Source organism: Vombatus ursinus, unplaced genomic scaffold, assembly GCF_900497805.2.
Source record: "Vombatus ursinus unplaced genomic scaffold, bare-nosed wombat genome assembly UNPS02014812.1, whole genome shotgun sequence".
Lineage (NCBI taxonomy): Eukaryota > Metazoa > Chordata > Mammalia > Diprotodontia > Vombatidae > Vombatus > Vombatus ursinus.
Genome location: NW_020954590.1, coordinates 104373855 through 104511235, shown reverse-complemented (window position 1 = coordinate 104511235; position 137381 = coordinate 104373855). Strand labels below are relative to the sequence as shown.

Here is a 137381-nt window from a genome sequence, read left to right as displayed (position 1 = left end):
GATAGATAGATAGATAGATAGATAGATAGATAGATAGATAGATAGATGATAGATAGACAGACAGACAGATAGGTGCTAATTATATTCAGATTAGCTTGTGGATCTGAAGTGCTAATATTGGAGTGAAAAGGTGGTGAGCCTTGGGTGTGACAGGGACTCCAAGAGGTGGAGATGAAGAGGGAGAACACTTCAGGCCTTTAGGGAACAGCATGTGCAAAAGCTTGTGGGGGTAAGAAACAACAGATAGAACTCATGCTATACTGCTGGCATTACAATTATTTCCTCCAATTATTCTGAAGGCTAATGTTAAGAGATCGTATTCTTAAAATTCTAGGATTTAGAACAGGAAGGAAGGAAAGAAAGAAAGAGAGAGAGAGAGAGAAAGAAAGAAAGAAAGAAAGAAAGAAAGAAAGAAAGGAGGGAAGAAAGAAAGAAAAGGAGGGAAGAAAAGAAGGAAGAGAAGGAAAGAAGACAAGAAGAGAAGAGAGGGAGGGAAGAAAGGGAGGGTTTATGAAGCACCTACTAAGTGCTGGGTACTGTGCTAAGGACTTTATAAATATTATCTCATTTGATCTTCACAACAACCTAATGAGGTAGGGAATTGTTATTATCCCCATTTTATAGATGATAAGTATCTGAGGCCAGATTTGAACCTAGGACTTCCTGACTTCAGGCCCACTACTCTATTCACTTCACCACCCTGCTGCCTTCCTAAGGAAGGGACCTTAGACATCATCAATTTACAGGTAAAAAACTTAGGCCAAGGAAATAAAGCATCTTATTCATGGTCACACAGACCCTAAATAAATGAATCAGAACTCAAACCCAAGTCTTCTGATTCCAAATTCAGGACTCTTTCCTTTATATCATACTTGAATGTAATGGCCAGCAGAGAACAAGCTATAGAAGTTCCCACTAGGTCAGAAAACTTTCCCATGCAGGTCCAACATCCAGATGGCCATTCAAGGACAAGTCTAGCTAAGTGCAGAGAAGCTCATCACCACAAATTTTATATCCAGTGGTTATTTTTGGCCACAAGCAACTCACAATATAGTCTATTATGGTGTAGAAGGGTTTGGGATCAGTGCCAATGGAAGGAGTAGCATATAAATGAAAGTACAGATCCCTGAAGGAAGGTTAATTATTTATGTGCTTAAACAACTTTGAAAGACATAAGATGTCTGATCAGTGCCATGACCAACTATGACTCCAGGGGATCAATGATCAAATATGTTACTCATCTCCTAACACAGCAGTAATGGTCTCAACATACAGAATAATGAACACACATTTTTCACATGGCTAATGTGTGGATTTGTCTGATTTGACCATGCTTATTTGTTAAAATAATTGTTTTTCTTTTTTTTTTCCATGGGGGAGAAGGAAGAAGGGAGGAAAGGAAACTAGTCATAGTGGTATCAAAAAAAAAAAAATAGAAAGAAAGAAAAGAGAGAAAAGGGGGTGATGGAAGAATTTTTTTTTTACATGCACAGAAGAGGACAGAAAGATGTTCAGAAAGAAACAGACAAGCAGGACAGTGTTTAAAGTAACATAGTGAGTTTATTATATACTTTAGTTTTTCAAAGAGCAAGTTGTACATAATTGAGTTGTGGTTTCCCCTCTATTCCTTTTTATGTTCTACTTTGTATATGGAAATGTTCTTAGTATATGTACATTTGTAAAGTAAAACAATATATAAAATTAATTTTAAAATTTTACCTAAGAGAAATTTTTTTTTTCCCTTGGGGAACATACCTTATCTCCTTTACTAGATAATATACTTCTTGAGGACAGAACTTTTGCCTTTTACATCTTTGTAGCTCCCAGAGTGTAAAAACCAGGGCCTCACATATAGCAAGTAATTGACAAATATATGTTGAACTAATATTTGCTGATTGTGTTCTGTAAGGACATGGTGCATAGTTTGAATGACTTCATAAGGCACTTAGTTTGGCTTGGTACATGTTTCATGTATTTGTTTCTCGCCTTTTAAATAAATCATTAAGTACCTAAAGGCAGTGGATCATAGCTTCTACCCAATAATAACTCAAATTTATATAGTACTAAGATTTACAAGAAAGTCAGCTCAGCATAAAAGACTAGTCTTGGGATCAAGAAGACTTGAGTTCAATTATACCTGCCTCTGACACTTGATGTGTGTAACCTTTGGCATGGAACTTGAAGTCTCCCCGCCCTAGACAGCTCTGTAAGACTTTGCACTGGAAATGACCAAACAAAAATGAGTAACAGGGAAGTGATACCCAAAGTAAGGAAATAGTAAGAGAACACCTAGTTGCTTATATTAAATTCAAGTCACCTGGCCCAGCTGAACTACATTTTCAGGCACTGCAAGAGACATGACTGATGAGCCACTGTGGATGATAATGAAAGATTATGGAAAATGGGAGAGGTACCACAAGGTTGGAGAAAGGCAAATGTCCCAATTTTCAAAATGGGATCAGACCAGAAACTGCAAACTATAGAGTGGTGGGTTTGACTACTTGGTGAAATTCTAGAATGGATCATTAAAGAAATGGTTGGCAAAGATCGACAAAACAAAGTAGTGATTATAAAGAGCCAACATGTTTTCATCAAGAACAGGTCAGACCTATCTCACAGCCCTTTTAAACTAATAGATGAGTCGGTCAGCCAACAAATATGGATCAGACTCTTACTGTGTATCAGGTACTGTGTGAAACTGGCATTAGAAATACGAGGGAAAAGAAAGATGGTCCTTACTATCAAGGAGATTGCATTTTAATGGGAGAAGATAACACATAAAAGGAAGATGAGAAATGAAGGTAGGAGGAAGAGAAAGGGAATTGGTGGCAAAGTGGTAGCAAAAGTCCAGATTGTAGCCTGGTGAGAAAAGAAGATACGGATTACCTGGCTACCCTCCTTAGATGGAGGTTCTGGGAGAAGGAGCCACCTAGTCAGAAGGAGGGTGTAATGCATGGGCAAAGGGTCCTTGTGATGGGTGAATTTCAGTGCTGAAACATTTTCTGGGGATGATAGATGAGTCCAGATTGAAGCCTGGTGAAAAATTAAGATAAGAATGCTGTCGACATAATTTACCAAGATTTTAGCAAAGCTTTCCATAAAGTATCTCATACTATCCTTGTGGAGAGAGTAGAGAGATGTGTACTAAATAACAGTACAATTAGATTAATTCAAAACTAGTTCACTGGGTAGACTCAGAGAGTAGTTGTCAATGGTTCAATGTCAGCAAGGCAGAGGTCACCGGTGGAGGGCCCTAGGGATTAGTGCTTGGTCCCAGGCTATTTAACATTTTTATCATTGACTGAGAGGCAGACTAGTGTTTTTCTATCTTCACAAAATTTGCAGATGACACGAAGTTTGGAGGGATAGCTAAAACACTAGATGACAGAAACATGATCCCAAAAGATCCTAACCGGCTAGAGGATTGGGCTGAATCTAATAAGATGAAATTCAGTAGGGACAAATGTAAAGTCTTATATTTGGGCACACAAAATCAGCCTCACAAGTATAAGATAGGGAAAGCACAGTTAGACAGTACTGGTTCTGAAAAATAAAGAGTGTTTTAGTGGACCACAAGTCAACATTGTGGTCTGGCAGCCAAAAAGACTAAGGTGATCTTGGGCAGAATTAGTAAGAGCATGGCTTCCAAGCATAGAGCAGCCATAGTCTCATTGAATGGTGCTCTCGTCAGAACTCACTTAGAGTGCTGTATTTAGTTCTGGGAACCATGTCTTAAGAAGGTTATTAACTGACATGTGTCCAGAGGAGAGCAACTAGGATGGTGCCTTGCATTCATGTCATATGAGGACTGGTTGAGGAAACTGGGGATATTTCATAGATAACAGAGCTGTCTTCACATATCTGGAAAACTGTCATATAGAAGAATCATTAGATATGTTCTGTTTGGTCCCAGAGGGCTGGACCAGGAACAATGGGTAAAAGTTACAAAAGGGCCAATTTAGACTTGATTTCAGGAAAAACTTCCAAACAATTAAAGTTGCCCCAGAATGAAATGGGCTACTTCAAAAGCATCTAGGTGGTGGCAGTAGATAGAGTATGGGGCCTGGAGTTAGGAAGATCTGAGTTCAAATACGGTTTCAAACACTTGCTAGCTGTGTGATCCTGGACAAGTCACTTAACTTTTGTTTGCCTTAGTTTCCTCAATTGTAAAATAGTGATAATAGCAGTACCTTAGCTCACTCACAGAGTTGTTGTGAGGATCAAATGAGATATTTGTAAGTGCGTGGCACTGAATAGATGCTATATAAATGTTTATTCCCTTCCCCCTGCTTTAAGAGACGGTAGTTTCCCCTTTCTCAGAGATTTTCCAGTATAAGCTAGATGGCCACATGTCGGCTATATTTCAGTAGGGATTGCTTCTGAATGTGGCTTGGATAGATGGCCAGTGTAGTCTCTTCATCTCCCAGATTCTGTGAGGTACAAATGACTAGTCTCCTAAAGGGAATTCCACTTCAAAGAAGTCACAGGTTCTGACCAAAAAAAAATTCTCTGAGGTACGTCCTACAGATATTATTATTATTATTATCCCCATTTTATTAATGAAGAAACCAAGGCTGAAAGAGACAGAGCAATTTTTCTAGGGTTACATAACTAGTAAGTGTTTGAGTCACTATTTGTACCTGGTTCTCTTGACTCTAAATTCTTTAACTATTTCAGGATGCCTCTTTTATCCCCCAGAGGGATACAGTAGGTGTTTAGTCAATTCCTATTGATTGAATGAGCAAATTACGCTCAGTTATTAAGGAGCAGCTAATGCCACGTGCAGAAATGTTGCATTTGGTTAGTGTTTTCCCTTTTAGAGGTTACAGGCTGAAATAAATACTGTTTATCTTGAAGAAGGAAAATGAAAGGGAAGGAAGACCAAAGCCATGACAGCACTAAACCCAGAGAGGACCCCAGATGTCTATAGGTCCCCTGAGGCTTTGACAATGAAACCTGCCTTGAAATTTCAAGGGTTGGCCTTATCTTTGTAAGGGAACATCACTTGGCTGGTGTAGAAGAAATAAGAACTGGCACCTGCTCTAGGCCTAGAAGTCACATGTAGTTTAGTTTTACATGAGTCCAGAATGAGTTCACAGAGAAAAAAAAATTGGCCAAAAGATCTTCATGTAAAAAACCATGGCTATCTCCTCAGTAATGATATCAGGTGATTCCATACATTGATCATTCCCTTCTCTGCCTTTTCAACACCCCAAGAATATGTCTGATTATTTCTGAAGGAGTCATGGCATCTTCAAAAGAAGTCTCAAAACAATGGAGACTTTCTAACTCTAGGCCCAGCACTCTACGTACTACACCCACCTGGCTGCCTGTAGAGCAGAGAGCTCTTTCCCAAAACTCCACTGAAGGCCAAAATAGTGCCTGGTACCTAAAATGGACAGCTAGGTGGCACTCATCTTCCTGAGTTCAAATCTGGCATCAGACAATTATCAGCTGTGCAACCCTGGGCAAGTGGCTTAACCCTGTTTGCCTCAGTTTCTTCAGCTGTAAAATGACCTAGAAAAGTAAATGGCAAACCACTCCAATATCCTTGCCTAGAAAACCCCAAATGGAGTCATGAAAAGTCAGATGACTGAAATGATTAAACAATAATGCAAAACCCTGCCCCTCACAAAGATCTTACCATCTACTGGGGCATGAAGAGAAGGGATAAGACATGAATACATATAAGAGGGAGAGGCTGCCTTTAATGGAATCTCTCCAGTGAAGCTTCAGGCACATTGTGATGAGGTGAGGTCCATTCTGTTCACTGGAGGAACTCCAAGATGTGAAACTTCTATGGAGCCTTGACTGGACATCAGGTGGTAAAAATTTGGAAAAGGAAGAAGAGAGTGGTAAAGGTGGCAGGAAAAGATCAATGAGTTGGATAGGGGAAACAGGACAGAGAGGCAACTGGCAGCAGGGGGTGGGGGGGCAGTTTGGTATTGGATAATAATAAGCTTGTATTTATTTAGTATTTATCTTACTGTTTATTTAGTAGTAAATAATAATGACAATAATTCACATTTGTTTAGCATGTTAAGGTTCAAAAAGCGCTAGACATTTATAAACAGTATCTCAATTGATCCTTACCAAATCCTGCACTGTGTGGTGACACTTTGAGTCAGGAAGACCTCAATTCAAATCTTCCCTCTGACACTTATCAGTTATGTCAACAAAGGCAGTCAATTAGCCTCTGTGAACTTCAGCTTTCTCATCTATAAAATGTGGGTAATGCCTGTTGAATGGATTTCACAGGGTTTTTTGGTTAGACTCCAAAGAGATAATGCATATAAAATACATTGCAAAATATGTAAACCTCTCCATAAATGTCAGTTATTATTATTAGTGAGCTGCCATGAGATGGACATGCAAGCTGCAAACTGTGGTTGAAGTAAAGATACATAAAACACTCATTCTATGTTATATTCAAACCTAGATGGAATCCTGATGACTTTGCAGACAAGCTTAGAGTCTTTAATATATGACAGCCTGACTTGAGAAGTTAGTAATTCTCCATATGGGTCACTGAGATGAGGAAACCAAACAGCAATTTTCTCACCCTTCTCCTACATGATGATGGACAGTTTCCCTACCCCCTTCTCAATAGTATTCCATAGGAGGTCTCTGGAGATATAGGAAATTGTATTCATTTGCTTATGATAGGCAGATAATTATTTGACTACTTGTTATTTACATTGATATTATGTCTTAATGCTTTTACTATTGGATTTATGACTCTTTCATGGTCTTATAATAGAGAGTTCTGTAAAGGATGGGGGCTCAGGCCATGATATGAAACCCAATATTGAAAACACCCACATTCAACTTAGGAAAAGTAGCAAAGGGCTACAGGACCAGATCTCTCAGAAATGTCAGGGACCCATATTATAGCCACATGTAACTTTTATCCAAGTTAGTATGTTATTAAGTGCATCCGAGACATTATGTGGATTGACATGAGACACTTGGCCATGTCTTCTAACTGGGGAATCCAGGATGGCTTCGTGGAGGATGTGGGTCTTGAAGGCAGAGCCAGAACAGGTTAGGACCAGATCAAAGAATGACAAGTACTTCCATTTGGCTAAAGCAAAGAGTGGAGGAAGGGAAGTAATGTAAGTAATGAGTTCACTGTCACTGGAAATGTTCAAGTTAAAGGTCAATGATCATGTCAGGTATGTTGTAAAAGGATTTTGGTATTGGCAGGAATGTTGGCCTACATAACCACAGGAGTCTCTTGACACTATAAGGTGCTAGGAATATCCCAAAATTAGAGAAGGCTAGGGGATATCACTATAGTGTCATCCTTTAATGAGTCAGAACTATCAATGCATGAGGCAATCAGGAGGTCTTTGATTCTAGTAAGGAGCTTACCTGTAGAATCATAGGGTTATGAAGTTGGAGTTGGAAGGAAACTTAGAAATCAGAGTTCCTGATGAGTAAGACCCTCATCTGAGAAGGAAAATGGTGTCAATTAATTTCTGCCCTTCCTTTTCCCCTAAGTTTTGCTTTTAGGGGAAATAATTGAAGTCCGTAAGTCCTTTGACACACAAAAGACACGGAAAAGTCCTGTAGAATAATCAGTGACAGTTTTCAGTAAATTTTATTATATAGTACCACAGGCTGTCCCCCATACTTGGAATATAATTCTCCCTGGCCTCTACCTCTTAGAATCCCTAGTTTCTTTCAAGGCTTAGATCATGTGTACAAAACCCTGATCATGTCAGTCTTTTCTCCCTCCTCATTGTGGATTATATGTCCATCAGTTTACATGTTATACACTCTCAGTAGAATCCTTGGGGGAAGAACCATTTTTCATTTACTTTTTGTCCCTATCACTTACCATAGTGCCTTGCATGTAATAGGTGATTCATTGCTGTATCGTATTGCATTTTATCATATGTATGGGGGGAGGGGAAGAGAGAATGAACCTCTTCCTTTTGTTGCTGTTTAATCCTGCCTGTGGAGTGTGGGGGGGTGTTCAGGGAGGACTAGCACCTCTGGTGTATGGGCTATGGAGCCCTTTACAGGGCTGCATATCCACCTCGGGTCTCCACCTGATTCACCCAACTCGCATCTGTGGCTCTAAGAGGCTGTTAACACATATAGCAGCCACACCCCAGTAAAACCATCTCAACATAAGGGCTGGATCAGGTTGAGGGTAACCAAGAGGCCTCAAACCTGTTGGTGAGTTAGGGGGTAAATACCCCAAGCATGTGCAGACTTCCCCCAGAGGAATGGGTAGATGAGAACAATTTGTTCCAGTGGCCTTAAAGGTGGCTGAAGCAGGCATTGTTGGAGCAGAACTTGATTAGACATCAAAGACACCAAGGTCATCTACTGCATCTCAAGTCATCACCAGTTGTCTTGACTTTTGTACTGCTACCAGATTTGATGACTCTGGAAGAGAAAGGAAGGCTGTTGACTTTGTGCAACTCTGCCTCGATTAAATCCAATTGACACACAAGTCAAGACATCACCCCATGATGTCACTGGTTCTCTTAAAAAAATGAAAGAGGGGCAACAATTCTGCCTGTGTGGAGTAAAATCAAGTCAGTAGATTTGGGGTTCCATGTTATAAGATTTTTGATCCAGTGACCCATCTTGTACAGTTATATGTATTTAGATAGAAGGACCCACAGTTAGGTGAGGAGAATATTGGCTCTGGAGTCAGAAGTTCAAAACCCAGGTCTGATCCATACTGCCTGTGTGACGATGGCCAAGTCACTTAGTTTACCTTGATTTCATTTTGTTCCTCTGTAAAATGAGGAGGCTGGAGAAGATCTCCTAAATCCCTTTTCCAAATAGGTCTGTACTCCTTCGATCCGAGAAGGAACGAGGGTGACGGCCTTTGAACCAGAGTCTCCAAAGAGTTCAGCAATTTAGAACATAAAGAGTCAGATACCGGCACTATCAGTCTATCCCTGCCCACCAACTGCTAGCGTCCTCTCTCCCTACTTCTATTGAACTCCTTCGTATTTATTTTATTTTTATTCTGTATAGAATTACACGTGCAAGTCCTCTCTCCCTTTTAGAATGTAAGCTTCTCAAGAACAGGTTCTGTTTTAGTTTGGTTGTTATACTCCAGCACCTACCACAGCGCCTGGAATGTCATAGCTGCCTAATAAATGCTTGTTGATGGAGCGATTGTTTTAGGCAATCAGAGTCTGTGGGAATACTCTCTTCTCCATGAAGTCCAAACAAGCAGGAATAAGCAACGGGAGGGATTAATGTGAAATGGAAACACTTCCCCACACTCTGGGACTGTGACGCATCATAATGCATTATCCAGAAGCAAAATGAAAACCAGCCCAACCGGGCAGTTCTCTGATAACCCACTCATCATAAAAGACACATAGCAGGGTGTGCCCCAGATACAGTTCCATGGGCTCATTGTGAGAACTAACGATAAATGGCTGCCTCCAAGGAAAAGCAGCTCCTAATGGAGGGGATGAGCAGTCCCCAAAAGCTGGAGGAAATCCCCGCACAGGGTATTGCTCACAAGGAAGGAGAGCAGCCCCCAACCCAGGCAGATATCCAGAGGATGGTGAATTGGGGCATAAAGTACGAAGGATTTGACTTCCGGAGCCGGAGTGATAGCAGATGAATCTAGCACAGGTGACGGATATCATTCTCCAAACATGTGGACATATTCTCTGTTTTATAGATGGGCTTGACTTCCACATGGTGTCCAGAAAATAAAGATCAGGTAAATGAGAAAACAGTAAAGGGAGAAGAGAGTAAATCGAGCTCCTGACAGTCATTTTCATCTGCATTTATATAGCGATTAAATGAGAAAACCTTCAAGGGCTACAGAATACCAGCTATCATTATTTTTTAGTGGATGGGGTGAAGAGCGTTTTTTTTGTTTGTTTTTTTGTTTTTTATTAAACTGGAATGCCCCTTTCTGCATTCTCATGCTTTCTGGCCTTTGTTCATGCTCTTCCCTGTATCAGTATTCCTTCCCTCCCTCTCCTCACCTGCTGAATTACTCCTTATCTTTTAAAGGCCAATTAAAATGCCACACCTTCCTTGATTCCCTATAACTGTATCAACTTTTCCACTGAGACCACACAGCACGTAGCACTTTGTTTTGTGACACTCTAATAGACTCATCATGATATATTGCATATTATAGCTGCTTACTGTGTGTGATGGGCAGTGCAGTGGATAGAGTCTGGAGCCTGGAATCAGAAAGACTCATCTTGGCGAGTTCAAATCTGGCCTCAGACACTTACTAGCTGTGTGAACCTTTGCAAGTCACTTAACCGTGTTTGCATCAAGTCCTCATCTGTAAAATGAGCTGGAGAAGGAAATGGCAAACAACTCCAGTGTCTTTACTAGGAAAACCCCAAATGGGGTCACCAAGAGTTGGACACAACTGAACAACAAACTCTTTACCCTGCTAGAGTGTGTCTTGAAGATAGGGCTTTACCTAAACCTTGTATCCTTCTAAGAGCTTAGCCGGGAATGTAATAAATGTTTATTGAATTTGTTATTTGATTGGCTAAATCCAGAAGTGTGCTGGCAAATGTTTAACAACCAACTGGGGATAGGGGGGAATATGTTCACAATTAGGAGTATGCTCAAGCCTGATTAAACTTAAAACTGCATCAGTGTGTACTCTCCCACCACCACCCCGAGAACTGGTTATTAAACATTTACCAACATATTCCTGCACAGAACACACTTTTAAGTTTAATTTGCATTTTACTTTGCTAAGTCTATACAATAATTAGCAATACAATAAATCAATCCCTGATTTGTAGTGTTTGCCCACATCCAAGGTGTAAATGCTCACCTGAAAACTTTTTTTTTCTCAAGGCAATCGGGGTTAAGTGACTTGCCCAAAGTCACACAGCTAGTGAGTGTTATGTATCTGAAGCCGAATTTGAACTCAGGTCCTCTTGACTCCAGGGCTGGTGCTCTAACCACTTCACCACGTAGCTGCCCCTCACCCTGAAAACTTAACCATCATCTCGGGAGCCTTTTTGAGCTATAATAAAGCAAAATCTTATAAATTCTGAATTTGTAATAATTTAGGCAAGGTTTGTGGGCTCATGTTGACCTTTGGTCCAAAACAAAGGGGTTGATAAGCAAGCAATATATAAATATCACAGGGACAATAATTTTAACTTAAGCAAATAAATTATTTTGAAATATTCTAGAAGCAATATTGGCATATGACATCTTAATTACTAATATTTCTGATCTACTAGTCACCAAAATAGGTCTTGGAAGACTTCTACAAGGCAAGCTTGTTGACTGGTAGACTTCGTTGGTTACTAAGCAATTGGGTTGGTTCCTATTATTATTTACTCCTTCACTCTTCTCCTGGTTACTCCTGATTCTCTGGACATCTTTCTCCATTATTCTCTGGCCCAAGTACCTCTCCTCCTCTTTTTCTTTTATGTATTGTCTTCCCCTTCTAGAATGTGACCTCCTCAAGGTCAGCGGCCATATTTCTATTTACTTCTCTTTATATTCCCAGAGTTTAGTATAGGGCTTAGAACTTAGTGAGTGCTTCATAAATGCTTATTGACTTGAGTGTTATTGTATGGAAACACACACACAAACCAACCTAAATTTCTTTTAAAATATTCCATAATTTAAATTATCACCAATTTACACTGGCCTTCTCCTATTGAGTTCTACTGAGTATTTTTATTCTATATGGTGCATAGCAATATCCCAACTGATGATTATGAATTTTTAAACTACTTTTAAAATATGAAATACAATATATAGTAGCAGCATATGCATAGATAACATCCCTTCCTAAGGGTCTCCCAGCTATTTGGGACTTATCTCCATTTACAGGTGACTTAAAACAAAATAAAGTGATATTGATATACCAGGTATCATCCAGTAAAGGATTGAAAGCTTGGATAAAAACCCAGGTTTCCTAACTCCCAATTCACCCAGCAGATCTCTGCCACTATTCACAGCAACTGTTTGAACTAACAACATGAAGAATGTGGAGGGAGTCTGAAAATACAAGGGCTATTTAGAAGTGTAAATAAACAAGCATAAATACATGCTCTTATTAATAAGAACATGGAGTCAGTCATGTTTCCAGAAGGGTTTCCAAGTAGCCTGAGCCAGAGCAAAAAATTCCATAGCCTTGACTCTTTAGCCACAAAGGGAAGGGGGAAACACCCTCTGGTTCATACATGTACTTATTTTAAGTTTCTGCTAATGTCTACTATTAGCTACTGAATTACTATACTGTTGCTCCCCTTCACTAATTCAAATCCTACCTATCCTTCAAGACCCAGATCAAATTCTGCCTAGTTTATGAAAACTCACTTCACTCTATACTCATTCCAAAGAGCTCTGTCAGCTATCCACAATGGAAAAGCCATGTGGATGAAAAATGCCTATCCTTGATACCATGATATAGAATAGGATGAACAACTCATAGACTTGATCTGTCTGTAAGCATATACATACACACACATACATATATAACAGAGAGACAGACAGACAGACTTTACACATAAATAATAAACTAGATATAGAATTATGTGGGATGATAGTAGACTGAATTACATTTGGAAAATTATACAGTAGTTTTTATCAATGATCTAAAGCTTCTCCTGAAAACAAAGGGTTGTATTTTTATTTTTATATTTTATTGTTTTCCCAATTAGCAAACATTTATTTTCTTTCCCTTCCACTTGCCCACCTCAATGAGCAAATTTAAAGGAAAATAAAACCCTTATTGAAAAATTTGCTCATTTTTCTAGCCTTGAATTTTATGTTAAAGTTGAACTCTGCTCACCTTGGGGTGGAGAGGAGGCACTGTCCCAAGCTTTAGGCTTTTTCATGCTGCTGTTTTCAGAGCTAGTTCTGGGGGTCTGCAAGTTTTCAGTGATTCCAAGGTGGTGTGATTCAAAGAAAGGTGTGGTCACTGCTCTTCTGGTCTGAGCTCTGGTCATTTCCCAGGAAGGTCCCCTGCTTTCCTGCAGCCACAAGGGAAGGCACTCCTCTTTGCCTTGGAACTGCAACAAAGGCCCCTGATCCCTTGTGACAGACCCCCAGGGCTCCTCTCTTCCCTGGAATTACAACCCAGAACTACACACGGGCAATAAAGTTGCCAGTCAGTGCCAGCTGAACTCAGTACCAGCAAAGGGTCCCCGTAATCTCTATCTGACCAGTTGTCCAACCCTCTTACTGTCTCCGGGCCAAGAACCCTCAAAGCTACTGCTGCGGCTGTGGCTGTGGCTGTGGCTGCGGCCGCGGCTGTGGTGTATGGGCTTCACAGAGGCCTCCACCCCTGTATCACCCTGCCAACCTCCTAAGTTTTCTTAGGCCAGAAAAATGTCTCACCCTGAACTTTTGTTGACTCTGCTACTCTAAAATTTGATTTGAAGGGTTAAAGTTCTTTTGGGGGGAATGTTGAGAGAATTCAGCTGGATTGTCTCTAATCTGCCATCTTCTGCCTCTAATCCAGCATCTCTTTCTGTGGTGGCAAAGACTGGAAATTGAGGGAATGCTCATTAATTGGGGAATGGCTGAACAAGTTGAAGCATATGATTGTGATGGAGTACGATTGTGCTGTGGGAAATGATGAGGGGGGATGGTTTCAGAAAAACATGGTAATTCCTATATGAACTGATGCAAAGTGAAGTGAGGAGAACTGGAAGATCATTGTGCACAATAACAGCAAGGTTGTAATGATGATCAACTGTGAAAGACTTGGTTATTCTGATCAATACAATGATCTAAGACAATTCCAAAGTACTCATGATGCAAAAAAATGCTATCCAGCTTCAGAAAGTTTGCTTACTCTGAGTGCAAAGTGAAGCATAATTTTCTCACTTTATTTTTCTTGTTTAAAAAAATATGGCTAATATGGAAATATGTTTTGCATGATTTCACATGTATTATTGATATATTGCTTGCCTTCTCAGTGGGTAGAGGGAGGGAGAGAATTTGGAACTCAAAATTTAAAAAGAAAAAAATATCTTTAAAAATAAATGATGAATTTAAAACAACAACAAATATTTGTTATAGCAGGCATGATACACAAAGACTTCAGAACTTTAATCAATGCAATGACAAATTATGATTCCAGAGGATCAAAGGTCAAACATGCTATTCATCTCCTGACAAGTGACAGACTTAAAATTCAAAAAGAGACATACGCTTTTGGATATATAACACTACAATTTATACAGTGCTTTTCACCAGTACTTATCTTAACCACTTTCCTGAATTAATCAATCAAGAAATATTTATTAAATATCTATTATATGCCAGGCACTGTGCTAAGTGCTGGAGATACAAAAAGGGGCAAAAGATAGTCCTTGCCCTCAAGGAGCTTATATTCTAATGGAGGAGACAACATGCAAACAAATATATACAAAGTAAACTATATACATAGGATCATTAGAAAGTAATTAGCAGAGGGAGCATTAGAATTAAGAGGGGTTGAAGAAGGCTTCTAGTTTAAGAAGGAATTTTAGTTGGGACTTAAAGAAAGCTAATAACAAGAATATTCAGCTATAAGAAAAATAGCAGCAAAGAGATGAAAGTGCAACCTGTGGCCCACTAGTCCCCACGGACTGTGGACCCACACAGACTTGGTCCAAATGGTGGGATGGACCTATAAGGGCCAATTTCTCTTGTTGGCTCATTGCCCAAACTTGGAGTTGACTCTGGAAATATCTCCAAATATAGTTCAGGTATAAGTTGTCTAGGTTTCCACAAATGTATGTAACAGGACCTCAGCCCCCACAAAGGCACTAAAGGTAGCAAAATGCATGGCTAGAGAAAATCCTCTACTTTACCCCACAAAAAATATGCAAAGGATTCACAGGAACAGAAAAGAAAACATTCAAGACTCACACAAGTCCATAAACAGTTTCAGAAAACAAAGTATTTACAGTAGCCCATGAGTTTCTTTCAGAAGGGAACTGAACTTGGGTTTGCCAGTGGGGCAATTCCTTGACACTGTTGGATTCTTTCCTATGAGGTCCTTGATCCAGTCCCTCAAAGACTCAAAACTTGAACTCCCCCTAGAAGGCAAGTACACCTTAGGCCTGTTGAACAGGCAGTCTCTTTCCCATGGACCTATACTGTCCAAATCTCTCACAGCAATAGCAGGGAACGAAGTACAAGTGTTTTGCTCTCTCATCCCATGGCTTTATTTTAATAAGCCAGTCAGAGAATATAGGGAGAAGACTTGGTCCCTGTCCTTAGATCATGCTGCCAGGAAACAACAACTGAATTGATAAGACAAACCAGGTGCTGATGTATTATGACATCAACAAGATTGACAAGCCATTAGCTAATGTAATTTTTTTTAAAAGGAGAATGCAAATTCTCATCAGCAAAGTTACTAATGAGAAAGGAGAAATCACAACAAACACAAAAGAAATCAAGAATATTAGGAAATGCTATATGTAGATGCAGAGAATTGGAGAATTTATAGCAAATAGATGATTATCTCAAAATATAGCCAAAACTGACCCAGCAAGAAAACAATTTAATTTGACCAATCTCAGAGCAATAAATAAGACAAGCCATCAAAGAATTCCCCATTAAATAAACATCTCACCCAGGCACATACAAAGCACAATTCTGTCTCTCTTCAAAGACTCTCATAGCAGCATTACATCTAATTACAAGAAAACTGGAAACAACCTGGAAGACAGTCAACAAGAATTTTATATTAAGTTTCCCATGTGTCAGGCACATGGTAAATGTTAAAAATACAAAGATAGGCAAAAATGGTTCCTGACTAACCACAATCAGTTCATATTCTAATGGAGGGCAGGACCTGCAAATAACTATATAAATGCAAATATGTCATGTAAATGGAAAGTAATCTAAGAGAGGATATTAGCTGCAAGGTGGACCAGGAAAGATCTCCAGAAGAAAGTATTGAAGGTAAAGTGAGAGAGCACTCCAGGCATGGGAAATGGCCAGTGAAGAAGTATTGAGTTGGGAGATGAGAATTGTTTGTAAAGAATAGAAAGTAGGCTGGTGTAGTTGGATAATAGGTGGAGGGCAGTCAAATGTAAGAAGACTGAAAAAGTAGGAAGAGGCCAGGTTGTAAAGGGTTTTAAATGCCAAACAGGACTTGATATTTGATTCTGAAGGAAATAGTTCATTGAGTTAGTGTTGTGGCATATTCAGACTTGCTTTTTAGGAAAATCACTGTGGCAGCTGAGTGGGGGTTAGACTGGAGTGGAGAAGAACTTGAGGCAGGGAGGTCAGTTAAAAGGAAGGAAAAAAGCATCAAGCACTAGCCTCTATGCTAAATGCTTTACAAATACCTCATTTGAACCTCACAACAACTCTGGGAGTTAAGATGCTTGTTATCTCCATTTTTACAGTTAGAGAAATGAGGCAGATGGAGGTTAAGGGGCTTGCCCAAGGTCACACAGCTATTCTCTGAGGCAGGATTTGAAATCAAATCTCCTTGACTCCTGGGCCAGTACTCTCTATCTACTGCATCACATAGCTGCCTTAATTAAAAGGCTTTTACAACAGTCCAGGTAAGAGGTGCTGACACCCAGTATTAAGGGTAGTAGCTCTGTGAGCCCAAAAGTCAGTAAAGTAGAACTTAAGTTCAGAAAAGAGATTAGGGCTAGGAATTACCTGCAAAGACATAATAAATCGAACCCATGGGAGCTAATAAGATCACCAAGCCAAGTAGGATACACGTAAAAGAGAAGAGGATCCAGGATAGAACCTTGGTGGAACACCCACAGCTTAGCAAGCATGATCTGGATGAAGACCCAACATGGGGCAGAGAAGGGGCAGTCAGAGAAGTAGGAGAAGAACCGAGGTTTAGGAAAAAATCTTGAGAGGAGAGAGTATCCAGGAGGAAAAAGGTGATGATTGACTGTGGCAAAGGCTGTAGAAAAGTCAAGAAGGATGAACTTGAAAAGGTCATTAGATTGAGCAATTAAGGGATCATTTGGAGAGGGCAGATTCAACTGAGTGGTGAGGTCAGAATCCAGACTGCAGAGGATTTAGAAACAAGGGAGAATCAAGCACAAAAAGGCAGAGGTAGCTTTCACTATAGTGTACTTTCACACCAGAAGACTGTTGGGACTCCTTTTGGTACAGTAAAAACAAGGCTGTCAGATGCTCTAAGTCTGTCTCATCCAGAGTGACTCCTATTCCGCTGCCTGCTGGTGTGTCTTTCTAGAAATGACTTCCTCCAGATTGCCTCTCCCACACTTTCCTAAGCTGGATTTCCTTTTATTTCCTTGTCTCCATTTCTAAACTATCTTATTCTCTGAGTACTAGTTAGTTCACTGCTCACCAGTGCCTGAAATTCCCCACAGTTAAAGTCTTGCTCTCTGAAGATTTAATTAGAATGCTTTTGAACACACTTGTCAAGACCCTTAATAATGATGTTAAGAAGACACAGTCTAATACCAAACCTTACAGTACCCCATGAGGCACCCTCATAATCTCACTACTCAATATGATTCTTCTTGGGTATCACTGCAATCTGCAACCTTCAATGAGCTCTTCACCCTCTGATAGATGATCAGATGTTCTGGAGTCCATGTGGTAGGAAGCTTTTCATTAGGCCCTATTAAACCTAATGTTTAGCCATGATTCTTAGAAGAGTCAGCCTCATAAGAGATAGCCTATGGTATGTGAATTTGGGGATCTAAGAAAGGTTCACTTGACAGCATCACCTCAAAAGATAGGTTTTAAGTGCTTCTTTTAACTTAAGGTGAGGGGCAGCTATGTGGCACAGTGGATAGAGCACCGACCCTAAAGTCAGGAGGAGCTGAGTTCAAATCTGGCCGCAGACACTTGACACTTACTAGCTGTGTGACCTTGGGCAAGTCACTTAACCCCACTGCCTACAAAATATATATATACGTATATGTGTATATATATACATATATACATATATATATATATGTATGTATATATAAAACTAAAGGTGTGGATCCCAGTTAAAAAGTAAATCCCTTTGAGACACTTGGATAATATTTCAAATTGTTATTAGCCATTTACACTTCATTGTGTATCAATTTGGAGCATTTCTTGTGAGAACCCTGGAGCAGCAGACACCTAGAGCTGTTTAAACCCTGCCTCTGACACAGCACAGGCTGTGTGACCCTGGGCCAGTCACATAACTTCTCAGTGCCTGAGGCAACTCTCTAAGACTATAAATCGCAGAGGAAGTTCTAATATGAAATGTTAGAAGGTTCCTCAGTAGGACTTCCTTATACTTGTGAAATCATAGATCAAGCTCAAAATCAAAATCAAAAACTTCGTAAGCAAGTTTAGCTATGAAGAAAAAGTCTAGACATTAGGCACCAAGGGAGAAGTTGGGAATGAAGAATCTGGGGAATTAGAAACCTTACTTCCCAATTCTGCCTGGGCCAAGGCTGCCTTTCTGTCTGCTTAGCTCTGTAGAAAACATTTACTTTGGCATTCAAAGCCCTCCTGCCTACCATTTCAACCTAATTTCATACACACATATACTCTACTCCAGCCAGATTGTTCCAAAGTCTTATTTTCCCCAAAAGTAGTATATAAATTCTCTCCTCCACTTCGCTCAAGTCATTCTCTGGTAAAGCTTTCCCCCTTCTTTCCACCTATCCAAATCCTATTTTCCCTCTCTAACTCAGGTCAAGACTCCCATTTATTTCACGAGGGCTCTGAACCTATCAGTACTTGGCTTTTCATCACATGCAGCCTTGTGACATTTTTGGTTTTGTGTTACTGAAAAAAACCCAGTATGTTGTAGTGCAGAGTTTTGGATCTACTACCTGAAAGACCTAGGTTCAAGGGTGAGTTATTCAACCTCTCCCAGTTTTGGTTTCCCCATGTGTAAAATAAAGATAATAATGCCAGTGGTGCCTACCCTACAGGATTGTTTGCGGCTCAAATGAGACCATGAATGCAAAATGCTATACAAATGTCAGATGTAATGTTTTTTAGTCCACAAAAAGCTGCTAACCATTGTTAAAGAAGTCATTTTTCATCACCATTCAATGAAACTGTATTTTTCTTTTTTTTCTTCTTTCTTCTCCTTCTCTTCTTCTTCCTCTTTCCTCCTCCTCCCTGACCTCCTCCTCCTCCTTCACCTGGAGTCAGTAAGACCCAAATTCAAATCCAGCCTCAGACATTTTCTTGCTGTATGACCCTTGACAACTCACTTAAACTATATCTGCCTCAGTTTCTTCATCTGCAAAACAGGGATAATAACACCTACCTCTCAGAGTTGTTGGGAAGATAAAATGAGATATTTGTAAACTGTTTTGTAAATCTTACAGCATTATATAAATGCTAGCATTATTGTTATTATAAACTTATAGCTTTAGACCATTACTTAGGGTACTAAGACCTTAAGTGATTTGCTCTGAGTCATACAGCCAGGATATTTCAGATGAAATCCTCAAGTCTTCCCCATTCTGAGGCAGGCTCTTAATCCCCTAAAACATGCTGCCTCTCTTGGATTTCATAAGACATTTGACTTTCTTAAGCTTTTTTTATTTTATGCCCAGGACAGAGGCTCAGAAAGTAGACTCATGATCTCTGTGTGCATGTGTATATTAACAAATACCTCTTTGTTTACATAACTTAAAAAATAGCACTGACAATTTGGCAAAAGGCAAAAACACAACGTAATTCATGAATTTGGTCGTTTTTCTTCCCTCATTGGACTTTAGCCAGAGAAACTTTAAAAGTGAATTGGATTGGGCCAATTCAATTTTGGGTATTCAGAAAACCTGCATTTTAGTCCCTGAACAACTTTCATTTTACAGAGGAGGAAACTCAGAGCCCAGAGAAGTGAGTGATTTTCCCTGGGTCACATAAGTAGTAGTAACTGGCAAAACTGAATTTCAAACTCAGGTCCTTTGTTAATCCAGTACTCATTTCCCATCAGCACACTGCCTCCTCTAATGTGTATGATTATTTGTTTTTATGGTTAATAAAAGTAGTTTTATGAAAAACTAGATAGGTAAGTGGGCAGCTAGGTGACACAGTGGATAGAGGTCCAAGCCTGGAGTCAGAAAGATCTGAGTTCAAAGCCAGTCTCAAACATTTATTAGCTGTGTGACCCTGGGCAAGTCACTTAACCCTGTTTACCTCAGTTTCCTCATCTGTAAAATGAGCTGGAGAAGGAAATGGAAAACCACTCTAGTATCTTTGCCAAGAAAACCCCAAATGGGGTCATGAAGAGTCAGAAAGGACTGAAATATCTCAACAACAACAACAACAAAAGAGAGTTAAGTTATTCTGGTGGGAATAACCACAGAGTAAGAGAATGAGTCCATCCCTGTAGCCCAGGCCATGAGGTTGGGCCTACATGGTGTGTAGGTGAATGAGGTACTTTTTCAACAAGGGCTGAATAGGATGAAAGATTGAGTTTAAAGAAAATATTCTTTAGGGGACCAGTGAGAACTTCTGAAGAGACCAGAGCATGAAAATCTCTAGATTGGTGCCAATTGAACAAGTGTCTACTATATACCAGGCACTGGGGATGCAGTGACAAAAATGAAAACAGTCCCTGTCCTCATTGAGCTTATATTCTAATGTGGGGAAAACATGTATACAATTAAGTGAATACAAATACACTCACCCACACACAAAGTAAATATACATATAATTTTGGGGTAGGAGGTACTAATAACTGGGGAAATGACAAAAAGCTTCCTATAAGAAGGTGGAACTTGAACTAAAATGCCAATGCCTGAATCTAATGGATTAGCAGTTTTGGGACCAAGCAAAAGAAGTTATTTCTTATGAGAAGTCTGAAGGAGTACAACAGGCTTTTCTAGGCTGTGGGCAAGGCTCAGAGGGATAGATCCTAGCCTGAGGGGTTTCTGTCAGAGGAAAGTGTAGGCTTAGTCTCAGACTCCTATTAGAGAAGAACCGGAAGATGAATAAGATCACAGAATTTAAAGCTGGAAGGAATGTTAGAGGTCATCTAGTCTAACCCCCTTGTTTTACAGATGTGTAAATGGAAATAGAAAGACATTATGTCACTTGCTCAAGGTCATTCAAGGTGATTGGTAGAAATGGGATTTGAACCCAGGTCTTCTAACTCAAAATCCAGTACACTTTGCATTATACCATACTGCCTCTGTGCCAAAGATCCAGTAGCCCTATAGGTGCTGGGCAATCCAAGCTCCTAGAGAAAAAAGATAAACATGTGGAGAGATACCTTACAAATCTTGAGGTAAAGCCCCAGGATTTAGACATGTAGAAATGATGTTAATTAGAAAGGAGAAATTGCCTAAAGAGGCCAATGTGGATGGATCAGTTTCTCTCTGACCAACTCATATTTAAAAACAAACCAAAACAAAAAACACATAAATAGGATGGAAGCAAGGATAAGTATGAGTATGGATACAACAGAGTACCATGGTCCTATAAGAATGATGTCAGGACTAAAATGTCATACCCTGTCCAAGAGATCCCACTGCTAGACAAGCATTCAAGCAGGGCAAAGACAGAAAAGTGTCATGCCAGAGTATTAATTGCAGCAGCGTTTTTTGTGGTAAGAAAGACCTAAAAGCAAAGTAGGCGCCCAGCAGTTGTAGAATAACTGAACAAACTGTGGTACATGAATGTGATGGAATATTACTGTGCTGTAAGAAAAAATGATGACTATGAAGAATTCAGAGAAGTGTGTGAAGACATATGAATTGATGGAGAACAAAGTACACAGAATCAGGAACAGTATATGTAATGACAACAATGTAAACTGAAAGAACAATCAAACAAAACTAAATGGCACTTAACACAGTGCCTGGCCTATTGTGAGAATGTTGATAAAGGCTCTAATTTTATTTAACTGCTGCGTAATTATAATGGCCCTAGAGAAGAGTTAAGAAAATGCACTTTCATCTCTTTTCTCCTAAGAAGTCTTCAGCTGAGTTCTGGTGGGGTGACTCCTTTACTCATAGTGTCTACTGAGAGACTCTGTTTTAAAGGAAGAGGCCTAGAATTAGAAGGGTCATTTAAATCAATTCCTTGATTTTATAGATGAGAAAATGAAGGCCCATGGAGGTTAAGTACTTGCACAAGGGGTCACACAGGTAGTAAGTAGCAGAGGTGACATTTGAATTTAGATCCAGAAACTCCAAGTTTAGAATTCTTTCCACTACTGGAAAGAGTTTCTGGTCACTACATGGAATATTTATTAGATAATTTAAAATGTTTTTAAAAAAGACTTACTGGTATCTTATGTCAAGCAGGAAAAAAAGATAAAATTACAACACAGAAAGGGAGCTTTTTATTCACTTAAGGCTATTCTAAGAGGTGGTAACAAGATGGCAGAGTAGCAGGAAGCAGTACAGTGAAATTCCCCTTCCCCCAACTACTTCACATAGATCCAGGAAATGTAACAGATCAAATCCTAATGGAGAAGTCTAAGAAAAAAGTCATGATGATTTTTTTGTTTGTTTCTTTTTTCTCGTGGTTTTTCCCATTGTTTCTAATTCTTCTTTACAGTATGACTAACATGAAAATAGGTTTAATGTGAATGTATATGTTAAGCCTATATCAATTTACATGCCATCTTGAGGTGAGGGGAGGGGAGAGATGGGGAGAAAATTTGGAACTCAAAAATCTCATGGAAGTGAATAATGAAAACTAAAAATAAATAAATAAATTTATTATTTAAAAAAAATCACGAGTCATTTTTCTAGGACAGGTGGGCAAAGGGAGACAGAGAGGTCTGTGGACAGTGGGGACCAGGTCTGGCCAGCAGCACCACCCAAGGAGCACTAAGTTCCTCGACCTATTCTAGGTACCTCCAGACTCCTACCAGAGCACTACAATTGGAGTAGGTGTCAGCTAGCAGCACTATTGCCCACAACTCAGTTCCAGATAAAAGATTCAGGGGGGCTTAGATCCCAGGAACAGAAAAGGATCTCAGTTCTAACTTCTAGCCCACTATGAAGCCTGAAGAAGAATAATCAGGGCAGAAATCCCAGATCCAAAAGGGAAGCCTGCAGTTCTGTAACTCTGAACCAGCAAAGCTTCTTAGCCAGCTGATAGGGGCTGGACCCACCAGCAGTTTACTATTTCTCAGACCCAAACCCAGGTCAGATACTTGCAGACCTCAGACCTGGGAGATATCAATCAGACTTTACTGTAGATCACATCACTTTGGGAGCATTGACAGCTTACAGGTCCCTATCCTGAATCGTCTCTGAGATCTTAGAACAACAAAACATTCAACTCCCCAAGAAAGCCACAACAGGACCAGAACAGACATTCCCTACAGAAGTGCATAGAGATCAGCCCTAAAATCAAATCTGAAACCAGGAAGTAGGCTGGAAGAATGAGCAAACCAAGAAGAATGTCACTAAAAATAAAGCTATTGTGGCGATAGAGACATTCACAATGGAAAAAGAGAATGACTTCAAAACATCAAGCAAAGCCTTAAAGAAAAATACAGTTTGGGTACAAATTTTACAAGAATTCTTGGAGAGATGAATTAAGAGTTAAAAAAAAAAAGTTAAAGATGTTTTTGTCAATGAAATGAGAGTGCTAGAGGAAAAAAAGTTGAAAAGAAATGAGAACTATGGAAGAAAGAATTAACACCCAAGCTTGGCAAAAGAGGTACAAAACCTTGCCCAACCAACAAACTCTCTAAAAATCAGAACGGACAAAATAGAATCCAGTGATTTCCTGAGATAAGAAATATTTAAAAAGCCAAAAAGCTGGCAAAAAAAACCAGAAGAAAATGTAAGGTATCTCATAGCAATGACAACTGACCTGGAAAACAGAATGAGGAGAAACAAATTTAAGAATCATAGGACTACCTGAATGCCATGACCAAAACAAGAGCCTAGGCGTCATGTTTCAAGATATCTTAAAAGAATCTGCCCAGATCTCTAAGAACCAGAGGGCAAAATTGGAAATCCATCAGTCACTTCCTGAAACCCTGAAACAAAAATTCCCAGGAACATTATAGCCAAAATCCAGAGCTTCGAGGTCAAAGAAAAAAATACTGCAAGCAGCCAGAAAGAAAAAATTCAAGTACTGAGGAGCCACAGTCAGAGTCACACAGGATTTAGGTGCCACCAATATAAAGAAACAGAGAGCTTGGAATATGATATTCCAGGAAACAAAGGATTTATGTTTACAGCCAAGAATAACTTAGAGCAAAACTGGATATAATGCTACTGGGAAAATACAGACTTTTAAAGATGAAAAGCCCAGAGGTGTATAGAAAATTTGATGTTTAAACAAAGGAGTTAAGAGAAATATAAAAAGGTAAAGATGAATGATCACAAGGGACGAAACAAAAATAAAGTGTTTACATTCTAATAAGAACAGATGATACACATGTGTCCTTACTGAACTCTATCATTATCAGTGATCACAGAGGGAGTCTAATTAGATAGAAAGTCTGTTATTTCATGATGATGTTATTTCATGAGGAAAGAAAGGAGAAGAGGAATACAGTGGGAGAGAAGGGAAAGTTAGATTAGAGAAAATTATTTCACATAATTCACAATTAGACATCTATTATGCAAAAAAGGAGGAGGGGATGGGGGAATGGCCAACACTTGAATCTTTTGTCACATCTAAACAGATCAAAGGAGGGAAGAATATACACATATACACAGGATTGGGTACAAAAATACATTTCATTCAACAGGGAAATAGGAGGAGGGGAGAAGGGAGAAGTGGAAATTAGTGGAAGGGTAAATTAAAGGAGGGGTTGGTCTTAAGCAAAACAAAATCTAAGGATTATATTTATAGCTCTATTTGATATGGTAAAGAATGAGAATCTGAGGAGATATCCACAGATTGGAGAATGGTTGAACAAGTTATGATGTGTGTGTGTGTGTATGTGTGTGTGTGTGTGTGATGGAATAATACTACTGCAAGAAATAATGGAAATAGTTTCAGAGAGACCTGGGAAGATTTACTGAACTGAAACAGAATGAAGTAAATGGAAAAGAACAATTTATGCATTGACAACAGTATGGTGAAAACAAATAAGTCTGAAAGAATTAGGAACTGTAATTAGTGTAATCACCAACCATGATTCCAAAGGATTAATGATGAAACACACTATCCACCTCCTTATAGAGAAGTGAAGTATTTAAAGTGGGTAATAATACTTTTTTTTTTTTTTGGACAAGGCCAATGTAGAAATTTGTTCTGTTTTACTTATGCATGTTTGTAACAGGGGTTTTGTTTTTCTTCCATTCTCAGTTGGGGGCGGTGTTTGGGGAGTGATGGAGAGAAGATAAATTTATACTAATTGAAAATAAATAAGATGTAAAAAAGACAGTTGTATAGAGAAACAGCACAGCAAAATGGAAAGATAACTGGTTTTAGAGATAGACCTTGGCTCAGGTCCAGCCTCCAGACCAGGGGTGGGGAACCTGCAGCCTCAAGGCCACTGTGGCCCTCTCAGTCCTCAAGTGCAGCCCTTGGACTGAATCTAAACCTCCCAGAACAAATTCCCTTCATGAAAGGATTTGTTCTGTAAAACTTGGATTCAGTCAAAAGGCCACACCCAAGAACCTAGAAGGCCACAAGTGGCCTGGAGGCCCAGGTTCCCCACCCTGCTCCAGACACACACCCGCTATGTGACCCTGGGCAAGTTGTTTAGCCTTCTAGTGTCCTAGGCAACTTTCTAAAACTCCAAAATGCAGGTAAGGTGCTGATCAGCATTGGGAGATGAAGTTCCTCACTAGGAACTCACTATGCTGATAAAATCACAGGTTTAATAAAAAAAAAAAATCTATAACTTTATACTAAAGGAAATCTCAAAATTTAAAATCAGAGTTTTTAGCCAGTGTGGAGATAAAGCATTGCTTGTTGAACTTGGAGTTCTCCTTATAATGTTGGAAAAACTGGTTGGAACTGACCATGAAATTAGTAGCAGGTACTTTTATAGCAAGTTCCTAAATATAGCCTTGGGCCTTTGGGGCCATCTTGAACAAGAATTAGTATGAGTCATTTAAAGAGCCTTGCACCTAACAGGAAGAAATTTACACAGCTTTTTCCTGGTAAGGGCAGAGTGGAGGAGGCATGGTTTACATCTATGGCAAGAACAGCTGAAAAATCAGCTGAGAGATAGGTATTAGCTTGAGTATGTGTTTTTAAGTGTTTCGGGCATTCACCCAGACGTGTGGCTTTATACTATTCCAGGACCAGGCATGTTCATAGTGGAAACAAAGAAAGGTATTCAAAGTCACTGGAATTTCCACAACATAGGACTGGGAGTTTACTCTTAAATGCTGCCCCACCCACCCCCACATTTGAAATAATAGATCACAGCCAATAAAATACTTTAGGAGTGTACTCCTTTGCACCCTGAAAGAGAAGCCGTGTAGAGACTAAAAATGGATCAGTATTTAAATTTACAACCACACGTCAGGGTAAGATCTGTATTTAAGGCTTAATCAGAGTTAGCACAGTCTTTTAGAATGGGGTACTAAAGTCAAAGCCTCCCTTATGAATCACAGACATGATCCTAAATGGGCAAGTTGACATAAAAATTAACTTAGCTCAGGGTCTAAAATAACATTATCACTTTCCCAGGAGGCACTTCTTCTCACTAAAGCTAATCTTTCTGGCTCAATTTTTTCTTTTTAGTCATGCAAAACATATCCACAATAGTTATGTTGTGAAAGAAAACAGACCAAAAAAAAACCCTCAAGAAAAATAAAATAAAAAATGTATGCTTCAATCTGTATTCAGACACCACCACTTCTTTCTCTGGGGATGGACAGCACTTTTCATCATATGTCCTTCAGAGTTGTCTTGGATCACCGTATTGTTAAGAATAGCTAAATCATTCACAGCTGATCATCTTACAATATTGCTTTTACCCTGTACACAGTACATTTCACTTTGCATCAGCTCATGTAAATCTTTCCAGGTTTTTCTGAGAGCATCCTGCTCATCATTTCTTATAGTACAATAGTATTCCATCATAATCACATACCATAACTTGTTCAGCCACTCCCCAATTGATAAGCATCCCCTCGATTTCTAATTCTTTGCCCCCATAACAGAGCTGCTATAAATATTTTTGTACATATAGGTCTTTTTCTTTTTTGTTTTTCATCTCTTTTGGGATACTGACCTAGTGGTGGTATTCCTAGGTCAAAGGGTATGTATGGTTTTATAGCCCTTCGGGCATACTTCCAAATTGCTCTACAGAATGGCTGAATCAGGCCACAACTTCACCAACAGTGCATTAAAATCTCATTTCTCCCACAGCCCCTCCACTATTTGTCATTTACCTTTTCTGTCCTATTAGCCAATCTAATAGGTATGAGGTAGCACCTCAGAATTGTTTGAATTTGCATTGCTCCAATCAATACTGAGAGTTTTGTTTTTGTTTTTTTCATATGGCTAGAGATAGCTTTGATCGCTTCGTTTGAAGACTGATCATATCTTTTGATCATTTATCAATAAGGGAATGGCTCTTATTTTTATAAATTTGACTCAGTTCTCTGTATGTTTGAGAAATGAGGCCTTTATTAGAGAAACTTGCTTCAAAATTTTTTTCAGTTATTATTGCTAACTGTATTTCCCTCCATCCTATGCCCCCCACTTATTCTATTCTCTCTCCTTTCACCTTGACCCTCCATAAAAGTGTTTTGCTTCTGACTACCCTCTCCCTCAATCTGCCCTCCCTTCAATCACCTCCATCCCCATCCTCTTGCCCTCCCAGTTTCCTGTAGGGTAAGATAAATTTCTATACCCAATTGTATGTGTATGTTATTCCCTCTTTGAGATAATTTTGAGAGTAAGGTTCACTCACTCCCCCTCACCTCCCCACTCCTTCCCTTCACTGTAAAAGCTTTTTCTTGCCTCTTTTATGTGAGATAATTTACCCCATTCTACATCTCCCTTTCTCTTTCTCCCGGTACATTCCTCTCTCACTCCTTAATTTATATTCAACTCACACCGGCCTCTGTTTATATATACTCCTTCTAACTACCCTAATTAATAGAAAGGTCTTATGACTGCCTGAACTTTTGATCTCATTCCTTTCTACCTCCTCTAGGACCAGGTCTAGAAACATCTTTCCCCGCTCTCCCCTCACCCTCACCCCCATCACTTTTTCATAACTACAAACATGACCAGGTCTCCTCAATAATAATAAAAAAATTTTTTTCCTTGTCCTTACCACCCCCATCTCACTTTAATTCCATCCCTTTCCTGTCCTTGATTGCTAAACTGCCTGAAAAAAATTGTCTCAAAGATCTATATGGGGGCCGGGGTAAGGTATGTAACCTTGGAAAGTGAAGGTCAGTTCAGGAACCCAAGTGACTGAGGATGAGAACAAGAAGGACTGATCATCCCACCCCAAAACCTCAGAAGTGTGCAGAGCCTGGCTTCAATACAAAGCCCCAATTCTGGAACTAAAGCAAGAGAGATGAGGAAACCAAATTAATTTTTAAAAATTTGTATCTATATCCTCTTCCTGACCACTTATTATGGATATATCCTATGACCTTGGTGGTCTTTTCACTCTATGTACTTTCCCTTGCAAATTCAGTCACTGCTAAGGCCTCACCTCCCATCTCAAAGCATATGGACTAAAAAAAAAATCTTTCTCTCTACTCCTGACTTTGTCTAAGCTCCAAAACCCAAATCTAAAACTTTGTACAGGAAATTCAGAGTACTGGGTTTGGAACCAGAGGACCCAGGTTCCAATCTTAATGTTGCTACTTCCTACCTCTGTGACCTTAAGCAAGTCACAATCCCTCTGTGACTATTCCTTCATCTAAAAAATAGAGGGCCAAATTACATGACCCTCGAAGGTCCTTCCAGTCATCTACGATCAAATGATCTCCACTTGGATGTTTTACTAGTATCTCAAACAACATGTTTAAAACTAAACTTATCGTTTCCTTGTAAACTATTGCTTTTCCAATGCTCAAAAGCTTTAGGGTCCTGTTCGATGCTTTCCTCTCCTATGTAATATTTCCACACATCCTGTGGATTCTACTATCACATCCCTCCTACCTACACCTTCCTTTCTATTCCTACTGCCATCACTACCATCCCTCCGATCACCCTACCCCCATTACTGGAAAAATCCAATAGATGCTTCTCCTCTCTGCTCAGTGTACCCTCCAATTGATCCTTAACACTCTCAACTTTTTCCATCCTTCTGACAAGTTAGTATGACTTACAGGCATTTATGAATGTAGCCATCTGTGAACACAGTTTCCAGTCAAACTGTTTTACTTATTCTTTGCCACTTGAAAACATTCTGTTATTCTGCCTCTGGACCTCTGTGCATGGATTTCTCTATGCCTAGGATATCTCCCTGACTTCACCTGTTGAATTTTTACCTATCCTATCCTTTAAAGTTCAATTTAATTCAATACCCATTTATTAAGCACCTACAATATGCCAGTTGTTGCACTAGATCTTGGATACACAAAGACAAAACATTATGCTCAGGGGAATATATTCTAGGAATTGGTGGAGGGGTGGGAAGGAGACATACACATATAATCCAAGGTAAAAGTATAATTCAAGGTAAAAGAAGGAAGGAAAGGGATGATTTAGAAAATAAGTAGCACTCAAGTGATCCTAAAGATAAAGAAGAGGAAATAGTGTTTCTCAGGCATGCTTCCCACACCTAACTGTACAACCAAAGGCAGAATATGGACTGTCCAATTTAGGAATACCAAGTACTACAGTGTTTTGAGAACAGTTTGTAAAAGAGAATAGAATTAAGATTTAACAACTGACTGGACATCGGCAAGGGAGAGAAGATTCAAGGAGTGACTGGGAGGATGACGGTGTCAACAGAAACAGGGAAGTTTGGAAGATGGGCAGATTGGGAGGGGAGGGTGTATGAGAGGAGAGGACAGGTTGTATGTTTGAGAATCGACTTAATTCGATTCAATAAACGTTAAGAAGCAACAACTATGTGCAAGAAACTGGATAGGAAATCAAAAAAGTAATACCTGATCTCATTCTATTGGGAGAAACATAAAGTAAACACTAAATAGCTTCAAAGTAAAACCAAAGTAAATTTGGGAGTCCGCGCCAGAGCACCAACTTGGGGATCAGGAAAGGCCTACTTGTAGGAGACTGGCATTTGAGCCAAGCCCTAAAGGAGCTAGGAAATCAAGAGGTTCTGGTTAGGAATAACATGCCAAGTATGGGGGGTTGGGGGTGGGGAGATATAGCTTGTACAAAGGCAAAGAGATGGGAAATGTAGTATTTATGGAGAATAGCAAATAGACTTATTGGGGTGCAATGCTGAATTTGTGAAGGGCAGTAATTCTATCAGTCTGGAAAAAGAGATGGGATCTAGATTGTGAAGGGCTTTAAATGACAGGAGTTCATAGTTTATCCTAGAGGTAACAAGGAACTAAAGCTTTCTGAGGAGTGGCATGTTCTGACCGGTGCTCAAGGAACAGGGAGGGATACATACCTAGATATGAAATTTTAATTTGTAAATATATGAATTCAGTGATCTATTCCTCTTCCTTCATACCAACCCTATCCAACCAGTAGCCTAGGCTGGTTGATTTTACCTCCAAAGAGTTAAACCAGTCCCCTTCTCTTCAGTTTATCTCTTCCTGCTTGTAGTAATACAATAGCCTCCAGTCCCCTCCCCCCTTTTTTAACCTATCCTCTCTTTGACTGCCAATTTAATCTTAAAGTACAATTCTTGGCTCCCCATTACCTCCAGGATAAAATAGAAATTCCTCAGCCTGTCATATAAAGTCCTTCACAATCCAAAACCAGACTTTCTAGACTTCCACAATATGCCCCTCGATGCTTCCAAAACTTGGTAAGATTGCTCCTACCTCTAGGGGCAGCTAGGTGGCGCACTGGATAGAGCAACTGGCCTTGGAGTCAGGAGAACCTGAGTTCAAATGTGACCTCAGACAAAACACTCGACACTTCCTAGCTGTGTGACCCTAGGCAAGTCACTTAACCCCAATTGCCTAAAAAAAAAACCAAACGAACCAAAAAACAACAACAAAAAAAGATTGCCCCTACCTCCATGCTTTTGCCCAGGTCTTTCTTTTCCTGTATCTGGAATGTACTTCTTAGAAGTATTTCTTCATTATTCTATTTATTTGGAGCTCTCCAGCCTCAAATAACCTTGCATCTGTTTACATGTTGCATTCTCTTGCAAAACATCAACTTCTTGAGGCAGGGACTATTTTTCATTTTGTCTTTGTATCCCCAAAACCTAGTACAAGGCTTTGCCCATAGTAGGTGTTTAATATTTGTTGAATTAAAGGACTGAAGTTATAAACCTGGGTGACTTGGAGGATGGCAGTATACTCAATGAGAGACTGGAGCTGTAGGAAATAATCAGTATTTGAGGTCGTGTCACCTTTTCCATGAACTCTTTCCCTGATATTTCCTTTTGTTAACAATCTTCCCTCACCTCTTCTAGTTATTTTGCACCTTTCTAAGGCACTGACCATGCAAAGTCATAATCAGTTATCTACAGCTATGTTGTCTCCACACTAGACTAAGAACGTCCTAAGGACAGAGACTGCCCAAAAATTATCTTCTATGTAAGTCTTTTGCACATAGTGGATACTTGTTAAATGCTAGCAAGCCTTTTGCGAATACTTATTAACATCTGCCAGGAAATAATCGTCACCAAGACTAAAAGAAGTCGGGTTTTTCTAACAGGTTTCCCGTGGGCACTGGCGGACTTTCATATACACTACTGAGAAATGAAATTGGTGCTTCTAGCAGTTTGTTTTCTGTTTGGCAGGTCAACCTGTTCTGAGAAGGGACGGCCACAATCAATGCAGGGACAGAAAGACTTTGGGCATGGTTTCATACCAACACACAAAAAGTACAGAAACGGTTAGTAAAGAAAACCTCCCTGAAAGGTAGGTATTAGAATCACCTGGTAAATTTATGTGATCAGCTTCAGCATAAAGTCTTTTTCTTTTTTTCAAAGAAATTAAGTTGTACTGAAACACAACATGGGTCTTTCAAATTACCTAAATTTCTAAAGGCTACTAGATTTCTAAAGGCTTTATACCTCAAACATGACTAAATCTGGTTTAAAGAACTGAGCCAAAAAAATGTTAGAAAAAAATCTTAAGGGTCTGTTAAAGTTAGTTGTAAGGAGGAGACTGCATTAGTAACTCAGACAGTGGTTCTAAAGCAGATAGATTTGAAAATAGGGAACTATCCCAAGTAGTGGAACTTGGGAAAGAAATCTGAACTTCCAAACAATTTATTCATTTTTATTCAAACTTTACAAATCGTAAACCAAATTACTTACAAACATGAATACTGTTAAGTAGTAACTATCCTATAAGAATGTTTTTTTTAATCTGGAATTTAAAAGACATCTCAGTGTATTTCCATAGCTTATTCTACTCCAGCTACTACAGAATACAGCTGATATACACTGATACTCACTTGTTTATCAGAGAGAAGATGAAGGGTTTCTAATACAGCAGAACAAACAAATATGATCTAAACTATCCCTGGCTGACTGAAGGATAAAAATGACTTAATCAATTGTTCACCAAATTTACTTGTTCAAACAAGTTAAGCCAGTTTTAGTGAAACTCCACAATTTCCACTGAAACTCTTTAAATCATATCTAAACACCACTGAACTTATACTTCACCTGTTTAAGTACAAAGAAAGTTATTTCTTTGTACTTCATGGGATTTTCAGCTTTTCACCTCCTGTCTACAACTGACAGACCAATATATTAATAAAGTTTAGACTTACTGATTCGTAAAAGTTTGGAAACTTCAGCTCCAAAACTGAAATGCAGATTTCAATTCATACCAAATATAATCTTTAACCACATATTAAAAAGCTTTTAATTATAAAGTTCAGAATTAGCCAAATTGAATAGATGATGTTACTAAATTACATAATATATACCTAGTCTTTAATCTGCCTAAATCTTTACTTAATTTTAAAGAATATTACCAACTTTTGTTATCTATGTATGAGTATAGCTGGGGAAAAAAAAACAAAAAACCAAAATCCAAGCCTTACCAGTTTAATTCCTTAACTAGTTATCTCTAAATACATTAGTAACAAACATGGAGATCAAAGGTGCAATGACACTACATAAAAGCAAAACATTCACAATGGTGATATAACTTGAGTTGGAAGAATGACCAAATTTGATTTTCAAGTCACTCCAGTCTTATATGCCCCAAACACACTTAACAAGGGCAAGTCAGTACATGAGTATTGGTTACTCTTTGTTCAAAATAAAGAACATGCATGTATTATCCAAGTCCAGTTCTTAAACGTGTTTTTTTTTGGGTTCTGGACCTAAACAGTCACAATAACTGAAAAGAAAGTGCTTAAGTTAAACTTGAGTTTAAAGTTTGTGACCCGTTGACTTGATGTCAGGGTACATTTAACATCTATTTCAACTGTTAAACATCTCACTTAGCTGAAAAATATTGAGAACACCTACAAAGAACACGATTTCTATTTCAGCAGCCTAAGGTTTTGGAGTGGATAAGAACCATTATGACCAGTGTAGAAGCAATGAACAAACTTGCTAATAGTGTGCAACAACTACATTTATAAAAGCTTTGATAAAGATGACCACGATTTAATATGAAACTTCTGAAAGCATACTTTATCCAGTTTAGACTTTTCAGGGGGAGTGAACTGGCAGCTCATCGAGGACATTATTTATTATGTATCTTTGTGACAGACATATTTGCCCTAACAGGCTTCTAAAAGATTGAGAGTAGTCTTACTGTTTCCATTTAAAGGAAAAGTTACGGGCCAGCAGGAACCAAAATTCTTTAGAATTTAATACAAAAATGAAATCTCATTTAAGTTGAAAATAATTTAGAATGACATTAAAGAATTTTTTTTAAAAGGCAGTTGGGGTTAAGTGACTTGCCCAGGGTCACACAGCTAGTAAAGAAAAAATTTTGACTGAATTTTTTTCTCATTCATTTAGTCACATTATCTAAAGCAAATATATGAACGATTGCATTAAGAACATGTTAAAATCATATTGCAACTATGAAGTTAATTAGCTAACAACCTTGAAGCTCTGAAGCTAAGTAACAGGTTTTTGTTGCCAAAAGACAAAATGAATCTAATATACCTGTTGAACTAATAACAGAATTATTGTAGGGCCATTCGCAAATATTCTGGTTGACATAAATTTCATACTTTCTTCAAGTCTTTTTAGGTCCTCAATTCACCTCTTAATTCTTAACCTTCAGTTTATCTACAGTAAACAGGGAAAACGTAATTCTTTTTGCTCCTCTTTAAAAATAAGGCAGCTATTTATATGCAGAAAAAAAATTCCTACCTGTAACCTTGGTCTAAAACACACTGTGAACTAGATCACTGATGGATGACTGTTTTCATGTTGCTCATGTAGAGGCTACAAAGAACATATTGGACTCTACAAGCTCCCTAAATATTGGGGCTTCATCTTATCTAAACTTAACAACTCTCCCAGCTGCCCACACAACATTCTCTACATAGGAGAGGCTTTGAAGATGTTACATAGCCTTGTGGGTTTCCCTGTAACTATGTCTCAGGACTGCTACAAAGAGTAATATCTAATGTCAATTGTAGGGAGGAAATTTCTGACCTAGGAGACAGGGAGAGGAAGTTGCTAATAATAAGGTTTATTACTAAGATGCCTCTCAACCAGATGGATTAGGTCAACCTGCCATGGTTTAAAAAAACTTGAAGAGAAACAAAGAAAGAAGGAGGCATCATGGTGTGATAGAAAGAGCACTGGAACAGCTGTCTGGAAACCAGGATCTAAGTACTGCTACTGTCTAATTCCATGACCTTGGAAAAACTGCTTTACCTTTCTGGGTCTTAGCCAGATTAGAGGACCTCCAGGGCTTCTCCTAACCTTATTTATAATGCCAAATAATTTTCTGGTTAAGACTGAATAGTGGGCCATAAACTAAGGAAGTAGGAGAAAGGATTACCAAGAGAAGCAATCCTAAAGAAATCAATTCCAAATTAGGATTGTTGATAGATCTTAGCTACACAATAGTGGCTAATGAAGACATGCATTTAATGATCAGAATGTTCTACAGGTTTTATTCCTTTGGATAGGCTTTAGCAAGAATATGGTCAAAACTACCTGACTAATTTAGAAACTGTGGATGTTAAGTAAAAATTCTGAGTATGTGAAAAAACAATGCTCAACACTGATGTTCTACATTCATTATTCATCTATCAATTATCTTTGGACCAGACGTGATTGGATCAGTATAGGGAGGAATTTGTTCTATCAATGTGGATTAGCAGTTCTTTATAATTTATAATCTTGTGTTGCTTGGGGGCACTGAGAGGTCAAAACTGGTCATAAAGATCACACATCCAGTTCAGTCTCAACGCAAGAATTCAAATCCAGGCCTTTAACTCCAAGGCCAGTTCTCTATTTCCTATGCCACTCTGCCTCTAATTCTATGTGTATTTGTGCATATACAGAGACACCTGTGTATAGGTGTATTTTTAGGGTAGTGAAGTATTTACAAGACCAGCCTCAAAGCTGGATTCAAGTCTTGCCTTTGGTACATACTAGTTGTGAGACTATAGGCATCTTGGGTCCCCTCCAAGCAATTCTCTAAAATTATGAATCAGATGAGATGCCAACCTGCATTATTAGCTGGCAGAGTTTCCATACCAGAATTCCTTATTTGGAAAAAATGAATGTTGCTTTTCAGTAGCTGAATTGGAAGAGAATTTTTTCAGATAGCTTATTTTAGATGTTAGTAATAAATATCATCCATACCATGTTGATATCCCAGAAGACAGAGGTCTACTGTTAATTTGTTGGTAGCTTCCCCTTATTCTCATTTTCTACTGATAAGGAAAACCAAAAGTATGTCTAAGTGAAGGATGCACTCAATAGTTTTTTTTTAAAAAGAACATTCTGAAGGTAAAAGTAGAAATGGCAGGTAAGAGGGTCCAGGTTAGCTCCAAGAAGCAAGAATTTAAATATCAAATACTTCTCTCAGGACAAGGATTTCCTATGATTTTTATCATTTGAAGAAGTAGAGTAAAAAAGGCATATGCCAACTGGAAGGTGGTATGTTCCTATGTTTCCATTAAAAAAGGCATACTTTGTTTGAATAGCATACTCCATCCTTTATGAAGCCATCTTTGAGGAAGTGAGGTTGCCATCATCCTATCAAGCAGTGGTGGCACCCAAATAAATTGTCTTCACTAGAGAAAGGGTTGGAGAAGGGTTGTTGCATTATGGGGAAAAGGCATCCCAATACTTACTGCTTGATGAAAGACAATCACTAACATGTGAGTAGTCTTGCCAATTTACCCTACATACAGAATCTTCTATGGAAAGGGAAATTTGTCCATGAGATTTTGTTGTTCCTGCTTACTTCCAATAAGCAATCTGATAAAAGAAAAATTATGCCTTCTTTCTAAAATAAACTTACTTCATATTTTTTTCTGAAACTGAATTTCATATTTTGGCACAAGAGAAAAAACAATTCTCCATTTTGGCAATAATATTCAATCCCATACAAAAACTGAGATGTACCAGATTTCTCCCCTGAAAATGGTTAAATGTATACTTTCAATTATTTTGAAAACAAGTAGGAGTTACTAAATGGAGGACAGAATGAAAGAGGGAAATCATTCTCTGTTGGTCTTAGGTATTTAGGGCATAACCATTTTTAGAAACTTAATTCTTAACCCCACATCTCTTTCAGTTGCAACAATCTATGAACAGCTGGGTTGGTGCCAACCTTTAAGATGGAGAGGTAAGAAGAAATGAGATATTTGTAAAGGTCTTAGCACAATGTCTGACATAGCAGGTGCTTAGTAAATGTTACTTTCCCTCATATCTGATGGCGCCTCAAGTCTGTAGGTACCATATCAAGTTATTTAAAATACAATTTCCCTTCTTTGACACATAGGTGGTGCTTGTTTAGTACTTATTGGTTGAGACTGAGCATCTTTTCTCATAAAATGCCCATTTCAAAGGCAGAAGAGTTGAAAGCCAAGAGGACCATGTTGGAGAAAAAAAAAAACCCTAAGATTTCTCTTCATTCATAGAAAGATAGCAATGACAAAATATAGACAAATAACTAAAGGCTAAGATCAGTACTAGATTTGGATGTTGTAGGAAATAGCAATATCTACCAAGAAAATAACAGACGGGGCAACTAGGTGGCACAGTGGATAGAGCACCGGCCCTGAAGTCAGGAGTATCTGAGTTCAAATCCAGAGACTCAGACCAAACATTTGACACTTACTAGCTATGTGACCCTGGGCAAGTCACTTAATCCCAATTGCCCCCCCCACCAAAAAAAAAAAAAAAAAAAAAGGCAGAAAAGGATATTGATTCAGCAACCAAGAAATTAAATAGATTTTGAAAAGCACTTCACTGATTATATGGAAACAGCTATAAATCTTAAGTATTAAACACCACTAGTTAAAAAAAAAAAGAGCAGAGGGGGAGCAGAGACAATGGGAAAGGAGTAACAGTCAAGAACAGCACTAAAAAAGTCTCAGCTGAAAGTGCTTAAGTATAGAGCAAAGAATACATTTCTTGCCCAAAACCATTAAGGGCTCTTGCCTAAAGCACTAAGAAAGTCATTCCTTAAAGTTGCTTTTCTAATAAACGGTAATAACCTCGACAAAGAAGGATCAGTTGAAGAAACAGGGAATGTTTAGCTTGAGGAAGACATTTAGAGGGAACAGGATAAGTATCTTCAAGAATCGAAGGGCTATCAGGTTGAAGAACCATTAAGACTTGCTCTACTTGGCACCAGAGGGCATAACTTGGAACAATGGTTAGATGTTGCCCAAAGGTGGAACGGGCTGCCAGAACAAGTAACTGCATCTCCTGCACTGGGTATCTTTAAGTAGTCTGCACAGCTTTTGGGTACAGGATTCCTACTCAGGTGTGGATTAGAGATAGCTTCTAAGTATGACCCATCAAACTCAGATTTTGTTTATTACCTCAAGGGGTAAAAATACCCTAAGGTTATGGTCAATCCACAATCAAGAAACAATTAACTCCAGGCAATTTAAAAGAGTAATTTAACAGTTTTCTAAGAAAAGTCCTGTACTTGATACATGGAGCATCACCGTACTTCTACCTAAATCACAACATAGTTTCAGGTTAAAATCATCCACGTGGACATGGGTCAACACTTAAATTTCCATGTAAAACTCTAGGTACCATCATTCTTCTTAGTCTCAAAAAATTCACTTAAGACTTCAACAGATTTTGGGGTTGGAATTCATTCTTCTAGACCCAAATGGAGCTATCAAAAGACTACTAGATCTTGAGTCTTACCTACCTCCCTCTCATTTTCAATGTACAGCTCAGCAAGTTTTTCATATTTCATTCATATATGACATAATATAAACACCAATGCCTTAAAAAACACTGGAGTAGGAATCATGAAGTCCCTAATTCCAGCTCTGCCACAAAGTGATGACGGTGGATGAGCAATGTTAACTACTCTGGGCCTCAGTTTCAACTATGAAATGGAGGGTTAGGCTGGACCAGCAGATTCTGAGCCTGAAGGGAACTTAAAAGCCATATAATGGAGTACCTTTATCTTGGATATGAGGAAGCCAAGACCCAGGGAAGTAAACAGCCCAAGCACACACAGATAATAAGTATGAGAGGCAACATTTGAACTCAGGCTCTTGTTCCGGAGCCAATGTACTTTCCATCCTCTGACAAGAGTAACAATGTTTCAGGGTACATAGATTCTCTTGTCCTAAATTTGACTTTGTTAGTATGTGTGTTTGGTGATGGGGTGGGAGAAAGGTCAGTGCTCCAGGCCTGGGATTTTATCAGCGTAGGGTACTCCCAGGGAGGATACTCCTTCTAGCAATGCACCTGATGTATAACTTATTGTCTAAAGGTTGAATCATATAGCTCAAGTATGTGTAGAACATGAATTAAAAAAAGACCTAAAAGACGTTCTTATACTAAGAACTGATATCTTCCCTATAGTAGGTTCCAAGAGCTTCATCTCTGAGGTCAAAATAAAAGTTTATTCTACATATTCAATCTGAAGCAAAATACCAACATGAGAATTGAAAAGAACACTGTAAGAATCTAACTGTTCTTACTATAACAGGTTATCCCAAAATAACCTGTTGGAACACCATATATAAGTGATTGTAACATTAAAAACTGGCAGGGAGAATTACATATTGCTTTATGTGTGAATGAAAAAAGTTAAAATGTTTCCCCAAGTTAAAAATCCGATACATATTTGAGCAATTCACAATGTTGCTATTGAGTGTGGTGGGAAAGAGCAAAGGAGAAGCATGGGTTTTAGTCTGCATTCTGCTACTAATTTAAGTAAACTTGGGCAAGCCGCTTAACTCTTTAAGCCCCAATTTCTGTGTAATGGATTAGATAATCTTTCTGTATCTCCTCCCTAGCTTTCAAATTTTGTGATTTTATTTAAGCTTAATATCCTCCAAACTGGTCTATGTTGTGGCATTTGGTTGTTAAGAAGTCAGGAGCCTGATGTGGTCAGAAGAATGCTGGTTATTAAGAGTTCATATGTGCTTTGTTTCCCACCCCACAAAAGTACCCCCTTTTAAGGTACTAAGTATGCTATACAAAAGCAGATGTTATTAGCTTCTACAATTAGTTTTCAAACTAAAGATTTTCTTGAGCAACAAAAAACTAAGGACCAATTACAAATAGGGCTTGTTTATTATTACCACAAAACTAAGCTTAACTATATGGTCAACCTTCATAAATTTCCAATCCATGTGTTTGGAATTTTAAGGAATCACAGGCTAGACTACATTTTGCATAGCAAACCTTTTCTTCACAGATAGTGAAATTATTGTTGTTAAGGATCTAAGGGCGCTACACAACAACAACAACAACAAAAACAAAAAAACCACCCTTGGGAAACAAGTTTCCAATACCCTAAAAACTAATTATAAAATAACTATTAATAATAAATAACATATAAGGCTTTAAAGTTTTCCAAGTGCTTTAACATATTTTAATTCTCATATTAATATGCACTAGGAAATATACCAATATACACTAATGTATACTAGGTTATTATCCTGTGAAGAAACTGAGTTTTAGAGATTGATCGACCTGCACAAAATTTCATAGCTTGTTCAAGGCACAATCTGACTGAACTCCTGGTCCAGTGGGCTTCCCGTTAGAATATACCAAATAAGTCTTAGACTGTTAGAGGTAGAAAAGATCTGAGATATCATTTTAATTCGACTTTTTCTATTTAGAAATGGGAAAAGAGAAACCCAGAGTATTTAAATGACTTACCCTTGATTAGACAAAGTGATATAGAGCTGGCATTTGAACTCTGGTATCCTGACTCCTTAGTATAGTGTTCTTTCCACTGCACATGGATGCTTCCCATAACAATCTGTATGAGTTATTCTCATGCATTTGAATGTAATAAAAAATTACTTTGAAAAATTGTTTGTTTTCCTCCTCGATGTATTATAAATGGAGAAAAAACCCTGAAATATCAGTCAAAAAATTAAAAATAAATTCACAAGGCATGAAGGTGTTTAGTGCTCACAAGTTTGTATTTTTAGGTTTGATCAAGAATATTGTGTATTTTCTAAATACACTGACAAAACAGTTTTGGAAGTTTACAAACATGTCTTAAGACACTAGGTAGGTAGATTACAACAAAAGGTTGATTTTTGTAAAAGATCTTCCAGAAGAGCTTTTACAAACAACAGCATTTAGAAGAACATGTTTTTATGTTTACAGTGTTTAAAACAGATACTCCCCCATTTTATAATTGCTCACATCCATCCTCCCGCTCCAAAACTTTGTTGTTCAATTCAAATTAAAGGACCCTGATATGGTAAAACTCAAGAGCTATTAAACAGTCCTTTTAAAAGTATGCTTGTCCCCGACTTTGAAAATATTGGAATTATTCAAATGAAGGAAGGGACAAGGTTGAAATGAAGAGCATCACACATTAAATACTACACAGTCTAGTTTTTAAAAAATTGTATTTATACCAATAATTATACCATAGTTAAGGATCTGGGTGACTGAATGGCACAGGAAAAAGTATCTCTGGTTCCCCAGTTGAAATCCAGCCTTCATAACATGAAAGTGGGTCATTTGATTAGTAGTCAGTGTAGCTCATATTAATTGGGCCAGGTTAACAAATACTACCCTATCAGAAGAAAATAGTGGAAAATGAAGGATTTGGGGTGAGAATGAATCCTATAACCTTGTAGCAAAGACTCACAGGATAAGGAGGGTCTATTGTTGTTTCGAAGGAAATTGTGTGTTAGGGCTTTTAATTCATCACCTTTCACTGAGAAACTCATAGAAAATATGGAGGAAAATTAATTTCATAAGGGGGGGGGGAAGTAAACCTAAATCCTTCACATCACATTCAGAAATCACTATAACATTCAGATTTCATGCATTTTAAAAAATCATCAGCATAGACTTAAGGGACAACCAACTGAAGTGAAGTTTACTCCACAAGTCAGCCTTTAAAAAAAAAAGAATCATGATAGAATTGTCTTTAATACATAATTTTATAACATATTAAACCTTTAAATAACTCTGCCAAGCATACATCAATGGAAATCTCTTTAAAACTGCGCTTACAATTTATTTTTTTAATTGGGTGTAGTTTACATAAGCCTTAAAAGATGTGTATCTCTTCTCCCTTGCAACTCTCACACCTCTAACTGCTCTATTCAGGTCCTCCAAAAATTTTATTAATAGAAACTAATTTCACAGTGCATATCATTTCCCCCTTATTCTTAATTTTCTGTCCTTCTATTCCCATTCTCAAATCTATCCTTTCATTCTTCCCGGGCTCATTCCTAGTCTCCCCATTAGTTACCAATGACCATTAGATATTTCCCAGAATTTCAAACTTCCCTTCTTTCTTCAGTTCCCCCTTCCTACAAAGGCATTCCATTTTAAGCTTAAAATAGAATTAGATATGGAAAAATAGTATAATAATTGGCAAATAATAATGATGACCTATGGCTACAATAATATAAGACCAAAGTAGAAGTAATCCTTTTGGTGAATTAAAAAACTTAACACTTGGTCTTAATTTTAGCAGATATTGTGTGGGCATCCATTTCCTATGGAATGGATATATGACAATGCTTTATGCTTTTCACTCCATTAAATTATTTTCCTTTTATTTCAAGAAATGTGAACCTTCCAATTTTGGCAGTAGCTCCCTAACAAACATGAAAATTATTATTCCATTGGTATTGCCTTCAGGACTGAGAAAGAAGCTTTTAGAATTTTCCAACAAAAACAACTTCCTTAAATTGCACTGCAAGTCAGATAAAGGAACACTTATCAAAACAGAATCCTCCAGTAGTATAACTTAGTACTAAGTGATTTAAAAAATAAGACCTAGAAAGGGAAAGGTGGCCCCTCCAAGATCAGGAGATAAAATAAGTTAGGCAGTCAGCAAGTAGAAAAATCTGTCAATTCCATTTCTGTTGTAAAATTATTACTCTTAAGAAATAACTTTTATAGGCTGTAGCTAATATATTCAGGAATATAAACACTTTTCCTTTGGATTACCCTTCTCAAAACAAATATTAAAAGTATCAAATGTCACTTGAACAAGAATAAAGCCAATCTGTCATAACAGAAAAGGCAGTGGACAATCAATTATAAAATATTTTAAATTATCAGTAACAAGCCATCTATATTAAACCTCACTTTCAAATTATAACCGAAACAAAAGCACAACAATTCTGTAGTGTACCAAGTGTATATTTCAATTTACTGTATGCAATCTAACAACAAATTTGGTCATAATTTACCAGATATACATAAATGATTTAAGTAGTAAAAGAAGATTCAGTTTCAAGAGAATAAGTTCATACCTTGAGAAAAAAGGTTAAAGTACATTAAGAATGAAAAGCCAGGTCCAGTTTCTATGCAGTAAGTGAGCTGTAGTCTAATAAAGCAGATTTAGGTGATTTTCAGATATATAGCTTTCTTTTTAATATATATATATATATATATATTTATATATATAGACAGATCTACCAATTGTAAACTATGGTTTTTCTTTAAGGGGAGATAAATGGGATGGAAAAATCTTTATACTATACTTACATATTCACAAAGCAGAACATTTACGTTTAAAATACTTTTTCATTCATATTATCTTTGCCCTACTAATTTCTACTTTGGACCCCACCAAAATTACACATTATTCATTTCAGTCTAGAACAATGAGAATAGGATGTATGCCTCAGATTAAAATAAAAATCAAATCAAAATCTAGCCATTTGTCAGGTACAGTGATGCAGTAGCTACCAATGAAACAATTAGATGAAAAAGACGAATTTTAATAACCATATAACTGTAGTTTATCTCAGCTTCATCCAGCAGAAACATCAGTGTCTAACATTAAGCCATCATTCTACTGAAATAAGGGACAATGATAAAACTTGTCTCTTAAAATACATATCAACTTTGATCAGATGGAGCACCAAAAGATTATGACAGATTATGTCAGTCAAAGCATACTTCAAAGCTTTTCCACACAACTAGCATAATTTAGTTACCTGATATTATAAAATAGGAAAATAGTCATTTTATACTTAAAACAAAGCTGAAAATATGGTGACCTTCTTATTCTTATACAGTACTATCACACTGGCCTAGCTAAGTGTTACTGGTAAATGCTGTGCATATTAATATTGTGGCATGTTAATCCATCATGTCAAATGTTTTTGGTGTCCAATGATCAGTTAATTCATTTGCCACTAGGCAACATTATGTTGATAAGTTTTAACTTAATAATACAGTACCCTTTTCTATCCCAAAGAGCCTTAAATACAAAGTATAGCACAATAAATTTGGAAATATGTTAATGGTTTTTTAAAAAAAAAGATCCAATTTCAAATTTTCATGCTCCCCAAGTGCCCCTAAACTGCAGTATGCAGTATGCTGAAATAGGCACCGATTATGTAGATTAGTTACTAGTAGAAATAAATATAAGAGCAAGGTATCTTTTTCTTTTAAAAAAGGTACTGAGAACTAAGTTAAAAATCAATCATTTACCATAATTCTAAAAACACTCAATGGCCCAGAAAATGTGAAACAAAAAAAGAAGAAAGCAATTTGTTGTGTTAATTTTAATGATGAAAAAGGGCACAGGAAGTAAAAATAACCTGATGTTTGACTTATACTGCATAACAAACTAACCAAATTGGACACGCAGGATAAATTATAAAACAAATCATGTGGCTTAATAATTCTATGACTCTCTATTAGAAATTTATGCCTTTTATAGAGGACTGAGGTATATACACTGGCCAGACAATAAGGGTAGTACAGGAGGGAGAAAGAAAGGGAGGTGGGAAGAGGGTAGCTAACAAACAGTGCCAAGGTAACAGATACCAGAAACTAGACGGACATGTCAGAAAACGTCATATAGTAACCATTTATCAAATTAAACTAAAGCAGCAGGAGAAAGTTACTTATAATCAATCGTTTTAGTGGTATTTTGTCAACTTCATTGGAAAATAAAGTTAACTTCAGCAACATCATTCCACATCTCATGAAGTAGTGAAGTTTTTGCAATTTAAACTGCCTGAAGGGAGGAAGGGAAAGGGGGAGTCAGTTAGCTCATTCCAATAAATAACCTCTCCAGTTCTTGTAAAGGGACACACAGGAACAAAGAGCTGGGAAACCATAATGTCAATACCAAAAAAGAATTGTTTTAAGTTATGAAGCAATTGAAATTGGACAACTGAAAATAGTTGAACCACTGGGGGACGAGAGCCCCTCACAGAAAATCTGTTTTACCTTTTCTTTTAAAAAAATTTGTTTAAAAATAAAAAATAGAAAACAAAACTCTACTAGCACAAACTAGCCTGAGTGGTTTGATAACAGTGTGATTGGGTTTGAGGAAGCTATTTCTGTACTTCCATAAAATTTTTCCCCATTCATGGTAATGAGTAACACATGAATGTAAAAACACTACGAGGACAGTTACTATGCTTTTAATATGACTCAAATAGCTACTGTATATCCTATAAATAATAAAAAATATTTTTACTTTGATAACTGATTGGAGATGTGAGTACTCTGTATAATTCAACCAAAAGGTTGTTTGCTGTACAGTCCTGTGCAAATATAAAAATTTAGTAATATTTTTTGCTATAAGGCTTTGACCCTACAGTTTTCACAGCAACATAACTACCATCCAGCATGTACCATATTTTGCAAGCCTTCAGTTCAAGAATTCAAATTGTCAATTCATATTATGTCCCACTGCAGCATCCTTGAGGAATATGCTAGGTCAGTTAATCATCTAGTGACATACAAACATCCCCTGATTCATCCCATCGAGATGGGTCAGTCTGTTCTTCTCCATCATCAGCCAACTCTTCGTCAGCTTCTCCTGCTTCATTCTCCTCATACTCTTCATCTCGAGTGAAATCTGTGTCCTGCACCTGGTCTACACCTTCTTGACCTCCTGGTTGTGATTTATCTGTACATTCTACACACACTCCGTAACGTCGAGATCCATGTCTTATTCCAACACTGGCTGCTAACATGAATATCTTCTTACACACCATACATTTATATTTTTTATCCTTTTTATGCACCTGATTAAGAAAAAAAAAGTTTGAAAATAGGTTGATGTACAGAAGAATAAAAATAGGTAAGAGAATGTTAAAGTAATTTTAAAAATTAAATTATAATAGATATTCCATGAAGTAGGCAAACAGGAGAAGAGACTATGGTGTCTAACTCCATTGCTTGTAGAGTGCTATATAAATTGGTTTAATTCTTACTTCATTTATTATTCAAGACTACATAAATAAATCTATGACAATTACCCTTCTCAGGTAATGATTTAAAAATATTTCAAACCTCACAAATATATTTAACAACTAGTTATATTTTCAAGTCATTATAAGAAATTACTTACCAGGGAATGTCTTTTTACATGTTCTCTTCGAGTAAACAATTTCCCACAGATATCACAGCTAAATGATCTCACTCCTGTATGAATGAGCAAGTGTCTTTTTAGTGTTCGTCTGTATTTGGCTACATAGTTGCAATGAGGGCATTTTAACTTGTTCATGATTATAGATGATTCACCTTTAGGAAGAGAAAAAGACCAAATAGAGCCAATGTGAGAAATGGTAAAGATTTATTAACACTAAAATAATTAGCCACGTTCCAAACTTCTTTCCAAATCCACTCCCCAAATTGCTACCAATTAGCAAAATGGGTAAAGCATTGCTCGCTTCTGTTGATGTGCAACATATGAATAGTGGAATGATCATAAAATAGGAAGGGAAGAGGAGTATGTACTTATATTACACATATAGTAAGTAATCAGACCTTTAAAAAAAAAATTAAGCACTTGTTTACTTCCCCTGCCCTATTACTTCAACAAGGATTCTATAAATGATAGTCTCTTACCTGACCATGTCAGATTTCAATGTAGCATCATTTTAAAGGGACTTAAAACTGGGAGGGGGGAAACTGTCCAAATCTATTTAATTAGAGTATTTTTCATATTTAATCTTTTATGAGAAAACATACCTTATTAAGAATCAGCTGCCTATTTGTCCACCACACTATAATAAAAAGCAGTGCCCTCATTATGATCTATAAATTCTAAAATGAATCATGAAATCATATCACTTGCTAACTTTATAAGGGACTTTAGACTAAAGACAAAATGCCCTGTAAACTTAGAAGTACAAAAAATTTGAGCCTTTAAATTTCAACGCTCAGGATATTAAGCTATTTCCCCAGTTACTGAAATGACAGAGTCTACTAGCATGGTGTTTCTCAATTAGAGTATGAGATTGTGCACAGGTGGAGGTGAAAATTGTGGGCAATTCCAGGTTAAGATTTTAAGCAAATTTTTCATGTGAAAAATTTCAGGACCTAAAAATGTGACTAGAATAAATTTCTAAAATTCTCGAAAATACTCTGTTGGTTTTACTTGCCATTTTCCCAGGTTTCTTGTTTTGGCCAGGATTCCGGCAACAATCCATACTTGAAATCATTTGAAGTACCCGGCAACAATCCATACTTGAAATCATTTGAAGTACCCGGTAACAATCCATACTTGAAATCATTTGAAGTACCCGGCAACAATCCATACTTGAAATCATTTGAAGGACCTATTACAAATTAAAAGCTTTTTTTTAACCTTTAAATATCTTATTTGCAATAAGATGTTACTTGATACCTAATTCAAGGTCAAGAAAGGAAATTGAGTATCTTAACGAAATTTAAATATTGTGCACATCTAAACAAAGCAGCATACTGTGAAAAAGTTTGTATTTCCAATTTTATTCCAAATGTTCTATTTCTCTGAATTTATGTACCCATTTGATATGTTGAGTTAGTAATGTTAAATAAAACAGCAATACAAAAATAGTTTGAAAAACAATCTGTGCACATCAATTTCATTAATAACAATTTTTTCAATCTAGCAGAGACCCATTAGTTTCCTACGCTACTGCTGAGAAGGTATGACTAACAAAGTCATGGTTATATAGTAGACTAGGATGGTATGTATTTTCAGAGAAACACAATTCTTTAGGCAGATGCTATCATTCCAACTAAAAACAGAATGATTACTTATTGGCATTTTTGCTGGAGACTGCATATAGCTTTCTTTGGCCATTTAACTCATTCTAGTAATCTGTTGAACAGTAAAGAATGAAGACAACTATCTACACTTGAAATAATGTAGCAGACTCTCCTACTGTTGCACCACTCATATGGGGTATTTTGCTTTCTTAGTAGACTCCATTGCTAAAGAAGGCATATCTTAGAAAGTTGCCTATGGATTTCAAATACAGACTTGGGGGTGGGGGAGCACATATGGGGGTGGAAGGAGGAAAGGGATATGTTATGAGGTATAAACACTTAAAACATGTGGATAGGGATACAGAATACTAGTTTAAGCTAGGACAAATCATTGATGCAGTGTGCCTCATGCTACACTGCTACGTGACCAGTGAAGAAATGATTACAGGTGAGGCATAATTAATGAAGAATAACTTGACTGACTGCAAGTTTGTATTATAACAGATGCATGTTCAGCAGAAATGGAGGGGGAGGGGCAACATATAGTACTCTGGCTTGACTGGGCACATACACCCAACTCATAAGAACACTGTGAAATTGTTGGATCAAATTTCTACTCTAGATTGATAATCATCATTTATACCCCATTTTAATTTGCATAAAATTAAGATAATTATGAATCCCAATAATTCAAATTTGTATATGTAGAAGACTGCACTATGAAACAAGTTCTTATTGCTGTGAGATATTTGGCAAACAATCAAATAAAAATTTTCCTCAATGATCACCATGCTCCAAAGGAGGATGCTGGTCACACATGAAGATGAGGAGAAGTGGGATCTCCTCAGGTTTCTAAGTTCACTTGAATAGCTGATTCAGATACAATTAAAGAGATGCCAAAGTAACCCACAAATTTGGTATCAAAAGAACTAAGGTTTATTTTCTTAAGTTAAGGGATACTCTGGGGAATTAATGAGACAAAATAAGTTCCAATGCAGGCCAACAAGGTCATAAAAGTGCTGGCCAAGAAATGGTTCACTAAGAATGAAATGAGATTTTACAGGTTCCAGTCTACCAGGGTTCTGCTAATGACTACAAAAAGAGTAAGTCCTTGCCTTCTAACACAGCAAAACACTTGTGGTGAGATTGGGCTACAGAAGCAAACCTAAATATATGTATTCTGTAGCTTAGCTTAATCTATCTGGATCAATAAAGATGTCAGAGTGGCAAGGAACAGTGGTGACATATCTAAATTCAAGTCTAAAATGCATGCTATCATTTAAAAATAAACTATCAGTCTTATTTCACTGGCATGTATGGAAGCTAAAAGGCTTAACTAGTAACCTTCCCAGGCACTGAGTCAAAAAGCAAATAATGGGGAAAAACTTAACCTCCTAATCATCATGGGGACAGTAATTATTTCTTCTGTTTCTCACGGTTTCTGATACTTATCTGTTGGTCATGGGATGTTTACACTGAATATATTACTGGATAATAGTGGTACCTGGACTAAAGAATGATTTTCACACTTTGCTATTTATCATGACAAGCATGTTTTCCTTTATCACCATCTCTTTTTAAGTCAAAGTGAATTCTATTTTGCCTATTTTATTAACTCAGATACTTTAGCTATTTAGTTCTTCTTATCTCTTTGCTTATATTTACTTGAATACATTCAGTTTTACTAAAATGCGTATTATTTATTTTGCTTTCAAAAATATTATAAAGTCAATATTTTAACCTGGATTTGGGGGGAGAGGGAGATTAGAGCTAAGACTGGTAAACTGGTAAGTTTTAGGCTTGCCTGGGGCACAGAGATTAAGTGATTTGCCCATGGTCACATAGCTAATAAGTTGTCAGAGGCAGAACTTGAATTCCAGCCATTTTCCTGCCTCCAAGGCCAGCCCTCAATATCCATTATGTCATTAATATATATTTTTTATCAGTTTAAAACTGGATACAATCTCTAGTCAAACATAAATTTTTAGAAGGTCAATGTGGTGGCTAGGGTTTAAGAGACCTAGACTAGAGAAAGGAAAACTGGATGTTGAGTATCACCTCTGCTAACTGCTCTATCTTGGACAAAAGATTTGCATGTACTGATGTAAAGTGCAATAAACAGAACCAAGGAAACGATGTACACAACTGCAACAATTAAACTGAATGCTGTGAAATTAATTATAATGACCAACCTTTACTATATCAATTGATATAGTAAAAGAACGACACTGCTCCCTCCCCTTCTTTACAGAAGTGGGAGACTACAGGCATACAGTACTACATATAAGACTTTTTCAATAAGTTGGCTTTCTGCTGGACTTATTTCCTGCCCCCTTTCCCTTTTAACATTTTTTTTTTAATTATGGGAGCAGAACATATTAGGAAATGAAAAGAAAAAAAAAGGCTGTCAATAAATTTATTTTTTTTTGGTGAAGCAATTGGGGTTAAGTGACTTGCCCAAGGTCACACAGCTAGTACATGTCAAGTGTTTGTTCTGAGGCCGGATTTGAACTCAGGTCCTCTTGACTTCAGGGCCAGTGCTCTATCCACTGCGCCACCTAGCTGCCCAATAAAATTTATTTTCAAAAAGGTCCTTAGTTGTTAAAAATATGTTCCTCTAGAAGAATAAGGGCCACAGGTGGCAGAATTTCAAATAGGCCTGGAAAGGGACAGAGAATATTACCTTTTTAAAATTTGCTTGTTTGTTGTTGGTTCTTCTGATTTTGTCTTGTCAAAGTCTAAAGATAAGTTTCTGCTCCCATGTTTTCTAAGTCTGAATGTTTCTGTTGGTGGTTACTGAGTTTGTAATTTGAAAAAAAAATTAATGCCTTACAGTGTAAAGAATGTTTCTTGCTATATATCAAGGTATTCTTCTAAAAACATGGAACTTTTACAAGTGCCTTAGTTTCTCTCTCTCCTCTCCCATTGTTTTACTAATTTCCAAAGGTCATCTATAATAAGCATATTGATTTTATAAGGAAAGATTCTATTTTGAGAGTAAAGGAAGCAGAGCAAATGAGGTTACAAAAAAGTAATTCCAGCATTGACCAGTAAAGGACTGGCATCAAGTACCCAACTTGTGTATGAAGTATGGAAAGTATGCTTTTTTTAAATGTAAAAGATTGGTCACATTTTCCAATAACTTATTGCCAAGTACACCAAATGAAATATTTAAATTTTATCAGGTACTGCTATTTTCTCCACTTATGAATATTACTGTCTCATCTCCTGTAACTGACTATAGAGCCCACTGTATGCTTTGGAAATCTCATTAAAAAATATGAAAATGAAAACAAAATAAACTGACAAATTTAAAAGGACCATAATCTGCCCTAGACTGAGTTAGATCTTCACTTAGCTACTCTATAATGGTACTAACCTCCCCTTACCCCATTCCATATACATTCTATATATAGCAGATATAACTTAGCACAATCACTTTTACCTTGAAGCTATACCACAAAAGAAAAACCACAAGAATGACAGAAGACAATAGAAACTGAAAACACTGTAAGGAAATATTAGGTGGCATATTAAATAAACTTTTAAAAGGCAAATGGTAGATTATTCTAAGGACACGTTATACAACAGAGTTTGAACTGATGATATGCTGGAATTTTTCAATAAATGAAATAGGTTTGTTTTGAGCAGGTAATATTTTGTGCAAAAATTTAAATATAGAACCCTATTTTTCTACTGCATCATATGCACTTGGGGAAGATGTGCTTCAAGCATTAAGATGGCTAATCCTTCTTTAAGTTTTCTTGGCTTGAGGGTCGAGGGAATTTTTCATTTCTGAGTACCTTGATAAGTATTTACTTGTAAGTCATTGTTCTCACTCTACAACTGAATACTATGGCTTTAAAAGTGATAACTTTCCAGACTTGGACTAATAATGGAACAAAGAACCAGGAATTTTAGAATTTTTAGATGAAGTATACTTAATTTGCTACCTCTTGTTAAAAAAAAAAGTGTGTATGTGCATTTATATGAGTCTGTGTTTGTGTTTATATATCACAGCAAAGTCATGGATCTTGAAATCCCTCGTATGAAAAGTATCAATTAATTTGACTCTGGAATGCCCATGTTTCACAACTTTCTTCCAGGTAATAAAGAACTTAATACCACAAACTCTACTAACCTTTCAAAAATAATACAGTCTTACTAGGAGTCCAGAGGATAAAAATGCCAAATTTTGCAACAGAACCTTTTTCCATGATGAACTAGGGAATTAATGTCCTAATGAGTTTTAGAAGCTGACTAGCTATGGAGTCAAACACTTAACAACATGTGTACCAGCATTACACCTCAAAAGATTTATGATCATTTCTATTTTTCAACATGGTTGCATGATATCCCACCATTACCCTCATACAATAAAGTACACAAACAGCGGTGACAGGAACTCTGACACAAACTCTGACACGTTATTCCAGAGGACTCATGATAAAATATGGTGCCCCACTTTTTGATAAGAGAGGTGATACACAAGACCGTGACACCTTTTTCACTTGTTTTTTGGTCATAGCCAATGCAGATTCCCACACTGTTCTGTTCGTAAAATGGACTTTTCTTTTTCTTCTCAGTGGTGAAAGAAGCAGGGAGAGGAGGAATGGAATAGAGAGAGAAAAAGCAGATTTTTTCCTCCGAGAAAAATTAATTTATAAAAAAGCATCAGACTTGCAGATAAGATGGCTGTCTCAATAGGAGGCAGGCAGATTAACCTCCCCATACCCACTCCAGAAAAACCCAAAGGTACAGATGAGACTGAATAATGATAAAGAAATCCAATGAGAAACTACAAGTTACTTCTTCAATCCTACAACTGCACAAAAGGTCAGCCAGAAGACTCAGAGAAATAGGAGAGTGCCTACCCCAAGGCCATCTCAAGGTAACCTCGGAGCCCTTAGTGTAGGTTTTAGAGCTCTCAGGGTAGGAACCCTGGGAATGCTGAGCAGTAGCAACAAGACAACCAACACATGGTACAGTAGGCCTTCAAGATTCAGCATTCTGGTTTTTTTGTTTTTGTTTTTTTAGTGAGGCTGTTGGGGTTAAGTAACTTGCCCAGAGTCACACAGCTAGGAAGTATTATGTATCTGGGGCCAGATTTGAACTCATGTCCTCCTGACTCCAGAGCTGGTGTTCTATCCACTGTGCCACCTAGATGCCCCAAGATTCAGCATTCTGTACCTCAAAGATCAGGGGAGAGGGAGGGTGGCACAGATCAGGTACTAATCTGAGGAACTGGAAGTCAGTGCAGGAATCTAGGAGACCCAGGGCAAGATGCACCTCATCCAAAAGGCCAGGGTGGAGCAGGTATGTCTTGCTCACAGGTCCAGCTCAAGGGCCAATACTGAAGATAATGAGTAAATCAAAGAAAAGAGTGGCTATTACAAAAAGAAAATTATGCAAACCAAAAGGAGAGGATATCTTCTTAATAACTGAAGCAGTCTGACTCAAAGGAAAAAGTGAAAGGCTTTCCTACAAGGACTGAAATAAGAGCTCTACAGTAAAGAATAAGAGGACAACAATTAGCTAAGAAAATTATGTAGGAAACTCTACCTATGAAATGACGTCTTGAAAACTTGAATAGATCAAATCACTGCAAGAAATACTAGAATAAAAGCAAAAGACTGAAAAAAATAAAGACAAAAATTTAAGTTACTAAGAACAAAGAGAACCTCCTCCCAAAAGAAACTCTAAAAGGAAGCTATAGGAATGTCAGACAAAATCCAAAGTTCCCATATTAAAAAATAATACTGCAAACAGGCAGAAAGAAGCAGTTCAAATACCAAAGAACAGAGGATCACAAAAGAAGTGGCAATTTCTACTTGATTTTGGAATACAGTATTCCACTTGGCACATAACCAAGAATAACTTCGCAACACTGAATACACAGTGGGGAAAATGGACCTTTAATGAAGCAGGATTTTCAAACATTCTTGATAAGTAAATCAGAACTGAGTAGCTACTTTAAAATGGAAACACAATAATCCAGAAAAGCCTAGAAAGGTAACTTTGAGCAATTAAAAGAATATGTATGCTGATGCAGTGCTAATATTCTAACAGGAGAAGAAACAAGTATCCTTTTAGAACCTTAAAGTCTTCAAAGGGTATTGAAGGAGTTAAGAAAAACAAAGTTAGCTTGGAGGATTGGGTGTAAGTGTGTTTGGTTTGGGAGTCTGAAGAAGGAAAAGAGAAAGGAGGGTAGAAAAGAGGATACACTGCTATTTCTCATAATTGAGGAACATGGAAAGAATATACTAACAAGGAGGAAGGTGGGGAGGGGAGTAGGTATCGGATGAACCTCATTTTTATCTGAAACAAAGGAGGACTGAACACCCCATACAGAATATGGGGTAGAAACATATCAGAGGAAAACAAATATGGATAGTGGGATATGGGGAGGTAAAATGTAGAGAACAGTTACAAGCAAAACAAACTTCCTGATGATGAAGGGGCTATTAAAAGAAGGAGAAAAAGAAGAGACCTTAGACAATTGGGGACTGGGCAAACAAATTGTGGTTTATGAATCTAATGAAATATTATGCAGCAGAATCCTAGAAAGTATGAACTGATGCAGAGTGAAGTAAACAGAAACTAGAGGTCAACAGATACAAATACAACATCGTAAAGACCTAAGAATTCTGGTCAACACAATGACCAGTCATTTCTCTAGAGGACCCAGAGTTTCAGATTATTTGCACAGACTGGTGGACCAATTCACTGCTCCACCAAGGAATAGAGCATTAAGGTGCTTGTTGTCTATTTCAGAGCCCTTCGGTTTCATTTTCCTCTGTCAACTTTGGCAATGACTACAAAGAATGGATTCCAGGGGACCAAGCTGCTAAAAGAATAAGGGTGTGTGGGCATGCATGCACACACATTTATGTACGTTATTTATGTATATGGCTTTACCTTCCTTGTCAACACCAATAGAACTAGGGGTATTAAGCATTTTCTGGAGTAAAATTCCATGAAACTACTTGTGCTAAAAAAAGCCTTCAGAGAAAGGACTGGATAATGAAAGCATTAAACTGCAACCAGCTTTTTACAAGGACAATTTGATGACCATTACACCTGCTTATCAACTTTTTTTTTTTAAATTCAACACTATAAAACTAGATTTCTAGTTAGGAAACTTGGGTTTCCTTTGGCAAATTTTGCTACTAATTGTAGTGATAGGCAAGTTACATTATCTCTGGAGCATAGTTCCCTCATCTGCAAATGAACGTAACAAAATTTTACTAAGGTTCTGTCTTCCATCTCTAATGATACTATTGTATCCTTTTCCCAAAGATAGCACTAACACCCCCAGACAATCCGTAAGTCTTGATTCACCAAAAAGTAAAGTTGAATTCAGTTGTCCCTATTGAATGGTATGGTAAGGTTGGTACCAAAAAAAGTCCTAAAATGACTAAAACTCTAAAGGTAAGAGACTCAAAAATATTAACTACCTGCTTCAAAGCTTTTCCTTTGTGAGCAGTTTTTTCTATTTATCTAAGTTAACTTTGCCAGCTGCAAGACAATCAAGGAACACTTGAGATAGGACTACTTATAATGGGAATGTGTAGACAGGACCTGGGAATTAACACTTATTGTGGCATTTTTATCTTTTATATCATATTACGGATTTTTAACTGGAGATCTGTGGATAGCTTTCAGGAAATCCATGAACTTGGATGGAGAAAAAATATGTATCGTTATTTTCATTATCCTTTTACTGAAATTTTGCATTTCCTTCAATTATTTAAAAACATCATTCTGAGAAGACTTTATCAAAATGCCAATGGGGTAATGATGCCCCAAAAGTTAACAACTTTTGCTTTATATGAAGGTTTAGTGTTAGTCCTCTTAAAACCCTGAGAATACGTGGTCTTTGTGAAAGAGACTGGGTTATTCCAGCAACACCTTCAAAATCGCTACTGAAATTCCATTAGTTTCCCAGTTCACACAACTCTGTTGGCAATAGCTCGTAGAAGGATTACTGGGAATCTAAAGGCCCTATCTCTCTATCTCTAGGGAACCCTACATACTTCTTAGAACATTCAAATAAAAGGTTTAATACTCTGGTATTATGTCTATGTCAGAAATAAGTACTTCTAGCAAAACAAACAAAAAACAAAACTGGAAGTTAGGTATGATAGAAATTGAATTGATTCTTGACAAAATTTTATGATATATTATTAAAGGAATAGTTTGTGTGAGAAGAAATAATCACAAAAATCCAGTACAACTTCACTAAGAATAGAATAAAAAATTTCATGAGTTGAAAGGGAACTCATAGGGCCCTTACTGAATAACAATCCCACTTATACATTGCTTGAGGGTCTCTTGTTGTTTGTCCTTTGTTCTCGAAGAAGACCATGACGTCAGGAAGGTGATACCATGACTTGCAAGTGAATTGGATTTAAATGAGGGCTGTGCAAAGTCAGCAGCCTCACTTTCTCCTCTGGAGCCATCTGGGTCCAATAGCAAGATATCTATTAGGACGACTGGCCATCACCAGTCTTGACTTTTGCCTTGCCACTGAACTTTGATGACTCTGGAGGAAAGAGTGAAACTGAAGATTTTGTGTAGCTTCGCCTCACTTAAAACCAATTCATGAGCAAGTCAAGATATCGCCCTCGTGGTGTCATTGGTCCTCTTCAAGAACAAAGGATGAACAACAACACATTTTATTTAATTGTTTTTGCTTGGGGGGAGGGGAGATTAATTTGGCCTCCCTCTGATAGCCCCTCATATACTTTTATAAAGATCCTTTTTTCTTAAAAAACTGATTTCCAAATTCTTTTCCTCTAGCTTCTCCCCTGCCCTTCGAGAAGACAAGTAATGATATCCATTATACATGAAGTCATGCAAAACATATTTTCATATTAGCAATGTTGCAAAAACAAAAACCCAACAAAGAAAAGTTGTAATATATATATATACGCACTTCAATGGGCACTGAAGGGTTATCAGTTGACAGGATTTTTTATTATGAGTCCTTTGGAATCGGATCACTATCTTGATCAGAGTAGCTTAACACCTCACAAATTGCCCTTGCCGAACTCCTAATGCCCATGTTAAAATAGCAACTGTACTGTCTTTTCTTATCAAGGCAAAAATCAAAAAAGAATTGAGAATTTTAAGGAGGGACCAGAAAAGCAAGACAATTCAACCCCATATTTGTCTAAAGAAAGGAGAAAGTATGAAAAGATCTGATTCCTGATTAGGACTTTGATAAACAGTTAATTAACATTTTTAAGCACCTAAAGGCACTATACTAAGTACTGGGGATACCAAAAGACAGGGACAGTCCCTGCCCTCAAGGAGCTCACAATCTAACTAAGAGAGGAGACAATATGCAACCAAGTACATATAAACAAGCCATATACAGGATAAATAGGAAATTTAAAGGAAGCCAGGGAGATCAGGAGTCAGAACAAAGAGGACGGAGAGTGTTCCCGGCATAAGGGACAGCCAGAGAAAATACCCAGAGCCAAAAGATGGAGAATCTTGTTCCTAGTACAGCTGAGTGGCCAGTGTCACTGGATCAAAGAATATCTGTCAAGGAGTAAGGTCTAAGAAGACTGGAAAGGTAGAGGTTGGGAGTTCGGGGAGAGGGTAGGTGATGAAGGGCTCTGAATGCCAAACAGAGAACTGTGTATTTGTTCTTGGAGGAAACAGGAAGCCACTGGAGCTTATTGAGTAGGGGTGTGTAGGAGTATGTGTGGGGGTGCTGCCATGATTGCACCTGAACTTTAGGAAAATCTTTTTAGAGACTGGAGGATGGATTTGACTGGGGAAAAGACTTGAGGCAGACAGACCTACCATCAGGCTATTTCAATAATCCAGGCTTGAAGTGATGAGGACCTGTACTAGAGTAGTGGCAGTGTCAACAAGTAAAGAGATGTAACTCTGAAGTACTAGTAAGATAGTGTTGCCCTTTACAGTAAGATATTTATGGGGATAGGTACATGAACATAGTGGTGAACCCAATGAAAATTTCTAAGAAAAAAAATGTCATTGTATTGTTAAGAAGAAGGAGAAGGAGGGAGAGACAGAGAGAGAAAAGCAAACAAGAAGCAGGAGAAACTAAAGGCTATGATCTCTAATGGTCTTGTCATATTATGGAAGAAATATGAATGGCAGAATCTCAAGCCATATTCCTGGATCAAACAAATATTTTTTCTCATTTTTAACATTTTCAAAGTACCTTTCCAACATCGGATCCTATGTCTAATCAAACATAAGAGTAATGGACTTAAATTTCTGCCTCTGAATAAATGCAGTGCCCATTGCATTTCCAGTCCTTTGAGGTCTAGTCAGGAAGACAGGAACATAATAACCAATCCCCAGACTAAAAGATACTAAACAATTCTTCTTCCTTCTCTCACACACAAAAAAATGGCTTTCCTCTCTGGTATTCTCAAAGAGTATTAGGTTGTTATTTTGTAGTGAGAATATAACAATTATGCATTAACAATGTTTTTTGGTGATATTCATTCAGCCTTCCAACTTGGGATGGTAGAAACATATCAAAACTAGAGGTATTCATTCAAGATACTTCATCCCACTAGGCAGATCTGGTAGAATTAAAACTGAAAGAATGGTGCAATGACTGCCCTGGTATTAAATCTAGGGTTTTGGATGTTTATCTTGAAACATCCCATTTAATAAATAGTTTCAATTTCCTCATACTCCCATAACACTGAGTCAACAAGGAGAACAGAAAGACCAAGGTTGTTTTTGTTAGTTTAAGTTACTACCAAAGATTTAAAAATGAAATTTTCTTTCTTAAATTTTACATAGAAACTTGTGTCTTATAGTTGCTGTGCCCTACTGCCCAAATACACTTAAATATCAGACTTAAAATATTCACTGAGGATCAGACTTAAAATATTCACTGAGGATTCACACTGATGTTCATAGAAACACTGAAATGTGAACCTCATACCTTCTGATCTTTCAATCTCAGCCTCTATCCCTGAATGCTTGTTACACCCATAGCAAAAACTTCACTTTATTATTTACTAATCTCAACCCATTCCTTTATAGTCTAAAGTTTATGTTTGTCAGATAGTATAGAATGATAGGAGTAGACAAGAAAAGGTACCCACCATAGTAAAATATAAAATAAATGAAAAAATATACCACTTACTAATTTGGATAACTTTCTAATCCACTGTGTCTTCTCTTCAGAAAGATAAATGGATTCAGTGGGTTCAGCAATGAAACTAGAGGTAGCAATGCCAAGAAATGAAGTAGAACTCAAGAATTTAATTCACTGGCACACAAAAGGCAAGGAAAAGTGAAAAGGGAATTGTGATGCTTCACCTCAAATACCCATTATCACTGTTGTACAAGTGAAAAATCATGTTTTCTAGACTAAGAACTGAATATGTGCTAGAGGACATTCTTTTGCTCAACTTAACAACTATAATTTCCACCTGCAGATAGATCCACTGATACTTAAAACTAGGTTCCTGAAGTAACCACTTCAGGTACAATTCATGTTTAGATGTTTTAAGGTTTATCCTCATTTTATGATGAGAAAATTAGAGTTCACAGAAGTTTAAGTGAAGCAGTCAGTCACAAAACTACTGGGTATCAGAGCCAAAACCAGTTTCTCTCCACAGTCCAGTGTATCTGTATATTCATATCTCAAACAAATTCCTTTCAAAGGTATTTAGTTTCCTGGGATATACAGTATTTTGGGAAATAAAAATGTCAATTGTTTACAGTAGTAATAGTGGTAGTAACAATATTTTATCTGAATATCATTTGCAAAGCAATACACAGTTATTAAGTGTGAGGCAGACTTTTTTTTTTTTTTTAAGCCAGGCAATGAGGTTAAGTGACTTGCCCAGGGTCACACAGATAGTGAGTGTTGCATCTGACACCGGATTTGAACTCAGGTCCTCCTGACTCCAGGGCCAGTGCTCTATCCACTGTACCACCTAGTTGCCCCAAGTGTGAGGCAGACTTGAACCTAGGTCTTAACTCCAAGTCTCTTGTCACTCTGTCCAATGTGCCCTTGGTAGTACAAGAAAGAAAAATTACCTAAAGCAATAGAGTTAAAAAGGTGTAAGTTGCTAGAAACCTAAATGTTTTATAGTGGAGTGTCAGTGATCAAAATTTACATTCCTTTGGGCAGAGTATTTGTGAGGAGGGGGAGGGAGAGAAAGAAGGGAAGGAGCTGTGTTGCCTATCTGGCCAGTTCCATTTGAGTCCCCAGTGAGGCAGCTCCTATTTCTACTCACAGGGGTTATTGTTTGTCCTTCGTTCTCAAAGAGGGCCATGACAAGGAGGTAATGCCATGACATGCAAGTGAATTGGATTTAAGTTAGGGAGGACTGTGCAAAGGCATCTGCCTCACTTTCTCCTCCAGAGCCATCTGGGTCCAGTGGCAAGGTACAGATCAGGACAACTGGAGATGGCCCTTGCACACAGTGGGAGACCTTGGCCTTTTTAAGTTAAAGTCTTTACCAGGTCTATTTGACAGAGGTAATGCTCATTCAGTTATTAAAGCTAGGTAAAAATGAGGCAAAGAAAAAAAAAGGGGGGGAAGCTTTTAATTGAATTAACTCCCATTGTTTTAACATGTTATTCTCAGCATCCAGAAGGGTTGTTTTTCCAGATATGTCTGGCTAGCCCACAAGACTTCTCCTTCGATATAAATTGGGTGCCTGGAGAAGGACTTAACCTGTTATTGGCCATACCTACACTGGGGAGCATGGCACTATAAGCCTTGCCATAGAAACCAAGAATCAACAGAGGAATTCTAAGTCTTACCAGGAGGGAGGCCCTTATGCCAGGACTGTGACCAAAAACCATAATTTTAAAAATAGTTATTTCACCTAACCTTCTCAGAACTCTCATATGTAAAATGGGGATATTTGAGCCTACATCAGAAGACTTGTTACAAGAGTGAAGTTAAATTAAAAAAAAAAAAAAAAAACCAAAACTTTAAGAAATACAAATAAGATACCAAAAAAAACCCAGAAAAAAATTTAAATCCAGAACAAACACACATCATAATGCTTCAAAGTTTACAAAGTACTTTCATTCCTCACAATGACCCTGTGTAACTAAGTAGTAAAAATATTACCCTTCTGATTTTACAAACAAGGAAAGCTTGGTTTCATATTAGCCATGATAAATACAATAGTAATATACACAACAGGATACAATACAATAAATAAAATGCAGTAGGAAATAAGGTATAAAAAAGCAACTACAGGCAAGTTCTGCCACAACTCACCATGCTAAGCAAAATCATGCAATAAAAACCACAAACAAAATGGGGAAAATGGAGTTGGGGGCAGAATGCTAAAAAAATGTCAGTGACACACACAAAAATACACTAATCTAATACAAAATGGTAGCACAGTTCACATGTTAAATGGTTAAGAAATACACAAATACTACAATAAATAATAGCCCAATCTGAAGCTATTCCTCTGCCTGCAGGAGCAAACTGGGCAGGCCTCAACTCCAGGCTATGGGTCGGGATGGGTGTTGGTAGGACTAGCCCTATTCAACTCCTACTATTGCAGTAGAAGATAAACAATAAATTTGGCATTTTACCTTGACAAAGCCTTGGTTTACCTGTTGAACTGGGAGTTGTAAGGGTTGTAAGCTTATGTATTATCATGACGTAGTGCAGTTTTTTAATTTTTACTCATCTAATTATATGTGAAATGTTCCCAAATATATTGAGCATGTTTTCAAATCATGCATTATAGCTTGAAGAACCTTTTTTTCCCCCCATCATGCCTATCATGATTCACTGCTTTCACTGGAGGTCAAGTTAAAATGATCTGTCCATATTAATTCATTTCTAAACAAGGAATTTCAAATGTGACCTAAAAAGAGCAGACAGTACCACAAATCATTCAGAATTTTCTTTGCATCCTATCGTTTGAACTACTTGGTAGAACAGATTAATATGCAAAATTGTCTGAAAGGCAAGTCACTTATCTATGAATGAATTCTTTCCAGTTCACAAGTACAGTTTTGCTTAACTGTACTGTCACCCCCCAATTGCTTTAAAAACAAAACAAAGCAAAACAACAACTTTGGGAGGGAGGGGAAGGAGAAGAGATATTTGGGGTTGAATGCGATGTAAAAAGATGTATCAGTAAAATGATGCCCTTAGAAATTGAGATTTGGCTTTCTGGAGCACAGCTTAAAATATAAAAATTATGAGCTCTTGGCAAGAGATAGAAATGCACTAAATAAGGATCAGTAAAAACATTGTTGCATAGAGCCTTGCTTTTTGAAACAAGAGTTTTGTTGTTGCTGTTGTTTTTAAATCTGAAAATGGGGGCAGGGAGAAAATTGTCCATACTGATCTGCTAAGACAGATATCACAGACAGAATATTATTTATGGAGCTTAATATGGCAACACAAGAGTTAACAGAAAGAAACACATTCAGGAGGCAAAAGCTGAGGATAAAAAGACACAAAAAAAGCAAGACAGGCAGGAGGGGCTTGGGCATCAATCAGCTGGGGCTCTATTGAAAAATTAATTATGGTAGTTATAGTTTATCTTTAGAACAGTCTAGCCTAATTTATTAAAAAAAAAAAAACAATTAATGAAAGAAAATCCAACCTTCTTTTCCTCCCACCTCCTAAATGAAAAAGAAAAACAAAACCTTTGTAACAAGTATGCATAGTAAAGCAAAACAAATTCCCAGTTTGGTCATGTCCAAGAAATGTCTTAGTCTGTACACATCTTAAGTCAATAGGTGGATAGAATGTTTCATCATAGTATCATTATTTTAAAAGCATTTTACCTTAAAAATAAACACAGGTACAAGCAAGATGAATCCTTGAAACTGAAATTCAGATCTAATTAACATGGTGAACATGAGTGTCACAAGGGCTGATTAAGGACAAATAACACCTTACTGGCTATGAAGTCCTATCCTAGGAGAAGTTATTTTAGCTAGGTTTCATGCTACAAGGATGTTTCAAATTGCAGCTGGACTTGCTCAGGTATATGCTACTCCCAACCTAAAGTCATGGTAGAAGGAGAACCTGAAAACAAGAGAGGGCACCAATAATCCCCAGAAGAGAAAATCCAAAAAGAAAGGAAGCAATTAAACCCATATTTTCAGTTTTGGACAAACAAATCTAGAGTGGGGGTAACAGAATAAACTAGAGACATGAACACAAGGAAATCAATTTGAAATCATCAGTATCCCAAGGATTTGGTGGCAAGGATATGCAAGTAGTTCTAGAAGCATATTTCTAATTAAACTAAAAATGAATAAGAAAAAGAGGTTACGAAGTAGTTAAACTCACAAGAGGAAATTCTCAAATTAGAGGAGATATTTAGGTGAGAGGGAGAAACAGAAGCAATACTGTTGTGGGAATGAATATACCAAAGATCACTTGAAAAAATGAAGACTTAAATAAACTGGACGAACCTTCACAAAAATATAAAATACAAAATACTTGGAAGATTAATAGAACAAGAACAAAAATAATTTAAACAATTCAATCTCAGAACAGAAAATGAACAAGCCATAAATCAATTGCCAAAGAAAAAACTCTAGGTCCAAAGAACTTAAAAGTGAAACAAGACAAAGACAAAATAACTCCTAAATTACATAAACTGTGTGCAAAAACAGATAGAAGGCACACTGCCAAATTCCTACAGAAAGCCTTCATCAAAATACAGCACCATATTCATATAAATTCTCAAAGGATTAAAAAGAAATAAGAATTAAATTAAAATAATTAAAATTAATTAAAATAATTGAGATCAAAACAAAATAAACTAAATTAACAAAAATGAGACAAAGAAAATTAACTCCTATATTACATAAATTGTTTGCAAAAAAAGTGAGTTAGCACACTGCCAAATTCCTATTCAGACAAGCATGTTCTTAATATGATACCTAAGCTACAGGAAAATAAGGCAAAAAAAGAAAACTACATTATCAATACTAATAAAATTTGATTTTAAATGTAATAAAATGTTGCAACGGTGAGAAAGGAATATGAACCAGTTTATTCACTATGCCCAAGGTGGACTGATACTAGGAATATAGACACAGTAAGGAAAACTATAAAGCTTGTAGATTTATCAACACAGAAATTCCTCATCAAAATACAGCATGCATTAACATCAAATTTTAAAGGAAAAGAATAAATTAAAGGAATTAGGTATAGGCAAAATTATCAGGATGTGGAAGCAATAGTGTGGTTTTCAAAAGAGAAAAAGAGAATTACAAAATTACAACAGAAAAAAAAAGCTCTCGGAGAAATTTCAAAAAATCTACTGGACCTCCCTCCCCACCAAAAATTAAACCAAACCAAACAAACAAACAAAAAAACCAGCCAATAAATTTGGGATTTGCCTAAGTACTCTTAGCATTTCAGAGAGTCCATTTCAAAGGATTTAGAGAAAGTACTGCTAGAACCTAATGACATATATTTTATAAAGGAAGTCTGTCCCAAGAGAGACGTCAAGCTCTAAAGAATGAAATTCTACCAGGACAAAAAATTATCCCAATTAAGAAGGAAATGGAAATCTTATGTTCTTTTTTCATTTACAAGAAGAATGATCTTTGGACTGGGAAGGATATAACAAAAAATGTTCCAAGTTTCTAAGCTCACTGAGGTCTCAACTATATTCCTTCAATGAGTTTAACTGTCCAGGCCCAAAATCCATTCTAGCATACTGGGAAAAAAAAAAACAAACCCCAACAACTGGTGGCTATGAAACCCCCATCAGTGATCTTTTTCTCAAAGAATGTTAAGACTAGAACAAGACACAGTTTTAGAGAACAATATACTGGGGTCCAATTTTCTTTAAAAAAAGAAAGAAGAGAGGAAAGGAAAAGAAAAGAAAAGGAGCCAACATACAAACCAATGATCATGGTGTTGAGAGACAGTTTACAGATATTCAGAAAAGAAAGGTACAACTTCTCTAAGTGCCAGTATGGCTTCATCAAGAGATTGTAAGTTTCAGTACTTAATTAGGTAACAGTCTAATGGAATGCCACATATTAAAATAACAAAGAAAAGATGACTTAAGAATATTAATCAAGTATAAACAATAACTAACGTAGCTCAAAAGCACTTTGACCAGTAATAGCTTTACTTCCAGTTTTTACCCACGCAGCCAACTTAAAGGTAATCTTGTGGAGAAGGGAATCACCATCCCTGCCTCCCCCAACACAACTGAAAAACAACTTCCACTGATATGAGAATGAATCCAAGCGCCCTGGTCAGAAGCCCTGTGACATATATATTATTACTGGCTTGACCTAGTGGAAAGATTTGGGATTCTCCCATTTACCTATCTCTAATGAATGGCTAGTTGGGTACCTTTCAGGTAATCTAGTCACAACCTTTCAGTCTACTATTTCCTCATCTGTAAAATGGAACAATCCATCATGCTGAAAAGAAGCAAAGAGATTAAAGAGGAATTTGATCATCACTCCTCTGAAAGTAGGCAGAGAGCATCAATTTTATGCATGAGAATTACACTATCACATCCTTGCTGTTCTACCTTAAATGCCCTTCTTGGTTTTGGAAATAATCAAAATAAAATGGGCATACTACTACACTTCTGCTACTAATCCTTCAAAGCGTTATGAGGGTTAAATTGAGATGGCATGTGTAAAATGCTTTGTAACACTTAAAGATAAGCTCAAAAGCTTTTAAGCAAAGAAAAAAAAGTAAAATCTCTAAAACAGGAACAATTCTAAAGGAGATTACTCTCATTCTAAGGTGGCTCAAAATTCTCAAAGGCCAGGTTAATGGATCACAAGGCATGACAGGCCCTACCAAAAAGGAAAGGCCTCCATATTGGACCTTCTAATGGACTATATATCAACTGCTGGTGTCTACTCCAGTTAAGTTCAGAGAGCCTCATCAACATGCTGTCACCACCAACTAATGAATTTTTGAGCCACAACAAGCCTGGAAGAACTCAAGAGTATAAAGTTCTATCAGAACAGGTTGTGAAAAGAAGCAACCTGGAAAAGTTCTGAGCAAACTGCAGATAAAATGAGTCCCTGGACCATTTCATCACATTAGAATGTTTTTGTCTTGTTTTTGTATCCCCAGTGTTCAGGAGAGTGCCTGGTACAAGAGTTAAGTACTTAACATTCAAATAATAAATGCTTATTGATGATGATTCTTATCTCTGCTCTCCCTTAAGTGGCACAGTGTTGCTGTAAGTCTATTTTAGGGAGCACTTTCTAATCACCTTAACATAATCATGTAAGTTACAGTATTTTTAAAGTATAATAAATTAAACATCCACATTCCAACAACCCAATACAAAAAATGTATATTCCCATTCCATTATGAGGTAACAGAGTTTTAATACACTAATCACATGTGTATTTATGCGTATATCCTCCTCTATTAAAGAACTAGTGCTTCATCGTGGCATGGAGTTGATCCTCAGTTCCTGAAGGGTTGAGTATGGCAAGCTCCAACAAGTCCTTTCCAAGCTGGAAACATATATATGCCTTCTACTATAGGAAAACCCCAGCCTAATTAAATTCAAAAGGGTTCATTACTAGGTTGCTTGAAGAATGACGTTTTACTCAGAAGAGGGAGCACACAAACTAATGAAATTAGAAGTTCTAAAACACACACACACACACACACACACACACACTCAAACAAATTTTTTCCCTTAGTATAATTTAAAAATCATTCTTGTCTAATCTGCATAATTAGTCAAAATTGTTCTGGACCTCCAATTTTATTGATTTAGGGAACACCTGATAAGGAAATCCCTTCTACCAAAGCAGATCAGAAATGTTCCTGCAAACATAATCTTATGAGAATTGCTTAGGGTACTGAGGGATTGAGTGACATGCCTGGTTCACACAACCAGAATGTGTCAAGAGTAGGATTTGAACGACTGGGTCACCCTGACTCCTGGACAACACTACTGGATAAATCACATTGCTTTTGTAAACAAAATATCTACCTGCATTTAAAACAGCACAAAATTCAAAATGCTTTTAATTATATAATATTCAAATAAATGGTTTTAGTTTTGCTCATTTGTTCAATACAGAGAAATTAAACTGATATAATCAGTGATTCCATATACCTAAATATTAAGCAGTTCCCTGCAATTACAATTCCTGATGAGTTAGTTATAAGGATGACTAGGATACAAAAGTAAAATCACCGAAAGTCACAAGTCACAGACATATCAGAATAAAATTAATCTATCTCTCTCCTCTCTAATTTATATGATACTTATTCTCTGAATCCTTTTAATGTCACTTTCAAAGTTCCATCTTCTCCTAGTACCTACCAGCATCACCTCCGTCTTGACTTGAGTTAGCTTCAGCCAGCAAACCTGAATTCATGTTCCTATCACAGTCTGGCCCTGAAAGTAGAGCACCATCCAAATCTGAAAAGAACATACAAAAATACACCGTTATTTACAAAACACTTTTCTTCTTTTTTAATTTCATATGCATATTAATAGTATGTCTACTATATACTCAACACTTTGAAGGGCAACAGGGTGGCAGAAGGCCTTTACACCGTAGCCCAAGAACCAAGACTGATATAAATTGAACAATCAATGCCTAAAAGACTACAAAATTCACAGATTATGACTTCAATTGGTATTGACAGAAGAGAGAAAAACGTAAGAGGTAGAACATTCAGAAGTATTTATGGATAATACAAGGTCATATCTAGGCATTAAACTATGAATGAGATTTTTAGAAGCAATGTATTTTGAACCACATCAGTGGAGGCATAGAGGCTCTGACAAGACTGGAGAGTGTATTACTATGTATGGTTGAAAAGGTAGATTGGCTTTGAAAACCAGGCAGAATTTAGAACTAATGGGGTAGGTAGTAGTGAAATGTTAAAAAACAAAACAAAACTCAAAACTATATTTTTAATAGGTAAAATTACCCAATGAATAGATAAGAATCCAAAATTATACACAAAAGAAAAAAACCCAATAATTCTTTTAAATTAGAGGAACTTAGGTATGAAAAATTGTCATTTATAACTTTACAACAAATTCTGGGATTTTTCTGGAAGGGACTGTTAACACTAAAAAGGAATGTTCTCTTGAGTTGAGAGGTGGGGAACAAGAAGGTAGTAATAAGCATTTATATATCACCTACTATGGACTAGGCAGTAGGCTTAAGTACTTCTTTACAAATATTATCTCATTTGATCCCTATTAACAATCCTACAAAGCAGGTGCTATTATCCCCATTTTATAGTTGAGGAAACTAAGGCAAACAGAGGTTAAGTAACTTGTTCAGGGCACACAACTAGTAAATGTCTGAGGCCAAATTTGAATTCTGCTCCTATTGACTCCAGGCCCAGAGCTCTATCCACTGCCACCAGCCGCCTCTGGTAGCCAAATGTAGTTGTAAGACTTTAGGTGGCTTCGGTTTAGAGAGGAGACTAAGGAAGGAAAGGAAGAGGGAAGTAGCTGTTGAAAAGATACCATTAGTTAAATATAAGCTTACATAATATTGGCTCTTCATTCTGTGAAGATAGAAATTTTTTTATAAATGATACTTCGATCAGTAATTCAAATTGCTATTTTACAAATATTTAAGTAGAAACAGTGACCCCTAACACCTATGGTCATCTTCAGATCTGGGCAGAATACAATCAAATCCTTTAATTACAAAGATTTTAGGGTACTTCCAGGTCATCTTCAGGCTTTAATTTAAACAGACTATAATTAAGCCCTTCAATTCCAAAGAAGAGGTATGAAGCAGACCCCAGCAATTAAGAAAGGGGAACAAAAGAGACAAAGGAAAAGAAAGTAAGAGCAATATGCCTATTTGCTTAAACCATTTAGCCTTTTCAGTTACTAATGTCTACCTACTGTATTTGATACAGTGAAGACTATACATTTTTATTTTACTTACTCTTTGAGCTGTCCTAATTTTCAACACTGAGTATAACAAAGAAATAAACTACCTACTTATGGATTTCTTTAATCAACAGTATAAAATGCCATAAATGAGTTTGTTTATTGTCATATAATTATTGAAAACACTGGACTTAACAAAATGGGGTCTGGAAACCAGTTGTTAAAAAAATTTTATAGCTATTTCCTTTATTATCATGTTATTTCCTTCATAATATCTTATGCTATTTTAAAACATTGTGCCTCAAGTCTCTCCTCACTCCAGAACATCCTCCACTCAGCTCTCAGATAATCTTCATAAAAGTCCATATCTGACCACATCAACACTCCTCCCACCTCCATTTCAAAAAACTCCATTGATTCCCTATCACTTCCACGATCAAATTTAAAATGTAAAAAATCCTGTTTGGGATTGAAAGCCCTTCATAACCTGGTCTTGTCTCATCTTTCCAATCTTTTTACACCTTATTCACTCCCATATTACACTTTGATGGTGACATTGGCTTGCTGTTCCTTACTCTATCTCCTGGTGGTCCCATATGCCTGGACTCCTCTCCCTCCTCATCTCTGCCTCTAGGCTTCCTTTCAAATCCCAGACTAGAATCTCAACCTTCTACAAAAATCCTTTCCTAATCTCCCCTAATGCTAGCACCTTCCCTGTTGATTATCTCCAATTGATCCTGTACACAGTCAATCCTCAAGACTTCAAGCACCCCTATGATTTTATTAGTATCCCTATTTTCACTTTTGCTTTGGCAACTGCACACATTCACAGCTATGTACAGTAGAGAAAAAAAAATCAGAGGCACATGTTTGTGGAGTGGCTGGTATCCTACTAGGCACTTTCACTGGTCTTGTTCACCCTACTGTGCATTTGCTGCATATTTTTATCATTTGCCTTTAAAATTCAAGTTCTGTGTTGCAATTATGCTCCCAAAGCATAGTGAAAGTCCTCGGAGCCCAAGGAGCAGGTAATGTGACTTAGTGAGAAAGCATGTTAATGGGGCAGCTAGGTGGTACAGTGGATAGAGCACCGGCCCTGAAGTCAGGAGGACCGGAGTTCAACTCCAGCCTCAGGCCAAACACTTGACACTTACTAGCTGTGTGACCCTGGGCAAGTCACTTAACCCCAACTGCCTTAAAAAAATAAAATAAAATAAACGTGTTAGATAAACTGGAATGTCATCATAGGTAAGCCCATGAGTCTGGTGTTAAGGCAATAAGGTATTATATCTGCAAAAAGAAGTAAAATATCTACAGTACTGTAGATTTCATGTGTTACAAAAAGTGAGTACTATCTTGAAATGAATTTTTTAATTGAGATGTTAGCACAAAAGGTCATGGAATTCTAGAGAATTACTAGCAAGAAAAAATGTTTTGCATGTTACCAATTTTATTTTGTGTCCTGCATTTTATGGGTGATTTCATGGTTACTGTGTTAAGGAAAAGTGTGTAGTATCAGAATTAATGTTTTGTTATAAAGAACTATATGCAAAAAAGTATTTTCAGCAATTTTTAGCAAGAGTAGTTTTTGGTGGTTGTGGAAACCTAATCCCCTATTACCATAAGTTCAATGTATTCATGTTTTTAACTTTCCTCTGGTTCAAGATCTAGTACTCTTACCAAAGTACCACTGTTTCAGACTATTCTCTAGTGCGTCAAGATCCCTGTCAAAAATCCATTACCCATTTTTTAATATGATGCGTGCAAAAGTTGAGAAGACTATATTGTTTGTGCACAGTTATTTGCATGTTTTCTCCTCCATCATAGTCCTGCATTTTTTTTCTTTCCTCAGTATACTGTAGATCATAGCTGCTTAATGTTTGTTAAGGAATCTGCAAACCTCACCAGACTTGCCAAAGGGGTCCATAACACAAAAATGTTTAAGAACACTTGATTTAATAGACCCTCTCACCCACAATAAAAGGATCTCTTCTATAGAAGTCCCAAGAGATGGTCGGCCTGACTACCTTCAATGACAGGGAACTTCATTATTTAAGAAGCCTATTCCACAGTGGAAAATTTAGACATTAAGGAACTTTATCCTTATAATGAGCTGAAAAATCAAATGTATTATTTCCACTTTGACTACCTGTTAAATGGCCCTCACCTAGCCCTGTCCTCTTCTGCATGAAAAATCATCAAGTTTCTTAAGTAACTACTACTACATATGGCACTATATTAAGGGCTGGGAACAAAGAATAACAATCTTTCCTTCAAAAAGCTTACATTCTATTTCAGGGATTGGGGGTGGGAATGGAGTGTACACATGTCACAGACAACTGTAACCTAAAGGAGCTAAGGGGTCAAAAGGGGTCAAACCTAAAGGGATCAAAAGCAGAAATCCTAAGCATATTAGGATACAGCAAAGTACTCATGGCTGCAAAACTCTAACAGGCTGGAAACAAATTAAAATATAACAGGGAAATGTTAAACAAAAATATCGTAAGAAATAGATAATGTTAATTTGAAGTTTTCTAAGGCAATAAGTGGACCTTACACTACTGCTGTAGGAAAACTTGAAGCTTTCAGCCAAGTGTAGAGAGGCTAGAAGAGAACAGAAAGCTTTATAGGCTTCAAGAGTGAGTTAAGAGTGGAAGCCCTGGGTGTGAATCCCAGATCCATCATCTACCACCTTTATCAAATGAAATAATGCTTTCGAAAACCTTAAAATGTTACATACACATGAACTATTTTTAGTACCACCCATATGAACTTGAGGCAAGTCACTGACTCCCTGAACCTCAATTCTTTGTAAAAATGACAAGAGTTGAACTAGTTAACCCTTTTTAAAGGTTCCTTCCAGTCCTACATCTATATCTTATGACTGATAGTAAAGAAGAGAGTGTACTCTAGACATGCAACGACAGCCCTTCAAATACCTGAAGACAACTCTAAACAACCTGAGGGTTCATCAATCATCAATCGTTCTGATGACAAGGTCATAGGAACATAAGATCATAGGATTTAAGCTGAAAGAGTCTTTCCAAGTCCCTTTGTGTAAGGTAGGAAGAAACAAAGCCAAGATTCAAACCTTGGTCCTCTGGTTCGAGATCCAGTACTCTTACCAAAGTACCACTGTTTCAGATTATTCTCTAGTGCGTCAAGATCCCTGTCAAAAATCCATTACCCAGAAAGCAACACAATATCCCTGATCTACCAAAGTAGACAAGTGTAAGACTTGTCTTATTTTAGTAATGCATCCTAAGATTTTGTCACAATATTGACTCATTTTGATCTGACAGGCTACTAAACTACTAAGACCTTTTCCTAGTGGTCCAATCTGAAAAGATCATCTTACTCTCTTATGTATCATATTATCTAGTATTCCCAACTGTGTCATTTGCAAGGCTGACTAGCATGCCTTTTATTGTCTTCATTCAAATCACAGACCAAAAGTTAAAGAGTTCTGTGACAATGCCCCTCCTGTCAGCAAGACATAGAACCATTAATCAACTCTCTTGGGTGAGTCTATTTATATGGGCACCTAATGGTATTTATTAACTAGCTTATGTTTCAATACCTTTGCCATAAAGATTACCATAACACTTTGCTATGATCAAGATATAATATATGTAAATCACAGCAGTAGTAAACTCTTGAAATACAATATTTCATCTCATCTTAAAAAATCTTTTGAGGTAAATACTACAGGTGATATTATTACCATTTTAGAGAGGAGGAAACTAAAAGCTGAAAAAGACGATGACTTGCCCATTATAGTATTTGTAAAAAGTGCTTAGCACAGCACCTGACACCAAGTAAATGCCATATAAATGCTTACTACCTTCCCTCTCCTGCCCCTCTTCCCAGAATCATAAAAGTAGCTTGTCTCAAAGGTGGCATAAGAACCCAGGTCCAGTGCTTTCCACTACACTATTGTGCTATGTAAAGCACTGATGCCATCTGGAAACCTATTCAGCTTCTCAAAAAAGGAAATGTTTCTTTGCAAGGCTCATTCTGAAGGAATAAATTCATGTTAGCTTCTACTTTCAACTGCTGCATCATTAACAACAGACATGGTTTCAAATCCTACTTCTGATCTGTATGAACATGCAGGTAACATCCTCCCTAGATTTCAGTTTCTTCAGTTCTTCGTGAGGGACTAGATGTCTTGAGGTGGATTCTAGTTTTAGATATATAAGCCTATGAAGACAACCAGGTGTTTGTGTAGCAGAGTAGTTACCTGTAGCTATCAACATTACAAGCAGCAAAAATGACTTATACTGTCTAAATTCAAATTCTATCTGTAGACCGGTCACCAAAAATATAATATAAGAGGTATATTAAAGAGATTCTCTGAACTTAAAACCCAAAGGTGAACTTCCCAAAGTAATCAGATTTTTTTTGGCATTTAAAAAAAAAAAAAAAAGGTTAAATGATAATTTTCTAAGTAAATACTGGATTTCCTGATAATTTTTAAAAAGACTTCCTGGCACAAGGAAATGAACACTGGGCTCTAAATTCAGGGGGTTCAAATCCCACTGCCTACTACTTGGGTGACCTTGGGCAAATCTCTTAATATCTAACTTTTCTAACCTGTAAAGTGAGGGGGTTGGACTAGAAGGGGCCTTGATTGGACTTCCTCCCGATTCAAGCCATTCCAATGATCAATCTTACCTGTCCAGTCAGTTCAATGGTTTGAAGAAATTAAAAAGACTGTAAATTCTACAAACTATATTTATTTGAGACAAAATAAATACCTTATTGAAATGCACAAACATTTGTGTAAACCAAATAAATAGACAATTTCTACTGTTTTTCACACATGCTAATTATGGAATGTTTTGTCCTAAAAGTAGTATTTGGCAAGAAGGCAAAGGTGGGGTGGGGGAGGTTCATGGTCAAAGAAATACAAGATTTAGTTTTAACCTTACTACATGTTTATCCCACCACAATACACTGAGGTTGGTAATTCTACTAAAATTAACAAAAGGCTAGAATTTGCAAAGTGTGAGCCAATACTCAGAATCCCCAGCAGATGGCAAATCCATATTACCTCTGTATTCAGTCAGCTTCTTTTAAAACTAAAATCTTGATCAAAGCTGGAGACAAGCAATTTTGTTTTAAAAAATAAAATACATGGTCCTAATTCTTGTGATATAGGTGAAACAACAGCGGACTAGTAGTGCCAGTCCATACTTTGCTACTTGATAACTGTGTGACTTATGGGCTTCTCTTTTCTCATATATAAGATGGGAGTGATAATCCCAGCCTATACCACAGGGTTGAAGGGAGGATTAAAAATAAAGCAGGGGAAAAGTGCTTTGAAAATTGTGAAAAGAGGGGCAGCTAGGTGGCGCAGTGGATAGAGCACCAGCCCTGAAGTCAGGAGGACCCGAGTTCAACTCCAGCCTCAGACCAAACACTTGACACTTACTAGCTGTGTGACCCTGGGCAAGTCACTTAACCCCAATTGCCTAAAATAAAAAAAATTTTAAAAATTAAAAATTGTGAAGTTATAGGAACTGACCTATTACTACTATAATTTCAAATAAAGGGAAAATCTTCTAACAGTTCACCTAAAATTTGCAACCCCCTAATACTGTTTTAGGTAAGGACTATAAAAAGCCATAAAACTTAAATAACTATGATTGTCAACGAGCTCAGTCTCAACTAGCTCCCCTCCCCAAAACACCAACACTGCTAAGTATTAATTCATTTCAGATTCAAACACACTGATGCATTCATCAGAAGTTACAGAACAGGCAACCAATCATTCACTTGGCAAAGAAGTGGTTTTTTTTTAAACTCCTGGTGCTTAGAAATTCCTAACCTGACATAAGAACTAAAGGATAGAAAGCATCCAATACAGAACTCTTTCATGATATAATCTTCAAGTCATGGAAAATGAAAATCAAGCTAATACATCTACTGGACATAGATGGTCGTAGATTTAAAGCTGAAAAAGTCCTTTTAGGTCATCCGGTCCAACTCTCATTTTATAGATGAGGAAATGAAAGCAGCCGGCAAGTGTCTGAGGGAGGACTCAAGCTCAACTCTTTCAGGCTGCAAGCCTAGCATTCCATATACTAGGCCAGGATGCCCTTGCCATCAGCAAAATGCTATTTGAAAGGAATATTTCTAAGTTATTAGCTTCACCCCTTCCCATGGGGCTTTTCCTGATCTGCACCTCCAAATTACCTGACCGCTTAGGGGGAAAGTTTATATTTCTAAACACTCGCTTCAATAAAGAAAGAGCAGATCAGCAAACTAGACACAGAACTAAAAAAAACCCAGGAACACTGGGGGGGGGGGGGGGGCGGCCGGCGGGGAGGTGCCAAACACCAAAATAGAAATCCTGAAAAATAAAAAAATTAACAAAATTGAAAATAAAAAATATCCCAAATGAATTAACAAATACAGTTATGCATTAGCTTTAAAAAGTAAAATAGGTAAGCCACTAGGCTAACAACTTGATTTTTAAAAGTCACCAGCATAAAAAATGAAGTTAAGCTCACAACCAAAGAAGAATGAAAAGAAATTATTAGGCAGAATGAATTGGGCATATAATAAAACAAATACTAAATACTACAACAGAAATCTTGAAAACAAAATTAAAGTCAAAAAACAAAAACACTAAATTGATAAAGCCAGAGACTTTTTTTTAATTTAAAAAATAAAACCATATTACCAGTATCAACAGGAAAATAAAGGGCTTAAATAGCTGTACCTTGGAAAAAGAAATTTTTCTGAGCCATAAATACTCAAAAGCAAAACAAAACATAGGACCAGATGGTTAGAGGACAATTCCAATACTACACAAACTGAAAAAATAAAGGGGCGTTGCCCAAATTTCTATGACATAAATATGGTCCTGATACCTAAACCAGGGAGAGTCAAAACAGAAAAATACAAACCAATAAACATCCCTAACGAATATTGAGGTCAAAATTTTAAGCAAAGAAACCACAACAACATATTAAAAAAGATTACAACTCTGTGACCAGACTAGATTTATACCATCCTAGTAATGGAGCGCTGGTTTAATATTAGGAAAATTATAAACAAAAAAAAAATATGACTATACGTATCAATTACAGAAAAGGCTTTTGACAAGATACACTCATTTCAGTTAAAAACATCAGAAAACAAGAATGCAGGAAAAGTACAACTTTCCTTAATATGAAGAGTAGTATCTAATGAAATCGAAGAGTCAGTATTATCTGTAATGACAATAAACTAGATGCCTTTCCAAGAGGATCAGGGGTAGAACAGGGATGCCCAATTTCACCATTACTATTCAATATAATGCTAGCTGTAGCAATAAGAAATTAAGGAATAAGCCTACGAAAAGAAAAAATAAAAACATCACTTTTTTACAGATGATATGAAGATTACTTAAGAGCACACGAGCATTAATTAGAAAACTAATCAACTTCGACAAAGTTGAAGGATAGAAAATAAATTCACATAAACCATGAGCATTTCTGTATATAACCAACAAAACCCAGCAAGAAGAGCTAGAAATTCCCTTTAAAATAAACTTAAAATACTTGGGAGTCTATCTGCCATGACATAACAAGAACTAAATGAACACAATTACAAAACACTCTTTACACAAATACAGATCTAAGTAACTAGAGAAGTATTAATTACTGTAATATTATTAATATCAGATAATAAAAATGAGAACACTACCTAAGTTAATTTATTTATTCAGTGCCACACCAAACTGTTAAAGACTTACTTCACAGAGCTAGAAAAAATAATAAAAATCATATGAAGAACAAAAGATCAAGAATCTCAAGGGAAATAATGGAAAAAAAAAAGGTGAAAAGGAGGGGGTCTAGAAGTACCAGATCAGGTACACAATATACAGAAGCAAATAACTAGTATAGCCCAGTGTTTGATAAACACAAAGATCCCCAGGTCCTAGAACTCATTATTCTACAAAAAAACTGTTGGTAGAAAGTAGTCTGGAAGAAATGGCAGAAAGGAAGTTTAGAAATTCTCTCTATGAATGATTTGGTGATAAAGGGTCACGTCATAAATAAATTAGAGAACCATGGAAGAAATTCTCTGTCAGATATATACATATTGTGTGTGTATAATGATTTGGACATAAAGGGTGACATAACGAACAAATTAAAGAAGCATGGAAGAAACTACCAGTCAGATTTACAAATAAGGGAAGAATTCATACACACAAAAGCTAGAGAGGTTCGTTCACAAGATGGTAAGATGGACAATTTTGATGAAATAAAATTCAGATGTTTGTGCATGAGCAACACTATGTTAGCTATATTAGAAGGGAGAGAAATTGGCAGAAAATTTTTGCAGTAAGTTTCTCTAATAGAGTTTTCATTTCTAAGACATATAGGGAACTGATTAAGAAATAGGTAACATATACAAAACTGTGGTACAATTGAAAAGATTTTCTTTAGGACATGCTAACTAAAATGCTTTCCTTTTTCTCAACAAGGGTTAACAACTTTTCCAAAGTAATGATTTAAAAGTGAGAGGGTCACCTTAGCCTAATACAGGTTCCCCCTAAGGCAGAGAAAAATTCAACATTGAACTTCTGGGATTTCAGAAGTCCAGAAATCAAAATGTGCCTTGCAGAGTTGAACATTTATTTTTCATATTAAAATTTAAACATCCTGGGGAAGGTTTTCACCTTAGTGAATTACTAGAATTACGGGAAATGATGCCACAGTAGAAAAGGAGAGTAAAAGACTATTAAAAGGTAAAACCGGAACTCAAAACATTTAAGTGCAGTTCATAGTTTTGCCCAGGTTCTAGCCTTCACATAGGCTATGCCATTAAAAATTATTAAATGCATGTTGTTAAGGTTATAAATACCATTCCTATAGCTATGAAATACTGTTCTCTCACTAGTCTTCAATTATTCTCCGAAACTTCGGGTGGGGATGGGAGGGGGAGGTGTGAACCTACTCAGAATTTATCTGATATTTTCACTGCTGCTTCATATTTGTATTATCTACACAGAACAATTTGCTGCTACCATCTACTTCCTACACAAAAATACAATCTATTATTCCAATGTTATTCATACCATGTAACTTTTCAAGACGTCAAATTTTTATATTGGGATGTGTTACTCTAGACACTAAGATTAGAGTAGTAATGGCGTGTTTTTGGTTAATGATGGTAAATGTGGCTCTAGAAACAGGTAACTGTACCAATCACTTTACACTTTTAAAAGAGTTTAGAAAAAGGGTTTAAAACAGCTGTATACAAAGGATCAGTGCCATATCAGGAGGCCAGGATGGTGTCTGAATTTTCATCTCTTTAAACTGTTAACAAGTGTGCTTTATCTCTAAAGACACATGCTCACAGTTAGCTAAGAGAAACCAAGATTCTTCACTGCTTAAGGGGATGTATTAAGCATTATTTCATTATCTCTCAAGTCAGGGTGGATTTTCAAATGAATTGTTTAAATACTGTCTAAGCTATATCAAGTGCTTTTTATAAAAAATAAGTTTGCACTGAAAAATGTATAGCTCAGAAGTATGTAGGAATATGGATTATAATTATGTTTGCCAATACAGTTATATCCATGTTTACTGTGACAACAAAAAGTCATCTTTTAAAACCCACTATTATTTTCTAGTGATACTATATGACCATGAGCCATGGAACACCATAATCACCAAAGATTTAAAACTGACAGAGACAAGGGCATTGAGAAATGCTTGGTGGGTGTAAATGGGCTGAAACATTACCAACAATGTTTAGCAGACAAGAAATAGTAAGCATCATACAGGAAATCTATGGTCAGAAAAAGCTAGTCCCATTCAGATAAACTGTGAGAGAACAGATGAATAAAAGTCCTGCATTGATTGTTAAAACACAAAGAAGGGCCATGTTGGGTAGATGAGAAAGACAGGGATAACAACCAGAATAGGGTATGGGAAAGTGTTGAGTTATATACTACTGTAGAGAGGACCCACAGCAACAAAATTTCTCTCAATGTGTCAATTTGGCTTAACTTGGAGACTAGTGACTGATTCACTACACCTACATGCTCTTTTAAGTAAATGCCTTTCTTTAAACTCCAGCTTCTTGTATCTGACAGTTTTTTAGGTACAGAGCTGTGTCATTTTGATAGAAATATCAAGAGTCTCAGATCCTGAGAGCATTGGAGTAGTTCCATGTTCCCAACATTGCCTTCCCTCCAAAAGATCATTTTACTGGTTTCGGAAAAGTTTTAAAATTGTTTCCTAACTAAGTGCTGATAATCTACAAAGGGAAACAAAACACATAGGGTTTATTAACATTAAGCATAAATAACAAGTGTCACTATATTTAATGAGAATTATGTTTACCCCCCTAAGTTTTGCTTTATGGTGTAACAGACAATACTTCATCCCAAAATGGCAAAGTCTAAACATATAAAACTCTTTCATTCCTTCTTCAAATTAACACCCCCTTCTCCCAGCCAGGTCCTGGAACCACAATTAAATCAACTATGTCAATGCTGTCGGAAAAGGTACATATACTTCCCAGTAATTCTGCAAACCAAAACACTTATCCCAGTCTACTACCCATCCCCCACAAGGGTGGTCTTCCCCCATTAGAATGTAAACTCCTAGATGGCACTTTTTGTGTTTTTATATATTACTCTTAGCATACCCATCTGGTACATAGAAAGCACTTAAATTCGTTTTCATTCATTCAAACCAAAGGGCTCTTTTGGTAAGGCTCACTAAAAACATGCTTATTTAAAAAAAAAAAATTCCACTAATTACATCTAGGCCCAGCAGAGTACAAAGGCTTCTCAGTAAAATAATTAACATTTAGGTAAGGTTTACAAATTTTACAAAAGCTAAGTATTGTTGGTATTATTATGCCTATTTTACAGATGAGGAGAAAAGATCAAAGAGCTAGTGTCACAAAAGAGGTGGAATTTGAACCCAGGTCTTAACAAACTCCAAGTCCAGTACTCATTCCACTACTACATTGTGCTGCCTACATAGGAATACAAACAGTCCTGAGGCAGTCTGTTTCAAGGTGTGATTCAAATAAAGAACCCAAGCCTACCTAGCTTCCAGCTGCTCACCCCATTGCTAGAGCTATTATCTCAAGGTAGATGAAAATACTGTACAATTGCCCCCCCCAATTTGTGTAGTTTGTATATTCAGTCAACAAGCATTTATTAAGTACTTACTATGTGACAATGCAAATGTGCTAATAAGCACTAAAGATATGACAGAGAAAAAAAAAAACAAAACATTTCTATCCTTGAGGAGCTTCTAATGGGGAGGAGACGACATATACAAAAATAGGTACAGATGCAAAGTAGTCTTAAAAAGCAAGGCCTGGGCACCTAAGGGGATCAGGAAAGGGTTCCTACAGAAGGTGGCATTTGAGCTACTGAAGACAGGAATCCTAAGTAGGGAGGTGAAAAAAGAGACAATTTCAGGCACTGAGATATAGCTACAGATGGAGCATTGTGTGACAGGAATAGTAAGTAGTCCAGTATTAGCAGGTAGGTAGCTCAGTCCATAGCTTGTTGGACTTGGGAATCAGGAAGACCTGAATTTAAATCCTGAGATGCTAGCTATGGCCCTGCCTGACCCTTAACCTCTATCTTAGCTTCCTCATCTGCAAAAAAGAGGATAACAATCTCTACCTCCCAAGACTGTGATGAAGAATCAACTGAAATAGTGTAAAGCACTTTGCAAACCTTAAAGCGCTATAGAAATGCTAGCTGTTATTTATTATTTATTGTTGCTGGATTGTAGAATGCTGAAGGGGAAGTAATATACAAGAATAAAAAACAGAAAGGGGTAGTTTAGAGCTTTAAACGCCAAACACATAAGTTTATATTTATGGTTGAACTTAAGAGTAGTAAAAGGGAACCACTGAAGTTTATTGGTCAGATCTTTGCTTTAAGGAAAATCACTTTGGCAAGAGTGTGGGAGGATAAAACAGAGTAGGGAAAGTCCTGAGGGAGGGAGACCAGGTAAGAGGGCTATTGCTATAGTATATGCAAAGATTCCATTAAATTGAGAATAATACAAATTAAAGTTATATCAAGTCTTTTTTTTTAAATCAAGGTCTTATATCAATGACTTATTTAATCAAGGCATAGACACAAATAACTCTGGGTTCTAAAAAAGCTGCTGAGCAGAGCAAAGCAAATGCTCTGGCAAGTCTGACAAGTCCCAAGTTGCAAGTCTTTGAGGATGTGTTCAACAATGGATTATTTATCTGCCCTATGTGTTCTTAATAACACTACTAGGTGACACTTTCTGGGCCTCAGAAACTCAAGGATACCCTCTACTAAGGCAAAGAGATCTACACTGTTGGAGTGAGACTCTTCACCAAATCACATGCAATCAAAGAACACCACAGATTTTTATTTAAAAAGTGCTTAGATGATAATTCCTAACTGGTAAACTAAGATGAGTTTGAACTGGGTAGTTTTCTTTAATCTTTCTAAATATGTGCGGCCCTCAAGCTAATTATATGTACTAACTGCCACTTACAACAAACAGGCAACACACAAAAAATAAACTTAAGCCATCAGTCAGTTTCCCCCTGCTTGACTCTTCGTCAGGCCCCAGCCCCAGCTCCTCTCTCCCATGTCATCCCATGTCACTGTACCCATGCAACAGAACTGATAGCTCAAATGTGGCAAAGGAAGGAGATAAAGTGGAACAAAGAGAGAAGGAGTAAAAGGGGTTGGAGACCATAAGAGAATGTCCTGTGCCTAAAGACAAGACTGATATGTATGTGTGGTTGGTAAAATAGCTTCAAAGATGTTTTAAGTGGCTACTTGAAGGACAATGCTTTTTTGTGGTGGATCTAATATGCCCTGTTAGGAGGAAAAATTAACATTATTTTATGATCCCAAATCAATGTTTTAAAAATGTTCTAATGCAGTATTGTTGCTGTTGTTAAGTCCTTTCAGTCATGTAGGAAAATTGGTGACCACATTTTGGGATTTTCTTGGCAAAGATACTGGAGTGGTTGCCATTTCCTTCTCTAGTTCATTTTACAGATTATAACTGAGGTAAACTAAGTTAAGTGACTTGGCCAGAATCACAGAGTTAGTAAGTGTCTGAGGCTGGATTTGAACTCAAGGAAGTCTTTTTGACTTCAAACCCTGTGCTCTACCCACTGTGCAACCTAGATGTCCTAATCTAGCATTACTCTAATCATGTTTATAGTCCACTATCTTTAAGACTTATAGGCACATGTATAACCTGTATCAAATTACTTGTCTTCTCACTGAGGGAGGATGGGAGGAAGGGGGAGAATTTGGAACTCAAGTTTATTTTATTTTGGCTAGGCAATGGGGTTAAGTGACTTGCCAAGGGTTACAAAGCTAATAAGTGTCAAGTGTCTGAGGCCACATTTGAACTCAGGTCCCCCTGACTCCAGGGCCAGTGCTCTATCCACTGTGCCACCTAGCTGCCCTTGGAACTCAATGTTAAAAAAAGATTGTCAAAAATTGTTTTTCCACGCAATTGGGGAAAAAACAAAATATTAAATAAATAAAAATTATAGGAAGACTTAAGGTAAAGCCTGTGGTTTTACAGATATAAGATCAAATTTAACAAATACTTCAAAAAAAGCACCTGTGTTATGTGCAAGGCCCTGGGAAAACAAATTCAAATAGAAAGAAACAGTACCTGCCCTAGAGAAGTTTACTCTACTGGAAAGATACAACAGGTACCTAACAAATAAATACAAAGTAATTTGAAGAGGAAGACAGTGCTCATAACCTGAAAATAAGGAAAAAGCCCTCATGTAGGAAATGCTACCTGAATTTTACATAAGCAAGCTAGGATTCTACCAAACAGAGGTGAGGAAGGAGTACAATCCAGCCACATGGAATTTTTTGGGCAAAGGCAGTCAGGAAATGAAATGTTATATACAGGAACAGATAGCAAGCCAATTTGACCTGAACAGAGGGGGTATGAAGGACAGTACCAAAACAGCTAAACTGTGAAGTGTTTTAAATGCCAGAAGAGATTTCCTATTTCTCCAAAGAAAACAGGGAATCAAGAAATGCTGAATGGGAGTAGGGGCTATAATATGGCTGGTTCTGTGTTTTAGATGTATTGATTCATATGGAATATAGTCTGGAAAAGGAGGAGCCCGTAAAAGAAACCAACTAGGTTATTGAAATAACTATAACAGAGCATAAGGGAGTGGAGACGTGTGAGAAATACTGCTGAGGCTAAGTTCAGAGCAACTTGACAATTGTGGGAATAAACATGAAAGATGAAGGAGTCAAGGATGACTACAAGGTTATGAATTTGGATGTGAATGGAAGAATCCTGGTACTGTAGGCAGTAATAGATAAGTTCAATGCTATATACTAACCTGACCACCAATCCAAACCAAAGCTTTGAGACAAATACTATCAAGAAGCAGTATATTATTACAAAAGCAAGTTAATGCAAACTGATATTGCTGGTGAAATAGCAATAAGAAAACAGAATTCGTGTTCCTGCTTTCTGCTATACTTGATATATAAAAATATAAAACTGTTGGTGTTTGCTTTAGATTATTTACAGTAATGGATTAATAACAAGCATTAGCTAAAAAGGGGGAGGACAGAAACATTTATTAAGTACCTATTATGTGCCAGATACTGTGCTACAAAAGTATTTTTTACACATATTTTATTTGATCCTGAAGGTGGGTGCTATTCTTATCCCCATTTTACAGTTAAGGAAATGGAGGTAGACGGAGGTTAAGTGACCTGCCCAAAGTCATAAAGCTAGTAAGTGTCTGAGGTCAGATTTGTACTCAGGTCTTCCTGACTACAGACCAGGACTCCATCCACTGAGCCACCTAGGTGGCACTGTATTTAGATGCTATGGATACAAAAACCAAAATCAAATGTCTCTGCCCTTAAAAAAACTTACAACTTATCAGAGGAGGTAGGGTGTGCATGTATTCTCCCATTCTCTCTCTTTTTCTCCATTCTCAACCCCTCCTCCCCCATGTAAAAGAACAAAATAATTTTTGAAAGCCATCAGGAAAAGCCTCATGTACGAGGTGGGACTTAAGCTAAATTTTGCAGAAAACTAAGAATTCATCAGTTTGGTAACGATTTTTTTTTTTAAGGAAAAGTGTCAGTCAACAAACATTTATTAAGCAACCACTATGTACCAGGCACTGTGCTAAGCTCTGGGGATATACAAAGAGGCAAAATATAGCCCTTGGCTTCATAGAACACACAATCCAAAGGGGGTCAAAAACAAGCAAACCACTATGTACAAACAAGCTATATACAAAATAAATCAAGAAAACATAAAATAAGACTTGCAAAGAATTATGTCCAAGGGAGTACTACAGAATAATCATGTTAAATGCAACTGTGATGATTACTCCATTGCCTTATTTAATTGATTTTTATATACTTTAGAAAATTTTATAAGATACACAATTATGTTACTGACATTTCAGTTAAAAATAGCAGCTGGGAATACAACCACTGTCTCTCCCCTCTCTTTACCAAAGTGGATGGGGGGGGGGGAGGGAAAAGGAGAAGAATAGACACACATTTAACTTAACTAATTTTATAGTAAACATCAACATAAAGGTTCAAAAAATGCTTAGGGCTTACTCTAGCAAAGCACAATGCTCCTTGGTTGAAGAACAAATGACCAAGCTCTTCCCTCAACAAGGTCTAAGGTAAGCAGCAGTTATGACTCCATCTCCAGCTCTCCAACACATCTAGCCATAGAAGACTGGGTAGTGGGGTGGAGGTGGGAATGGGAGCAGCAAAGCCTCTCCAAGATAGTTCCAAGCTCTGTCTAAAATTAATGCAGTTTCCCATTTTTACTTTCTGGGTATTTTTTTAAATTTATTTATTGATTTTTAATAGTCTTGCAAAAATATTGAGTTTCAAATTCCTTCTCTCCAACCTTTCCCCTATCCATTGAGAAGGCAATGATAACGACTATACATGTGAAATATTGCCCCCCCCAAAAGGCAAGAAAAATAAAGAAAATGAAAGAATTCTATTTCAATTTGCACTTAGTTCATCAGTTCTCTCTCTGAAGGTAGATACCATTTTTTATCAGAAGTCCTTTGGAATGGTTTGAATCACTGTATTGACCAGAGTAGTCAAGTCTTTCCCAGTTTCTTACAATATTGCTGTTACTGTATACTATAATCACCTGGTTCTGCTCACTTCACATAGCTCTTTCCAGGTTTTTCTGAAACAAACCTGCTCAAAATTTTTATATAATAATATTCTATTGCAATTATATACCACAACTTGTTTAGCCATGCCCCAACTGATGGGCATCCCCCTCAATTTCCAATTCTTTGCCACCACAGAGTGGCTATAAATAATTTTGTACATATAATTCTTTCCCTTTTTATTTGATCTCTTGGGAATACACAACTAATAGTATTGCTGGGTCAAAGGGTATGCACAGCTTTATAGCTCTTGGGCATAGTTCCAAATCATTCTCCAAATGGTTGGAGCGGTTCATAACTCCACCAACTGTGTCCCTATTTTTCCACATCCCTTCCATCATTTGTCATTTTCCTTATTTCTGTCACGTTAGCCAATCTGATGGACGTCAAAGCTGTTTTAATTTGCATTTCTCAAATCAACAGTGATTTAGAGCACTTTTTCATATGACTTCAGACAGCTTTGATTCCATTTCTTTTCAATATCTGTCTATTAATGCCTTAAACTAACTTTACAAACAAAAATTTCTATTTCTAAAAGTTTTTAAATAATAAAATCCCCTTTTCATTAACCCAAGAGTAATGTATAAGATGTAGAGGAAGCACTTAATCTAAAAAGATGTTTAGTTCTACTTGTAATAAATATACAATCTAGAAAAATAAAAATTTAAGGCAGTTCACCAAAGAAAGCCAGAGAAAGCCAATACTTAATATGTAAAACTGAAATTCTAAAACCTCTGGTTTCTATATCAATAATTCATTTGGTAATTGTTCTCCCAAATATATCATCAAGGCAGGTTTTAACTATAATTAGGAAATTTTAGAAGTAATCCCCGAAGTTCCAATCTTTGAACAGAATGACACCAAACCTTTTCTGTTTTTAATGCTATTATCATAGAACATTAGTGCTAGACAGGACCCCTAAAGATCCAATCTTCTCATTTTTCTTCCTGATTAGTACTCTTCCATTACAATGCCTAAAGATCTAAAAAACCATAGCAAGTATCATTGATTCGTCAAACTATCTATTAGATAGTTAGATTAGGCTAATGCTCCTAAAAGAAAAGAGTCTCGTTTGGATGCCAAATGCTGGTCAGACTATGTCTGGAATGTTATACTCAATTCTAGAAGCCACGTTCTAAGAATACTGACAGCAGCACTGTGAAGTGAAAAAAACCCTAAATATGGTGCCCCAAAGCCTGGCTTCCCATCCTTGCTCTGCTGCTCTGTGGCCTGGATACCTTTGTCTGAAAATGAGGAGCTGGGGATTAAATTCAATTTTCAGCTGAATGGACCCTTAGAAAGCATGTAGTGGTACCCGCTCACATTTTACAGGTGAAACAAAAAATTTGTGCAAAGTCACATAGGAAAGTAAGAGGCAGAGTCTGGAAGTTAGCCTAGGCTCTTTTCCTCCAAATTCATCACTCTTTCCAGGTAGCTGGAACTCTTGAGGTCCCTTTCAGCTCAAAATCCATGCTACTATGAACCTGGAAGACTTTCAAATGAACAGCTGTCAGAGTCTGAAAACCATTTTTGGGTTAGGTATGAGATAATAAAGAAGACTAGATATAAATATAGCTCCAGTTAGAGCAGGGAGAAAAACCCATTTTTACCTATTAAGAACCATACATAGGAACTGATGCAATTTAGCCCAGAAGAGAAATTAAAAGATAGCTGTCTTTTTAAATAAATCAAAAGAAATCATGTGGAAATACAAACTTGTTGCTTGCTGCTTTCAGAAGGCACTGGAAGAACAAACAGCAAAGGAGACAGATCAGGATTCCAATCCCAATATTCTGTTCTTAAGCAAGTCTCTAACTCTCTGGGTTCAGTTTACAGTTCTATGATCCTCATCTATAAAATGTATGTATCAGAGGAAGAGAAAGAGACTAGATGATGAAGATCCGTCTAAATCCTGTAACTATGATCTTAACTCAAACCAATGGGGAATAAGTTATAGAGCAACAGACTTGGGCCTAATGAAGAATTTTCTAAATATTATACTTGAAGAAGGCTGTACTATTAAGTAGTTATCAATAGAAATACTCAAGCAGATGTGGGCAGTCATCTAATACGATACTGAAGAAGGACTTCTGCAGTATCACTATCCCTTCTACATCTAAGCTACTTCTTGTCACAGAAAATTTTAGGTGCCCAGTATTTGGAAACACTGTTTAGTTGTGTAAAATACTGCTGTACCGTAAATGGACTAAGCCATACTACTGAAAGTCACCAATTTTGTAATTCAAGATAAAACTCTTCTGTAACCAAATGAATTTAGTAATTTCTATTCCTTTAGGACAAGAAAAAATAAATCACTACAATTGCTTAAGAACATACCACACCACAAAAGAAACTTCAAGAAAAATTAAATCATTTAATAGAAAGCCAGTAATAACAAAAATTCTAAGAATAGCTGACATCTATTTAACACTTATATTTTATTTGATCCTCATAAAGTTCAGAGATCAGTTACCACTGTTGCTATTCCCACTTTACAAGCTTAGAGAGGTTAAGTGGACTGCCTATGTGCACATAGTTTCTAAGTACCAGAATCCAGTGCTCCTCTGATTCAAGTCCAACTTTGTAAAGTGCTCAGCACATTACATTGCCTGGCACAGAGAAGGTGATATATAAATGCTTACTGCCATCACCAATGCCAGCAGCTCACCTTTCTACACATACTGTATAGCATGTACCACTTGCCTATAGTACAGTTCTAATTTAAGACATCCTTTGAGATCCTCTATATTAACAATTAGGCTGGTGTAAAGAATTCTACTTTCTTTTTAAAAAAGAAACAAGAACTTACATATAGTTATTTATTGCTCAAAACAGCATCTTAAAGGGCTTTTTAAAAATCAGTCCATACCCTTGGTAAAACAGAAACAAAGTTGTAGAGCAGAAAGTATCTGCTATACACAGTCAATGAAAGTACATTTCTATCCCAACGAAAGAAAAACAAAAACAGTAACACAAGATGAACCATTTCACAAAAAATGGTGGTTTGCCCCTTGGGGAACTAAAGATAGGAATTCTTTACTAACAGAAAGAAGATAGCACTAGCATGGTCACTGTAGCTATGTTAATGTGGTTGCCACTGGCAACCAGATTTTTCAAGCATATCACACTTTCAGCAAGTCACAATTCTTCGAGGCAACATAAGCATTAAATCATATTTGACAGTGGTGGACAAGTCTGAGGCATATAAAGGAAACCTCAAAGCCACTGGGCTGCTTCTTCAAATACACCGGAATTAGGAACAGATAGTATTGCAAAGGAAACTCATCAACCTAAAATCTTTCTATAGAAAGGCACTTGTCCTTCCTCACCTCACACTTCACTCCATACTCCCCTCACAAAAGGAAAAAATAGCACTCTATATTTGCTCATTCCTATCCTGAAGGCAAGAAAAACTCCTGTTGCCAATCCCTAAAGTCTCAGGACTAAGACATACCTTGGAAAAAAAAAAAAAGAAAAGAAAAGGGGAGAACACAAATGACATAATAGACATCTAGCTCTTCTAAGTTCATTGAGGCAGAAGTATTGAGCTTAAGTTAATTTGGTTTATAATCTTCTCTATCACATATACTAGCTATCAAATTTCTAAAGTGATCATGATTCTTTAAACATACGAAGCAATCTCAATAGAAAGTCAAATTATTTACATTAATTGTTAAATATCTATTTAACAACGGCTGATAACTCTGGATCTATTAAGTTGGAAGAATTAACTAAGGGCAATCCAAAACTCATAAACTACATTTCTACTCCCATACTCCACTGAATCTAAAAGTAAGCACAGAGCAAACAGCAAGGAAAGTGAGAGAAATATTTTTAGCATGCTTTTAAAAATATAAATTGACCAATTAAGCCAGTTCATATACAGCTGCATTTACAACAATATTCTAATACATAATTCACAGCTTCATTAAAATATACAATATAAACAGTATATTTTCAAAAAAAAACAAATAGAATTAAAACACTTCAAAATTCAAACATCCAAAGAAACACAAAATAGTTACCTGGCTCTTCCTTAATAAATTGCAAATCCTCTTCTTGGTAAGAAGCAGATGTCTGCATCACTGAGCAATCTTCTAAGTTCTCTTCATTATTAGGTGGTATATTATAAATAAATCTTTTTGTAGTTTGGTTTTTTCTCCTTGCTTTGCCAGTTTCTTGTATTCCCTGTGATCCCATATCATTCCAAACAAACACTTTTGACTGACCTTGGGATTCACTCTCAGCAGTTTCAGGTGAACTATCCTGGACCCAACTACAGTCATTCATTTGGTAGTTTTCTATTTGGCCCTCATCAATACTGCAACCATCATTTTCACTTTTTATACTACTTGCCAAATTCGTAAGATTTCGAGTTGCCCAAAATCTGGCAACCTTCTGATCCCTCGATGAAGGCAGACCATCTCTACTAATAGATCTCCGGTTATAGTCCACAACTACAGACTCTGGAGCTTCTGACTTTATGCTTATATTTAAGGCATCTTTAATAAAATTGCGGCAAGATTGAACAACTTCAGTCATCTGAAGGTAGCTGGCCACTGACATTACTTCAATGGCATTTTGGCTAGTAAGCACCAGATTACCAGAATACAAGAAGTCCAAGATGACTGAAAAACCTTGAACTGCAGCAACATCTAAATGGGTAACAGTGGTTTGGTTACGGTTTTCTTTGTTTGGAAGGTTTTCTTTGTTTGTAAAGCAATATAGAGTCTTGAAATAACGGCTGCCTGCAACCAGGATGTTCTTGTGAGCTCTGAAAACTCGTCCGCTCACCACAATGTCAACATCACAAAGAATGCCTTTCTTCCTCTGCTCATTTAGTTCTTGAAGAAGTTGATAACAATAAGAGTTCTCATTTGGCCGACTGTTATAATCACAGTATCCCTCTTCATTAGTTGATTCTGATGGTACTCCTTCTGATTCCTGTAATTAGACAGAAAAACAAATATGAATTTGAAATCAATTTCTTTTTTAAAGTTTTAATGCTACCTGGAATAAAATGAATAATTTGCAGTGCTGCTATTCTATCTTTTAAGAGAACAATAATTAAACTGACTGACTTGTTAATAGTAACCATGTTTTGTAATTTCTCTCACAAAGATGGGAGGAAGAAATGGGAAAAGAAACATTCTCTCCCTAAGGAAAAAAAAAACAAAACAGAATTCCAGTATACCTAATAGCTCTGAATATGGGACCAAACTTCAGGAAAATACCAGAAAGAAGCATGATGCTTCTGATCAATCTGCTTGGACAGATACAGTAGGGCACTTTAAGGAACTAAAATTCATAGTTCTAAATTCTTTCACCATTCACAATGATTATGAGTCTTCACCATTCACAATGATTATGAGTCAGTTGTCCAAAGGTATTATATTTTTTTTTTCCATCTCAACATCTTCCCTCCCCCCCAACTTTCTTTCCTCAAGACTATCCTATACTGTAGCTTACATAGCATTTTACAGGTGTGGAAATGAAGCTAAGTATCAGAGCTAAAAATCCAGCCCAAGACTTTTAACTTCAAACTTATTGCTTTTTCTACTACACCAACTTGACAAACTGGAAATCTGGAATGTTTATTATTATTTATTTTCCCCTATTAAAGAAATCTCTCCAGATTTCTTTAATCTGGGAATAAGATTTTAATTTTTATTTTTGGATGAAGAGCCAGCACAAATACAGCATATATGATTTTGAAAATTCTCAGGTTTTCCTAATTATCAGATATAAAAGAATGAGAAACCTTTTCCTGCCTATATAAATCTGACAAATCCTCTTTACATTGTTATTCTCTACTAAGAGGCATACTGTCAAAGTAGAAAAAGCACTGTAATCAAGAGAGAAGTGGGTTCAAAATCTCATGTGTAACCATGGTCAAATCACAGTTGAGTTTCAGCTGCCTCATCTAAGAAATGGAAATAATATCTGTAGTACTTGTTCCAAAGGGGGAGATAGTGAGATAATGTGAAGCACTTTTACAGCTCCTTCAAGTACTGTATAAATGGATGGCATTTATTTATTTATTTATCCAGATTTAAAATCTGGAACCAATAGTTCTTAGCTTCAGTTAAAGCTTGTGCACTGATTTTGGTAAAACTGAATAAAAAAAATACAACTTTACTCATAAGAATTATTCATCTTTTTCAAGAAGAAACAAATATTTTGTTAACTAGGATGATGAAGAGAAAAATGCTGATCATTTAAAACCAGAAAAGTATTTTCTCTTCAGCAATATTTTTAAAACTTTACTATGAGGGGGAGGAAGGCAGTGTGTTACCAATCCATAAAGGCTGGCCTTGGAATCACAGAACCAGGTCCAAGTTAATGGAACCAAGCCCTCCTTAACAGCTGAGTGACCACAAGCAGTCATTGGACTTCTCAGCACCTATAGTATGTGTCAAGATTCCAAGTTAGGGATGATTAGTTAATATGCAGAGGGGAGGGAGCTCTCACTCACCAAACAAGTTGTTTTATACACCAAGATCTGCTCCCCCCCCCAAAAAAAAAAACCAGGAGAAGGGAGAACATGAATTCTAGCATTTATTCTGTGCTCTACATATTATAAAGATAAGAATTAATTGCTGTCATTCACAACTAAAAATTTGTGCCATCTATTCTGGCAAATCAAATTCTGAAACAAATCAGAATATTCTTGAAGTTAAATTAAAATTATTTTCTTATTGTTTGGATTAGTTGGTTATTAAACAGTTTTAAGGAAGTTTTCATTGCTTCTGTGTTCAATACCTCCTACTCACATTTGAATAGTAGCACTGTGCCATATGTTTGTTATTAGCAGCTGTTAAACATGCCTTTCAACTGAAGCTTGTCAAGTCAAGATGTGTACTCTTGAGGACAAAAACTGGAAGTGCTTTTCCTTTAAATCACGTGTCCCCAAAGAGAAATTTGAGGATTTTAATAAAGGACAAGAATCAGCAATTACATAGCACTATAAAAAAAAGTGACAATGAATAAAAAAAAAAGAGCACAAATTACAAAATTCTTGATGGAACCTAGAAGAAATTAGAAAATAGACCAATAAATTTTAAAAGGTCAACCAAGCTTTATATTTGTTTTTTATAAAAATTCATGTTAGTGGGTAAATTCTGAGTAGGAGGATTTTTCTTTGGCTTAAAGTCATCAGTATGCAGAGGTGGGATGGTGAAAAAAACTTCAAGTTCCAAAATAAAGAAAAAAGTTTACCTAAATATTAAAATTAGATGAACAAGAACAATTTGAAGACTCAGATAAGTCCAGGACTTTATACAGGTGGGCGGAGTATTAGTTTATAATTTCTGGAGACAAGTATAGTCATGAAAAGGTAAGAACTAGAACGAAGAGAGAACCAACCCCTACTTCAACATCTATGTTTCTTACACGTGGTAATCTAGCCTCTGCCAGAATACCATCAGTGCCAAGGATAAGAATAAAGATTACTGAGGTTGAGAGATTACGTTAAGTTATTTGCCTGAAGCCATACAGAAATATTTTGCAATGCCCTTTCACAAGCTTCAAATCCCATGCTCTTTCCAATAAATTTTTACATGGCTCAAATTGTTATAAGATCCTTCCTACATTGAACTGAAATCTATCTCCTTGCGACTTTTTCACCACTGGTTCTATTTCTCTCCTTTGAAACCAAGCACGATAGATCTCTAATCATTCTTGTGGTTTGTTTTGTTTTTTAAAAGCAAAGAGTTCTGTGAACAGATCAACTAATTTAAAGATTCATTTATAGAAAATGGTGGTTAATTTCAGATACAGAAAGTTCTTTAGGAAAACCTAGGATCAAAGTTTGTGATTTAACACCCCTCACCCCTTAGCCTAATATTTACTTATTCTTTTTGATGTCCTGGCTTCTCCAATTAATAGCTATGTAATCAAGAGGTAATCACAAGAAACTACAACCCGAATTGCTATATGATGGAAAGAAAGACAATTAAGTTTGGGAGTTACTTGACTCCAGTGATGTTGGACTTGTCACTTAAGCTCTGTCTCTCAATTTTTTCTTCTACAAAATGAGGAAGTTGGACTAGATGGAATCTAAAAAAGGTCTCTTTTGCTTCTAGATCCATTTTTTCATCTACTAATGAGTCTAAAACAACACTACTTAGGAAACACAGTGCTGGATGTGAAATCAGTTAGATCTAGACTTGTTTTGTAGTCCTTTGAATTTATTGGGCAAATTACTTTGCCTTTCTCAGCTTTGGTGTCTTCATCAGTAAAATGAGGACAATAATACTTGCACAATCTAACTCACAGGACTGTGGGGAAAGAACACTGTAAAACTTTAAAACGTTATACAAATGGAAGGCAGTATCGATTACCTACTCATAAGGTTGGTATAAGAATCATATGAAATAATTAAAGTACTTTGGAACTCAGAAGTGCTACAGAAAATCACTGGCTATAACCATACATTTTGCTTTATCAAGTAACTATTACTACCTTTGTGATGAGGAGAAATAGAGAGCTAATAGCCAAGTTAATGAGTGGTAGGCATCTAACACAGCTCTAAGACTAACCCACTTAAAAGCATCTTAATAAAACTAAAACCTGAATACATATAAAAGGGTAAGGAATAATTCCCTAAGAATTGTTATTATAACAAAACAATCTGTAGCAGCAATTTGAAGGAGAGAAAACACACACACACACACCTCAGCATCTTTCCCCACCATTTCTTCCAATTCGATACAAAGAATAATGAAGATAAATTACGTAACATTTGGACAGGAAGAATAAGAGATAGTACAGCTTAATTTCCATTTGCCTGAATTGTTTGCTCCCGCATCTAAACAGTGATATATACACACACACACACATACATATATACACACACACACATTCATAATTATAGATACACACATATACACACATACATAAACACACACACATACATCACATATACACCTTCCAAACCAAACTCATGTGTGCTACACCTATGTCCAGTAGAGACACTGGCTTAAAAACAAGTTGGGGGGGGGGGGGGGGGGGGAGGGGGGGCAGTGGATAGAGCTCCTGCCTTGGAGTCAGGAGGACCCAAGTTCAAATCTAGCTTCAGACATTTGACACTTACTAGCTGTGTGACCCTGGGCAAGTCACTTAACCTGGACTGCCTTACTAAAAAGGCAAAAAAGAAAAGTAAAGAAAAGAAACAAGTGCCAGGAGGCTAAGCAGCTATATATATTACAATTTTTCTGGAACAAATGCACAAAGTGCCTTTTGATCCCCTAAATGAACAGCAAAACTAAAACTTCTCTATCATCCAAAGAGATCATATTCACCAAGATCACATCATTCCAATAGTTTACCCAAGTTATATCTAGCTAATGTGTGCAACAGAGCAGAAAGATAAAAAATCTTAAGAGTCTGGCTAAATTAAAAATTTTAGGTTAGCTTTAGCTTTCCCCTACAAACCAAGGTGTAACCAAGAAGCAAATTTGATTTTGAGTTTTTATTTTCTTTTCTTTCTTCCTACAGTCTGTTTAAAGGCTGTAATGGCCAGGGAAATACCTAAATAGAAAGGGATATAAAGTGGGTCTAAATCCTGACAAAATGGATAAATGACACTAAATAATCAAGGGAGGACTTCATGAATTTTTTTTATGAAAAAAAAAAAAAGTTTTAAATCATTAACAGTGTTCCATAGTAATTTTTTTGCTGTTAAGTTTGGAAAACATATTTCCAAGGCAAAAATTACACAGTAGTATTATGTATAGTTAAGAGACTAAGTCTATACCAAAAATATCAAGACCGCTTTAAGTTCATAGAAAATGAATTTAAGCAAGTCTACCAGCACATTCTGATTTCTCACAAATGCTGAGGAATTCACTTTGGCAAACTCAACTAACAGGTATTATTTATACTTGCTAAAGAGTAACTTCAGGGTGCATATCCCAAGCTAAACAACTGTGAAGCCTTGGTATACTTAAATTTCTTTAAAGAATATTACAAAATATTATTCTTACCACAACCCAGACTGCTAAAAAAAATAAACATATCTGAAATGTATAGTAAAAAACCCTCTCTTAAAAACCATAACTGAAGATATCATAATATTTTCAACTGTTGAACAAGTAACCAATAACTAATGGATTTATGTAACACCCAATTCCCTCAAACTACAGGGAGTATAACTGTGTTGTATAGTACAGTATATCACATTATATTATATAGTGTATCATTCACACTTAGAATATCTAAGTCCAGAGAGTTCAAGTAACTTGCCCAAGGTCACAATGCTACTTAATGGTACCTCCCAATTAGAACTAGTCTCTGTCTTCCTTTCCACTACACAAGGTAGCTATGAAATAAAAAAAATGCCACTTACACATACAAAAGTTATTTTCTAATATTTCAGGGATTCAAAAATAAATTGGAGAAACATTTTAATGTAATTTAGAAGAAGCCAAGAGATTAGAAAGCATTAATAGTAATCATGCCCCTACCACCTGTACCCTCCAATGCCTTATCGATATGAAATTTAAAAGTAGCAGACTTGGGCAGCATTAATGCTAGGAAAGATTGCTACACTAAAAAATTACTTTAGTCTGAAGGAAATACATGAAAAGAATGCTGAGCTAGGAAATTTAGGTAATCAAATTGGTTTTTAAGTAAGCTTCATCTCTAACTATTTCTCCCTCTTGCTTCCTGGGTAAGGGTCCCTCACTTTGTTTCCAATTTGTAGATCTGAAGGAGTTAGTTGTTCAACTGCAGGGAACCATTCATGCCAAATGAAGAGAAAGCTGACAGATTTGCTTTAACCTTCTTTGCTTCAACTGCCATTCAGTTCTAATTCTGATATATCAGCAAAAGAATTCGAGCAGAATGATCAATCAGAAAGTCATTGGAGACAGGCAGACAGGAGAAGAGTCACTGGTCTGATCTATCAATTAACTGTCCGAAAATATTAACTACAGATTTGGGGTGTGCTGTCACTTTTATAATAAATATATAAAGGGACTGCCTTCATTTCCATTTTCAAAAATTTCAAAACCTAACAACTTATTGAAGTTATCTGAATACAAACTTTTTTTTTTCAGACACAACCACCATATCTCATCAAATCCTTCAAATACATACTAATAAGAATTAACTTTGGACCAGTATTAAAATACAGTCACCTATGGGTAAGCACAATACTGCAGACTATGACTAGGGATGGAAACACTCCTCAGAAGTTTAGGATAAGAAATGAAGCCAATTTAAACACCTGGAAATACCTGGAGTAACATGAACAGACCTCCCACAACAACCAGTTCCCACATATACAAGTAATAACACAGTAATAACAACATAATAACAAGTAATTAGCAGCCCAATTTTGCATTTAACCTAAAATAATGGTGTGAAACCTGTCAGTAGTTTGTAATTTGTAACAGTAAAATATTTTGATGAATTCTGACAGTCAAAGCAGTCTCTAGACATGAGTGAAATTTGTCCTGTAAAGGTGCAATATTCTTTGATTCTGGCACAGGAATAAAATGGATTACAGCCAGAATGGATTAGAAATAAAAAGTAGAGAGACAAGGAACCACTAATCCAACACTAGTAAGACTGTACCCCTAAAGAGTACATACTGTGGAAGACAAAGTACAAGGATGCATTGTACCCAAGAACAAGTACAGAGCTTCATACCCTGTATCACACAAATGTTTGGTATATGAAGGATGTGCCAAAATGCAAGTGTGAGCTCACAGATCTTAAGGGCTGAAAAGGACCATCTAGTTCAGGGGTTAGTCCAAGGGTTCTCAACATTTTTTTTTTGGTCACAGACCCTTTATCAAAATGTTTCAAGCGCATAAAATAAAACATATAGCATTCCAAAGCAAACAGATTAGACTGAAATAGTTTTCAAATTACAAGTTACCAAATCCTAGGTCAAGAACTCCTGATTTAGCCCAACCCCATCATTTTACAAATGAAGACTGTGACCCAGAAAGACTTACTATTTGCCCAAGGTTACAAAAGGTAAAGTACCAGAGACAAAAATTTGAACCCTAATCCCCTGACTCCTAATTCAATTCTGTACCCTATCAGGTATAAGAAAAATTTCATTAATAACATTTTACTTAAAATGGTGTTTGCATAAAGCCATTAATTTTCAAGTATTAGACTAGGAGTTAAGAGACTTAGAATCTGGTGTTAGTTCTCACACTGCCAAGCTTGTGAGATCTTGGGCAGCAAATCATTTGGGCTTAATCTCATCAGTAAAATGAAAAGATTGAAAAAGATCTATAATCTAATAAGGTCCCATAAAAATATAATAATAATGAATTTCACGGTGTTGCTTATGTACGGAGGTCCCCCAGAGGTACTTCTTGGGGCCAAACAAAATTTATGTCATCACCATGTGCCATTGTCTGTTGTTAAGAGGCTTGATAATACTATTTGACTAGACTAACTTAGTTACTTAGACTACACACTAAGTTACAATTTTAACTTGATTCCTGTGCTGTTATGAATAAAAGACAGATCAACTACAAAGTGAGATCTCTAAATATGGATCATCATTTTAATCACTTCAATTCACTGCACTGACACCTGAGAGACTGCATCTGTATAATTTAGTGAGGTTGTTGACAACTGCCTCTAAAGATGAATTCTACCTACTAACTGAAACACACCGTATACACCAAATCCCCAAACCAGCTTAGCTTCAAGCTGGATAACATCAAGATAACACGCCAAACTACAAATTCCTATTATTTCATTAGGTTTGGCTCTGGGAATAATATCACGCAGCTCAATAGCCAGCCACCACAAACTGGTCTATTCATGACTTCTGTCACTTTGGCAAATAGTCAATTACTTTGATAAAAAGGTAGAAGTTAATGGCCTGATGTAAATAGTTGTATCTGCTCATATCATCCTACCTCTAACAAGGAGGAAAAAAAAAGATACCTAATAACCAATACTTAAAAGCTATTTTACAGTAAGTTTAAGAAAAGAACAATGCCCAGAGACAAGCCTGTAAACAATATTTCTTTAAGCAAAAGAGATGAGTAAGTCAGAAACAAAGTGCCTGCTTCCACAGAACTTCTCCTATTCTACAATCTGTTCAAAATTTCAAATTATCTTGATTTAACAAAAAATTACTGAAAGGGTTGTCCTAAAAAGTTGAAGCAAAGGATGTCATTGTTAAATCGGCTACTAGCCTTCAAACTAGACTTGGCTCAGCACTCACCACCAATAATAATATTAACATTAGTCAAGACCCATAAAGTCACAGGCATATTTTAAATGGGTTGTCAGTGCTGATAAACTTAAGACGAATAGAAAATGCAACCTTTTAAGTGAGAAACTGCAACCTTTTATGTGCCTAAGGAAACCTAATCTTGATCCAATCAGATAAGATACAGTAAAGCAATCTGCTTATTAGTCACAGAAGGTAAAACTGGTCTTTAACGCTAATTCTGCATAAGAATTAGAATTGTCAGTCACCCATCAAACATTTTAAAACCCATTCCCCAACACGGCTCCCCGAACCCTCACTCCCCAAAGGCTCCCACTCAAAACCTACAATTCCCTACAATCAGAAAGACCCCTCCACCCAGAAACAGGAGTTCCTGGGGAGGTAAGCCTTCCTCAGAAAGGGTCCGGGAAAGCAAGGAGGGTTTGAGCCGTGCCGTACCTGCGTGTTGGATTCGTGAAGTCTGTGCTCCGCGGAGAGATGATGCCTGAGGAGGAGGGCTCTCTTGTAGTTACGAGTCCCCCTCGAAAGCTCATCGTGGCCCACTATGGGCAAGTCCCCACTGCCCCCATCCTCGGGAGTCTTTTGGCACCAGGAGCAGGACATGAGGCCAGTGTCCTGGCAATACTGCAGCCAAGAAAACTCCTTCAGCCAGGAGGTTTGGAAAGAACAGTGCAGCTTCTGCAGGAGGGACTTGGGCCGGGCCAGCGGGAAGTGCTGGACGCTCTCTCCTTCCCCGGCTCCCACGCTGCTGCCCTCCGCCTCATCACCCCCATCGCCTCCCGACCGCCTGCTGCTGCTGCAGCTGCCGCCTTCCGCCCCGCTGCCGTCGCCCAGACTCGCCCCCTCCTCCTCGTCCTCGCTGCTGTCGCTCAGGGACGCCCCGTCCTGCACCAACTCTTTCCCCTCCAGCACATCCAGCTCGAGGTCCTCGTCAGCCGTCCCCCGCCCATTGAAGTGCCTCGGGGGCCACGCCGAGGCCTCCGCGCTGCCGCCGCTGCCATTGTTACTGAGACCCCCGCCACCGCCTCCTCGGAAGGCCAGAGTCCGGCGGTTCCTCTCTGCGAACATGGGGCCCCCGGCGCCGCCGCTACCGCCGCCGCCACCGCCCAGCGAGGCGGGGCCGCCCCCGTCCTGCGCGAGAAGCAGGTCCTTCCCTTCCTCAGCGGCGGCGGCGGCGGCGGCGGCTGCTGCAGGGGCAGGGGCGGCCGTGGTGGCGGCGGCCTCCAGGTCTTCGGGTTCCAGGCCCTCCAGTTCCACTTCCTCGTCCGCCCCCCGCCCATTGAGCTGCTGTTGCTGCCGCGGCTGTTGCTGGGGCGGCCAGGCCGAGGCCTCCCCGCCGCCACCGTTATTGTTCGTGGAGCCGCCGCCGCCGCCGCCGCCGCCGCTGCTGGCGGTGACCAGCCCGCCTCCTCGGAACGCCAGCGTCCTGCGGTTCATCTCAGCGAACATGGCGCGCGCCGCCGCAGCCGCCCGGTGCCCCCGGCTCGCGCCCGGTCTCGAGCTCCGTCTCGCGCTCGCTCCGTGCCCCCGTCTCGCGCGCTCCCTCGCTTTGCTCCCCCTCCTCCTCCTCCTCTTCCTCCTCCTCCCCCGCCCCCCTCCCACCCACCCACCCACCCCCTACCCCCGCCCCTCACGCCCCGGTCTCGCGCTCCTCTTCTCTCCCCCCTCCCTTCCCTCCGGTCTCGCGCTCACGGTCTCTCTCACGCGTCTGGCGCTCGCCTGGCTTCTTCCTTGGGCCGTTCTCCTCCTCCGCCCCCCTCCGTGGCGATTTCGAAAAGCGCTTCGCGGGAAAGGTTAGGGGGCGGGGGGAGGTGGCGGTGGCGGAGGCAGCGGCGGCGGCGGCGGCGGCGACGGTGGTGGCGGCGGCTGCTGCGGTGGAGGAGGCAGTCGGGGGTGCGTGGGGCCTTCAAAGTTGAGAGGCGGAGAGTAGGGAGACCCTCCCCTGCCCCCCTTCGGAAGGCCAGCGAAAAGAGAGAGAGCCTTCTCTCGAGGTGCACGAGTCCGAACCCCGCCGCCAGCCTCCGGAGCCGAGGGGACTCGCGGCGCGCCGGGCGGCCGGCTTCCACCATATAAAAAACCGACAATGAACCCGGCGGAGCGTTTCCGTCCGACCAGGCCCTGGCGGAGGTCGAATGGCAAATGAACAACGGACTGTGCGCCCACAATGCACCGGGGTAGCAGTAACCGCTGGAGGGGGAGAGGGTGGGGGCCGGGCTGGGGAGGGGGGCTGGGCTTGGGGGTGGGGGGGGCGCCAGGGGAACGGGAAAGGGGCTGGGCTGGGCCTGTGGGGGGGAGCGGAAAGGAAGCCGGACCGGGGGGGGGGGGGGGGGGGGGGGAAGGTGAGTGGGGCGTGGGAGGTGTCACCCACGAAGGTGAGAGGATTGTTGGGGGCTTGGAGGGAAGGGGGCCTGGTCTGAGGGATGAGGAGGAAGGCCGGGCCGGGCGAGGAACAGCTGGCGAGTGTCAGGTCGTGGTGCGTTCGCTCCAGCCCGCCCGCACCTCCTCGCCCCCGGCCCGCCGGCCCGCCCGCCTGCCCGGTTCTCCGGTCCTGAGCCACGAGCTAACAACCCCGGGACGAAGTGTTTTGAAAATAATCTCCGCGTAGGGAGCCGGGTTATCCAGCCTTCGGCGTTTGGTCCGTGGTGGGTGGGAGTACCCTGAGTAACTGAACTTATGTTCGTCCTTTCACAAAGGCTGGACCGGGCGATGCATTGGGAGTGAGATGATTGCACCATGGACACCTCCTCCTCTGATGCATTGTGTCTGTGGGTGAATGCGTGTGAGGGAGCCAGGGAGGCAGCACCCCGGGCCCAAGGCAATAATCATTTCACAGAAATGCACCGCCCCGAGTGTCTTATTGCTGTGATGAAATGGAAATTTAAATAAAAGGTCGAACACGTGCGTTCACTGGGAAGTATTGACATGGGTGTTACATCACCGGCAGCCAATCAGATAACTCCAGTTGTGTTTATATTTCTACAACCACCTTGTGAGTATTACAGTATGTCATAACGTTATAAATATTAGGCAGGGTTTTCCCCGGAGTGGGGAGGAGTCAGCTTATACGGTATTAGTGTGTGGCACGCAGATAGTGCATTTAAGATAACAGTCTTCATTTTAAAAAAAATTCACTTGAATGGTTTCATTTTTACTGTAAGCCAGAAGTAATTAGAGGTACAAATTTGAAATGAAAATAAAGCTGCCTTAATATAGTCTTAGAAAAGGTTTTCTGACTTTTACTCATTTGAGGATGGCCGTTATTTTAGGTAAAAGTGCTTGTGTATCTTAAATGATGCCTAATGTTTAAATTAAACTGATCTGTTTTTAAATGTGAACTCACCGATTTTGCAAAACTTTTTCAAGTAAAATTATTATTTCCAATATGAAGTTTGATTGTGTTTTTTTTTTTAACTATTTCAAAATCAATGTTGAACGTTTGACTTTACACTGGTTTAAGGAACCCTCCCTCCCTATCAGTATAAATACTGCAATTCTTATGCAGTGGTATGTAATTTTAAGAGTCTTGGCTGGGGGCACTGAGAGAAGTTAAATGACTTGCCCTGGGTCATATAGGTCATTTCAGAGTTGAGACTTGAACCTAGGTTTTTCTGGCTATTGCCTTTCTGTAAGTAATATCCAGGGGTGATAAAAGTTAGTAAAAATTAAGTGACTCTTAAAGTTTTATGCATCTTATGATTTTTGGTTGTGAGATTCTTGCTCTGATTTCTGGAGTACTATTTGCAGTTTAATTTTTTGTATTTTCATTTTAAAGTAAAAATAATACTATACTGCCTTCTATGCCGTCTAATTATGAAACCTTAGAAAATATCATACCATATATCTAATTAATTTGCTTACAAATTAAAATGTGATTTTTCTGGAAGAAATTTTATGAATTGTTTTAACACTTTTAAATTAACATAGTATGTCTTTATATCATTGGCTTAGAGTCAATTACTAAATGCAATTTTCATTTAATGCAATGCTGTTTCAAGTAGAATCAAGTAGAATGTTTAATGCTATCTCTCCTAAACATATAACTTTTAACAAAATCAATTCTGCTTTGTACATTAACTATGTAAAGATGACGCTACTCACCACTGGTAAAGTAACGATTTTTGTGGTTTTTGCCCAGTGAGGTAGATTACTTAATTCAACTGTGATGTCCACGTTATTATTTGGCTAATTTGGTGACCAACAATAGAGGTATCTGATCTGGTGAAGAGTGTAATCTGTGGCCCTGGAGCTAGGGGTTTTTGTTTTTTTTTTCCTCTCTGAATCAGTTAACTAGCCTTTAAGATTTACCCTTTGGCATTATCACCATGTTCTAGCTGTACATTTTATGAATATCTGATATATTTCAACTATTTCAGATGAACAACAACTTAGCATATTAGTAGTATATTACTTTTTTCTTAAATTGATCCTTCTATTAAAAAAAAAACATGGCATTTTGCAAAAAAAATAGTTTCATCACACTAAAGGAAAAAAGTAACAAAGAAGTAACTTTTCCAGGGTCAGGGGTAATAGGAAGTTTTGATTTTGCAGTCAGTACTTTCAATGTTGAGTTTTTCCTTTTTTTTTTTTCCAAAGCAAAAAATTAAGACTTTCTTTTCATTTTCTATGATGTTTGTCTGTGATGGTAAAGTACCAAAAATTTGATGTGTACCAAATTGTAAATGTGCCAAGAAGTGACTTTCTGACATAGTTCTTATATTTTTGTAACATGCACATTACCTTCTACACTACTATTGTATTTAAACCTGGACGTTTTAGCTAGTGATAAATGATTATCCAGTTGATAACAACAGGTGGCTTTGTCATTTCACAAAATCCCTGAATCCTTAGCAGTCAGACAACTCTAGAACACTGTCAGTTGTTTGCATAGAGATCCAGAAAGGATGATAGGGATGAGGTGGAGGAGGGGTGATATGACATATTTAGTATCTTCTAGTGAGAGAAATCTGGTAAGCAAATGGGGATCCCCTGCTCTCTAAGTGGGCACCCAGGAATTTCCCCACCCTTTCCATATTCCTACTAGCAAATAGAAATCCTTTCTTCTGACCCTTAAAAGCCTACATTTCCTATCGAGGTTCTGCCAGATTAAGGAAATTCCCACTCTATTGGGGAACCCCAGGAAGATGGGAGAGCCCCACTTCAGATCTAGATACAAACCACTGAACCCCACTAAAGAGATTGTAGATAGCCTCAGTAGTTATGGTTCATTAGATGTTTAATCTTGTTAATGGCATCTCATTAAATTTGCGTCTGTCTTGTGTGATAGCTATTACTCTGCTCCTCTGTAGTTTATATTCAGTACTCACTTGTTTTTGAATACATTTTGCACTGTAAACCTTTTGGAAGTAGATAAGTGACTTTAAATCTTTTTAAGTCCCCTAAGATCCTATCACCACCTTGCTTTTTTAAATGCAAATAGATACTCTGAAACAAGCTTAATTGCATCAGAGTGACACTGATTTTTTTCATTCTTAATGCTTTTAAAGTTCTTTTTTCTTCTACAATAAGTTTGGAGGGCACAGGGTGGTATAGAGAGAAAATCCTGTAAAAGTCATTCAGTGTTTTGAGATTGCAAATTGAAAATCAAATTAGTTAACAACAAAAGGGCAAAGCCTTCTAATAATAATGGCTTATATTTGTAAAGCATTTTATAGATCTCCAAATAGTTCTTTCATATATATATCATTTGTTCCTCTGAGATGAAGCAATTTTAATTATTCTCATTTTTAAAATGAGGAAACTGAAACTCAGAGATATTTGGGCCATAACAGCTATCTAGACCAGTAAACCTATGTCTTCTAATTCCAAGTCTATCGCTCTTTCCTCTATGCCATACTGTATGTAATGTCACTATATATAAAACAAATGAGTTAGTGGTTAGCACAGTACCTGGCACCTAGTAGGCACTTAATAAATATTTATTGGTTATTGATTCATTTAGTATAGGTAATCTTATGGTTTATAATATGCTTGGATTTTTCTTCTTGCCTTGCAGTATATTAAAATGGAGTTAGAAACTTTTAATACCTTAAAAGTGTTTGCCTGAAGCAAATGATGAAGACAGTTTGAGGGTCTGTATTGCCGTACTCAATTGGGTACCAAAATATATTGGACTGTCCTTTGTAGTCTCACTAGCAAAACCATTCATCTTGATGGCTTCCCCTAATTTCCCATCCTCAGCTGATCTTCCAGTGGACTATTTAAAGCTGCCATAGGTCACCTTGACCTTGCCCCAACTATTGCTCAGAATCAACCGGGCTAAGCTGTTGTAGCAAGACCCAAGTTCCACTGTTGATCTCCCCTTGACTATATCAGACTATCTAAAGCTACCATGGCCCAGGAAATTGTCCAGGTGGTGTGTAGCACAGCAAGAAAAGCCAATAATTAACTGCTGGCTTTCCCATTTCAGAGACAACACAGAGTAACCTGTGACTTTGTTCATGGAATTGCTTGCTTTTAACCTGCCTGCTGGGATGCTGTTCTTTGTTGGGAAATTTGGCATTTTTTTTTCTTTTTTGATTAAAGAGAGCAAGGAAAAAAATGTCTTAAACTACTGAATTAAATTTTGTGCCAAATTTCTGTAAATATATAATTCTTTTTTTGGGACTGGACTTGTGATTTCCTTGTTTGGAGAGAAAAAGCATCCTCTCTACCAGGGCAGATTTTGCAATTGCTATGCAACTTTCAGCCTTAGAGCCTGGCGATATTAAAGATTAGTTGATTTTACCCATAGCTAGTATGTGTCGGAGAGCAGTACTTGTACCTAAATCACACTGACTCCCAGGCCAGCTTTCTCAATTGCTAAGGTGCCTCTAACTATGATAATTAAAATATATTAGTAATACTTTGTTACTAAGGTCTTTCTAAGCCACTTAAACTGAATTACTGACATTATTTAATTCCTACAACAACCATATGAATTATTTAAGGGGTGGTTATTATCCTCATTTAACAGATTAGGAAACTGGAGACAGGTTAAAGTTAAATGACCTGCCTAAGGTCATTCAATGAGTCAGAAGAAGGAAGTACTACACTGGGCTCCAGGTTGCCATTCCAGTGAATGATGCACTAGTATAAATTGCCTTAGCAATTAAATTATATATTGTGTGTTTTTAAATGTTGCATAATACATTGTTGCATGATATATTTCAAACTGCAGAATATCTAAATGTAATCATTTTTTCCTGATCATAATTTAATATCCTTACAAAAGCTATGAAATATTTTTAGTTGATATTATTGGTCTTCTGTCAAATGCCTCAGGGTCATCTGTTTATCATCCTAGAGTATGAGAATTCCAGGTGTTACTGTTTAAGCTTCTTGCTTCAGTTAAATTTTGCCTTTGTCCCCTACTTTTAATACACATTAATTTTGAGAAAATTCACTTATGAAAGATATTTGGATTGATTCTAGAATTAAAGGGGGCTATATCAGATTGTGCACCGTCTTGGAAAGGGAGGTAGGGAGGGAGAGAAAAATTAAAAACTCAAAAGCTCATGGAAGTGATTGTTGATAAATCAAAATAAGTTAATAGAAAAATTTACAAAAGGCGGGGGGCTATCTTCCAAGATTTTATGTGCCATTCACAGTCATCAGATCACAGTTTTAGAGTTGGAAGGCACCTCAAAAGTTGTACAAACTAATGAACTAATTTGTATTAAGCTACTCAGAGAAAGACACTAAAAGTGTAAGGTAGTTTTATTATATTTTACAGGAGCTCTTCAAAAGCTTATTTCAGCGGTTATGAAGCTAAAAGTAGGAAACCCCCCCCGCCCCCGCCAAGTGTGATCAACTTTGTCTCCACATTTTTTGAATCTGTCCTGCTTTGACACTATCCTCATTTCCCTTATCACATGTTGCTTGGACCATTTCTCTCCCTCCAGTTTTTCCTTTTTTCTAGCCCATCCTTTACATAACTGACCAAATAATCTCCTTAATATTAAATGCTTAATAATGTCCTTACCCTGCTCTAAAACCTTCAGAGCCCCATACTTGTTGCCCATAAGATAAAGTACAGTCTTCTTAGCCTGGCCTTAAGGACTTCCACCATCTTCTACCTGCCTTTCTGGCCTTCACATCACTTCGTTCTACACAGTTTGTCACATATTTTATAATATAATATATTATATAATATAATAATAATATATGTTCTTCATTAAGCAGATATAGGTTAATAAAACATAAAGCAGAAGATTATTTGCCTGATAAAAGGGCTTATAAAATATTTTTCATTAGCAAGCTTCTTTAGTATATTTAAACTGTGGTTCTCTACATTTAACTTTTATATGCAGCATTTGAATTTGAATTTTTACTTAAAAAAAGCACCTTCACAAGTACAAGGTAAGAGAAGTGTGTGACTAGATGATGCATCTGAAAAAGGTCTCATGGTTTTAGTGGACTGCCAGCCCAGTGTAAGTCAAAAATGGGAAATAGGATCCAAAAAAGATACTGCAGTCTTAGGCTACATTAAGACAGATATAATATCAAAGAATAGGGAGGCAAGGGTGCTGCTCTACTCTGCTGGAGTCAGGCTACAGCTGGAGTATTATGTTCAGTTTTGCTTGATACATTTTAGGAACCTAAATAACTTTATAGAGGGACAACTAGGTTGGCCGAGGGGCCATAAGTTCATGCCATACAGATTACTTTAAGAAATTAGGAGTGGGGGCAGCGAGGTGGTGCAGTGGATAGAGCTCCGGCCTTGAACTTAGGTTCTCCTGACTCCAAACCTGACCTCAGACACTTGACGCTTACTAGCTATGTGACTTTGGAGTAAGTCACTTAACCCGGATTGCCTCACCAAAAAAAAAACAAAACAAAAAAACAAAACAGAAAGTAGGAGTGTTTAGCCTGAGAAAAAGAAGGTTTGAGGAGAGGGGGGACATGATGGCTTAATTCTTTGCTTCAGAGAGCATAGGGTGTTACACATATGCTTATACAGACTACAAAGATAAGCTTTAATTCTATGCAACAAACATTTATTAAGCTTCTTGTGCTATTTGGCTCTGGAGTTGCAGAACTAGGTTTAATGGGTGGGAGCTGCAAGAAGGCAATTTTAGGCTGCATGTAGGGGGAAAGTTCCTAACCACTAGAGCTAGCCAATAGTGGGCCAGTTTCCTTAGCAGGTAGTGAGTCTGCCCAGTGGTGGCCTTCAAACAGTTTGGAAGATCACTTTTCAGAAGTTTTCAGTTTTGGGTTAAAGTCCTCCACAGTCTAACCTCAGAATAAAATAAAAACCCTTCAACCTGACATTTAACCCTTCTTCAGTCTAGACTCCTTCCCCGACCCTCACTCTCCAATAGAATATTAGCTTTTTAAGGGTTCCTAGGATTGTACATTTACAACTTAAAGGAACTTTGAGAAGTCATCTAGTCCAACCCCTTTCAGTTTACAGATGAGGAACTGAGGCTGGAAGAGGTTAAGTTATTCGCCCAAGATCAAACAGGTAATAAGCAGAACTGAGACTCGTGGGTTGTTTTATTTTTTTGTCTCTAACTGCATTGCCTAGCGTAGCTCTTTGCACTAGAAAAGTAATTTGTTGAATAAAAGTACATCTTTGTAGGGTGCATAATACATGTGTAACTCCCTGTACTGTTTGAAGTAGAGAATGTATATATACAATAAATAAATAATATTAAAATATAGGAAAAAATAACCTGACATCACTTGGCAGAGATATATATATATGTATGTATGTATAAATGTTTATATGTTTGCTTGCCCATGGTATTAAAATAAGAGTAAAGAACTTTAATAAAGTCTAGGGCTATGAGGATATATTTTTAAATCTCTTCAGTTCTTTAAGCAGGACTACTCAGTAATTTTCTAATCTATGAATGCTTTTTGTACGAGTTTTATAAGAATTCAAATCACAGTATAAAGTTAAAACACTTTGGGATTTCAGTTTCTGTACTCTGGCCAACCGCTATTCTCACATGACTTTACTCATTGATTTATTCTCTGATAGTAGACAAAATGGAAATTAAATTAACGTCTTCCCCAAATGTAAATCCTTTCTATGCTAAAAACTTTCATTTTATGGGCAACTATAAAATAGGAGAAACATAATAATAGATATTTGATGTTTAGATTTTTATTAAACTGCATTTTATAAAATCACATATAACAAAATCTTTTAAATTTACTTTAGTGGGTCTACTGTAAATATTTAGTCTATGGCTGCTTAGCTCACTTAGTTAAAGCACTGTGCTAATGAGGCCAAGGTCATGGGTTTTATTCCCCCTGTGGGTGAGTTAACTTTGCTTTGTTCCATAGCTGGGGCCCTAACCCTCACCAGCTGTCTCACAAATGTAAACTCTTGACCATAAAGAGAACCACGTGTGAAATGTGAAAGGACCAATAGGATGACAGTGTCACAGAGACTATACAGAATCATTTCAAACAGAAATTGTTAGTATATTGTAGTAGAAAGAGTTCTGGATTTAAAGTAAAAAAAATCTTGGGCTCTTCTACTTGCTTACTTATCCCTTCCTTCCCCCTTGGCTTTCTTGGCATCACTTGGTTCTCTTTCTGTTCATTCTCCACCTCCTTTGCTATTATTGTGATTATCACCCCCTCCTCCCCTTTCAGCTTTGTTTTCGGCTTTCTTATCTCATCAGTTTCCATGAGTTCAGTTATCCTGCATATCTATTCTATTCAGGCAAAAATATCCAGCCTTCATCTCTCCTGAACTCCAGGTCCATATCTCCAACTGCCTGCTAAACATTTCTACCTAGATGTTTCATAGACACCTTAAAACAGTTCATTATCTTCTCCCCCAAAACTGCTTCTTTCCCTGATTTTCCTATATTTCTATTGGGAGCATTGGTATCCTTACAGTCACACATGTGCACAACTTTAGAGCCACACTTGACTCTTTACTTTCCCTTACGCTACCTATCTAGTCAGTTGCTAAGTCCTGTTCATTTTACCTCCGCATTGTCTCTCCCGTCCATTCCCACTTTTCTCATGTAGCTATTACCTATTTTAGGCCCTCATCACCTCACCTGGACCATTGCAATAGCCTTGCTTTTAGTCTCTTCCCCATTTTCAATCTGCCTTCACACACCAATTTAATATTCCTAAAGCACATTCCTAACTGCATAAGTATATGACTATGTCACTTCCATACTCATAAATCTTTAATTACTTTGAGAAAATACAAACTCTCTAGCCTGGTATTTAAAGCCTTTTACAATCTGGCTTCCATCTACCTTTCTAGCCATACTTCACATTGCTCCCCTTTATGTGCTCTACATCCTGCTTAAATTGGCCTACTAGGAGTTCATAAAACTTGATGTTTCACCTCCTTCCCTCATGCCTTTGCACAGTTTATACTCCGTGCTTCAGATACAGCTTCTTCATTTCTGCCTCTTAAAATCTCAATTCAGGTACCACCTCCTGCATGAACTCTTTCCTGATTCACCCGTACTTCATGCTTTCCTTTCAAAGTGTTTTAAATTTACTTTTGTTTACATGTTGCATTTCCCCCCTCTCTCCTTAGAATCAAAGCCCTTGAAGATGACAGCTATTGTTATTGTATTTTTATCCTCAAAGTTCCAGATGAGTACTAGGCAGTTAATAAATGGTTATTGAGTCAACTTACTACTTGTATGACATTAGGAAAGTCCATTTACCTCTGTAGACCTCAGTTTCTTCTTTTGCAAAACCAGGGGTTTGGCTCACTGTGGGCTGTTAGAAAAGAGGGAGGGGTTTATCTGGAAATACTGTGATGTCTAAACAGAAGATATCCAACTTTTAAAAATGGGGGTGGGGTGGCTCTATTCATCTCAAAGTTCCCTTTTAGCTCTAAATTTATGTTCCTAATTGTCTGTTGTTCTGAAGATTCATTAGATGGTTGCACCTTCATATCAGAAAAGAAAAAAATAATTCTATAGAGATGCCAACACTACTTCAGCCCCTAAAGATGAATTTTTACAAAATGTGGATGATCCAGAAAACACAGTGACTCCTGCTTTTACTTCAATTTTTGAAGAGGTCACCACTGATGTCAGACATAAAGAAATGACTGTCATAAATATGCCACTGGGCAGGAGAGTATGGATGGATAAACACATTGTAAACAATTCAAAGTACTTGCCCTATTGCACAGCTCATCTGTGATATCTTCATGTTTAAAGGACAACATGTTATTTTGATTGCTGAGAACTTTTAAATACAATAGGAAAGTCACTTTTTTTTTCCTATAAGGGTAATAGGGTGATAATTTAGAGTTTAAGAGTTTCTGTTATGTTGTGCAAAGTTGTTATGCCTCCCTGGTCATTAAAATAATGAGGCTCACTGAACAAGTACAATTCAAGTGCATGGCACATTTTTCTCCTTGATTTTGTAACCTAACTGCCAAAACATTGACTTTTAAACATCAGGATTTTCAATTCCTACTGGAAGAGTAAATAACCAAATTTATATTGCTTTGCATCACATGCTCAGGGTTACATTTATCTAAACTGTTGAGAAAAAGTGAAAAATGAGAGCACAGCAAGCTAGGGCTATGAGATAGAAAGTATCAATATATGTATTGACCCAATAACTACAACACGCTATTAGGTGTCACAGAACAAGAGAGTTGGGATAATGTTCCTTATTTATTACTGAATAAGTTTGAAGACTTACTATGAGGCACTAATTATACAAATGTCATCTTCAGTTTGACAGATAAGTTACAGCATACTGGAAGTTTGCAAAGGTGGCATATGTCAGACTTTTTGACGTCAAGGCTCTCAGATGAGTGGAGCCAATATTTTGGATGATAGAATCAGGAACCCAAAGATCTCAAGATTAAAAGGATAGGTCAGATAAGTGTAAAAGTCACTGCTTAAATTAAAAAAAAAATTGCTCAAATGCAACACAGGGGAATGGAAGAGCAAAAGATAGCTGGTTAGCAATTCGTCTGAAAGAACCCGAGTTTTTTGTTGGACACAATGCAACATGAATCACTGGTTTGATGGTAGCCAAGAAAACTAATTGGATCTTGAGCCACATTAATAAACTATAGTGACCAGAATGACAAAGTTCTTTAATTTTATTTTTAGTTTTCAACATTCACTTTTATAAGTTCTAAATTTTTCTCCACTCCCTCCTCCCCTAGATGGCATGGAACTTGATATGGGCTATACATGTGTGATCATATTAAACATTTCCACATTAGTCTTGTAAAAGAAGAATCAGAACAAAAGGGAGAAAACATTAGAAAGAAAATACACAAAAAAAGGGAAAATATTATTCTTCAATCTGCATAGTTCTTTCTCTGGATGTGGATAGCATTTTCCATCACGAGTCTTTTGGAATCATCGTAGATCATTGCATTGCTCAGAAGAGCAAAGTCTAACAAAGTTGGTCATTGTACAATGTTGCTGTTACTGTGTGTACTGTTCTGGTTCTGCTCACTTCACTCAACATCAGTTCATTCAAGTCTTTCCAGGTTTTTCTGAAGTTCACTTGCTCACATTTGTTATGGAACAATAGTATTCTACACAGAATGACAAAGTTCTTAAGTCCCCCTTATTCAACAACAAGAATTCATCTTCCTGTTGTCAGTAGATTTGACTAAACGTCTTGGATGTAAGAAACAGTTGCACATTTAAACTACCCAGAGAAAAGTTTCACAACATTCTTGTAGTCTGACAATCCTCACTGTCAAAGTTCTTATGTCTAACTTAATTCTTTCATGCTGCATTTTGTTGAGTTAAAGAGCAGCTGGTCACCAGCCTCCATATAATAACCCTTCACGTACTTGAGTACTATTATTAAGTCTCGTTTTAGTGTTCTATAATCCAGGCTGAAAAATCCCAACTCCTATTTTCTTACCCTTTAATCATCTTTGTGATTCTGTTTTGAACACTATCCACCTTCTATAAATCACTTAAATTGTGGAGCCCAATTCTGGATATAGTACTTTAGTAAAGAAAGTAACTTGCATTAAAAAACAAAAAACATTTTCTACATACTATACTATAGTACCTTTATTGTTCATTTACTTCATTTCTGCTCCCCCACCCCAATGTAAGGGCATTCCTACTTAAGGAATCACAAATTTTCAATAAACTAGATTATTCCTGTATGATATTAGTGAACTTTTGAACATTTATTTGTGTGTACCTGTTGAATGTGATGTCCAACACTCCTCTGATTGACTGAAATAAGTAGTTTTAATAGTTGCCAGATGAATTGCAGTTTTATCTGTCACATGAATTTTAGTAATTGTAATATCTCTTCCCTGGCCCCAATCCACCTTTCAGCTTTATTTCACATTACTTTCTTTTTTGCACAGTACACTCCAGTGAAATTGGCCTTCCTATTCCTCATCTCCATGCCTTTGTCCTGGCCAGCCATCATGCCTAGATTGTACTCCCTCCTTGATGCCTTCCCTTGGAATCATCTTCTACATTAAGCCTTTCCTGAGTTTTCCCTAGGTACCATAGTCTTTCTCCAGAAATTATCTTGATCCCTTTTTGTTTAATGTACCTATCTATATACATTTAAATTTACTTCCTCACCACCTTTTTGTCTGTTGTCTTGCTTACACTGTCTACACTGCATCTCCCCACCCCTTTCCAGTTCTGTAATCATAATCAGATCAACTTTGGCACTGCTCTGGAAGTTTTGTTGTTCCACTCCCCAGTTCCATTCAAAACTAACTTGCCAAACCAAAATACTCATCCCTGGCCACCACACCCCTTTTGTGTTGGGTCTCAGTCTCTCTCTCTCTCTCTCTCCCTCTCTCTCCCCCTCTCCTCACACCTTCCCCCCCCCCCCAGTTAGAATGCAAGCTTCTTGAGAGGGGGGCCTGATTTACTTTTGTCTTTGTATTCCCAGCTCTTAGCATAGTGCCTAGCAAACAGCAAGTACTTAATAAATACTTACTGATTGATTGAGGATGAAGTGGAGGTGAGGTTAAACATCTCAACATTTAGTAAGTGCTTAGTAAATAGAGAAAAGTTTGGTAAGATAGTTTAGCTAAGGTAATGTCTCTAGCCTTACTATCCAATAGGAAAGTATCACATACAAAAATAACTGATAAAAATAATACGTGCATAAGAAAGTGCAAAGTGTTATGAGGGAGGGTAAAAAGGGAGAAGGGAAAAGGTGATCACATTGGAAATCAGGAAAGACTCTCTGGAAAAGGAGTTTTAGTTGGGTTTTAAAGAACAGATAGAAATTCAAATAACAAATAGGGATAGGTAGTGTAGGAAGGTAGGTAGATCCATTGTCATTTTGAAAAGCAATTTGAAGCTGTCTTTTGAGTCATTATGCTTGTGTGTACCCTTTGACCTAGTAATAACTACAATTAGGTATATATCACAGAGATCAGAGAAAGGACCCATATTTGCAAAAATATTTGTAGCAGCACCATTTGTTAAAACAAAGAACTAGAAACATAATGAGTACCTATCAACTCTAAACATTTGAACAGAATTATGTATTAGAATAGTATGCCATAAAAAATGACAAAAGCTGCAGATTCAGAAAAGCCTTAAAGAGGTATATGAACTGATACAGAGTGAAATCAGCAAAACTAGGGAAACAATTTATACAATGACATCAATGAAGTAAAATAAAACAAACTTTGAAGATTTCTGAACTCTGATTAATGCAATGACCAATCATAACTTCAGAAAATTGATGATGAAATATGTTTCTCACTTCTTGGCAAATAAGCAATGTACTAGAAGTACAGAATGTGGCATAGATTTTCAGATATAGACAGTAGCATATTGATTTTTTTTCTCAACAAAGTTGTTTTAACAGAGCTGGGGGAGGAAGGTAGAAATTGTAGGTAGTGATAATGATGCAAAAAAAATTGATATCAGAAAGATATCAATAAAATTGTTTTTTAAAATCCACAGAAGAGAGGAGAAGAAAGTTCAGAATGTGACCCAGGTAAGTAGGACAGTTTTATTATCATGTCAAATTTGATAGACACTTAAAATTGCTAATTGTGTACAGAACAATAAGTAGTCCCAGTTGAGCTAGAAAATCAAGCATATGAAGGGAAGTAGCATGATATAAGACTGAGCAAAGAGAGTAGTTCAGATTGTGAAAGCTAAAGAATTTGAACTTAGTTGGCGTTTTACAACTATTGAAAGGTTCTGAGCAGGAGAATGAAGTGTGATCAGCAGGACAACTCTTAGCTATTATGACAACTAGAAAGATGGTAGTGGGAATAGAGAGGAGGGTATGAATACTACAGATAGGAAGGTAAAATTCAAAGGACTAACTAGCTAGTGAGGGGAAATATATTCATGTTTTCAGACATGGAAGGTTGGGTAAAATGATGCAATAGAGAAGTCAGAAGGAAATACATGTTTTGGGGAAAAGATGGTAAGTTCTGGTTGGGACATTTAAGAAAAGATGAAGGTCTGTAGCCTAAGAGAATTTAGGGCAGGAGATAGAGCTTTTGGAATCATCTATACAGGGTGATGGCTGAAGAAAGGAGCAAAATGGGGATTACCAGGGGAATATAAAGAGAGAAGAAAGAAAGGCTGAAGACAAAACCTTGAGTATCTACCATAGGAGGTTGGGAGGAGAATGGGCCAGAGCCACATCAGAGAAGGAGCTTTTAGAGATATAGAACCAGAAAAAGATAGGGACTGCAGCTAATCAAGAAGAGAGTATCCTGAAGGAGTGAATTGTAAAGAATGTCCAATGTTAGTAAGATAAAGGATGATGAAGGCAGAAAAATACTGTTGAATATAGCAACTCAGTGACCTTAGAACAGTTTCAGTCAAATAGGAATGGGAGGCAGATTGAAAGGATTTGAAGAGAAAGTGAACGGTGAGAAAGCAGAAGCATCAGGTATAATTTTCTCAAGAATTTTCCCAATAAAGGGGAGAAGAGATAGTTGGGGAGCAAACATTTGTTGTTGTTCAGTTGTGCCCAGCTCTTTGTGACCCCACTTGGGGTTTTCTTGGCAAAGATACTAGAGTAGTTTGCCATTTCTTTCTCCAGCTCATTTTATAAATAAGGACACTGAGGCGAACAAGGTTAAGTGACTTGTCCAGGGTCACACAAGTAGTATCTGAGGCCAGATTTGGACTCAGGTTTTTCTGACTTCCCGACTCCAGGCCTGGCAATCTATCCACTATGCCACGTAGCTGCCCCTGAACAAGCATTTATTAAGTACCTCTATATGTCAGGCAGTATGCTAGGTACTTAGATGGGGCATTAGGGTTTAGGGGAGACCTTTTTAGGATTAGAAAGATATGAATATGTTTATAAGGCCAATTGAATTTGTGAAAAAGGGGATGAACTGGTCATTCATTATTTTTAGTTACTCTTGGCACTTGGATAAGTGTTAATTTGCAGAGCTGCCCTACACACTCGGTTCTGAAATGACATCAGTTTTATTTCATGATGCCACCTGAAAAAAGTGCTCAGAGCATAATTTCAATATGACTTCAAAGTCAACTAAATAAAGGAAATGGTTGGAATTATGGACAGAATTTAGCTGCTGCTGAAAAAAACCCATCCCACAAAATGTCACCTGTTACCTTACAGCAGTATTACTAAACTGTTACATCGACAGCGTACTGTCAAATGTTGCATTCATGGATGAAAAACTAGAACACTGAAAAGACAGTGACAGCTTGGGAAAACTTACAGGTTGAGTTTGGTATAAATGATAGACCATAAAATAGAACTACATTCTTACCAGGTGAGGAGGGGGCAGGTTGGTTGGGGAGAAAGGAGGAGCAGCAACTGTCTAAACAGCCGCTGGCATGTCACATGGTCCTACAGTAATATCCAAATCAGATTCAGTTCTAGACAGGTTTATTACTGCTACGTCTATATCTTATGCAAGACAAAAGCCTTCAGATCTACATTTTAGAGTGCAATCATTCCAAAGATGTAAAAACAGTGTTGATTGCAACTTGGATGTACCAAATCAATCATGTAAATGGCATTGCATCTACACAAATCTTCCAGATCAGCACACCAAACTAACTAAATGTTTCACAGTTAGCTAAAGGGAATAAATAATAGCAAGGTAGAGGAATATCAAAACATGTAGTGAAACATAATTAGAATCAAAAGTGTCAACAAGGTTGGCAACAGACTGTTGACATGAATAATAAGAAATCTAGTGACTGTAGAGGTTATTATAAGCTATAGGGAAGGAAATAAGTATTTATATGGCACCTCCTATGTGCCAGGTGCTTTTTGCAAATGTTATCTCATTTGATCTTCACAATAACCCTAGGAGAGAAGTACTATTTTTATCCCCATTTTACAGTTGAGAAAACAGAAGGAAACTGAGGTTTAAGTGACTTACCCAGGGTCACACAGCTAGTGGCTGAGGGTTGATTTGAGCCCCTGACTCCAGGTCTAATGCTCTATCTACTTGTACTACCAGCTGCCTCCATTTTTTTTTTTTCATTAACTGCCTAGCTATGGCGAGGACAGCAAATCTGTTCTGTATTTCTAATGTTCCTTCATGCTCTTTGCTCTCTATATATGCTCTTTGCTATATGGTTATTTAAAGTTTGAACACAGCCTGAATAACAGTAGTTTCTAAGCATGAGAAATCATGAAAAATGTCCAAATAATACAAACATAGCTTGTTAATCTAATAAGGATTGTGTGGAGGAGGAAGATTTTTAAAACTTTAATATATTTTTAAAATATCTTCTTTTTTCCAGTTACATGTAAAATTTTTTAACATTTGTTTTCTTAAATTTTGAGTTCCAAATATACATTCTCCCTGCAATTTGATGTAGTACATGTATAGTCATACAAAACCAATTTCCATGTTAGTCATGTTGTAAGACAAAACAGACCAAAACCAAGAAAAATAAAGTTTAAAAAAAAAGTATGCATTGATCTGCAATCATATTCCGTTGTTTCTGGCTCTGGAGGTGGATGGCATTTTTTCATTACGAGTCCTTTGGAATTGTCTTGTATCATTGTATTGCCAAGAATTGCTGAGTCATTCATAACTGATCATTGTGCAATATTGCTGTTACTATGTACTATGTTTTCCTGGTTCTGCTCACCTCACTTTGCATCAGTTTTGTGTAAGTCCACGTTTTCTGAAATCCACATGCTCATCATTTCTTATAGCACAACAGTATTCTGTTACATTCATATACCACAACTTGTTCAGCCGTGCCTCAATTTAGATATCCCCTCAATTTCCAATTCTTTGCCACCACAAAAAGAGCTGCTATAAATATTTTTGTACATAAAGGTCCTTTTCGTTTTTCTTAAAAACCTCTTTGAGATACAGACCCAGTCATGCTATTGCTGGGTCAAAGGGTATGCACAGTTTTTTATAGCCTTTTGGACATTGTTCCAAATTGCTCTCCAGAATGGTTGGATCAGTTCACAGCTCCATTGTGTATTAGTGGAGAAGGAGTAAGATTTAACCCACTTCTAAATGATTTTTTTTATGACCTAGTAAAATATAAGTCTCTCTTAAGAAGAAAATCTACTTGAGCTTCTTCACTTCATGTGTGGTTGCTATAATTTGTGCTCCAAGACAGCAGCTGCTGTATTTGAAGGATAGGTAATGTTTTGGGCATTACTAGCTTGCTGACTAAGTATGCTCCAGTCTTTCAACCATTTTTGTAAAGAATTCCATTTCTTGTAAGAAAATAGTAAGACAGTAATGCAATCCTCTAAAATAAAAAAAAAAGACTATTAGTACTGTTATGTACTGTAGTACCCTTTTAATTCTAGTTATTGCACAGCTAAAATTCTTTAAGAAAAAATGAGTTGAGAGTGACAAAGGAATTATGTCACCATCTTTTCTGACATAGCAAATGTCTTTCAATTGAGATTAACTATTGAGTTTTACATTAGTTGGTTATATTTATAATCTAAATATTTCAAATGAATCTGTGATCTCATAAATATAGAGTTCCTTGCAACCATGCTGATCACAGTCCATTCATGCCTGCCTAATTCTGTATAACTCTTGTCCATGTTCACTTCTAAAAGTTTGCCACAGGGAGTCCACCCAAAGCTAGAAGCTTTTTTTGTTTCTCCCAACATGGCAAGGATTTTAGTGGACCACTCTGACTCTCCATTTGTTATCTCTTGCTATTGCCATGTGACTTTTTACCATCATACAATTCCTTGATCACTTTGTTCTTCTATAGCACTCTTTTTTGGTTATATGTTGTGGCCTGTTCATATCCGTTATGCACCTCCTCATTGTTGTCTGTGTATATTGAATACTGAGTGTGCGATATTCCGTCCTGATTTATCTGATGGTAGTGGTGTTTCATGACTTGCCAACATATAACAAAATTATAAAAAATGTAGACCTTTGCTTTCCTGTGAAATTTGGGAGTAGTAAAAGGACTTTGCAATCTCCCAAAAGCAATTCAGCCCATTCTTCTTCTTTCCAAGTCTGGAACTAGCCCATTATCAGTTTGTGCTATGTTCTAGATCTACATATTTTTGGACATACATTTTTTAGGATGTCCATCCAAATGCATATTGGAATCTGGATAGTTATGCATTCTTCATCCACTTAGTCTTTCCTTTGTGAATGGATAGGCCAAATTGCTGAATAATTCCAGATCTCTTCACGGAGGCTCTGCAATATCTTAGGGCTTGATGCAAATCAGCACAATTTTGTCCACAACACAGAAGCATCAGGAAGACCTCACCTATCCATAGTGAGTCCCTCCTCAACTTGGATTCTATACTGGATCTCTTTCATCACTGCAGAGAATACTTTTGGCAAAGAGACATTTCACCATTTTATACATAGCTTAGTGTTTATTTTCAGAGAATCATTGAATGGGGTTATTTCTGTTGTTACATCTTCCACAGAATTCTGAATGATCTTGTTGCCACAAAAGAGCCTGTAAGGCAGTATTTTGTTCTGCCAAATCAAGACGCACAGTGGCATTTTATATGCTATACATCTTTCAGTTGATTGTGAGATGGTAAAGATGTGATGCTTAGTTGAATAACCTTTTTGCAATCTCTATCCACTATCCCCCTCCTTCAGTTAACTTCATCTCTGAGTCCCTCAGTGCTCTCACAATTATGTCATCTGTAGCATGGACCTCCTCTCATACATTTGGTCCAATCCAGCTGCTCTCCCAGTCTTTTTTCTTGATGGTGCCATTTCTACCTTTACTATAGGCACCTGAGGGAATGTGATGTTAGGGTCCAAGTGTGGTAGTTCTGCTATCCTTAATGGAGTAAACAGTTCATTGAAATGGTTTTTTTTTTTTGCAAATCTTTCCTATTTTTCTTCTGTCCTCTTCCATTGATAATCCATTTCTTTCATGGAACCATTGTTTTCACCTAAATGCTTCTATACCGAGCATTAACAATGACTTCAAGCTGTCCTTTGTGCCTGTAGAAAGTTCAGAAAGAAAGAACAGCATGAAAACTTAGCATTTCCAACTCCTAGGCTCTAGAGATTTCTCCTTAGTTTGTTGTGATTTACTCCTTCAATGTAATTGGTTTTTTACCTAGGTTTTCATCCTTTCTATGATCTTATTTATTCTTAGATAGCTGTGGTTGCCCAATGTTCTATTTTTCCATTTGACTTGCCACATTTTGTAGTAATATCTTCAACAAATGCACTAAAAAAAAGCTTTTTATACAAAACTAAGAATGTAAAATAGCTGTAAACTCAGCCACCTGATAATTTTTTTTCTAAAAAGATAAAAGAATCCAATCAGCTAGTTGTCAAATATTCTAGATTCTACCCCCACAACATCTTTTGTGTCTTCTCTCTGCTCACACAGCCATCACCCTAGTTCAGATCTTCATTACCTCTCCCCTGGACTATTTTAATAGGCTTCTAATTGGTCACTCTTCTTCAAGTATCTCCCTGCTCCAATCTATCCTCTACATAGCTGCTAAAGTGATATTCCTAAAACATAGGTCTGACCACATCACTACCCAGCTGAAGAAATTCCAGTAGCCTCCTAATACCTTTGACATTTTGCCATCTGACTCCAGCCTACATTTCCAGATTTATTATATATTACTACCCATCATGCACTATAAATTCTGATCAAATTGGCTGTCCTTTACATCGCCCATTTCTATATCTTTGCACAAACTCTTTGTTATGGTCAGGGTGTGCTGGAACCATCTCCATCCAGCTCCCAAGACAGGCTGTTAAATTTAGTGTGCAAACATTTACACCTTGGGAATTGGGCTACAAATCAGAGCTTTATTTATTGTTTTGTTGATTGTCTAAATTTAAGAAAGTGATGAAGAAATTGTTAATAATAATGCAGATTTACATATATAACATGTATTAAATTGCTTACCATCTTAGGGACGGGAGTGGAGGAGAAGGAGGAAGGAAAAAATTTGGAACTCAAATTTTTTTATAAAGAGTGAATGTTTAAAATTGTCTTTACATGTAATTGAAAAATAAAATAGAATTTAAAAGAAAAAACAATAATAAAGCAGATTAAATTAAAAAGTCACACATATCCCTTTCCCACCAGAGAGCTGGTTGTTAAACATTTATCAATACTTCCTTGGGACTCACAGGCCTCTCTCCCTGCTTCTGTAATGGGTACTAAGGGATTACTGCATTTTCTTCATCTTAAAATCTTTTATCAGCTGAGGGTGTGTTCCTGGAAATGGTCAGGAGGGGCTCATCTCCACAAATACTGTTGTGAGCTACTCTCATTGCATTTGTATCCTGAGCTCTTAGCACAGTACCTTACACATAGTTATCACTTAGTAACTATTTAATTGATTGATTGATGATTGGTTGATTGATTGATTGCAAGGGAACTTAGGAATTGTCTTCTAGTCCAAGTATTTTATTCTACAGACAAGGAAATTGAAGTCTTTTGGGACAAAAGAAGATTTATTGAATTCTATGTAATTGAGATATAGTCTGATGGAACCCACATCTCATAGATTCACAGACCATTACAGCTAGAAGCTGTGTTGTCCAGTCTTCTAATTTTATAGAGGAGAAAACAGAGAAACTAGAGTTAGTGTCAGAGATGAGCATAGAACTCAGTCCTCTTGACTTCTAGGACAGTGCTCTTTTAGCCAGGTTGCTGAAATTTGACCTTCTGGGATATGGCCAATGATTACTTGGGGATACCATCCTTTCTTTGGGCACCCCATATAGCTCTCATGATTTGGGACTAACAGATAAGTGCCTATGCGCTCAGTGTTTTGGTTCCTGTGTCCTCAGTATTTTTATTTTGGTTCAAAGCTCCCCCAACCATCTAAGACGGTCTAGCAGCCTCCTCCAGTAGGGATTGGGGGACTGCATCTGCCCCAGCTTCTGGTAAGGTTGGATGTGCATGGAAAGAATACCATTGCTCAAAAGCCTGGGCTACCAGCAGTTACTGTGGGGCTGTGATTGGGCCAATGCCAGGCCTCTTACTCCACTGCCTAGTTCAGGGTTTAGTCACTTTGTCTAATGGCTCTATCCTTTCCCCTTCCTGGTCTGGAGAACTGTTATAGCAAGAGCTGAAGCCACAGTGAGTGAAATTTGGGTAAGAGTTCTTCTGTCTTTTAGGTTGTTTTCAGAACATCTACAGAAAGACAAAAGTTGAAGCAAACACATCAAAGACAGTGTGGTGTAATGGGAAGATGAGCTCTAGGACCTAGTTTGGCTGCTCACTGCTTTTGTGAACTTAAGTCTCTGAGCCTTAATTTCCTCATCTATAAAATGAGATATATGTGCAGATTATCTATCTAATGCATTTTATACAATGCTACTAACATTAATTTGTTTAAATTGTATTTCTATCTTCTAGCCAACTACCTTGCTAGCTTGACTAGAGACTTAACCCTTTTAGTTCTGGTACTCCCTCCCTGTATCTAGGCTTACTCTAGCCAAGCTTCACTTTCCTTCCAACTATCTTTCCCCAGCCACTTTGCTACCACTTGCATATCCTCAGCATCCTTCCTTTCCCCTCCTGTCATTACAATTCTGGAAGCATATTCAGATCAATATTGCCATTGGTATAGAAAAGGATATATATCTCAATCTACTCCCTGATGGCTACCTTCGCCAAACCTGTAACTTTTCCAAACCAAAATACCTCTTCCCTGGCTACAGCTCCCCTAGAAGAGTCTCCCCCATTAGAACTCCTCATTAGAATGACATCCATGAGCACTGCCCAGTCCTACTGGTGATATTCAGAACTGAAGTGACTATTGATGCTTCACAGAGACTCTAGTAGCAGCTTAACTCTTTTTCTGTCTTGGTCACATTCTCAGACATCCAAATGATTCAATTCAATAAATATTTACTAAGTGCCTACCAAGTACTAGGTTGGGCACACTGCTAGAATAATTGGAATTGGATAATTACATACTACTTTTTGTCCATGTTGTTTTCTAGTAAGAAATAAATCTTTTATGTTTTTAGTGTCTTTTGACGCTCTATTTACATGTTAAATGTGCTTAATGATGTGTTGTTTTTTTAAAAGTGTTTTTCTTTTGCTTTGTGGCCTCGAAACTGAAAAGTAGTTTAAAGCCTAAAGAAGCTGGCATTGAAGGTGAGGGGGGTGAAAAGGCAGCTATGCTCTGTAGTGGAGGTGAGAGGACTGATTCAGGATAGAAATGCCAGGGTCCTAGAGCTACTAATGGAAGAGAGAAAGGAAAAGGTCACACTTGGAGACCATATTTTCAGAAACAAAAATTGTATGGTCTGTCAAAGGATTTTTGTTATTGTTATAACTTAGTTATCACAGTCAATAGATTTCTGTCTTAGATATAAGGTAGGCTGCTTAATAGCAGCCTGAAGCAATAGGCCTTTTTAATTTTTTTTTTCTTAAGAATCGAAGTTGTGCTAGAGTTGGGGAAGTGTTAAAAGCAGCAGCTGGGAATTAGGAATGATCTAGAAGTGCCTTCCCATTATAAACTAAGGGCAAGGGGTAGATAATGTCTAGAAAAACCCCTAGGGGAAAGAGGGAAGATTCCCCCAAACCCAATCTACTCCGGGTTGACACCCAGAGAAAGAATGTCTTCTACTAAGCCCCACCCAACCACTGATTGTACTTACTAGAGCCCTAAGCTCATCCATATCCTTGGTGTGCCCCTAAAGGAAAACCATAGATAAATGGCTGAATAGACTTTGTGCTGTTACCCTCCTCCCCCAATTTTAATTCCACCCTCCCTCAAAAAAAACAAACCCACAAAGCTTTTACTATTACTATAGTTTAATTTGTTTCTGAAAGAGGACTCTCTGGCTTCTGAAAACTAAGAGAAATTTTCCTTGGCTTTGAAAAAGAAACAGGGCTTTCTCTGGAATCTTGTATGTGTAGGTACAGTGATGATCCTGGATTTTTGTTGGGGCCCTGTAGGTCAAAGGGCTGCTCCAACCAAACTTGTTTTCCTTATAACAAGCACATAAAATACTAGAGGTTTGTTAAAGGTGTAGTTTAGCTTGTGATATCTAACACTAAATTCACACCCACAAAGTAAGGCTGCTGTGGATACAAAAGATTTTCCATGGTATAAGATTCCATTCTACGAAAGTATGCATGCAGGTGAAGGACCAAATGCTATTCTAAAGCTGAAGGGGTTTCGGGACTGAATTTAAGCTTCTTGTGATCAAGATTGTTTAATTTCTTGTATTTGTATCTTCAGGCCTAGCACAGTGTCTGGCACATTGTAGGTACCTAATATGAATGCTTGTTGATTGAGTAAAAAAGCGTTACAGGAAAAGAAGCTATGTGTCAGGCTCTGTGCAAAAAGACAAAAATGAACCAGTCCCTGCCCAATGAAAAATTGTGAAGAACAGGTGGAAAAGATATCATCAAAGTTATTAGGTTAAAAAAAAGAGGGACAGTCAGGTATCAAGAGAGAAAAGTTACCCGTCTGCATGCTGTGAATATTTGTTTTCAGTTTTCATGTACATGTTAACCATTATTTCTTTCCTTTATTAGAATATAATATGTCTGTTATTTCCTTTGTAAATTCCCACAGCATGCAATGTCAGTATTTCTAAGGGAAAGCCCTCAGCACATCCAGTGGACACCCTTGGGAGTATTTTCCAAAGTTCATGGACAAAAGTAGCACATTTGCCCATTGGAGGGGTACTCATCGGGAGTCAAATATTGTGTATGAGAGACGTTATTCTATGAGAGATAGAGGTAAATGTATCTTCCCCCAGATAGTCATAGAATCATAAGAGCATAAGTTTAGAAGGGATCTTGGGGGTCATCGAGATGAGGAAACCCAACCCAAAAGGCCTGAAGGTGGTAAATTACAAAGTCAGCATTTGAACCTTATTCCTCTAACTCTAAATCCAGTCATGGGAAAAATCCTACCTTCTATTAACAGTCTTGATTCATTTAACTTGGAAAAGTGACTGCTAAATTATTTTAGACCAAGCTAAAATCTAACTTAGGACAATAGATGTTTAGAAATAGAAGAGACCTCTGAGGGGAAAATACATATACATTTAGAAGAGTATAAAAATCTTCTAAATTTAGAAAGAAAACTAAGGAGATAAGAAGGGGGAGAGGATAAAGGAGGGATCTTTAGAGGGGAGGGTGTGGGAATAGGTTAAAAGGGAGATAGAGAAGGGGGTTTAGATTTAGGGGAATGGGAGGATAAGGGAGGGATTGCTGGAGTGTGGGTGGGTTAAGTAATAGAAGGGTAAAGTAGCAGGGAAAAGTAAAATAGAAGAGTTAGGAGAGATAGGAAAAAAGAAATATGCATAAACATAAACACAAAGATTAGGACTAGAATCTCTTAGGGAAAGTATGTGTTTATATATCTATGTATGTATATATGTATGTGCGTATATGTATGAGTGTATGTATATATCAATACTTATACATAAATATGTCCAATATTTACTTGTAGCCTTGGGGTAGTGGGTGGGGGGAGGGAGGAGGAAAACAGAACGAAGTAAAAAGTGTCCATCTGAGAACAAAAGAAAACCTGCAAGGAAGCAAAGAAAAGATGGATAGCTTTCAACATAATGCACAGTATTTAATATATAGGCTTTCTTGAAATGAAAAGTTATTGCTGTATATTTTGAATCCTCTCCTATGTTCTGCTGTGCACATGATTTTTTTTTGTTTTTTCTTATTTTATATTTAAGTTTATAATGTTTCTTATTATGTATTTAAGTTTTAGTATTTGTCTAAAGTAAAAATTTTAAAAATAGAGATAAAAAATAGAAGAGCCCTCCTCTCTGAGGTTTTTCCTGATACCTGTGCTTCCTCACCCTCCAAACGTACCTTGAATTTATTTGACATATGTTGGACATATATCTATACTTATGTTATACAGATTATCGCACACACATACACACATACCCCAAACCCCATAGAGTGTAAGCTCCTTGCTGCAATGACTTTCTTTTTTGTCTTTGTATTCTCAGTAATTAGGACAGTACTTGGCACATTATAGAAATTTAATAAATCCTTATTGATTAATTAATTGATCTTTAAAATCACAAAGTTTCCACAATTGGAAGAGATCTCCAGGGTCATACAGTGTATCCCATATCTAAAAAGAATAATCTACTCCAAATAATTTTGCAGGTGAAGAATCTAAGAGCCAGAAATGAATGGCTTACCCAGTCACAAAGTAGTTAGAACCAGTTTAGTGCTCTTTTTTGGCTTCTACATGCTACATAGCTCTAATTTCTTAACAGGTGTTATCCCTTTTTTTAATGAAAAATTACAACTCAGCCTTTTTCAAGCAGTCTTAGTCATGCCAGTGACTCCAGGAATCTCTTAATTTTTGTAAATTTAAAATATTTTTCTATAGTTGTCATTAGTTATGAGGTTTACTTAAAGTCTTTATATTTTAGCCTATGTTTCTTTCCCTTGTTAGATTGTAAATTAAGATCAGCTATTCTATTCCATATTCCCATTGTAACTTCATATAATTTGTTAGTATAGTTATTAATTTAACATATGTATCTTGAGCATCTATTATTTGCTAAAAACAGTCACTGCAATCAAATAGTTTATAGTCTAATAGGGCTGGTAGCAAGTACACAGATGATTATAATACAAAGTAGAATGGAATGATTAATCAACAAACATTTATTAGGTGCTTACTATGTGCCAGGCACTATATTAGGCACTAGATTTATATATGTATATGTTTATATGTAAATGCATATTTAATTTGTATTATGTGTGTAGATACATGTATGCATACATAAATAAGACATTCCTGCCCACAAGGAGTTTACATTCTAATGTGATAGCCAGAGAAGGAAATTTTAGCCTAAATTAGAGGGATTGTAAGCAGAGCTGGCAATATGTTCATATGGGATAGTCCCTATTGACCTTTATGGAATGTGTAGCATGGTCTGGGGGGTGGATAAACTCAGTTCAGTCTTAAAGCAGGAGGCCCAAATCTGAGTGGGCTACCTAACCCTGGGGAGGTGTGGTGCCCCAGGGAAGGCAGTGAGTGCTTCTAAAGATGTCTATTCCAAATCTTTTCACCCCTTTTCTAAGCATTCCACCGCTGCCCCACCTTCTTAGCCGAGAACCTTGCCTCAGACTTCCTTGAAAAAAATTAGGTCCATCTCTAAGAGCTTCTTCTATCCTCCTCATCTCACATCGCTCAGGCATCCCTGTCTATTTTTTTGCTTTACTCCTGCCTCATGAAGAGGCAACCCTTCTCCTTGATAAGGCAAACCTGTATCCATCCCTTTCTGTCTTCCTCATTCTCTCTCTAATCTTTGTTCTATTCCTGTCTACTGTTTACTGCCTATATCTCTACAGCCTCAAAAAAAAACTCACTTGATCTGACCATCTCTGCTAACTATTGACCTTCCTATGTCTCGCCTCCCTTCTTGTCTTAACTCCTGGAGAAAGTGGTTTACACTAGATGTCTCCACTTCCTTGCCTCTCATTTGATTCTAAACCCTCTGCAATCTGGCTTCCATTCTCATGATTGAACTAAAACTGATCTCTTCAGAGTCATCAGTGATCTCTTAATTGCCAAATCTAATGACCTCTTCTCAATTGTCATTCTTCTTGACCTTTCTTCAGTCTTTTATGATGTTGATCATGATTCTTCTGCATACACTCTCCTCCCTACTTGACACAGTTTGTCCTCAGTCTCCTTTATTGGTTGTTTCTCAAGGTCACACCCACTAACTGTAGGTATCCCCCAAGGCTCTATCCTGGGCTTTCTGGTCTTTTTCCTTTTCATTATGTTGCTTGGTGATGTCATCAGCTCCAGTGGTTTCAATGATCACCTCTATGATATTATTCTCAGATCTTTTATGTCCAGCCCTAACCTACTATCACGAATCGCCAACTCTCTCTTGGACATTTTGAAGTGGATGTCCTGTAGGTACTTGGAGCTTAACATATTGAAAACTGAACTCATTATCTTCTCAACCCCATCTCAACCTTGCCCTCTTCTAACTTTCCTATTACTGTTGAGAGCACCACCATCGTCCTAGGCACCCAGGCTTGCAACTTAGGTATCATCTTGAACTCATTCTTTCTTACCTTTCTTATCCAGTCTGTTGCCAAGTCCTGTTTATGATACCTTTATAACATTTCTTGTATACACCTCTTTCTTCTGATATGTCCCCTCCAGGTGCAGGCCCTCATTACCTCATGCCTAGACTAATAGAGTAGCCTTCTGGTTAATCTCCCTGCCTCAAACCTCTTCCCACTCTAGTCCATACTCCAATCATTTGCCAAAATGATCTCTTCCTAAAGTGGAGGTCTGTCAACATCCCCCCCATCCCCTCCCTCCCTGCACTTCCCTACCCCCATCCCCCCACGCAGTAAACCAGTAAACTCCAGTGGCTCCCTATTACCTACAAGATCAAATATAAAATAAAATCCTCTGATTGGCTTTTGAACCCTTTCACAACCTAACCCCTTCTGATCTTTCTAGTCTTCTTATACTTTACTCCCCTCTACTTTCCAGTCCAGAGACTGGTGATTCCTTTTCACTGGCCATTCCCCCATGCTTGGAATACTCTCTATCTCTCTCTCTCTCTCTGTCTCTCTCCATCCCCCTTCTAATCTTAATCTAACTGGCTTCCTTCAAATCTCAGATTAATTCCACTTTCTACAAGAGGCCTTTCCCAGTCCCATGCCCAGTGCTAGTACCTGTTCTCTGGGATTACCTCCCATTTACACTGCATATGTCTTGTACGTATATAGTTTGCATGCTGTCTTCCCATTGCAGAATGTGAACTCTTTTAGGACTGGGACTGTATTTTTTACTTTCTTTGTATTCCCAGTGCTTGGCATAGTACTTGGCACATAGTAAGCACTTAGTATTGATATACTAGAATAAACCTACCTCTCTTCCCAACTTCTTATTTCAGTTGAGGGAATAAACTTAATACATGCCAGGTACTGTGCTAAGCACTTTACAAATAGGGTCTCAAAGTATATGAATGTAATGGAATACTATTGTGCTATAAGAAATGATGAGCAGGCAGACTTCAGAAAAACCTAGAAAGCCTTACATGAACTGATGCTAAGTGAAGTGAACAGAATCAAGAGAACATTGTACACAGTAACAGCAACATTGTGGGATGATCAACTATGAACAACTTAGCTCTTTTCAGGACTACAACAATCCAAGACAATTCTAAAAGACTCATGATGGAAAATGCTATCTACATCCAGAGAAAGAACTGATGGAGTCTGAATGCAGATTAAAGGATCCTATTTTCACTTTCTTTGTTTTTGTTTTTGTGGTTTTTTTTTCCCTTTTGTTCTGTTTCTTCTTTCACAACATGATGAATGTGGAAATATGTTTTGTGTGATTGCACATGTATAACCTATATCAGACTGCTTGCTGTCTTGGGGAGGAGGAAGTAGGGAGGAAGAAAAATTTGGAACTCAAAATCTTATAAAAAATTAATGTTAAGGGGGCAGCTAGGTGGCACAGTGGATAGAGCACCAGCCCTGGATTCAGGAGGACCTGAGTTCAAATCCGGCCTCAGACATATAACACTTACTAGCTGTGTGACCCTGGGCAAGTCACTTAATCCCATTGCCTAACCCCCCCCTCAAAAAAATTAAAAAATTTAAAAAATGAATGTTAAAAATTGTCCTTACATGTAATTGGAAAAAAATAAAATCATTTACAAAATAAATAAATAGGGTCTCAATTTGGGGGTCGTCTGTGGCTACCTTAATCCTACATATCTGATCAGTCACTAAGTCAAGCTGATTGCACCTCTTTAACACTTCTCTCATCCATTCCCTTCTCTCTACTCTCAAGGCAACCACTCTGATCTAGCCAGTCAGAGAAGAATTTATTTAGCCTTTAGTATGTGTTACTATGTGTTAGGCATTATGCTAAGCACAGGGGATTAAAAAAAGCCAAAAATCTGATCCCTAGAACTTGCCCTTAAGAAATTCACATTCTAATGGAGGAGACAACAATCAAATAACTATGTCCATACAAGATATAAACTGAGTAAAGGTAAGGTAATCTCACCAGGAAGGCACTAGGGTGGAGTCTGGAAAGAAATGCTGTGGCAGGTAGGATTTGTGGTATCTTTTTTTTTATACATTTTTTTCAAGGAGTGAATTTTTTATTCTCTCCCATGTTCCTCCATTGGGAAAACTAGAAAAACAAAAGCCTTGTAACAAATATGCATATTCAAGTAAAACAGATTTATGAATTGACCCTGTCCAAAAATATATGTCTCATTCTCCATCCTGGGTCCATCTTCTTTTTGTCAGGAGATTGGTAGCATGCTTCATTCTCAATCCTCTGGAATCATGATTGGTTATTGTGATGACCAGAGTTCCAAAATCCTCCAAAGTTGGTTGTCTTACAATGTTGTTATTGTCTAAAGTGTTCTGGTTTGGCTCACTTCACTCTGTCAGTTCATACAAGTCTTTCCAGTCTTCTCCAAAACTGTTTCTTTCATAATTTCTTATGGCACAGTACTTACTATTCCATTACATTCATATGCTATAATTAGTTTAGCCATTCCCCAGTTGATGGGCACCCCCTTCATTTCTAGTTCTTTGCTACTGTGAAAAAAGCTAGGATAAATATTTTTGTACATAAAGGTCCTTTCTCTCTTTGGGGTTAGAAGTATGTCTTAAAGTATGCCTGGGGAGCAAGGGGCAGAAGTGAGGAAGGAGGACATTCCAGGTGTGGGAGATAGCTAATAAAAAGGCATGGAGTCATGCCAATCAAATTAAAAATGGGATACTTTTTGTAGAACTCAAGATCGTAATAAAATTCATTTGAAAAAACAAACTATCTAAAATATCAAGAGAAATAACTAAAAGAAGTAGGGATAAAGGGAGAACAGCATTCCTTAAACCACATTATAAAACAATAGTCATCAAAACCATCTGATATTTTTTAAAATAGAGAGGTAGATCAATGAAACAAATTAGACAAATGAGTATTAGAAACAATGGAATTCAATAACCCACCCTTAGGTAAATTGGAAAACATAGAACACTTAGGAAAGAATTCCTTATCTGATAAAAATTGTGGGAAAACTGGAAGACAGTATGACAAAAATTTGGCTTGGACCAATACCTTTCACCATATTACACAATACATTTTAAGTGGATATATGACCTTACTACTAAAAATTATACTATTAAAAATTAGAAGAGAAATGGATTATATGCCTTTTACAGGTATGGGCAGGAGATGTATTTGTAGTCAAACAAGGAATAGAGGCAATTACAAATGATAAAATTGATAACTTTGATGAAATAAAACTGAAAACCTCTATAGAAACAAAATGAATTCACCTAGAATAATAAGGGAAGAAGTTTAATGAGGGAAAAAATCTTTGCATATAATTTCTTTCAGATTTTGGTACATATATCAAGATATATAACAATTAGCATATATGCACATATACATGTACTCAACAGTGGTCACTGGGTTGGAAAAGGTCAGTTTATGTTCCAGTCCTAAAAAAGGGCAATGCCAAAGAATGTTCAAATTACCAAACAGTTGTGTTCATTTTACATGCCAGCAAGGATATGCTTAAGATTTTGCAAGCTAGGCTTCAGCAATATGTGAACCAAGAATTGCCAGAAGTGCTGGCTGGTTTTCAAAGAGTCAGGGGAACTAGTGACCAAATTGCCAACATTTGTTGGATCATGGAGAAAACGAGAGTTCCAGAAAAAAAAATCTACTTTTGCTTCATTGACTACACAAAAGCTTTTGACTGTGTATATGACAACAAATTGCAACAAATCCTCAAAGAGATCATCTTAATTGTCTCCGGAGAAATTTGTATGCGGGTCAAGAAGGTTAGAACCAAATATACAGCAACTGATTAGTTCAAAATTGGAAAGGAGTACAAGTTTGTATACTGTCACCTTATTTATTTAGCTTATGTGCAGAGTACATCATATGAAATGCCAGGCTAGATGAATCAAAGCCAGAAGTAAAGTTGCCAGGAGAAATAGCAACAATCTCAGCTATAGAAATGATACCATTCTGATGACAGAAAGTGAAGAAGAATTAAGAAGCTTGTTGATAAGGGTAAATAAAAGGGAAAATATAAAAGCTGGCTTGAAGCTTAACATTAAAAAAACCCAGAAACCTAAAGTCATGGCATCTTGTCTCATTATTTTCTGGCAAATAGAGGGAGAAGATGGAAGCAGTTCTTGGGCTCAAAGATCATTGCAGACAGCGGCTGCAGCCCTGAAATTAAAAGATGGTTGCTCCTTTGAAAGGAAAACCATGGCAAATCTGGACAGCATACTAAAAAGCAGAGACGTCACCTTGCCAACAAAGGTCCATATAGTCAATGCTATGGTTTTTCTAGTAGTAATGTATGGTTGTGAGAATTGGATTGTAAGGAAAGCTGAATGCTATAGAATTGACACTTTTGAATTGTAGTGCTAGAGAAGACTCTTGAGAGTTCCTTGGACAGCAAAGAGATCAAATCAATCAATAGTTAAAAAAATTAACACCTACTATTCATTGGAAGAACAAATACTGAAACTGAAGCTTAAATACTTGGGCCACCTAATGAGAAGACAGGACTCATTGGAAAAAGACTGATGCTAGGAAAGATTGAAGACAAAAGGAGAAGGGGACAGCAGAGGATAGGATGGCTAGATAGTGTCATGGAAGCAGCAAATATGAGCTTGGAAAGACTTCAGGAAATAGTGGAGGACAGAAGAGCCTGGAGTGCTATGGTCTACAAGGTCGCAGAGTTGGACATGACTAAATGACTGAACAACACATATACATATATTATTTTTCAGACCAAAAGCCATTCCCTGATAGTGGTTAAAGCATGTAAGTTCTCAAAAGTTCTCAAAAGAAAAATTGTAGGCTATTAACTACATGAAAGAGTGCTCCAAATGACTAATAATAAGAGAAATGCAAATCAAAACAATCCTGAGGTTCCACCTCATACCCTGAAAAGTGACAAAAATGACAAAAGATAGGAAGAGTCAATAATGGAGGGGCTGTGGGAAGATAGGCACGATAATATGTTGTTGTTGGAGCTCTGAATTAACACAACAATTTTGGAAAGCGATTTGCAATTATAAAAAAAAAAATGAAAAAACCAAAATGTCCATACCCTTTGATCCAGAGATTCCACTAGTAATAGGTTTATACCCTAAGGAGACCACCGATAAGAAAGTATCCATATACAACAAAATATTTTTCATAGCATTTTTTGTGATTGCAAAGAATTGGAAATAAAGCAGACTCCCATCAATTGGGGAATGGCTAAACAAACTGTGCTACATTGATGTAGTTAAATATTATTGTGCTATAAGAAAGGACAAATGTGATGAATACAAGAGAAGCATGGACAAATCGACTGATGCAGAATTAAGTAAGCAGAGCCAGGAAAACAATATACACAATGACCACAGCAATGTAGATCAGAAGAGCAATAAATACACAAAAATTCAGAAACAGATATTGCAAAATTATAAGGAACAAGCATGACTCAAAAGAAGAGCTATGAAAAGACATTGCCATTCCATCCTTTGCAGAGGTGAGAGGTCCACAAGTGTATATTGTGCATATTTTCAGACTTTTTCAATGTATTGAAAAGTTTAGCTAATTATTTCTTTTTTCTTTGGCTTAAAAAATACTATTCATTATGTGGGATAGCTCTCTGGGAAAGGAAGAGAAAAGTCCAAGTCAAGAATGACTTGTACTTGGAGAACAGAACTGGATGAGACTGGGCTTGAATGGGTCTTCATCTGTACCCACACCGATGAAATAACAGATTCATTGAAGTATTGAAGAGAAGTAGTTTCTTGACAATTTTAATGACTGAAATATGTCACTTCTAGAAATAGCTTACTCTTCCAAGTATTCTGGATGAGTCATCCTTTGCTTACATTTTTCAAACCTCAGATATGCTAGTCTAGGAGTAAGCAACCAAAGCAACTGTGCCAGTGAATTCTCTCTTCCCACTGTATGTACTTTTCTCTCTGTCTCGTTTTTATTTCTTTACTGGGGTAGAGCAGGTAATGGGATGATGAAGGTGGCTACAAGAGAGCTCTCCCACTCCATCAAAGCACATTTTTCTCAGGGTGAGAGGGACCAGATGTAGGGGAGGGAGTGGCATTTTCCCTACTTCCATTGGACCATGAGGAAGGGAAGAGGACGTAACTGAAAGTGTGATAGGCTGCCCTGTGAGGCAAGAGAAGGCACTTCAAAGTGGGGGCCCACAGCAGACATGAGTTGAGCTGCCCCAGGGAAACAGAAATATTTTCCAGGACTTCTCAACCACATATTCTTTGAGACAGGGGTGCAAGGTAGTGCAAAGCTAAGGAAGAGAACTGAGGGTTAACACCTGCTGGAGGGCCATGCCTTCATGAAACATCTCTGCTTTCCCCTCCCAGGGACTTTTACTTTCCCTTTAAGTTTTATCTTGGTGGGAGGGTGTGTGTGTGTGTGAAGGGAGTAGAAAATAGGAAGGAGAGCTAGAGAGTTTGGGGCCAGAACATACCTGGAGGGATGGAGGGGCCCTCCTACCTGTTCAGCAACTTGTCCTGAGTCATGAGACCAAGAGATGCAGCTCTGAAAGGGCTAGTGCCCCTAGGGAGGACAAATAGCCCTCAATGGTGGCAAAATTCAAAGAGTGCTGAACTGGAAGTGGGGAGATCTAGTTTCTAGGCCCTGATTTGACACTATCTCTGGGTTTGTTAACTTCTCTGTAAAATAACAATAATGATATCCATTTAGCAATTATGCAAATAGCTAAATATTTATAAATAGCTAACATAAATAGCATTTATGTAAAATGTTATTTATATAAATTTAATAAATATGAAGTTTATATAAATAGCATTTATAAATAGCTAATATAAAAGAGCATTTATATAGCACTTTAAGGTTTGTAAAATACTTCAGAAATATTATCTTATTTGATCCTCACAATGACCCTGAGAAATAGGTGTTATTATATCTCCATTTTACAGACTACTGAGGCAGGCAGAAGTTAACTGACTTCCCCAGGATCACACAGCTAGTAAGTTCTGAGGCTGGATTTGAGCCCACAAACTTCCTAATTCCAAGCCCAGTGCCACCTAGCTGCCCATAAGTTTTGTTGTTCAGTCATTTCCAACTCTTGATGGCCCCATTTGAGGTTTTCTTGGCACAGATACTGGAGTGGTTTGCCATTTGCTTCTCCAGTTCATTTTACAGATGAGGAAACTGAGGGTAACAGGATTAAGTGACTTGCACAGAGTCACACAGTAAGTGTTTGAGGCAGGATTTCCTGACTCCAAGCCTAGTGCTCTGTCTACTGTATCACCTCCTGTAAGTCTATGAGATTTTGGCTCCATTTGGCTCCATATCAGCTCAGGCTTAATTTCCAGAAAATTTGGATAAGCCTTTTTATGTGATCTTGGGCAAGTCCCTTTCCCTCTCTGGGACTTCAGTTTCCTCCTCTGTAAAATGCACACTTGTACTAAATCAGGGATTCTTAACCTGGGATTCACAAATTTGTTTTGTGGTTGTTGCTATTTTTTAAAAAATCTGATCAGTATTTCAATATAATTGATTTCCTTGGTTATCCTATACATTTTATTTTACATATTTAAAAACATGATTCTGAGAAGGAATCCCTAGGCTTCACCAGACTGCCCAAGGTGTCCGTGACACACAAAAGATGAAGAATTCCTGATCTAAATCATTTCTAAAGTACTTTCTAGGCATAACTATAAAGGTTAGTGTTCCTTCTTCATCCCCCGCAATCAAGTTTGTAGAAAGAAACAACCGACTTTAATACCTCATTGTGGAAAATAATTAAAAGAGGGAGTTTCTGGATAGCCCCACTTACTAGACAGCAGCAACCCCTCTCCATCCTTATCTCAGTGTATCCCTGTACAATGGCGTCCAGCTCTCCTTACCCCTCCCACAAAGGGTATCTTCTTTGTCAATTACCTTGGACACCCTTTGTGGTGCTTTCCCCAAGCACAAAAACTTCTGGTTATAATTCGAGAACCTAGACATGACCAAGTAACCACCTGAGATAAACTGCAATGTATTGCAGAGGTCTGGATCTTATGGAGTCTTTTGTTTTTATCTAAAAAATAAAGCAACGATTTTGATAGTGTGATTGTGACATCTTGGGTCATCTGAAACAGACAACTTAGCACTGGACCATATACATATGATCTTGTAGAGAGTATAGAGCCCTGAATTTGTAGTCCAATTCTGAGTTCAAATTTGGCCTCAGACAGTAACTAGCTGTGTGAACCTGGGCAAGTCACTTAACCACTTTCTGCTTCAGTTTCCTCACTTGCAACATAAGGATAATAATAGCAGTTACTTCACTGGTTTGTTATGAGGGTCAGATGAGATAATATTTGTAAAGTGTATTGTAGACCTTAAAAGTGCCAGAAAGTACTTTTGTTGTTATTAGCTATCACTTTAATTCTTTCATGCATATTAATTTTGTCTCCCTCAAAACACGGCAATTCAAGATCAAGCAGAATGAGAATTGAGAAAAAGTCTTTGGGTTTAGCAATTAAGAGGTCACCTTGGGAGGACAGTTTCATTAGATTAGATTGGTGGGATCCTAAACTACTTTACAAGAGGTTGAAGAGTGAATGAGGGATGAGTAATTGAGGGAAGCAAATGAAAGTTATACTCCTTCTGGTTTAGCAAAAGTAGGAGAAGTTAAATTGATAATTTAAGAGGAAGAATAGAGATAAGCTGAGCGTGTTCGTGGGGCCTAGGAAGGAATCAGGAAATGGAGAAAGATCCTTGGGAGGGAGCTCCTGGGGCAGATGGCAATGAATTTGGATCATGGGCAACAGTCAAGGGGTAAGTTTAAGAGGGACAAGGACTGTCTCATCCTCTGAAACTTGAGTGAAAATGATAAAAACATGAAGAATATGAAACGTTTTTCATGACTATGAAATAGAATATGAAGAAAAGTTTTTAGGTGTTGAGGAAGGGAAGCCGCAGTCTTCTCAGTAGCATAGGAGCCAAGGCCACCTACTGAGATAAAGAGGTGGCCAGGGATGCATGAACTTGAGGATGGCTGCAGTAACTTTTATGAAAAGTATTGTTAGGGAGTAAATCAAGATTGAATAAAATTATTTCCATCCAGGATCTGACTGAGGGGTAACAACCATGTTTTATATGATGCAGTAGGTAGAGACCTGAACTTAGAGTCAGAAAGCCTTGATTTTAAATATTGTCTCAGACACTTACTAGCTATGTGACCCTGGACGAGTCACTTCATCTTTATTGTTTCAGTTTCCTCATCTATAAAATGGGAATAATTATAGCAGCTACCTTCCCTCCTAAGTTAGATTTCCATACACACCTTTATGTATATATCTTCTTCCCTCTTTGAACCAATTCTGATGACAGTGAGGTTCAACATTTCTTGCCACCACCACCCCCTTTCCCCTTCCACTGTAAAAACTCTTTCTTGTATGACTCTTTTATGTGAGAAAAATTTCTCCATTCTGCCTCTCCCTTTTCCCTTCTCCCAGTGCATCTCTCTTTCCCACTCTATTTTTTTTGAGATCATTCCAACATAATTGACTCATATCCATGACCTCTGTCTATGTAAATTCCTTTTAACTGCTCTAATAATGAAAAAGTTGTTAGGAGTTACATGTTTCATCTTCCCATATAGGAATGTAAACCGTTTAACTTTATTGAGACCCTTTTGATTACTCTTTCATGTTTACCTTTTTAGGCTTCTCTTGAATCTTATGTTTGAATGTCAGATTTTCAATTCAGCTCTGGTATTTTCATCAGCAATACTTGAAAGTCCTCTATTTCATTAAATATCCATTTTTTCCCCTGGAAGGATTATGCTCAGTTTTGCTGGATGGATTATTCTTGGTTGTAATCCTAGTTCCTTTGCCTTCCAGAATATCATATTCCAAGCCATCTTCTCCTTTAACATGAAAGCTACTAAATCTTGTGTGATCCTGATTATGGGTCCACAGTATTTGGATTTTTTTCTTTCTAGCTGCTTGAAGTATTTTCTCTTTGACCTGGGAGCTCTGAGATTTGGCTTTAATATTCTTGGGAATTTTCATTTTGGGATCTTTTTAGGAAGTGATTATAGGTTCTTTCAATTTCTATTTTACCCTCTGGATCTGAGACATTGGGCTAATTTTCCTTGATGATTTCTTGAAATATGGTGTCTAGGCTCTTTCTTTGATCATGACTTTCAAGTAATCCAACAATTCTTAAAATTATCTCTTCTTGATCTATTTTCCAGGTCAGTTGTTTTTCCAAT

At 37.4% G+C, this 137381-nt stretch overlaps 1 protein-coding gene across 1 annotated transcript; it reads right to left on the bottom strand.

The window, feature by feature from the left end:
• Positions 1-40476: 40476 nt before the first annotated feature.
• On the bottom strand, positions 40477-99184 carry LOC114054233 (zinc finger and BTB domain-containing protein 10-like). The gene is made up of 6 exons (XM_027877414.1): positions 98174-99184; positions 88548-89466; positions 66784-66882; positions 46900-47076; positions 45864-46036; positions 40477-45537 (listed from the first exon to the last, which is right to left on the bottom strand). Exons 1-6 carry the CDS (start codon positions 99182-99184, stop codon positions 45232-45234), a joined length of 2685 nt encoding a protein of 894 aa, XP_027733215.1. The 3' UTR covers positions 40477-45231.
• Positions 99185-137381: the final 38197 nt, after the last annotated feature.

What these genes read in the sequence shown, in the direction of transcription:
- LOC114054233 (XM_027877414.1), bottom strand. Translation starts at nt 99,184, where the DNA reads ATGTTCGCTGAGATGAACCGCAGGACGCTGGCGTTCCGAGGAGGCGGG. An exon ending in TCAAGACGGAGGTGATGCTG is followed by an intron (nt 47,077 to 66,783) that starts GTAGGTACTAGG and finishes AATTTGTAATAG; the next exon opens with GTCCTTCAAATGATTTCAAG. An exon ending in ACAAGAAACCTGGGAAAATG is followed by an intron (nt 46,037 to 46,899) that starts GCAAGTAAAACC and finishes CTCTTCCTAAAG; the next exon opens with GTGAATCATCTATAATCATG.